The following is a 144,179-nucleotide window of genomic DNA, read 5'->3' as shown; positions in this document are numbered from 1 at the left end:
TTTTGAATGATAAATGGGTACACAAACCCATGGAACCAATGAGTACTTGACTCACATGGGTAAATTATGTAGGCATCCACAAATTGAAACAAATAGCGTAAGTGGCACCTGAATCTAACTTAATGGGGTATTAGAACCTAATCGGGACAACATGATGGCTTGATGTGACAAAGATGACCATTATGATGAGTTGCTGCATAACCCATATGGCATTCAATTAAAGTAACTTTTGAACTCCTAACTTATACTATCTGGTAGTTTATTTATGACTGGATTAATAAAAATTTAGCATTACAAACACGAAGCATTTTTACTAAATGTTACTTCGCTTGTAGGAAACTTGCACTATAATTGGTTTCTCAAGTCCTAACTTATTTTATTTTTTTGGCTAGGTCTAGATTCAGGCATTAGTTTTCAGTACTTAAAATTGTTATTCAAAATATATTTATCAACAGGATATTGAGAGATACAGAGTGGGCAATCCTAGAACGTTTCATTATCTTAACCAGTCTAATTGCTTTGAGCTTGATGCAATAGATGATGCTAAGGAGTACCTGGAAACTAAAAAGGCTATGGATATTATTGGGGTCAGCGGTGATGAACAGGTTATGATTGCTCATCATAGGTGAGACATCAAATGCTAACCTTTACTCTAGCTGTTTAACACCATGCTCTTTGTTATTATGCCTTCAATCAGGATGCCATTTTCCGGGTTGTAGCTGCCATACTTCATCTAGGAAATATTGAGTTTGCAGAGGGAAGGGAAACTGATTCATCACAACCAAAAGATGAGAGATCTTGGTTTCACTTGAAAACTGCATCTGAACTTTTAATATAAGAATGTCATATTTATTGATCCTTGCACTTTACACAATTATAGGATCATTGAATTTTCTGAAAATATCTCAGGTGTGATATAAAAGGACTGGAGGATTCTTTGTGCAAGCGTGTTATTGTAACACGTGGTGAGAGCATAATCAAAACCTTGGATCGAGCAGCTGCAGCACTTAGTAGAGATGCCCTATCAAAAATCATATATTCACGGCTCTTTGATTGGCAAGTTTTTTTTTACCATAATTGAATTTGCATATTTTTCTTTGAACACTTTAATGTGTGAAAATGGTGTGCTGCAATATTGCAAAATTTTGGATTCCCTATATCCTGCCCGTATGCATTTACCTGTTTAAAAATTACTATTCCTTGCATATTTCAATTAGACATTCATTACAATTTTTAATGAATCATGCAGGCTTGTAGACAAAATTAATAACTCAATTGGGCAAGATTCTGAATCAAAGAAGATAATTGGAGTTTTAGACATATATGGCTTTGAAAGCTTCAAGACAAACAGGTGCTTAAGTGGTATGCTTTTGTGTTTTAATAAAATATGGACACATCTTTCTTCACTATTTGGGTCAAATTTCGTTATTCTACATTTTACATAGTTGAACAATTGAATTTATTGGGATGTTTGTACTATCTGCAAATTAGAAGTATAACCTAAAGAAAATCTCCACTCCATTCTTCATTGGAGTTGTGACTTGGAACCTGTTTTGAATTTGTATTAACAATATTTGAGATTGTAACTTTGTAAGACAATATTTGATATTGAAACTTTGTAAGAGCCTAGGAAATAATGTAAAACTTTTTTTTCTTGATTTTATCTATTACTGCCGAATAACAGCTGCAATATTTCAGTGTGCCCCAGTCTGTGTTTCACAGCTAGAGAGAGAAAAAAGAGCATGTAATAGAAATATGTATATTCTTGAGTCTCTTGAACAATGTGATGAAATCTGTTTTATTGTTTTTAGATAACCTGGTCTCATCGAGATAGGTGAAATATGCTAACTAGCTAAGTGTACTTGAAATAGTAAAAGACTAAAAGTAAAGATATGCTAGCGTATTAAAACCCACAAATCAGTTTATTTTATTGAACCAGTTTGCAAAACTGATATGACACACACTTATCTGTGTCCTTTCGTGATTGTATGCATTTGGATTGTGGGACTGCTGAATAATAGTTGCAGGATTTCAGTGTCTGGTTTCAAAAGTTCATATAACTCTTCTTTTAAAACTTGATTAATCCATGGAATCAGTTTTTAATGTGTGTTAGGTGTGTTCATTCCTTATATACAATTTGGGAACTAATATCATCCTTCTTGCAGTTTTGAGCAGTTCTGCATCAAGCTGACAAATGAAAAACTGCAGCAACATTTTAACCAGGTATGGCTAAATACATATGCCATAAATGAGCTTGACAAAGTGAGAATGAGCATGACTTGGAGTTGGTGGTCTTGAACTTTTTTTTTGTTGTAGCATGTTTTTAAGATGGAGCAAGAAGAATAAACAAAAGAAGAAATCAACTGGAGTTATATTGAGTTTGTTGATAATCAGGATATCCTTGAGCTGATTGAAAAGGTTTTTTTATGCATTCATAAAGTAGTCAATTTTAAAAGATGTATAGTTCTTTGCATATATTCAATACCTCTTTTCTACTTGGGCTTTCTATTGTTGATGGTCTTATAGAATCTCCTGAATAAGGTGGAGAAATCATTTCTATACAGTAATTCTATACTTACGCACATATTTAATTGTGTTATTGTTGTGAATTGTGATATTTCCCTCATAAAGTGTAATTGGATGCCCTTCAAGTTTGTTCATTACTAGTTAGTTTTCATAATTTTTCCCAGACAGATTGAAGTAGTAATAACAGCCTAGGCAGAAAATTATCATTATTGACTAGGGACTAAAATTTTATCAGAAAGTGGATCCTAATTTTTCTAATCCCTTTGATGAATTAGCAAAATAAATTCTTCTTTCCTATCAAGCGAAACTTGTCATTGACATAACTTAGTACCATTGGCTTCTCAATATTTGCTTCCTTTATTTGTAGACTCTGGTCAAAAAGATATCATCTTCAGAATCGAGTATACATAAGTTGACTTGATAGTAATTTAGGCAACAATTTAGTAATTTTCTGATCAACATGATGATCCACAGATATAGATTAGCAAACTGATATAGATACCAATTAATGGTAGGCAATATTTTTGAACTACTTGGTTATCTGTATGGATCTTATCCATTATTAATCCATATGTGACTACGTAAGGCCTTGTTATTAGCGTATATCTTTTATTTATGTAAAATGTAAAGTGTTAGCTATCTCAATTGGTAAAATTCTTAGCAGTATTGCACAAGAGCTCAGGATCAAATTCTGCATTCACGTCATGTAAACTTTCTTTCATTTCCATCTACCCTTAAATTGTCTAAACTCCACTCTAATTAACATAATTTATATAATGAAAAAAAGATATCATCCTGGCATCCTGTCTTTACATGTCAATGCCATTTTATACCATTTTCTCTCTAATTTTATCATCTTTTGACACACTTAATTGCTTTTTCTTGTACAACTTTTTATGTTTTCTCTCTTATTATTCCTACACATCTATTTTAACATTGTCTTCTTTACTACACTATCTTTTATATATATGCTGTTTATTGATTTTCCAACATAACTTTTTGAGTATATGTCGTCTCTTAGCTTTTTGATATACATTGTAATTGTTTGAAACACAAAGTTAATATAATAGATTCACAAATGATACTAATTCAAAGTTTTTTTATCCTAGTAATACTTAGTCCTGCTCAATATCTTCAAAAGTAAAATAGAGGCTTGACGCATATCCAAAAGAAATTTAACATAGTGATATTAGCAGCACATTTTAGAGGTTTCAGCAGTAGTATTTCTTGGAAAAGATGATTTTCCCCTTCATGTTCAGCTATCAAAGTGTCATCCTTACTTGATTTTCTTCATATAGAAATTCACTATGTCATTTAAGTATTTAACTACATTTTTTTTTTTCTCAATGGACTTTCAGAAACCAGGGGGAATCATTGCTCTTCTTCATGAAGCTTGGTATGTGTGATCAAACATATTACAATTTGGTAGTTCAAATACTAAACCATTTGCATATGTGAAATAAGTTTCTTTTTGACTTGCACTTAAGTTAATTGATCCTGCTATGTAGCATGTTACCCAGATCAACACATGAAACATTTGCTCAAAAGCTATATCAATCATTTAAAAATAACAAATGCTTCAACAAGCCAAAGTTGTCTCGCTCTGATTTTACAATATGTCATTATGCTGGTGATGTAAGTTCACATTACCTGTTTATCTTATATTGTCAAAGATCTGATTGTTAATTTGTGAAAAAAAGAGGTCCTAAAAGACTTTTATTCATACAGGTTACTTATCAAACAGAGTTGTTCTTGGAGAAGAACAAAGATTATGTTGTCGTTGAGCATCAGGCTCTCTTGGCTGCCTCTAAATGTTTTTTTTATTTCGAGCCTTTTTCTGCCTAGCTCCGAGGATGCATCAAAACCTTCAAAATTTTCATCAATAGGCTCAAAGTTTAAGGTGCAAAAGCATTCTAACAATTAAGTTAATTAACTTTGCTTCTTATCTTTTGAAGTTTTGGTGTGATTTTTGGCAACTTTGCAGCAACAACTACAAGCTCTGTTAGAAACTCTAAATGCTACAGAACCGCACTATATTCGCTGTATTAAACCAAATAATCTTCTGAAGCCATCAATTTTTGAGAATCATAATGTTCTCCAGCAGCTCCGTTGTGGGGTAGGATCTCACAGTAAATTTATTGTTTGGGATTTGTATTTTTTTCTTTTTTGCTCCATAGCAGACAACCAATTTAGATCATTGTTACTTCTCAATTTAGGGAGTTCTAGAGGCAATTAGAATTAGTTGTGCTGGATTCCCAACTAGAAGAACATTTTGTGAGTTTGTTGATCGTTTTGGCATTCTTGCACCTGAGGTTTTGGATGAAAGGTGAGATCTTTGAGCCATTATTAGTCAATCATCTTGTATAAATTTTGTAATGCCTATCATCTTTCTCATTGCAGTTGTGACGATGTAACTGCATCAAGGATATTATTAGAGAAAGTGAATCTCAAAGATTATCAGGTAGTCCTTATTAAATTGAAATTACCCTGTTGTGTTCTTCCTTTGCCTTCATTAACCTACGACTAGAATTTTCATGCCAAAAATATATTAAAAAAAGTCAAGTCGTTTACATCAGTTAGTTGGTGATGTTTTCATATTTTTGAATTTTGATCATTGGCCTTTTGTCACTTTTCCACTTTTTCAAAGCAAGCTCGCAGAGCCATCTTAGCTTCCTTGCCGTCCAATGTGGAAAAGAATAATTATTTTACGTAAATTCTATATAACAACATGAGTAAATTCTAAGAGTAATTGATGTACCACAAGCTGTCCTCAATGATTAATTGGAAACAATGCATCTCATTTTCATTCAGATAAACTAAATTGCACACTAAATTTTTTATGTATGCTTTCCTCCCGTCCCAATTGAAGGAAGAAATACTAATAAAATAAAAGAAGAGAACAAGTAATACTCCTTTTTATTAAATTCATTGGAATTGTATTGACTCCTTGTTTTTACGAATGCTGATTTTAAGAATGAGTGATTGCCTTTTATCAACACTTACTGCCTAACTAAGAGTGAACAACTAATTTGAATAGCTGTCCTTAGGTGATCTTGTAGTTGTAGTTCTTATGGGGAGGGACAATGAGGTTGCTCCCTGGACTTCCCTTTTACCTTATTTCACATAAAGGGTTGTAAAAGGATCCCAAATAGTTGGGAGTAAACATGGATTGACGATGAAATAGAGAACATGGGAGTTCTCTAGGTACCAAGCTAATAAAGGTTTAATGACTTCATTTCGTTGATAATTTCTAGTAATTTTTATACTATATATGTAACTCTTTTGCTATCAATTTCAAAATGAATATGGCATGAGTTCAGTAATTTCATCCCATCCACTAACATGCTCAACCACAGGTAAGGAATGCCATATAAGCAACAAAGACATGAACACCCTGCTAAAAACTCTCTTCTTTCTTGATGCCTTTTTGTCCTTAAAAGGATATGTCCTGAATTTGTTGCAAACATATTCAGGAAAATGCGATTTGTCTACACAAACGTAGCTGTTAGTTGTTGCCATAGGCTAGTCATTGTAAGAATAACCGTTGAGGATCAAACCAGATAAAGGAGCCTGGTTAAAAATAAAAAATATAAACATATATGTTTTAAAAATAAAAAACAGAATTATGATGTCTCACATAGTAAATAAATAAATAAATAAAATTTATTATATATTTTTAAAATTAAAATAAATAAATGTATGTCTATATATATATATATTAAACTACTAATAGGGTAAATTTATTAGGGTTTAACAATTATTATTTATGGTTAGGAGTAAGTTTTAATTATTTTCTTTAAAAGTTTTCTGCAACCGCCCATGCGCTTCCCCGCCGCCAACCGCCAGAGGCGCTGAGGCCTCGCTGCAGCCTCGCCACGACCCGCTGAAGGTGCAGCAGCCGTAGTGCCGGTGCCGGTGCTTGACAGTGGGCGGAACTGTCCCGTTTTCGCCCGGCACGAAATGAAAATTTAAACCATATTCAGATGCAGTGAAATACCATTTTATTTCATGTTTTTGGAGTTTGGCAATATGCTAATTAAAGAAGTAAGATTTGCTTATGATGTGCAATATCTTTTGTATTACTGAACTGTGTAGATTTTGAGAATGTTTCTGCCTCAGATTTTTGGTATAAGGACTGTTTAGCTTGCATCCATTTATTTTTTGCAGTATTGATCTTGCGAATTTAAGTACCTATTTACCTTTCTTCAGTGGGCTATGTACCTCATGCTTCAGCTTCTGGAGATGTTGATAAAAGAATTAAGAAAGAACACTTGTTCATATGCGTAAAAACATGCATGTAGAGATATGTTGATTTATTTCTGACCCATTATTTCTGAAATTTGACTTGAAAGAATTTTGGTGCCTCTTCTTTGTTAGGCTGACATTGAGGAAACCAAGACACAGGAAAATGAAAAACTGCAAGTGGCCTTGCAGGAAATGCAACAAAAATTTGATGAATTGAAAGCTTTGCTGGCGAAAGAACGTGAGGTTGCTAATGTGGCTGTTAAAGAGGTTTCTTTCATTAAAGAGGTCCCCGTTAGTGACACTGCTCTTCTTGATAAGCTTAGAGATGAGAATGAGAAGCTTAAGGTGAGATAACCTTGGTAATGTTCTCCCTCTGATAGTTTTCATTGTGAAAATATCTTTAGTTGGGTTTAGATGCATTTGGATATGGAAGCAGGTTTTGGTTGTGGAAAATTTGCTAGTTTAATATTGTTAACTCAGAAGTGATTGTTTCTTAAAAAATGTAGGCCTTGGTGAGTTCTCTTAGAACAAAGATTGCTGAAACTGAGAAGAAGTATGAAGAGTCAATCATAACTAGTGAACAAAGGCTAAAGAAGGCAATGGAGGCTGAATCAGAGATAGTTGACCTCAAAAATGCTATGGATAGGTCCTTCTCAAAGTTACCCAATTTATATGTAGATTCCTTATGAACATTTTATGGCAAAAGTGCTTAGAAGTTAGTAATATAAATTATTCATCTTTTTTGTCAGAACATATTTAACTTATTTATTCGGTGACAGGCTTCAGGAGAAGCTATCTTCATTGGAGTCTGAGGCTCAGATTCTTAGGCAGCGAGCTGTGTTTTCTTCTCCCATAAAGAGTATGCAAGAACATTTGCCAACTCCGATTTCTCCTACTAAACAGGTTATTTGAGCATGGTTGACATCGATATCATTCAACACTTTTAGAATATTTAATATATTTCATTTCTTTTTATTTTCTAATCAGTATTTAGAGACTGATCAGCTTGATTTTGAAGAGATGAAGGTTGCAAATGTATGCTAATTCCTGTATATGCTACTAAAAGCTGATTCATGCTACACAAATTTATTCATAATTTACTTATGAATTGCCAATAGCTGCGGGTGTCTCAGAGTGCTGGTCAAGCATTGAGGGACACAGCAAACTCTGATGCTAAGCTGAGGAGGTCTTCCATGGAGAGAAATCAGGTTTGTGCATATTTTTACTTCACATTAGGTTATATGTTATTTTCGTCCCGATAAATAGATGCTTTTATGCTGCAGGAGAATTTGGATGCCCTCATCAAATGTGTTTCTAAGAATATCGGCTTTAGTCAAGAAAAGCCAGTAGCTGCATCTACCATCTACAAATGTCTTCTGCATTGGAAATCATTTGAAGTGGAGAAAACTAGTGTTTTTGATCGTCTTATAGAGATGTTTGGTTCTGTAATTGAGGTAATTTTTCAGGGTCAGATTTCATAAGCTAAAATTACTGTACTTCTACATCTTATTGGTTTGTTTACCTTTTTTTCTTCAATTTCCACACATTTTACAAAAGTTGCTGTGGACTTTTCTTCACACTGATATCATCTTTTGTTGCTAGTCCCTTGAGATTTGGATTCTTTTTAATGATTCAGGAAGAGGAGAATAATAACCATCTTGCTTACTGGCTATCAAATGGTTCTCATTTGCTGTACCTGTTGCAACATAATCTGAAGGTAACTAGTGCTGTTGGGGGTACTCCAAACCGGAAACCTACTGCTCCTACTTCATTCTTTGGCAGGATGACTCGAGTATGAGTTCATTTGATTATGTTGAGTTTTTTCACATAATGACATTTGGCAGTTATTTGATACTATTTATGGACACTAATCTGCAGTTGTATTGCTTAATGTTAGAGCTTCCGCTCCTCATCACATGCTCTAGATGAATTATCTGCCGTGCAACAAGTGGAGGCAAAATACCCTGCTTTACTGTTCAAGCTGCAGCTAACAGCTTATGTGGAAAAGATATATGGAATTATCCGTGATAATGTGAAAAAGGATTTATTACGCTCGCTATCGTTGTGTATCCAGGTTCATTTTTCTTGTTTATTTTGTTACACACTCCACATTCATTTTATCTGTCCATGACGAGGTTTAGAAGAAAGTCTTTAGTAATGGAATTGATATTAAATGTTTTCTTTTTAGTCTATGTAAGGTGTGTAAGCGACAAAGGCAGATCAAAGACAACACTACTTACATAATTAAATGTGTAGTAACAAAACTAAGTATTATTAGCTTTGCTTAGAGTTCAATAATGATATAAGATTCAAGCTACCACCATATAGATGAGATCATGTCTTGTTGTACACGAATTAGTTTTTATTGTAGCAAAAATTCTAGTAGCAAAATTGTTACATTAGTAAATTTAAAGTTTTGAACTTTTAGATTCTTCCACCGTTTATGACTTGAGTTTTTCTGAGATGATATTTCCATTGATCCTGATTCCTCAGGCCCCTAGAGCAGCAAGTGTTAGTCTGCGTTCATCATCAGGGCTTCAGGTTCAATCCAACAATTGGCAAGCAATTATTGAAAGATTCGATAATCTACTTAATACATTGCAAGAAAATTATGTATGTTATCTTCTTAGAATATAGTGAAATTTCTTTGTTTTGCTACATTTGAAAATGTGTTCTAACAATTTAGCTTTGATTTAAAGGTACCTCTTATTCTAATAGAGAAGATGTTCACACAAATTTTTTCATACCTAAATGTACAAATTTTGAATAGGTAGTTGATCTTTAAGTTAGTTTATTTTATCAAAATTATTTAAACAGTAGGTAATTACATGACTACTATTTTGAATTTTCCTATTTGTAGTTTGCTTCTTCGTCGTGAGTGTTGCTCATTTAGCAATGGTGAACACATGAAAGCTGGTCTTGTTGAACTTGAGCTGTGGTGTAAAAAAACAAAGCCTGAGGTACAGGATCCTAGAGCTACTTATTCAAGTTGGTATTTGTTACTTGAACTGATTTTGTGCTTCGTTCAGTATATAGGTTCTTCGTGGGATGAACTTAAACACGTTAGACAAGCTGTTGATTTCTTGGTATGTAGTTTATGTTTCGGTGTTGAGCAAGGCATATATATCCTGACATAACGCATCCAAATATGCCAAGGTTTTTGCTGTCCTAATGGCAAAGAAATAACTAAGATCTGTATGGTAGAGATTCAATTCATCATGTGCATACAGCATTAAAAAGTTCAAATAATTATCATTTTATTGAAGTCTTTGTTACTACTGATGTGGTTTCTAGTGTTCTACCATTTTCAGAATAGAAATCTTGTCTTTTCTTTTCTTTTCTTTCTAATGAACGTCTATCAAAATGCAAGCTAACATAGATTAGCTTTGCTGTAACAGAGAACCAGCACCTGAACCGTAATTAGAGTTTCCTTTCATGATATAGTCAAATGATGTATCTTCTTTGATGTCCAGGTACTATTTCAAAAGTCTAGAGTTTCCTTTGATGATATAGTCAATGATCTCTGCCCGGTAAGATACTTCATTTTCTCACTCTCATTTCTAGTTCGTTGCTGCAACAAGTCTGTTTCTGCTTGGTGCTTAATGCATCAATGATGGAGCAAGGACAGTGGACTCGCTCAGTAGTGTGCTCATGCTGATTTTTTTTTTCTCTTTCCTTCCTTCCTGCAGGTTCTCAGTGTCTACCAGCTTTACCGAATTGGCACTCATTACTGGGATGACAAGTACAACACAAAAAGTGTATCGGCGGATGTAAGTTCCAGAATTAGTTCTCTTTTGCATAATATATCTAATCTACTTTCATGAAATTTGCAAAGAATCATCCACTCTCATGTTCATGCATTAGCTTTGCTTATGGTATCATATTATGTTTGCTGTTCCGATTTATGGTTTATCATGTTTGTCTGCACACAAACTGCATGACTAGTCATGTTTATTAGACAGAAAAAGAAAAGTTAAGGTCAACTGAAGTCTGTTTTCTTCATTTTGTTAATGTATTCTGAAGCTGTGAGCTAGGTGAACCAAACTAGAACAGCAATAAGACTCAAGCTCAAGTTGTTGGTATAACTTCTAGTGATTGTATAGAGAACTGTGTAATGACCTATTTTTTCGACGTGTTGAGCAATAAGTTATGCTTATGCGTCTACAATTTCCATTTCGTCAAGGGAGATATAGTCTAACATCAAGCTGAATATTGTGGGCAAGCTTAAGGCACCTACTGAACACGAAAACTCATCAAACTCAAGCTTATTCAAGCAATAAGTTACTCTAACACGATTTGAACATGCATCTGGGAGAATTCAGTAAATGACTTGTTTCCTTTTTTCCATCAAATAGGTGCTTTCCAGACTGCGGAGACTAATGAGCGAAGTCACAAGTGAAGTAAAAAGCAGTTCTTTCTTGCTTGATGACAACTCCAGGTAGAAAAAGTTCCCCATCAACCCATATTCCTCAAGAAAGCTTTCATATGATCACACTTGCTACTTGGTACAGCATTCCCTTCTCGGTCGATGAGATATCAAATTCTTTGCGATTAGAGGAGTTCTTGGAAGTCAGACCAGCAGCAGATCTCCTCGACGACCCTGCCTTCCATTTCTTACTGCAATGAGGCTATAGAAGCTGGAGTCCTTGCAACATCAATTCTATACTGATATTTCTTCTTCCAATTTTGTCCAACCTTCTTTGTGGATGTTTATTTCAATTATGGAAATCAAATCTATAAGATTTTGTCATGGTCAATGCAAATTACATCATTTTTTTGTTTTTTTTATTAAATATATGGTTTGTGAGAGGGAATGAGCTCTCTCCTCTCTTGTTTGGCTGTCTTGAAACATTTTGTTCTATGGTAGCATAATTAATGAGAATAAGAATGTTTATCATTATTATTATTATTATTTCAAAATTTTGTTTGAGGAATTCTTAGTTTCTTGAGTGTCTTCATAATTTACAAAAAAAGAGCATTTTTGTTTAATTGTAAAAAAAATAAAATACAAAGTTATTAATATTTATAAATAATATTTATGAATAAATTTATTTATTAGTTTATATATAATTTAATTATTAGAAATAATATATTTGATAGAATTTTTACATATATTTGTAAATCAAATATTTATAATAGGTTAAAAATAAAAAATAATATAGATTTATAGATAAATACAAATTTAATATAAATTATAAGAATAGCATATTTGAAATTAATTAAAAGTTTAAATAATATTTATGCATAAATTATTTGATTGACTCCAGAATGTTCTCTTGTTCCCAATATTCCCAGAATATTCTCTCCTCGGGATTCCCTCCAAATCTCACTCTAAACAAGTAAGCAATTAACTAATCATCGCTTGGGGGTGCTACGATATAACGTCGTGATCAAGCTCTCGTCTGCACTGCAGCTCCCGCGATGGTCTCTGCTGGCCTGGTCCTCTTCGTCGTCCTGCTCATCGCCTCGGCCGCCTTCTCGGCCGAGCATCCTTCGAGGAAGAGGCGCATTCCCACGACGCTCGACGGCCCCTTTCCTCCGGCCACTCGGCGGCTCGACCCCTCCTTCCGCCGCGGCAGCGACGATATCCCCACAGACGACCCCCGCCTCGCGCCGAGGGTCCATCCGCCCTTTCCGGAGCAAATTGCCCTCGCCGCCTCCTCCCACCCTTCCTCCGTCTGGGTTTCCTGGATCACTGGTGTGGATCCCCTTTTTGAAACCCTCGTCTCCTATTTGGGCGTTCGCCGTCGGTTAGGCCCGGCTGACTCTTTCCTACGTGTTTTGGAGCGCAGGGGAGGCGAATATCGGGGTGAATGTGACGCCGGCGGACCCCTCGGCAGTGTCGAGCGAGGTGTGGTATGGGGAGGAGAGCGGGAAATGTGAGTTCTTCCAGAGGGGCACGGCCACCGTCTACAGCCAACTGTATCCTTTCAAGGGCCTCTTGAATTACACTTCGGGCATTATCCATCATGTGAGGCTTCAAGGTGAGATCACTCGTAGATACCAAACTAAAGAGTTAGACAGATAATGATTTTTAGGAAATAATTTGATTCTTCTCTAGACATGGAACAATTTCGTGTGTGTGAATATGCTTCTTGTTCATAGAGTTATAAGCATAGAAATAATTATTTGGATATTGTGGCCTATTTCTCATAAATTTAGGCTTCTTATCCATATAGTAGTCTCTCATGTGAGTAGAGATGGTTTCTAAGTTTATTGACAAGTAATGATTGATTATTTAAAAAAAATAACATGGATGATAAACTAATTAATGACGAAATTGTGATGAAAAATTCAAGCTAAGATGCAACAATTTTTTTTTTTTATAGATGATGATCAGACTATAGTTATATGATGGTACTTTTGTTGTTTTCTAGTACTGAATGATAGACATCTAAAATTGTGAGCAAAACTTATTAAAGATAAGTAGTTTAAATTACCAACTCAATAAACAAAAGACAAATTAGGTTGCTCTCTCTCTCTCTCTCTCTCTCTCTCGTAATTTAGGTTTCTCTGGTAAGAAGCAGTATGGTGATTCTCAACCTTGTATTAAATCCCACTTAAGAGTGGGCCCCTCACTTGATTCACTTTCCTTTTTTTTTTCCAAAAATTCAGCAACATCATTTTTAGGGGGCGTTTGGTTTAGGGGAATAAGAGTAGAGAATGGGAATAACAATCATTAATTGTCATTGTTAATGTTTGGATTATATGAATAGAAATACAACTATGGGAATGAATCCTTATAATTGGGTAATGACTCATTCCCATGCCCCCCCTTCAATAAGTCATTACTCTATTTTCAACAATCAAAATATTTTATTCCAAAAATGCCCTGATCTAAAACTAAAATTTCCCCCCTTAATATCAAATATCAAAATATATTTATTTATTTTTTCTTTCATATTACTTTCTCTCTCCTTATTCTCTCTCATAATATTTTCTCTTTCCTTATTTTATCACATACTTTCTCTCTCCTCAATCTCTTCTATCACACTCTCTTCCCTCTTTTTTTTCTCATCACACTTTCTTTCTCATCATACTTTCTCTCCCCTCAATCTCTCCCATCATACTCTTTTTTTTTTTCATCGCACTTTCTCTCTCATTATATTTTCTCTCTCATCACACTTTCTCTCCCCTCAATCTCTCCCATCACATTCTTTTTTTCTCATCGGACTTTCTCACTCATCATGTTTTTTCTCGCATCACACTTTCTCTCTCCTCAATCTCTCCTATCACACTCTCTCCCTTTTTTTTCTTAACATACTTTCTCTCTCATCATGATTTCTTTCTCATCATACTTTCTCTCTTATCAATCTCTCCCATTACACTCGCTTCCTCTTTTTTTTCTCATCATACTTTTTCTCTCCTCAATCTTTCTCATCACACACTCTCTCCTTATTTTTCTCATTACACTTTCTCTTTTTTTTATCTTCTCTCATCATACTTTCTCTCTCATCTTCTCTCATCATGCTCTCTCCCATTTCATTCTCTTTCCTCATTTTCTCTCATCACACTTTTCCTCTCTTCATTCTTTCCCATCACACTTTCTCTCTCATCATTCTCTCTCATCATATTTTTCTCTCACATCTAATTTTTTCTCTTATTTTCCTTTAAGGGTAGAAAAGGAAATTTTTATTTATTCCGATAGAAAATATCCAACTAACCAAACATTGCTTTTAAGAGTGATATCCATGCTCATACCCATTCCCATTCAACAATATTATGATTCCCATTCCGATTCCTATTCCTAAGAAAGAACCAAACACCCCCTTAGATTTCCTAATTACCTAAAAGTCTAACCTAACTAAAAAATATTCCTTCCAAATTATGAACTCTGTTGGGACCTTTGACTTTCTGAATTCGAGTCATGTGAATTCAACTGGTTTATGGTTATACTTTAGAACTTTTTAGATTCTGAATCTGATCTGCACTATAGTGATGTGACGTATTTCCTTTCAAATAGGAATTAATAGAAAGGGTAGTTAGGTTGACGACTGAGAAGTTCTTACGAGTTTTAATTTTGAGAAATTAATTTTAAAAATTTCAAATGTTGCCTAGGTTTTTTTTTTTACTTGCTTGTCAATATTAGCTCACAAACTCTATTTAGATCTTCAAAACCAACTTGTACCTCAAAAATGCCAAATTGCTCATTATAGTTGAGGGTACTCTAGAAGCATAAGTTATATTACTTTGGCAATTGACCATGACTATTAAACAGAAGTCGCAAATGTAAATTTTTCATGCTTTAGCGATTTATCAGATAGTGCTTCCACTCAGAGGCTATAGGTTCCTCAAAGTGAAGCAAGTTATGTAGTCGTTACTTTGTTTTTAGTAAATATCATATTACCCCTTAACACCTGTTGATTCTTTTTAATGAAAGATTATCTGGAATCTGCTCTAAGGAAATGTTCAAAAGTGAGATAAGGGACATTGCATGCTTGTGTTAAGATTATCTCTAGGGTTATAATCTTTGATTTTTTTTCCCTTTTCATATTTTATCTAGGCCTCAAACCATCAACAAGGTACTATTATAAATGTGGTGATAGCTCCTTGAAAGCCTTGAGTGAGGAGCACACCTTTGTAACATTACCCTCATGTGGCCCAGACCATTATCCAAATCGAATCGCAGTGATCGGTGATCTAGGGCTGACAAGCAACTCAACAACCACAATAGATCATTTAAATGAGAATGATCCTTCAATGATTTTAATGGTCGGAGACATGAGTTATGCAAACCAATATTTGACCACGGGGGGTAAAGGAGTTCCTTGCTTCTCGTGTGCATTCCCTGATGCACCCATTAGAGAAACATACCAACCACGATGGGATACATGGGGGAGGTACCTATTTACTTGATGTTTCAGTAGTTTGGTTGCAATATGCCCTGAGAGTGCAATAGCATTCTATAAGATAATTGCTGAAGAAACATCTAACAAATTGGAATTCACATTTGTGTAGATTCATGGAACCTATTACATCAAAGATTCCTATGATGGTGATTGAAGGCAATCATGAAATCGAACCACAAGTTGGGAATATGACTTTCAAATCTTACTTAGCGCGGTTTTCAGTTCCATCTGAGGAGAGTGGCTCCAATAGTAACTTCTATTATTCATTTAATGCTGGTGGAGTTCATTTTATCATGCTGGGTGCTTATGTTGACTATAATCGGACAGGTCTGCTGATAGTACCCATGATTACCAGCTTACAAAGTTGTATAAAAAGGCTTGTTTGAGTCATGGACAATTGTCCATTTTTTTAGCTTCAGTCCATAATTACAAAATGTGCTTAGCAGGTGCACAATATGCTTGGCTTAAAAGAGATCTGTGTCAGCTCAATCGCCAAATCACTCCTTGGATAATTGCTTCTTGGCATCCTCCTTGGTATAATAGTTACAACTCGCACTATCAGGAATTTGAATGCATGAGGCAAGAAATGGAGGGACTTCTATATGAGTCCGGTGTAGATATAGTGTTCTCTGGACATGTAAGTAAATACAATATTTCAAATTTATTTGCATTCTTACTCACAGGATACCATGGGAGAGTTTTTACTCGATTTAGCTACTAAAAGCTATTGCATTTTGCACAATTAGAATGTTGAAATTTAGAAGCTATATAGTTTACTTCTACAAAATTGAAGGTATTTACATGCAGGAATCCTTGGTATTTCTTCTTCATCTCTGCAGGTCCATGCTTACGAAAGGATGAATCGAGTATTTAACTATACGTTGGATCCATGTGGACCGGTTTACATAACTGTAGGCGATGGGGGAAATATTGAGAAAGTCGACGTTGACTTTGCAGACGATCCTGGGAAGTGTCCTTCGGAGAGTGACAATACGCCAGAGTTTGGTGGTGTCTGCCATTTGAATTTTACTTCAGGCCCTGCAAAGGGTAAATTCTGCTGGAAAACACAGCCCGAATGGAGTGCATTTAGAGAAAGTAGTTTCGGTCACGGTATTTTGGAGGTCTGAATTGGCCTTTTTCACTATTTATCATCGTAGTAATCATCACAATAATGCTTTAAATTTAGCAATTCTTTCTCAGTTGATCAAGGCCTCAAACAGCAGCAGTTACAAAGTTCAACAAAGTAGTTTGATGTTTACAAGACTGGTTTTCCTTGGACAGGTTATAAATTCAACTTACGCCTTGTGGACTTGGCATCGAAATCAGGATACCTACAAGGGAAGTGCAAAAGGAGATCAAATATACATAGTGCGACAGCCGGAGCTCTGTTTGATGAAAAGTGGAAAAGGACGCCGTCGAAGAAATGGAAATGGTAACATCGACTTATTGCGAAGTTAATCCTTACTATTCGATACTAATCATAAAATCCCTTAGCTATATCCTTGCTTGATCTTGATATCTGCAATGTGTCGGTAGGCAATAAATCACTTGCAAATTGGTGCCGAATCTCCATCAATTAGTTGACGGTAATCTTTATTACATGATTCCTATGTTAATACTATATTTTCGTGCATTGTATGGAGTTGCATCCTAATTTGAGGATGCACATTGTATATTATATATGTATGGTTGTTCAAGAAACACCCAACATATACCCAAATTTTCCCACAAATTGCAACAGTCAATCATTCTCTATCAATAGTTGCCTTGTATTGAGCAAGCTTTACTGGTCATCAGTCGACTGCCCTCGCCAAGGTTACTCCACAAACACCCTCCCCGATTGGGTTTTTTTACTGCCTGTTGCCAATTCCTCATTGAATCTAACTTAATCTGATATTGTTCAGGTTACACTAAATCACTAATAGTTCTAACTATTCTTATATTGTCCCTATTAATTTTCTATATTACCTCTCTATGCTCTGTTTACTCCGAGGGATGAATTGAAGAAGAAAAGAAATTCAAGGTGGAAAAAATCCCCAGAGAAAAAGAAAGGGAAAGAAGAGGGAAAAGAAAAAAAAAAAGAAATTAGAAATGAATTAGATTAGAGGCAATCTAAAAAATTAATGAGGTAAAATAAGAAGAATATTCAGAAATGAGTTATATTTATATATAATCTATTCATCACATTTTTTTTTCTTCTAAAATTTGTTTATCATCCAAATCTTTTGATAGAAAAAGTTCAATTGCAGAAGGAAAAGTAGGGCACTTTGATTTCCAATTCAACTTCAAATTGAGCCTACCTATTTGTACAATCCTGGCCCTCGAATTGCCTTTCCCTCCATTTGAGATTCATGTCTGCTAACTCGGCCTTTCTCATCGTCTTCTCCCTCCCTCAGGTTCCATTGCTTGTTACACTACATGCCTTCTTTCTACCGAGATAATTTATCATCCTATTGCGTAGCACGCAAAGATATAGACTAAGTCAAATCGATACGAGTTCTACTCCATTACATTGTTGAAATTCATATACTATATTTGAAGCAGATAACCTCTGTGCTTCGTTGGCAATTCGATTTCTTTACATTCGTGTACTTGGTTGAAAGAGTATTTAACAATGAAAAATCATCCATGAGTAAAAAAGTATACTAATCCTGATATCAAAACTTCTGTTAATCAATAATTAAACTCCAAATTGGGCACTTAAATTCTAATAAAAATTAAATAAAAATGTTATATAAAAAATATTAATATTTTTCAATCTCCTTGATAATTCTTTCCAATTCTGATGGTTTGCATGGCAGAGCCAAAGCCCCTTTGTTGCTGGAACCCAAACTCCTCAGCTGCCAACTCAAGCAACCTAATGAACACAGGATTTGACAATTGACAAACATCTCAGTGAGCCGACAAACCTTGTGGCCTTCTCATCTTGCAGTGCCACCACCGCGAACTTCCCCTCTGGCACTGCCACCGCCGGTGAAGAATTTGAAGAGGACAGTGACGAGGATGAAGTAGGAAGTGCCATTTTTGGGCCAAGACAAGGCTTTGGTTGCTATCTTCAGGAGGCCTAATTTCCCCATGTCAAAGCTTTGAGCTTGAATTGTTAGTTGATGCAACATATTTATAGAGGATTCAAAATGTCACTGGTAGTTGGGCCTCTCTGACTTGGATGAAAGAGCTGACTCATCTTATCGGGTTCAATCACAATCTATAAATCCTCAAATTCGATCTACAACAACAAAGTGATGTTCTCGATAGCCGATATATTATAAATTAAACATGTCAAAACCGTCTGAATTTGTATATCTAAGCTTATATATCTCCTCCTTTCACTTGCAATTCACAATATAGAACTAAATTGGGGCTTACACATCGATCTTCTTTAGGTGAAAAGTGACACATCTTGATGTGTATTTATTTTTCAAATCAGACGGTATCCTCTACTAATAATATAGAAAAAATTGATATTAAACCATTTAAAGTCAACATAACATGCTAAAAATTGATATAGAAAGAAAATTATAAATACAAGTAGTGGAAAATAAATTAAGCAACTCAAAAGAAAATTCAAATAAGTGGGACTCACAGTTAAGACTTTGGAGTGTTATAACATATCTTCTATCGGCTAATCTCTAAAAAAAAAAAAAAAAAAAAAAAAAAGTAAGGGGTAGTGAGTACAATAATTCAGTAGTTATAAGAAGATAGTGCATATATATAAGGAGATTAAAGGAAACAGTCTCAGAAGAAATACTTACTATAAAAGTAAAAATACCAATATAATCATCTGGTAAGCAAAAACATAACTCATAACATAACACAAACTACCTACTCAACCAAGTATAACCAATAAAACGTAAGTATAGTATATCCAAATCCTGCACAATAAATACATGACCGACATATATAGCAAGCATATAATAAGCACTGACTGCCGGAGAAACACTCTACTACGGATGGTCCTGCGGGCAGTCAGGGTAAGTAAATAGTCATTGTCCGTAGGAAAACGCCCTATCACAGATGGTCCCATGGGTAGGCAGGATGAGGTAGCTATCTAGCTCCTCAGCTATTGACTGCGAGAGAACACTTTACCACAGATGGTCCCGTGAGCAGTCAGGATATGTAAACATGATTGCTGACGACTTTCTCAACCATGAATGAGATATAATGGTTGGCAGGATATACCAACAGTTGTTGACGACTCTCTACAAATAGAAGATAATGGTTGATAGGATATACCAACGGTCGCTGACGACTCTCTCAACCATGAATGAGAGACAATGGTCGACAGGATATAAAAATATAGTGCTAAACAGAAAGTGAATAATCACATCCAATATAACACTCTATAACCGGCCACCTCAGTCTAACTTTACTAATGTATAGGCATGATCCAACGAAATAAATAAAGGGTCTAGTAGGATACTTATCTATTTAGTTATGGTCTCTTGAGGATCAGTGGCCGACTAGAAGGGGGGTTAATAGCTTGGTCACCCTAAATCGATTGCTTCTCTACAAATCATTAGTTGCGCAAGTATAATTAAAACTAAAATAATAAAAACAAGGCAGAAGAGAAACAAACCCTAACGAGATTATGTAACGTGGTTCGGAGATAACTTGCTCCTACTCTACGACTTATCCTTAAGGTGGATGATCTCTCAATCCGTCGGTAGATTAGTCCCCGACAGTCTCCAGCTAATGCTTTCTCTTTCTTGGTGGAGCAAATCTCTCACAAATCTCTCTTCCTCTTTACAAGATATAAACTTAGATTAAGAGGAAGAGAATTGACTTGGAGCTTAAGGGAATGACTTAGGAATATTCTAATAAGAATCAGTAACCTCCTTTATCCCTCCTTTCTTGCACACCAATCGATTGACAAACTCATTAGTTGACTAGTGCTACCGTTGGATATAGCCAACGACTACTTCACAGAGTCAGGGATTCTGCCAAAGGTCACCAATGGCCACTTCCCAGTCGAATGGTATAGATACTAGTTGACTGATAGCTGCTGGTTGAGTGAACAAAATACTTCTATTTACTCCCAGTCGATTACTCAGTCGACTGAACTAGTCGACTGACAAATCCATCAGTCGATTGGTCCTAGTTACACACTCAACTCTCGTCCTCTCTAGAATCTCCCTTTGAAGATCTTTTCCTCGGCCTTCGTCCCTTAGTTGCACTTGAGCCTGTGACTTCTCTCCATGCATCTTTCGCGTTGCCTTGAAGCCCACTTTCCTCGGCTCCACTCCATTGCTCCTTGTCCGATAATCCCTCGGATGCCTTCCACATCATCGTTCATCGTCTCAAAGACCCAAGCCTTAGGATGAGCTTCCCAAGCTTGGCCGCACCACGTTCTTCATGTGTGTTTCACCAAGTCCCGCATGACTCAAACACACATACCAAACACATATAAAACATAACTTAAACTCTTTGACACACATATCAAAACCATGATCATACCCGATCAAACCTAAGTCGATTGCACTTACAATCTCTCCCTTTTTGATGTGTGACAATATGATTAAGTTAGGAGAAGATAATACTTGAAAATTAAAAGTAAAATTTAAATATGAAGCATAAACAAGCTCCCCCTTAATATATGCTCTATCACATTAATTTTTAAGTTCTTACTCAAGTATGGAGAATTAAACAGTTTCTAACTTAAACCTTAACATTTCTCTCCCTTTGACACTAGAAAAAGATTGCACTTATCTACCAAGTATAGCATGGTATCAATTTTAACTTAAAAAAAAACCCAAAATCAGATTTTGAAACAAAGTTAGAATGCTGAAAATTCAGCCAACAAACGACTATCCTCTATTGTAGTTAACTAACACATTTTCAGTCCGGTTTCTAATTTCTGAAACCAACTTCAGAAATACATAAAAAATTCTAGAAATTTAAAAAAAAATTATGACATTTTGAAAATATAATTCTTTTAAGTTCCTCTAACATAGAAAAATATATTTGCATGAAAATTCATTTTTAAATTCATGTTTTGATAAAATCTCAAAATCCTTAAAAACATTCAATGTTTTATCAATTTTGAACACTTTTTTTGAATTCTTATATTTTTCAAAAACTAAGTCACTGTTTATAAAATATAGAGTTATTTTCAAAATATTTAAAATGTCCAACCATGATTTATGAGCAAAATATCCATTAGTTAAATATTTACTTTTCCTATAGTTGGTCAATGATCATTAAATTTGATACAATTCATAACTCATCAATATGCCATTAGCATAAGTGAATTAAAAGTATCATCCTAGCATCTGATATCCTTGTCTAGAGTTATAAAACAAGTCATGCTATAGTTCATTGTGAGATGAAGTGAAGGTTCTACTTAGCCCTTTTGTCATGAATTTCTATCCAAGGTTGGGTTTCCCTTTAGGTCTTAAGCTAACCAATTATAAAGAATTTGAATCAAGTCTTCTATGGTTGACTAATCCCTAAATCCTCTAACTCTTGAGGATTGATTTTGACACCCAATAGAAATTCTTTCTAATTGGGTTAACCAAATATTCCTTGAGAATTCATTTTTTATCTATGATTGTTGTCTTTGATTATCCCTAGCAATTAGACAATGGTGGGACTTTTCATTGTTGGATTCCTTATACCATAAATCCTTTTTGTTGAAACTTGTCTTTTGGCTCCCAATGATCATGTTTAGGGTTTTGGAGCCAATTTCAATTTTTTCAAGGGCTTTAGTGAGGTATTCTACCTTTTCCCTTAAATCCTTATTTTCTTTTTCTAAACATGATACATTTAAACTAGAAGAAGAAGCATGCATATCATTATCCTTAAGAGTTATGGATTCTAATTTTTCTTCAAGCATGCTAATATCATGTTTCAAGGCTTTATTTTTCCTCTTAGCCTTAAACAAATCCCTATTTGTACTCGTAATAATCTTAACTAAGGTTTGAGTGGGTAGATTGTATACCTCACTTATCGAGAAGTTCGAATCTGATGATTACCTTCCCCCTTCACTTGAGCTTCTCTCTTTTTCACTTGAGCTCCATTCCTCTTCTTTTTCAGATGACGTGGAGGCAATGTCATTAATTCACATTAGAGAAAAATGGGATACATGGTGTTCTTCTTCCTCTAATGATGATGGATCATCTCATGTTGCTTTTAGATTTTGGTCTTTCTCCCCTTTTTGTTTTGTCGTCTTATTTCCTTCCTTTTTCTTTAAAAGAGGATATTGATCCCTCATGTGTCTTTCTTCTTGGCAATTATAGCAAATGACCCTTCTAGTTCTACTCTTGCTTCTTGAACTTTTTCTAGTATGATATTTGTTAGTTGAAAATTTTTTAAATGTTCTTCTCATTTTTTTTACCATATATGCCTCTTGATCGCTATCTATTGAGGCTTGATTCTTCAGAGTCGGAGGATGGTGAGGATAATGACTTCTTCTTCTTCCTCTTTTCCTTGTTTGCCACTCCTCTTGATCTATGAGCTTCTCCATCTAACCCTTCAATTTGAGTCTCCTGAAGTTTCATTATTGAGAAGAATTCATCTAGAAAGCTCTTCTCTAGATCCTTTGAAATGTAGAATGAGTCTACAATTGAACTCCATGCTGTGGTTCTTGGGAAAACATTGATAGCTTTCATCATTATGTCACGTTTGGAGAGTTTCTCACCTACACTTATTAGTCAACTTAATATTTCTTTAATTTTAGCATGAAGTGAAGATATCTTTTCTCCTTTTTCAAGTCTGATGATGTTGAGTTGAGTTCAAAGAAGGTTTCTTCTTGCTAATTTCGCTTTCGATGTCCCTTCATGAAGCTTTACTAGCTTTTCCCACAATTTCTTGGCGCTTGTGTAGTTTCCAATCCTAGTCACTTTTTGTTGGAGAAGCACATTTAGTAGATGATGCATGACCTTTGAGTTTGCTAAATGCTCTTCCTTTTGCTTCTTGCTCCATCTTGCTTTGTTAATTTTCATGTTGTTTTCATCCCTAGGTATCTCGAAACCATTTTTCATTATTAGCATAATATCAAAATCAGTGTCGAAAAATACCTCCATTATTTTTTTCCACCAAGAGAAGTCTCCTTTGAATTTGGGTGATTGGATGTGTGAGCTGGCCATTTTGTTGACGATGCTCTTCTTGGCGATTAGTCTATAGAAGACGACCTCTCTCTGATACCACTTGTTGAGAATCAGTGGTCGGATAGAAGGGAGGTTAAATAGTTTAGTCATCCCAAATTGATTGCTTCTCTACAAATCGTTAGTTGCACAAGTGGAAATAAAAACTAAACTAATAAAAACAAGTTAGAAGAGAAACAAACTCTAACAAGATTATGTAACGCGGTTCGAAGATAGCTTGCTCCTACTCCATAGCTTGTCCTTGAAGTGGACGATCCCTTAATCTGTCAGTGAATTAATCCCCCGCAATCTCCGATTAATGCTTTCTCCTCGGTGGAGCAAACCTCTCACAAATTTCTCTTCTTCTTTACAAGATGGAAACTTAGATTAGGAGAAAGAGGAATGACTTAGGAGTATTCTAGAAAGAATTAGTAACCTCGTTCATCCATCAAAGCTCCTTTAAATAGAGTGAAAAGAGTTGATCACAATCAACTCATTTCTTGTGCACCAGTTGACTGGTAAACTCATCAGTCAACTGGTGCTACCGTTGGATATAGCCAACGACTACTTGGTAGAGTCTGAGATTCTGCCAATAGTCACTAACGACCACTTACCAGTCGACTGGTAGTTGCTGGCTGAGTGAACAAAATGCTTTTGTTCACTTCCAATTGACTGCTCAGTCGACTAGACCAGTTGACTGTCAAAATCAGTCGACTGGTCCTGGTTGCACATTCAACTCTCACCCTCTCTGGAATTGCCCTTTGAAGTCCTCTTTCTTGGTCTTCGTCCCTCAGATGCACTCAAGCTTGCGACTCCTCTCCATGTATCTTTCGCGTTGCCTTGAAGTTCACTTCCCTCGGTTCTACTCCATTTCTCCTTGTCCAACAGTCCCTCGAATACCTTCCACATCATCCTTCACTATCTCAAGGACCTGAGCCTTAGGATGAGCTTCCTAAGCTTGGCCGCAATAACCCCTTTATATGTGTTTCATTAAATCCTGCATAACTCAAACACACATATTAAACATATATTAAACCTAACTTAAACTCTTTAACACACACATTAAAATCATGATCGTACATGATCAAACCTAGGTCGATTACACTCACAATCTCTCCTTTTTTGATGTGTGACAATATGTTTAAGTTAGGAAAAAATAATACTTGAAAATTAAAAGTAAAATGTAAACATGAAGCATAAACTCAAGCTTCCCCTTAACATATGCTCTATCACATTAATTTTCAAGTTCTTACTCAAGCATGGAGAATTAAAAAGTTTCTAACTTAAACCTTAACATTTCTCCCTCTTTGACACCAACAAAAAGATTGCACTTATCTACCAAGTACAGGGTGGTATCAATTTTGACTCAAAATACCCAAAAATAGATTCTGAAACAAAGTCCGAATGTTGAAAATTTAGCCGCCATTCGACTGCCCTCTATTGCAGTCGACTGACATATTTTTTGTTCGGTTTCAGATTTATGAAGCCAACTTCAGAAATACATAATTTTTTTTTAAAATTTAAAAAAAATTATGAAAATTTGAAAACATAATTCTTTTAAGTTCCTCTAACAAAGAAAAATATATTTTCATGAAAGTTCATTTTCAAATTCAAGTTTTGATAAAAACTCAAAATCCTTAAAAACATTCAATGTTTTATCAATTTTGAACACTTGTTTAGAATTCTTATATTTTTCAAAAACTAAATCACTGTTTATAAAATATAGAATTATTTTTAAAATATTTAAAATGCCCAACTATAATCTATGGGTAAGATGCCCATTAATTAAATATTTATTTTTCTTATAATTGGTCAATTATCACTAAAATTTAATACAGTTCATAACTCATCAAAATGCCATAAGCATAAGTGAATTAAATATATCATCCTAGCATCTCACATCCTTATCTAGAGTTATAAAATCAATCATGCTATAGTTCATTGTGAGATGAAGTGAAGGTAAGTTCTAGTTAGCCCTTTTGTCATGAATTTCTATCCAAGGCTAAGTGTTCCCTTTAGGTCTCAAGCCAAACCTTTATAAAGAATTTAAATTAAGTCTTCCATGGTTGATTAATCCCTAAATTCTCTAACCCTTGAGGATTGATTTTGCCACTCAATAAAAATTCTTTGTAATTGGGTTAACCAAATACTCCTTAGGAATCAATTTTCTATCTATGATTTTTGTCTTTAATTGCCCCTAACAATTAGACAATAGTAGGGCTTTTCATTGTTGGATTCCTTATACCCTAAACCCTTTTTATTGAAACTTGCCCTTTGGCTTACAATGATCATGTTTAGGGTTTTGGAGCTAATTTCAAACTTTTCAAGGGCTTTAGTGAGGTATTCTATCTTTTCTCTTAAATTCTTATTTTCTTTTTTTTTAAACACGATACATTTAAACTAGAAGAAGAAGCATGCATATAATTATCCTTAAGAGTCATGAATTCTAATTTTTTTTAAGCATGCTAATGCCATGTTTCAAGGCTTTATTTTTCCTCTTGCAGGATATGTTATTGTTTTGTGGACTAACATATCTTGCAGGGATAAAATAACAAGGTTTGTCTCGGATGAACAGTACCCGAGGCGCCTTCTATAGAGCTTGAAGGCGCATCGGGTGCAAGGCAGAAGCTGCGTAGGAAGACAGGTTGGAGGCGCCCTCATGGAGGCTTGAGGCGCATCGGACGACATTGAAGGCGCCCTCCAGGGGATTGGAGGCGCCCTTAAGTGATAGGCGAAGACTGCTTCGGAGCTTATCTGCGCTGCAGATCCAGCAGTGATGGAGGCGCCCTCAAGGGGCTTGGAGACGCCCTCAACAGCTTTTATAAGGAAGTCTCGACCAGCATTCTGTACAATCAACTCCAAAGCGATCTTTCAGCTGTGCACTGCTCTAAAGACGGTCTAGAAAGTCTATAGAAAGAACCCGACGACCCGAAGCTGCAAATTTCATTTGTTTGTTGTCGGTATAGCTTTCTCAATATTATTTTGTTATAACTTTTTGTAATCTTTTGCGCTATTATAGTTGTTGCTCAAAGTAAACGCTCAACTAGTGTGAGCCTCGGAATAGGAGTTGTCCAAGGTTCTGAACCAAGTAAAAATACTTGGGTCCTTATGAGTTTGTTTTAATTTCCACTGTAATTACTCATTAAGTTTTTCGAATACGAAAAATGAAAGCCACCCCCCCCCACACACACATCTAATCAATCCAACAAGATCCTCCAAAATATCAAAGTTAAAAGGAGAAATGACCAAATTTCTTGATCGACCCTTTGTTGGTGTTTGTTACTGAGTGGTGTTGCCACAATGAGGTCTGGGGTTTGAATCTCGGCAAAGCCGAGATAAATACCTTCCTTATGTGTTAGCCACTATTCCAAAGGCTAGTAGCCGCATGTGATTTACCTTCTTCGTGTTGGTCCTGGGATGGGTTGGCGGGGGCGCTGGGGGCAAACGTATTCGCCTTTTGCAACAATTGTTACTGAGTGGAGTCGTGCGAGGGAATGTTTCCAGTGAATGATTCAACTGATCGAGTGCCCCCATGATGCTCGATCGGATGTAGAGCCACTCCCAGTGTTTGTCTCGACGTTTGTTGGGAAAGGTGCGGCTATTCCACTTGCATGGGAGGTATAATTCCAGGCGGAGGGAGGTTTACTCGCTTCTACAACATTGTTGGTTGTGGTTGCTGCAGCTGGTTTACTTGTTGTTACAGCAAAGAGTCTCTCACGACATCTACTACAATTTTGACCAACTTTGCTTTTGTCAGGATAACATGTCCAGTGTTTTCAATAAGTATCTCAGTTCAAGTACATATTCCTACAAATAACTCTAATTTGATTTTGCTCTGAGATCCTCAAGGTTAATTTGTTGGTGCGCTAGTAAGAAGTTGACTACTACTGTAGCAATTGTCCTTAGAGATTCATCGATGATGGAGTTAGGAAGAAGAAGAAGTAGCGTAAGAAATCTCCTTCTCTATTCTTAGGGCCACCTTTTTATACTTTTTCCTTGGAGGACCCTTTGCCTTCATTTAATGATGTGACATTTATTGTAGAATATTCCATTTTGCCTTCTTCCATGCTTTTAATGAAGCTTATTGGCCGAATTAATGAACCTATCTTAAATGAGGGGAACTGTCATTTCACTCCTCTTGACTGTCCCTCTTCGCTAAGCACTTATGGGCCAATGATAAGGGTTTAATGCAGGCGACGCCGGACATTTAATGTACAAACTAGTAGTGCCAGAGGGATATTTTCCTTGAGCCACATAGGGTATTAGGTCTTGACTGGTACTCCATATGCCTAAGCTATGGAATTGAGTTCTTGTGATAATTGGAATTCAATTCCATAATTTAAAATGAATTTTTGAGATGGATTTGATATGAAATTCAATTCTAATTCCATTCAAAACGTGAATAGTAAATCAGACCTCAAATGATCATATTTGGATAGGGATTTATCATGAACAACTAAAATTACTTAATTGTCCTTTTAATTTAAAATCTTTTTTTTTTCCATCTGCCGACTCTCTTGTTTTCTCCTGCCTTTCTCCCGTGCACCGTTTCTCCTTGTGTCGAAAACTTCTCACCGTTTCTCCCATGCGCCACCTTCTTCATACTGCTGTCTTAACTGTGTGATCCCTTCTTCCTATTCTCTAATACTTAACTTGATTATTAAATGATTAGTTATGAGGATAAAATGATAAATGTATAAGAATGGAATTCAATTCAAATAAATTCCAAATTAAGGAATTCAATTCAATTCTATTATTCACTAATCCATTCCAAACATAGAAATTGAATTCAATTCCTGTCAAAATTCAATTTCTAATGGAATTCAATTCAATTCCTTCGCTTAAGTTGTTTCCAAACAGGATGTATATGCCCGAGCGGTGACTCGGCTACCTAAGGCGTTGGGACAGAGTAAGAGACCAGTTGGGCACACACGTCCAATTGACTTATTGTAGATAGTTCAAGAACTCATTCGAGAAGGTTTATAAACCTCAGTGGCTAGGGCACTTGCGGGTGACTTGCCCATGCTCGACCGATTTGATCACCGCCTGATCGGGGGACCTTCCTTCGCATTGACCTTGACTATGGTTGCTACCTTACCCATTATATTGGCTTCTTGATGTTACGTGACACCCTTTAAGAGAGAATCTTTACATTTGGAAACGGATCCTAGCAATGTAGAATGACTTTGATATCACAATGGAAGGTAGAGTTTGGGCATGATAATTAGTAATCCATTTTGGATATGGCCAGTGGCTTATTTTGGGCTAGAATAATTCCATTAAAAAACATAGATATAAATTTTATAAAATTTTCTTGAACAATATGGAACAATAGCACCAATATGAGTTCATATACATTTATAAATGAACCTTAGACAATTTATTACACACAAAATAAATATCTCTTATTTGAAACCTCCAGCTCCCCCATAAGCAAAAGCATATTTAACTTTATCATCTACATAACGATTATCCGCTATACTATAATAATCACTTATATCAGCCCTAGGCTCAAGAAAATTAGAATTCAAAACAAACAAGTTATTTGACTGATCCACAAACTGAACTTGAATGAATATAAGCAGCTCTATTAGGTCCTTCATGGCCTGAATGACCACTGCCCATCGGAGGACTTGGCACATTCAAGGGAGAGTAAACATGTCCACCCATTTGAACAACTTTTGCATAATCATTCATCTTTGGAAGCAATTCCTTAGGAAAATATCCAAGAGGTAGCTCATCATTATATGTAACCCACCAATTCCCTGTATTAGAATCCTATAAATGATAAAATTTATTAATAAGGATTAAACTTCAATAAAATTAAAAAAACACATTTAGGAAAAAAAAATTACCCTAGTGATTAGAATAGGTAGATATTTCTGTTCGCCCTCGTAAATAGAAAATTGAGGAATAAAACTTCCAGGCCCATAAATATTAGTTGTGCTAACAAACCCAGGGCATAACAAATTTTGACATCCTGTTTTCTTATGCCCATCAATCTGAAAACTTGTAATTAAACATTTTAGTAGGAGAAAAACCCATATTTATAGTGGAAAAAACAAGAAAAACGTTAGAGAAAGAGGAAGATAGTCTGAGAAGACGATATCGACGTCAGCGCTTGTTAGCCAAGGAGCAGCTTGGGTAGATCACACGGCTAACTCCGTCGTTCTATATATATGAAGCTAAAAGAATAAAAAAAAAAAAGATTTATACTTACGGTCCAATAAGTAAAAAATCGAGGATAACTGGTCTCGTACATGGCGGGTGAAATCTGTGAAATTAGATATTAATTAGTGATGATATAAAACAATATTAGTAAATGACTTGTATTAACTTACATGCCAACCAGCCTTGATCACATTGAGTTTATTGTCTGGAACATTTGGATCACCAAAAAGATATATAGTGCTAGATGATCCTTGACCAATTTTTAGATCTGGAAGCTTATAAGTCGCCATTTTTGCATACGCTCCATAATATTGGCCATGTATAGATTCAATTATTGCATACTATGAATATATATGCAAATATTATTTATTTTTGAACTTTATAAATAATAAATTAAAATTACAATAATAATAAAGTGATAAAAAATAATAACTCACATGATTTCCTTCCTGAGTTGAATTGGAGGCTACGTTTCGTGCTCTAAATTGATTTCTCAAGAACCGAGACTCAATTAAATCTTGTTTACGAGCACGTTGGACGAGAATAGTACCAGAAGGACAAGTATCATTGAATCCATAAAAAAAATCTGATTTAGATTTTGCAAGCTTCATTCTTTTTGGTAGACTACTTGGTTTTAACTACAAAGATCATTTGGCCAATTAAAGGACCGAATGAATTATACCATGCAATAAAAAGCATTATATAAATTTGACTTATGTTCTTAATGCTTAATACCTGAAGAGTGTGATTTTTCAACATAGGGTGGTCAAATGCTGGTTGTTTATACATATCAACACAGTCAAATAGATCTCCAGCTATTGTCTAACAAAAAATAATAATTTCAATAAAAAATTTATTTATAATTTCTCAAAAGAATATAAATAATGACCTGAATGGTTTTGAAGGAATGTTTAGCTTCCTTGTTCCATGATCTTGAATGTGCCCCATCAATTGAAATAAACACCAGAAATAAAATATGAAGTAACATGATGTGAAATGATACGAAAGTTTAGTTTTGTAATATATAGTAAATCTGTGCTGATTCTCACTTATAAATACATGAAAAAAAGTCTATTGTTCCTAAAAATATAGGAATCATTAATTAAAAAAATGAACGAAAGGGAATTTATTTGCATTTTTTAAATAAAATAATTAAATAAAATAATAAATAAAAAAGAAATTATTTGTATATTTAAGTGTGCAATTTATATTTTTTGTTTACTTTTAAATATAAATAAATGGAAGGAAATTTATTATTTTAACTACATTAATTTTACTATTAATTTTTAGTAAATTTTAAGAATATATTAATAGAGAGATAAATGCTTACATTTTGTATAAATATAAATTTATTATTTTAACATTAATAGAGGCTTATATTTGGTATAAATTTTGAAATTTCTTATTTTAACTTTAATATAGATAAGCTTTAATTAATTTAACATTAATTTTATATAAATTATAGAATTACATTAATGACAAATTAAACATTTAAAAGAATGGAAATAATTTCCCTTTTATTTATTTATTTTATTTAATAATTATTATAACTTACTAATTATAAATTTTAAGATTACATTAATAATAAATTACAAATTTAAAAATGCAAATAAGTTCCCTTTCATTCATTGTTTTTTAATTAATGATTCCTAAATTTAATGGACTATAGACTTTTTTTGTGTGTGTATTTATAAGTGAGAATGTGCAAAGATTTACTAGCTACATATTGCAATACTAAACCTTCATATCATGTTACTTCGTATTTTATTTCTGGTGTTTATTTCAATTGATAGGGCACATGCAAGATCATGGAACAAGAGAGCTAAGTATTCGCTCAAAACTATTCAGGTTGTTATTAATATTTTTTGAGGAATTATAAATAATATTTTTATTGAAATTATTTATTTATTTATTAGACAATAGCTGGAGATCTATTTGATTGTGTTGATATGTATAAGCAACCGGCATTTGACCACCCTCTATTGAAAAATCACACTCTTCAGGTATTGAGAAGTCAAATTTATATGATGTTTTTTATTGTATGGTATAATTCATTCGGTCCTTTAATTAGTCTAATAATCTTTGCAGTTAAAACCAAGTAGTCTTCCAACGAAAATGAAGCTTGCAAAATCTAAATCAGCTTCTGTTTATGGATTCAATGATACTTGTCCTTCTGGCACTGTTCTCGTCCAACGTACTCGTAAACAAGATTTAATTGAGTCTCAGCTATTGAGAAACCAATTTAGAGCACATGACTTAGCCTACAAGCCAACTGGGGCAGGACATCACGTTAGTTATTATTTTTTTATCACTTTTATTATTATTATTACAATTTTAGTTCATTATTTATAGAGTTCAAAGAAAAATAATATTTGCATTATACATAGTATGCCCTAATTGAAGCTGACATTGGTCAAATTTATGGAGCGTACGCAAAAATGGCAACTTACAGGCTTTCAAATATACCAACTGGTCAATCATCATCTGCCACTATATATCTTCATGGTGATGTAAATGTTCCGAACAATGAACGCAATGTGATCCAGATTGGTTGGCATGTAAGCTAATACAAATCATTTACTAATATTGTTTTATATCGTCACTAATTAATATCTAATTCATAGGTTTCAACCCTCCTGTACGATACAAATTATCCTCGTTTTTTTACTTATTGGACTGTAAGTATAAATCTTTTAATTTTTATTCTTTTAGTTTCATATGTTATATATATATATATATATTCTTAGATAAAATATTTTATTACATGTTTTCAGAGTGACGGATATGAGAAAACGGGATGTGTGAATTTGTTATGTCCTGGTTTTGTTAGCACCACTAATATTTATGGACCTGGAAGTTTTATTCCTCAATTTTCCACTTATGGCGGCGAACAAAAATATCTAGCGATACTAATCGCCAGGGTAATTTTTTTATTTTTTCTAAATGATACTTTTTATTGAAGTTTAATCCTTATTAATAAATTTTATGTATTTTCATTTATAGGATTCTAATACAGGGAATTGGTGGGTTACATATAATGATGAACTACCTCTTGGGTATTTCCCTAAGGAATTGCTTCCAACGATGGATGATTGTGCAGAAATGGTTCAAATGGGTGGACATGTTTACTCTCCCTTGAATGTGCCAAGCCCTCCGATGGGCAGTGGTCATCCAAGTAATGAAGGACGTAATAAAGCTGCTTATTTCATTCAAGTTCAGTTTGTGGATTGGTTTAATAGAACTTATGATTTAGATCCTACGCGTATTGTGGCTTGGGCTGATATCGGTGATTATTATAGCATAACGGATAATCATTATGTAGATGATAAAGATAAATTTGTTTTTGCTTATGGAGGAGCTGGAGGTTTTAAATAAGAGATATCAATCTTGTGTAATAAATTGTCTAAGGTTCATTAATAAATTTATATGAACTCATATTGGTGCTATTGTGGCAAAAAGTTCATGATAATTGATGTTTTCCTCCTCCATTATCATCCTCATGTTTATAGGTAAGCAAAATATCAGTTAAATTTAAATAATTGAATGAATCAATTTATTTTAAAAATTTAGTTTGGTTATTTCAAAAATTTATTTTTTTTAAAAATTAATCTTGATTTATTTAGTTCAATTTTGATTATAAAATTTAGATTTTGACTAAACCAATTAAACTGAACTTTCAATATTCATTATAATCAATGATTGTTGGTCCACAAATCAATTATGATAAATTCAAAAATCAACTTGTGTAGTCGATTATCCATATATCAGTCAATTATTAATAAAAAAAAGTTTGATTAATGTAAATACCTTGGGTTGTTTTGACGTTGATCAATCGAGTTAAGTTGGACCATACGAATTTGATGCATTGTAAGTGTGCAGGGACTTAGGAACATAAGAAATCGAGCAAAAGATCTAGCAAGCGAGAAAGATGGTACGAGAAGAGAATCAACGAGCTCGATAATGATAATAATAGAAAATAATAATATCAAATTAATTTCAATCAATTAAGATTTATTATATTTAATCAAATAATAAAAAAAAATATTTCTAAATCTATTATATTTATTATCATATTATTACAATTATATATATATATATATATATATATATCATATTTAATCTTTCCATTATTATTTGGACAACCTCTATAAATAATAACTTTAGTAATAATATATAAGCCCCCAGGGCGTAGCGCAGACGGTGGGCGCATGGTATTTCTGGCGTAATGGCCAGGGGTCGATTCTCAGGAACTGACGACCTGGGGTTTACCCCGCCGTGCGCCTATGGCCTGTATACCTGCATGAACCTCCCTCCATATCCATGGGGCCGGCACTAGGGGGGTCGTTAAGGTAACGGATCTACTTTTTTTTAGTAATAATATATAAAAGAAATATTCTCTATTCTATTTTTCCCCTTTATCTATTATTCTTAACATTGTATCCCAGCTTTGATCCTAAATTTCTTCCATTTCTTCTAATCTTTTTGTAATTAATTTTTGTTTTTCTTATTCTCTCTCCCTTTTATTCTCTCTTTCTTATTTCCCTGCCAATGAAGGAAAAAAAAAACAAACAAATTTCTCTTTTCCCTCTTCCTCTGCCCTAGACGCCGTCGTTCCTGATCCTCTCCTGTCGTCGCGCTCTCTCTTCCTCTTTCTCGTAACCTAGCATCGTCGCCGCCACTCAAACCGCTGTCGACCACCTCTAACTCTGGCCATCCAGCAAAAGAAGCTGTCGCCGCAAATCCTCTTGTTGCCGCCGTCACCCAAACACAAGAAGCTGCCTCTCGCCAGATTATTAGAGGAGGGGATCTGGCACGTCTTCTAACTAAATTGAAGAGAGAAACCATTTTTGTCGTCAAAATTTAAAAGGATATCTACTATTTTAATAAATTTTTAAAAAATAAAAATTCTCGTTAATAGCGTTATCTTTCAAATTTTTTTATTTAAGGTTTCTAAAATCAGTATTTTCATTATTTCTCATTTAATTACTTGATTATTGGTAATTCATTATTTTGTTATGAATAGTATAAAAAATTAATTTTTATTAAAAAATAGCTAATTTAAATGATAATATAAAAAATTAATTTTATTATTAAAAATATCTAATTTATATTTATAAAATAAATATTAATATTATGAAAATTTTCTAATTTAAAAAGTAAGGATATTTTTGTAACTTTATCTATTTAACCTTCATTCCCCTTCCTTTCCTCCCAAACAAAGTAATACATGTTACATTAATGAACCTTCTCTCCCTCCGAAACAAGGAGAAGTTAAATACTTTACTTACCCTCACTTCCCCTTCCTTCCCCTCCCTTCCCCTTCCATTAATGAACCTTCCCTCACTCCATCCAAACAGAGGGTAAAGAGATATCGTCACAAAATACCTATTTCCTAATTCATACGGGTCCTCTTTTCTTTTTTTTGGTTAAATTTGCCCATGATAATTATTTATTATAGAAATTATAATTTTTTTCTTTTATTTTATGTTGATGACTTACTTTGTCATATTAATGATATTTCATCCCCATTCCAAAAAGATGATTCATCCAATGTTATTTGATTTAGTAGAGATCAATTAGTCTTGACTAATCGCATCAATTAATGAGTCTATATTTTCCATACTTGTAGGACTCAACATCTCAAGTTTGGGAAGCTCTTGATCATTCTTTTACATCTCACTCTCCAGCACGAGTTCTCCAGCTATGTTTACAATTATAGTCTGTGCAACGAGGAAATGTCTCTATCAATGAATATATGCAATCAATCAAGACCATTGCTAACAATCTAGAGGCAATTGGACATCCGATCTCTAATAAAAAACTATTAATGCATGTTCTTGCAGGTTTAGGTCCTCAATATGGTAGCTTTGTTCCTAGTGTTATGACTCGCATGGATCAAGTGTCACTCAAAACTCTTCATGATATACTATACTCTCATGAAAGGTTTGTACAAATATAATCTCAAAGGATGTTAGATTATCCATTTTTATTGACACACATGATTAGCAAAGCTCCACGACCTGATAAACATAATCAACCTTCTCCCTAACATGGTCATCAAAATCAGATTGAAGGTTTCAGAAGTTGAGGTCGAGGTCGAGGACGCTATCAGATTTCCTTCAATTATGATCATTATGTTTAAAATTGTTATAAAAGATATTATTCAAATTTTTTATGACTTGTATCATCCAATCGACCCCCTCCCTTGGCAATCTAGTACTCAATTATCTTATTTTAGAGCATTCTCACTCTCCATCCCTCCTAATGCAACGTCATTTGTTCCTGAAACCCCCAGGATGACATCTGATTCTAGAGCGACTCATGATGTTACATCGGAGTAAGATATTCTTATAGAAGCTTCGCCTTATCATGGACCTGATATGGTACAAATAGGCAATGACTCAGGTTTATAAATTGCTCATATTGGAAACACATCCTTTCATTCATGTGGTCATACTTTTCTTATGTGTAACACTCTTTATGTTCCTTCTATTACTCAAAATTTACTTTCTATATATTAATTTGCTCCTGATAATAATGTGTTTTTTTAATTTCATCCTCATTATTGTCTTGTGAAGTATCCCACAATAGGAACTATTCTACTCCAATGAGACACTAAAGACGGTCTTCATCATCTTCAACCCACCTCTCTCAAAACGTTATTGGAGAACGCATAAAAAAATTTATTGGTGCAGGGTACCCTAGAATCAAACTTGAGTTTTGATGTTGTCAAAGGTTCAAGTTAAATTTTGTTATGATCTGACAAGTTAACTAAGTGTGCAAGCTATTTACTCAACTAGGAAAGTCCTAGTCGTGGCTAGGCAGGAAAGCTTTAGCAGATCATGGAAGGCAAGTAGGAACTCCAAGTGAATCGAAGGATCCGACACTTGGCAGGAAAGCTCGATAGGTCTGGAGGATTGAAGATTGAGAGGAAGTCATGGTGAGTTGATCTGATGCTAAGCCGAAAGTCCAAACGGGTCTAGAGGACCAATGTTTGGCAGGTAGGTTGAGGTAAGCAACTGAAAATGAGAGACGGTGAGGTCATGTTCCAGAAGAGAATAACCTTAGGTCACTGATCCAACTGAAGAAACTGAGAAGATTTCCAAGTTAAGATCAAAACCATTTTACTGTCAATTATTACTCAGGCATATTACTACTCATGCATCATATATTATCACTGTGCTAACTTTGTTTTATAGGAGTATTTGTTTTAACTCTATTTTGTAGGAACTGAAGTTATCGGTCGACCGAACACTATGATCAATCGACCAAACCAAGTTGATATAGACCAGGGATTAGTTCAAAGTAAAGTCTAGTAAAGTGACTGATCGATCGACCGGACTAGCAGATATGTCGACCGGACCAGCAGATCAGTCGACCAAACAAAGGTGACATGACAAAGATCAGATCGTGCCAAAGTAAACACGGAAGTCAGGCCGATCAATCGACCAAACTAAGGAATCGGTTGACCTAACAATAAAAGCATTAATGGTGAATCTCGACGAATAGGAAAACTGCACAGATTGGTCAACCGATCAAGGGAATTAATCGACCGAACAATAAATGTTCATAAATGGCTGAAGATCAAATCTCAATAAAAAAGGAAACAAAGGGGTTCAGTCGACAGATAGGAGGCTCAGTCAACCGAATGAATCAGTTGACTGAACGGTTTATCGGTCGACCAAACGAGGCTTATATAAGGGGAGCTCGAGGTCCGAGCCAAGAAATTGAATTCCAATTCATTCCGTGTCAAGTTCCTGTTCGTGCTACTGTTCTCATCTTCACATGCAAGCTACTGCTTCGACAAGTGCCAACGATCTTCATCGTTATTCTTTTTCGGCAAACTTTAATTAAGCTTGCATTATTTTAATTTCAAGAAGATAGTAGTGTGTTACTATCTTCTAGTTGTATTATAAGAATTGCTTCTTTTCGAAGATTTCAGAAATAAGAGTTATAGTAAATTGTCCAACGATGTGATCAAGGATCACGGGTCTTGGAGTAGTAGTAGACATAGGCTCCGAACCAAGTAACTGAACGAGCCTTATTATTCTCCACTACATTCTTATTGTTTTTATGGTACAAAAAAATTTTTAATAAGCGATATTTATCCCCCCTATCACTTCTTTTCGATCCATCAATGGGTATCAGAATGGGTCGCTCTGAAATTACTTAACAGTTTTTCGAGTAAATTTCAAAAACTTTTTTTTTTATTTAAAGAGATTTTTCTTTTTGTTATACGCTTATTCTTTTTATCTTGCATTGTTAATTCCAACATGAGAGTATTGGAAATTCTTTTTATTAATTCTATGATTGTAAGAATGTCGAACTCCTACCAAAAAGGTTATAGCATGGTCCATCTCCCGCTATTCAAAGGGAAAAACTTCAGCTACTGGAAAAATAGAATGGAGTTATATCTCAAGTCCGACATCGAGCTTTGGTTCATCATACTGAAAGGATATGCACCTCCAATAGAAGATGAAAAGCTGTTAGAACCAGAAGATTGGACTCCAATGATCAAGAAGGTACAACTGAATTACAAGGTGATTAACTCCATTCAGTGCAAGCTAACTATGGAGGAACTAAAGCAAGTCGGGCCCTAAGAGAACATAAAGGAACTTTGGGATCACCTAGTAAAACTATATGAGGGAACCAATGAATCTATCATGCCCTAAAGGAGTCCCTACCCGATAAACGAATAACATTTCCCTTGTAACAGTGACAATTGAAACCTGAATACATAGTCACATAGATGTACAATAATAATATCTACAACCCACACGGCTGGAAAGTAAAACACAACCATGCGTTATATATGCAGCCCACACAGCTAGAAATAATCGCAACCATGCAGTTATATAAGTAGCCCACACGACTGTACTAAAAATATAGTGAAAGACAAAAAGAAAACCCATAAACCAAATCATAACAAGGCAAATACATGATACCACATACTAAAACTCTAAAACAAAGTCGAATTATACAATATCAAATCCACAAATTCGTAATGCAAGTAAAGTAGGAAACAAAATCAGAAATCATTCTCAGATATAATGTGAGACCTGTTGGTTGCTACTTGGAATACCGTCCTAGTTTCCATGTACAAGCATAGAACTATACTAGCTACCCATATGCTCTACTGAAGTTAAATTTGGATTGCAAACAATGCTTAACATTATTAATCCAAAATGTCCTTCAGAAGTTAAACTTGGATTGGAAACGATACTTAACATTTTTACTCCAAGTTTAACCGATGTGATCTTCCTAAGTTAAATCATATTACAGAAGTTAATCAAATATCTATTTCAAATATCGACTTCTAGGTTAACATGGCGAGGCACTAGGCCTTCTTGGGTATGGGATAATCCACCACTTTCTAGACAAAGCCTCACAAAGAAATCAGATATTTAACTTCTTACAGTAAACTAGGTTTAACTATAGAGACCTCAATAGAAGCACATTATCGAAACATGAAATCGAAAATTTGATGTTCATGAATAATTAAGGCTATAAATGAATCAAATGTTCATGAATAAATTTGATGTTCAACTTGGTAAAAATTTATTTATGTTTGTTCAATATAAGATCAATTGAATAAACAAGCTTGAAGAACCCGTTAAACTAAACAAATAAATTTGAACACATATGTGTTCAACTCATTAATATTAATGAATAACATTCATGAATAATATTCGTGAACAATGTTCACGAAGCATATTCATTAATAAAATTCTTATCAATATGTTAATTAAATAATAAAATAAAATAAATAAATAAGATTAAATTATAAAACTCAATCAATCAAATAATTAAAAGTTCAAGCGATCAAATAAACTTAGAGTTCAATACCATCTAAATGAACCAAATTCGAACCAAGTTCAAATCAAATTTAAATTGAGAGTTCGATAATATTTAAACAAATTAAATTTAAATCAAACTTTAAATAAACTCAAACTCAACTTTAAAAATAAATCAAATAAAACTTAAATAATTATTTTAAAATTTTAATTCATTTTAACTTCAGCTCTACCTAATTCATTACAAACACCACAATACTCCGCTCAATTTTTTTAGCTCGTAGTTTAATTCCCAACTATGGTTTCGTGAAGTCAGAACGCCCCGTTAAGCATTTTTTCTGCCTCGCCACCAACAGCTTTCTCTCTGATTGCCGCCCCACCTCCTCGTCCTCCTCTTCCTCTGACTGGCGGTGCACCCTCCAAGTCCCACCATAGCTGCTGCCTCGCCCACCTTCTCGATCGGTGAATCCTCCACCGACAACTCTGTCTACCTCGTCTACGAGAACCCTAGCTTCGACCTGCTCGCCTCCTGGATCGATCTCGCGCATCCGGATCGCGGTCAACATTGCCCAAGGCGTTCGCTACTACTCTTCCTCCACCGCCGGCGTCCACAACAGGATCATTAGCTCCGCCATCATAATCACCGAAGCGCGACCTCCGCGCCAAGATCTGCCATTTCGGCGCCGCAGATCTCGCCGGAGAGGCCCTCATTCCAGTCGACAAAATCGGGAACACCTCCCAAATTCCCTCGCAAGGACTGCGGGTGTGGCAGAGGCACGTCACGGGCAGGGTGGGATAATGGCGCCGGCCGTCTCCCGTCGATCGGGCGTATTCTCCTTTGGGATATGATCCCGGAGCTCCTCTTCGGAAAGCAGCCGCTCAATTATCAGTACCGCGGGGATCGGAAAGATTTCGAGGTGGCGTTCAGTTCCTCATCGAAACGGAACGGGAGGCGATGAGGCCGGACGGGGAGAAGGAGCGTGAGGGGCGGGTAAGACGGTTAGAAGATCTGTGGTTGAGGGACTTATTCCCGGCGGATGCAGCGGAGAAGCTGGCGCTGGTGGCGACGAAGATGTACCTAGAATCGAAGGCGTGGCCGGAACCTTTCGGTGTCGGTGGCTGAGCGGTGAGAGTAAGCGAGCGCTGACGCGACTGAAGCCGACGGGACTCGGACCGGTTGTATCGGTAAGTCAAAAATAGCAACAAAAAAAGTAGAAGGGTAAAATAGCAAAAAATAGCATATTCGTTTCGAATCAAAAAAAGTAGAAACCCTAGTATACTCACTTGCCTACATAACATTGCAGAAGTTTCTAGAATATTCATAAGATATTCCAATTATCAGGACAATAAGTTCAAATATGTTTTTTTTAAAAAGAAAATTCAAATTCAAATAGATGTGGTTCGAACCGCATCAAACCGGCATGGTCATTCGGTTCGAACCGGAGCTGTCGCCGTCGTCCACTGTCGCCTCGTTCTCGCCGGTCATTTCCTCCAGCGACCTTCCCTTCGACTCCGGCACCAGGAAGGTGCACGCTAGCCCCAGAAGATTGCACACGGCAAGCAAGAAGAGGGCATTCCTCACCCCGATCCCGGCAGGGTAGCCTCGGTCCGCCTTCGCTGGGTCCGGGTTCTGCGCCAGGTACAGGAACCCGAAGGCCCCCACGATCGCCCCCATTTTCCCTGTCGCTGCCGATATCCCGTGGCATGTCGACCTCAGCCGCGCCGGGAAGATCTCCGCCGGCACGATGAACGTCGTGCTGTTCGGCCCGAAGTTGGCGAAGAAGAAGGTGAAGGCGTACATGACCACGAAGCCGATGTGGTTCCCAGGCGTTGTCCAGTAGTGGTACGGCACTGCCAGCCCCAGCATGAACGCCGTCATCATTCCGAACCCTAGGACTTGGATCGTGAACCGGCCGATGATGTCGATCAGTGCCACCGTGAACCAGTACCCGGGCACCGTGCCGCAGAGCGCGATTAGGGTTTGCGCTCGCGCAATGCGGAAGACCTCCTCCAGCGCGCTCATGGTTGCCGCCTTGGGGATCCACCCGATGGCGCTAAAGATGTCCTTTTGGAAAAGGTTCTGGCTGTAGAAGGCGATGTCGAGTAGGAACCATGTGCTGGTGGTGCCGAGGAGGTGGAGGCCATGCCGGCGGAGGAACTCCCTCGAGAACAGCCCGAAGCTGTTCGACGGAATGCGTGACTGATCCACCTTATCCTGTTCGGCCTCGATTTCCGTCTGCAGTACCTTGGACATGTCTGCGGCGGCTCGTGCCGCGTTTCCGGCGACGAGTGCGGTGTACCGGGCGGTTTCTGGCATCTTCGTCCGTGAGTAGTAGGTGAGCGCCGCCGGGAGCGCGCCGAACATTAGGATCATCCGCCAGGCGTAATCGGCCTCCGGCGCGGTGGAGGCGATGGGATCAACGGCGTAGGCGGGGGCGGGGAACCGGTCCTTGAAAACAGAGGAGACGACGATGGCGACCATTCCGCCGCCGAGGATGCCGAAGCCCTGCATCGCGAATACGGCGGCGATGAACGCCCCGCGGGTCTTCTTGTTTGCGTACTCCGACATGATGGTGGCCGAGAGCGGGTAGTCCCCGCCGATGCCGAAGCCGAGCCAGAAGCGGAAAAAGCAGAGCGTGGCGATGACGTCCTTGGCGGTGTGGCCAAAGGAGAGGCCGGAGCCGACGGAACAGAGCACCATGAGCATTAGCGTCATGCCGTAGACCCGCTTCCGACCCATCTTATCCCCGAGCCAACCGAAGAAAAGTTGCCCGGAAAGAGTGCCGATGAACGCGACGCCATTAACGGCCGCGGAGATTTTGGGTGGGAGGGTGCCCGGAGTCGGCGACCCGTCGACGTGGAAATAGATGCGGCCGAGCAGCTTGGTGACCAGCGAAATGCAGAAGAGATCATAGGCGTCGGTGAAGAAGCCCATGCCGGCGATCACGATAGCTGTGAAGTGGTACCATTGCGTCTTTGCGACGTCGAGCGCGTTGAGGACTTGGAGTTGTTCCGCCATGACTCGGTATGCCCTTCTCCCCCTCTGTTATTAACTCTTCCTGCCATTATCAAGTCAATTTAACATCATGAAATCATAATGTTCGTTAATCTCTTCTATTAATTAGCATGAAGAAATCTTCCTTCAAGATTTACTTTCTTTTTATTTCCCTGCGCAAATCTAATTGATCAGAAAATAAAACAACCAAAAATGGGAAACGGTAAAAACTAAACTTATCTAATTACTCCAAGATCAAGAAACTACAAGAACGGGAAAAAAAACAGATTAAAAAAGAACTCGTTACCTTCTGCAATCCACGTAGAGAATTTAAGGGAGGAGGAGAAGAGGCAATGAGAAGGAGGGGAATGTGGAGATTATTTATAGAGTTCGTTACAGATTATTTATAGAATTCATTACGATCTCCATGCAAATAGATACCTCTAAAAATAGAGGAGGAATTCAAGGGAAGGCATCTTTGAGAATATGCTGGGAGTTTAATGTGTACCTTTGAATTATTTTGAAAGTTTCTATTTTCTTTTCATTTATTAAAATGAAAAGTATAAATATCTCTAAATTATCAGTAGTTATTTGATAGTGTTTAAGTGAATTGTTCTATCTAATAAAATTTTTAGAAGAAATTTGATATTATTGTTCTTTCAAATGTATAACATCCATTAGGTTTGAATTGTCAAGCTGGATTGGATATATGGTTAAACCGTTTTATATTTTTAGCTTTTATTCTTGAGAAAATAAATTTTAAAAACTAAAGAAAAAAATCAATGGCAAATGCTTATTATTTTTCTTTTTAATTTATAATTATCTTTTTTAGAAAATATTAAATTAAAACCATTTTTTTTATTTCTAAAAACAAACATATAGGCAAGAAGAGAATGTTGGGAGACTTCAAACAATGGGAAAAGAGTGATGCTTTGTGTCTGGTTTTACTTACTGATTCAAGTTGGTGATCTTGTTCATCTTGAACACCAATAGAATATAATCAATTTTGTCCAAGGCATCATTTAGTCTAAACCATTGCAATGACTTGTTAAATATCATCTGTTTAACAAATTCAATTGTATAAAAGTATTTTCTAGTGATCTTGTTATTGATTTCAGTTTTAGAATCTTAGAAGTTTTAAAATATGTTTATTACACCAGGTGAATAATTGATAAAGATTCTTATTTTTTTCATGTGCTTCTAAAATTCAAAATATTGTTTTCTTAAGGACATATGTTATTCTTTCTTTAGAACTTTCTTTTTTTAAAGAAAATTCTTTGATTTCCACCGTATGTTAGATTTGATTAGATTATTATATTTAGTTAATTTACACTTTAGCACACCAAAAATTTGTTTTTTAATATCATCTCTAGCTATGATTTTTTCGCACAAGTTAGATTTGTAAAAATATTGTTTTCGTTGTGTTGCCACAGGCAATATCCAGCAGTGGTGCTCAACATTGCACTCGAAATGGCAAAGCGGCTCCTCTACCATCTCGGTATGCTCCTCTTGTTATTTCTCTCCTAAATATTTCAATTTTTTTGGATCCTTAAGATCAAGAATTGTGCTTGTTGTTTCAAAATCTTTCCATCCCTTACAATGTTTTGGATACTTAAGAATTGTGCTTGTTTGTTCCTTACCTTTCAAATTTATTTAATTTCAAGGAGAAGTGGTCTGACTTATAATCAATCGCCAGGTGAAGGTGAAGGTGAAGGAATAGCTAAAATTTGTGCTTTTCCTCTTTGAAGCTCCTATCTTTTGGGATCACAGCGTATGAAATGCTTATATTTTGTTGGTTGTGTATCATTGGTATCATATTGGGTGAAGTGGGAATCAGGGCTTGCATTCATTATCGAAATATAAATTCAACTAGGGATGGCAATGGGGCGGGTTAAAACCCGGCCCCGTAATAAATCTGCCCCAGCGGGGCGGGTTTAGACCTGCCTAAACGGATCTAAGACGGGTCCGGGGCGGTCCTGGGTTTAACCGGACCTGTCCCGGACCCATATATATATATAAATAAATATATAGTTTATTAATATAATTATAATTTTTCTTATATTTAATAATTAATATTTTAATTAAAATTTTATTTTATAATATTTTAATATTGAACTAAATATATTTTAAATATGGCAGGTCTAGTGGGGCTAACCCGGATCCGTGCTGCCGGGTTCACAGGGCAGGGCGGGGCGGGGCGGGGCGGGTCCAAAGGGAGGCGGGGCGGGTTCCGGATTTGGCCAAACCCGCCCCAACCCGGACCCGTTGCCATCCATATATTCAACTCAAAATGATAGATAATTTTTGGTTAGTCTCGTATTAGGTTGTGACGAGACCAATGATTTTTCAATTTGTATTCTCAGTGGGGATAAATTTGTTCTAAGCCATTTATGAATTGAGTCAGAAGACTTACGATACATTCATTGGCAATGAGTTTTTTTTTTCCTTCTTGGGTGATTGCATTTTGTAAAAGCTAGTGATAGTAAAGTCAATTTGATGCTGTAGATCATCCTTGATTACGATTTCATTTGACCATATGAAGTTTGATGTTGTTAGCCTCATCTGTTTCTGTAACTTACTATCTGAATCCCCTTAATTCTCAATAGATTGTAGTATCCTGTGGGATCAAAAACTTAGCTTTCAAATTTTCAAATATGTTTTCTTTAATATGCACGCGATCTATTTGTTGATGTGACTCCACTCTTCTCGGTTAGAAGATTGAACATGGTGCATTCGCTAAGGCTACAATTTAGACAAGTTTCTCCACTGTCATCTTCAACCCTGTTATTCATAGAATTATCCTGTTCTAACTTTGCTCTAGATGTCCTTTTATTTGATAATGCACCAACTGAAAATCAAGCTTGGCCATTTGAAATTATCAGCAACAATTGCGATCTGGTTTTCATACATATTAAAGCTTCATATACATTTTGCAAGAATGGATGTTATCAGCAACAATTGCGATCTGGTTTTCATGCTTGGCCATTTGAAATTAAGGATCTACCTTCTACGACATTGGATTTCTTATTAAATGGAAACATGTGTTTGTTATCATGTTTAAACTCAATCGATCTCTTCCTACTTTTTTTTTTGTTTAACTTTGGTATGATGTTTTACATGCTCATATTAATTTTCTCTTCGTGAAGATTTGCAGGATGAGTCCTCTAGGGAAGGAAGACTGGTAGGGAATGTTTGATTTGGTGACAAATCTAAGCGAATTGCTGTCTTTTCGGTTCAAGATGTGACAAGGGAATGATCAAGCTTAGGGACAGTCTTTCCGGTATGGCTTCCGGTGATACTTACTTGTCTCAGCTATGAATAGTTCATTTGGTTTCTCATGTATGTACATCACAAAAAACCTAGCCTTTCAAGAGAAAACATTCTCTTTATCTTATTATTTGCCATCTTCGACACAGATCAACTTAGATCAACTTCTCTCGACTTGCTCTTTCTGAAATCCTATTCGATGACAATTTGCAGACGTCGATTCTGTCTCTCTTGATAGTTAAACTTTTAGGCGGATTATTCATGTAAACATATTATCTAAATAATGATGAATATTGTTTTTTTTTTTTGTTGTTGCAGAAGCAAAACAACATAAAGATCCAGGTACTCCAACTAAACCCATCACTGAAATTCTAAGTAGAACCCAGATCAGAATTACCTAAAGCATAGCAATATCCGGCAAATTTATCTCCGATCACAGATGTGATAGCCATTATTATGCCTTGAAGGGAGGTGCTGAAGAGCCTGTCAATCTCTGATGATGGAACAAGAATCTCAGATCTGATAGAGAAATGAAAACTTAGTAACCACATACTGAAATATTTGCGAATGAGGTTCACTAACTTTATTGACCATTTCAGTTGATTGAAATCCTCCAACCAAGAAATCATCTTTGGTTCGACATTCTCTGTTTCTCAGCTTTAAGAAGCATCTTCACTCGTGGAAAAGTTTCACAAGCTGTTCAATTCCAGAGGAGACGCTGCTCCTACTCGTTCAGAGAAGTTGTTCTTTCTCGCTCGGAGAAGTTGTTCTAAGCCTTCATTTGCTTCCTTTAGTGGTGACTGTTGATCAAAGGACAAGCTTTGTATTCCTTGTCTTGTTGCAACTTGATTCTCTTTCAATCAAACCAACAATGACAAACATCCCCATCAACCATCACTCTTTACTTTTGAAGGTTGCCAATTATTATTAATTAACATCTAAATTAAATTGCATATGCATCATAAATTGTTGGTCAAGACTTTGAAGATCTGTCTCCAAATAGGACAGTGAGTGCACATCCCACCCAACTACAAACCTCCAAAATCTCACTAAAAAATAGAACCTTCTGCATAGGGAAAACCCTGAAAGCAGTCTTGTGTTGTATGACCATCAGGCAAGAGTGGCAAGGTGACCACCTTTGTTCCCCCACCCTCACCCAACAATAAGAATTCCATGGAGAGATGGATGATGCATGTGATCGAGTTGCATCATCAATCGTACTGAAGGAAAATAAAAATCCGAGATCTTTAGGGATAGGTTCGACCGTCGTGTAGTGTGTATTCGACTCTCGAATGTTCATTCAACTCCTGTGAAGAACTCATGTTTTGAGTAGATGACAATCGCCAAAGCACCATAACTTCATCGTACCAACAATTGGTACTCTATAATTCACAGATAGGGATGACAATAGATCGAATATCAATAAAGGTTACCCCAATAACATCGCCTCTCTAGCACCCGCGAATCACAACCTGAAACCTATTAATCTGCTAGGGTTTGGGAGCATAACACTATATAAATAGCACAAATATTGGTAACAAGAAGTATGTCTACCCAAACCCTAAATCCTTTCATCTTCTACATTTTGTATCTTTTTCTTGAAGCACCCATGATGACTTAGGCAGGGAAGGCGACTCGTCAGGCCAACTCTCGGCAAGCCCTCCGACACATGTTATTCTTGCAAAGTCGACTACATCATACAAGAAGAAGGCATCGGTAGATTTTTACTGCATCAATAAATATTATCCTTAAAAACATACAAACAGGTGAAATTTTCTAACAACTTATCGATCAAGGCTGCAGTCCAATTTTCCGCAGCTTAAGTTGATCAAAATCAATCGGATATAGAAAAAAATCCCATCCAATACCCCCTCAACAACAAGAGAGAGACTCAAAACCCCAGTTCCTGAGCAGTAGTAGAATCTGACAAGGATTGCAAATTAACCTAATCAATGTGCATGTTCTTGCAACTTTAATAAGTCACTTCAAGGTCAAACCTAAGAGATGAAAAGTTTGATGATCAGAACACTTTATGTATCCATCAGATCACATTTTTTAAGCAGATTCTGTGCCCATCACTTCATGCACCAAGATTGACTATTATTTTTCAGCATGTGGCTTTCCAGATGCAGCTAAAACCCTAGCTAGAGTTTTGTCCCTTGGAGGTGAAATCAAGGCTTGTTGGAGGAGAAAGACAAAGAGAGGTTAAACCCTAGAACTAGTGTCAATCTTGACCACTATTTTGAGGACTTTTTCTTGTACAAATTGAAGTGTGGAACACTCCATCTTTTTTGCTACCCAGACAAATTTGACCAGTACCTTGTAATTAGGGTTAGGTTCATGAGTCAAGTTGCCTCTGTTTGGTGATAAATATGTGATCGATCATTGTTAGTTTACACTAAGCTTAATTTGGTTCGGTTCAATTTTCGGTTTGAACTCGATGATAGAAGTAATTAATCGACTAATTACATGTTTATAATTATTGTAAGTATGGATATAGTTAAGTTAAAGTCATAAGCTAGGTATGAATTCCCAAAACTAGGGTACGGACTTAACGATCGAGGATTTGGACGATCGGCTAAGCAAATTGGATAAAACTAATGGGCCAAAAATAGGAATTGGCTAAACGTGTTGGTAGAGTGGATAAATCGAGTCAAACATAGAACGAATCATTTCTAACTAAGTATACAAATGGAAATAATTATCGATTTATGTTTCTATTCGACTCCCATCTAGTGCATCCTACCAAATTAACCTAGGATTCAATCCTACTTGAAACCAAGTAAAATGTATGAATCAACTCAAATCGTCATGATTAAAAAGCGATGAAACCCAAGATGAATGATAACCTCTTGTGCTAAAACTATAATGATGTAGTCTTGCATATAGTTTAGGGTTTAATAAAGACTTTGATGGACCTTCATTGGATATATTCTATTCTTCTCTTCCTCCTTTTCCTCCTCTTTTTCATGTTGTGAGCCGAAAGAACTTAGAATTTAGTACTTTGATGTCGAAAAAGACTTTTGTCCTTGCTAGAAATAGTCAAGACTAACACAACTTAACGATGAAAATATACTCTTATACGGCCCCATGTCTTTACTAATTCAGTCAAAAGATTATAGACAAAGGTGACCATAAATCTTTCTCCCCAATTGTAACCATTTTGAATAAACTAAAGTTTTTTGTTTCTTCTAAATTTATTCTAAGTGCTTTCTTTATGTTTGCCCTACTTGTTTAACTTTTCTATTGTCTTAAAATTAACAAATAGTTTTGAGGGTCATTTCTTCATGGTTAAGTGTCAAACAACTTCGATGGAAGGAATGCGGAAATGTTGAGCAAAAAAACAAACTACTAAATAACTCAAAGAATTGTAGATAATGTTTTTATATGAAAAATGGCTAATGCAGGCCATTAAGGAGACCAACTTCAATATATTAATCGCCAAAAAATGATCTCCACCTCCACCTCTACCTCCACCTTCTAATGTTTATAATGAGATGGTGATTCATCACAAACCCTAGGCGAGAAAACAATTGATATTCATCAATTAAGTTTGAGTAGTATAGCTCAAGATGGTAGGGTTTGGCTCTCCTTGTGGTGCATGCAAGTTCTTGAGGAGAAAGTGTGTGAGAGGATGTGTGTTTGCTCCCTACTTCTGCCATGACCAAGGTGCTGCTCATTTTGAGGCTATCCACAAAGTGTTCGGGGCGAGCAACTTCTCGAAGCTCCTCCTCCACCTCCCGGCTTCCCAACGGTCCGAAGCCGCCCTCACCATCTCCTACGAGGCTCAAGCCAGGCTGCAAGATCCTATTTACGGTTGCGTGGCACACATCTTCGCGTTGCAACAACAAGTGAGTGCCAATTTAGTACAAACAAGTAATGCAGTTCGATCTATACTACATCCTTATCATTTTAAGGATGAATTTGGTTTTGTTTGATTAAAGTTGATATTGGTTTCCTACCTTGTTTTTTGTATAGGTTGTAACTTTGGAGGCGCAAATAGAATCGTTAAAGGCTCAAACAGCGCAAAGTTACTCTTCGACATCGAGACTTGAAGAAGATGAGCTGAATAACAAGCTCCCACAACATCACACAGGCGAATTAGACTATTTATTCGCCCGCGAAATGAGCATAACTCAATCTTCGGTTTCAGATACCAATATGAACCCTGAAGTCATGTTGCACCTTGAGGATGTGCTTCTCAATTCGAATTCCTTCCAATCTTCTCAGCATTCATATACGAGCTACGACAATCAGTTCTCGATTACCACCGATGCTAATTCATCGTGCACGGTGACTTCACTCGACCTACAAGCCAATGCAATGAGATCGACATATCAGGATATGGATGATCTTCATTCTGTTGCATTTGGCTACCTTAATTGTGCATGAGAGGCCACATGAGTGAGTTCAAACAAGAGACATTTGTTAGTCCTTCATGACGACCGATTAGGCTTGTCGATGGTGTACGATATATAAACAAAAATGAAACGAAAAGGCTGAATTTTGTGAAGCTTATTGCCATTTGACATACATTAATTACTTTGGTATCAATATCGATTTGAAGTCTATGTGTTTCATTTTACGAACCAAACGGAGAGACATATCAAACTTATCGTAGATATAGAAACAAATACGAACATAACACAAGCAAGTTGCTTGAAATTAACACCAATGATTGTTTAACAGATACTAATTAATTTGATAAATAATACACTTCAAACATTGTTCAAACTCCTTTATTGTGGTGCCAAAAAGCCTTTTCTTTGTCCTCATGGGTTGGAGTAAAAAAAAAAAACTCCTCTTAGCCCTCATGGGTTAGTGTAGTTGATTCATACAAGGGTATTATTGTCAACATGCCTGATGTTCACTCTCAGTGGGTGCAGAATGTTCTACCCGTTACCTCAACCCCTCCTTGCATACGTTGTACTGTTGTTGGACGAAGCCCCCCGTGATTTCTCTCCCTTTCAGATAATGAGGGACCACCCTGGAAATGCCGCCAAGGTGACAATTTCACCATTTGCTACCTATAAAAAACTCCTCACATCTCCTAGTCAATTTGACGGTTGACTATACCTTTACATAACAACTTAGGGGACGGATTGTGAGAGACATCTTAGATGATTATAATCATCTTTTACTACCATCAATTGAATACTCAAAATGTGCCCCTAAACATAATTGGTACCCAAGTGATAGACTTACATCAATCAATTAAATGCTCAAAATGTTGGTAAAAAAGCATGTTTTGCTAACTTTTGAGTCTAAATTCAAAGAACTAAAGCTATGATGGATCAGTCAAAGAAGGGACTAAGGAAAGAGTAAAGCCACTCTTGATCATCATTAAGGTAATTGAAAAAAAAAAAGGTTGGTGTTGCTTAAAGAAGTGGGAGTTAATTAGTACATGTTGCACAATCAGATAGGTATTTGGCACATTGTTTGTATCATGTTTTCGAAGTTTAAAATTACTAATCTCGACTTGGATTTATCTAAGTCTCGTATAATCTAAGTAATCGAGGGAATAAAGGGATTTATATTTCCTGTGTTTATTAAAAGAGTTGGTTTCCATTAGGCTTGGCCCAATTTTCAACTCGATTGTAGGTCGAGCTATATTTTTTTTTAAAAAAAAATAAATAAATAAATTTCATCCGATTTTTATAATTCTTTTTATATTTATTCTTATTTTTTATTTAATTTTCATTATTTTATTAAAATACCCGTCCATGATAGTGTGTGTTGGACCCCATTTAGCATATTATCTAAATGGGCCGATGGGGCCTGGACCATACCCAGCCCAACAAACAATCGTTTCAATCGGCCGAATTTTACACATGAGAATCCATGGCCGGACATGCAACTGTTTATATATATAGATAAACTGCCGGCATGAAAAGAAAAGGACAAAAACAATTTTTATTAAATAAATAAATAAAGTATTAATTAATATATAGAAATTTAATACGACATGCAACGGTTTCAACGTCCAAAGTCCAGAACTTTGTCTTTTCCCTCCGTTTTAATATATAGAATTGAAAGCTCATCGAAGAACCTTCTAATTTTACATAAAACGTGCTATGGTGATTATAAAATTTGATGTTTTTTTTCTAATGTAATCTAAAGTGTAGTCCTTCGTATTTCATCTAATATTATCGGTTCTAAATAGATTTATCGAATTAAGTATCATATAGATAATTTTATTGAACGTTACAAAAATCATCTTATTACTAAAAGTTTTAATCAACAGTTAGGTATTGACTTCAATGATACTTTTAGTTCAGTCATCAAAATTACAACTATCAGATTGCTACTATCTATAGTTGTAAGCTTCAATTGGCAAATACGTCAATTAGATGTTTCCAATGTTTTCTTTCATGGACACTTTAAAGAAACTGTTTATATGGAGCAACCTCCTAGATTCATCCACCTACAACTTTCAATATATGTGTATCAACTTCAGAAGTCTATATATGATCTTCGACAAGCACCTCGTGTATGGTTTCATCGTCTATCTACCTGACTTCATACTCAGGGATTTTCTAGCTCAAAATAGACTCTTTCTTATCCTACAAATGTAATGAGGAATTTTCAATATTTGTTCTGATTTATGTAGATGATATATTACTAGTTGGTAGTGATCAAAATGACATTACTACTTTACTATATCTTCTCCGTCAAGAGTTTTCTATTCGGGATCTTGGCAATGCTCGTTTTTTCCTTAACATAAAGTTTCTCTCACATTCTGAAGGTTGTCTTCTCTCTCAAAACAAATACATTACTGGGCTCCTACAATGAGTTAAAATGAATGGTGCACGTCCTATCTCCACACCAATCATTGAGAGTGGTTTCACTGTACCTTCATCCTCCTCTTCGATATCTGACCCCCAGATCTATCGTAGTATTGTTGGTGCCCTACAATATGTCACAATTACACGACCCGATATTACTTTCACTGTGAATCGTGTCTGTCAATTTATGTATGCTCCTACTGAACATCATAATTGAGAATGTGTTAAGAGAATTCTTCGATATCTCAAAGGAACTATTCTACATGGTCTTCTTTTATATCGTCAGTCTCTACGAGAGTTGATTGCCTACAATGATGTAGATTGGGCTGGATCTCCCGAAGATAGACATTCTACTAGTGGTTATGCTATATTTCTTGGGCGGAATATTGTTTCCTGGCTTTCAAAGAAACAATCTATAGTCTCTCGCTCGAGTACTAAAATTGGATATAAAACTATCGCTAACGCAACATCAGAAATTATTTGGCTACAATCTCTTCTTCCAAAATTACACTTTTTCTCAACTGCTACGCCTAAAATATGGTGTGATAATATTATAGTAACTTATCTTGCGGTAAATCCTATTTTTCATGCTCGTACTAAGCATGTAGAGATTGATTTTCATTTTGTTCGCGAGCGTGTGGCACTCAACAACTTTTGATTTCTTATATCTCTACGAAAAATCAAATTGTTGATATATTTACTAAGTCATTATCTAGACAATGTTTCATCAAGTTAGCACTCCAACGACAATAATAGAAATAATCTCTAATTGATTTCAATTAATTATGATTTATTATATTTGGTAATTGACATGAATCAAATAGAAAAAAATAATATTTCTAAATCTATTATATTACTATATTTATAATTATTATTATGATTGTATAATTTTTTTAATATTTCTATTATTGTTTTTGGACAATTTATATAAATAAATTTATTGGCTTTATGTTATTCCTCCTCTACCTATTAATTTCAACGCTGTGTTCTTGTTTCTTACGAGCATATGGCCGAACACCTTGCGGGCGAGGAGGTGATGGCGGCGGAGGACTGTCAGAGGAGCGGCTTCTGCGCCGATTCCGGCGTCTTTCGTTCTCTTCATCGCCTCTCCCCTCGCCATCTCCCGTCCTCTGATTTCCCCCTCGACGCTGCCTCCTTCGTGCTCTCGCTACTCCCGCCTGCCGACCGACTCGCTTTCCTCGACTTGGCTTCCGGCCAGGGCCTCTCCTTCTCCGATCTACGTCGCTCTGTTCTCTCCCTTGCTGCTGCACTCAGCCTTGGCCTCGGCATCCGCCCCGGCGATGTCGTGCTCCTCCTCGCTCCGAATTCTGTCCTTTACCCTGTTATTGCCCTCGCCGTGCTCGCAGCCGGCGCCGTACTCTGCCCCGCCAGTCCACTTTGTACCACCGCCGACGTTGTCCGCCAGGTCCGTGACTCCGGCGCCTCCATCGCCATCGCTGCACCCGAGGAGGCCCACAAGACCGCTGCCGCCGGGCTCCCCACCCTCCTCACCCGCCGACCGTCCCCGCCCGACGCCACCCATGAGGCGCTTCCGTCGGCCGAGGAGATGATGGAGTGGGGCGACCCCATGGCGGCGACGCCGTCGGGACGGCGGCAATCCGATCCCGCTGCGGTGCTGTACTCATCGGGGACGACGGGGTCGCCCAAGGGAGCTGTGCTTACCCACGGGAACCTCATCGCGGCGGTGTCGTTGCTCCGGTGGGCGTCAGAGGCGAGCGGCTCCGACGGCGACGTCTACCTCGCCTTCATCCCCATGAGCCACGTGTACGGCCTGGTCTTCTTCGCGCTGGGCCTGCCCACGACGGGCGCGAGAGTGGTAGTGATGCCGCGGTTCGAGCTAGCGGCGGCTATGGAAGCGGTGGCGCGTCACGGGGTGACCAACATACCGGCGGTGCCGCCGGTGGTGACAGCGATGGCAAAGTCCCCCCAAAATTGGGACTTGTCGGGGCTGAGACGCATCGGCACCGGGGCGGCGGCGATGCCTCCGGCGTCCGCGAGGGGGTTCCGGCGCCGGTACCCGTGGGTGGAGCTGAGGGAGGGGTACGGCCTGACGGAGACGTGCGGGGCGGCGACGTTCGCGGCAGCTGCATCGACTCGACCTGAAGGCAGGGGCGTGGGGCAGCTGCTGCCGGGATTCGAGGCTAGGGTGGTGGCGCCGGCGACAGGGAAGGCGGAGGGGCCGGGAGGGGTGGGGGAGCTATGGCTGAGGGGGGCCACGGTGATGTGGGGCTACCTGGGCAATGACGTGGCGACGGCGGAGGCGGTGGCGGACGGCGGGTGGCTCAGGACCGGCGACTTGGTCTACTTCGACGAGGACGGCTACTTGTTCATAGTCGACCGCATCAAGGAGCTCATCAAGCCCAACGGCTACCAGGTGAGCTCACCTCCATCTCAAACTAACAAATTCAAAATCTTATCGACAATTCTTCCCGCCACATTGGATGCGATACGAATTCAAACTCCCTAGCTCACTTGGATGTTTCATTGAATTGTGAATTGGATTGCAGGTTACCCCAACAGAGTTGGAGGCTCTGCTTGCAACACACCCTCACATACTCGATGCCGCGGTCGTGCCGTGAGTCTTCGTCTCCTACCTCCTTCGTACTCATACCAATTACTAGCACATCGCTCTCTAAATCGCATAACTAATACACCTATCAAACATGAATCCTAATGCAAGAATTTGAAAAGAATTGTTATAAGCCCGCGAACACATACAACCGCCTTGTTGTTCGTCGTAACGAGAAAGATGTGGTGGTGATATTGCAGGTTGGAGGACGAGGAGGCAGGGCAGGTGCCCATGGCTTTTGTGGTGAGAGCGAGTGATAGTCGACTGACAAGTGAGGAGGTGATGCAGTTTGTTGCTTCTCAGGTAATAAACACTAAATTTCAAATTCTAAAATCCTAATTTCATTGTTAGGTAATTGACCTACTGAAACTGAATCAGGTGGCACCCTATAAGAAGATCAGGAGAGTTGCCTTCATAGGCACCGTTCCGAGATCACCCGCCGGCAAAATTTTGAGGAAGGACCTCATAACTCTAGCTCGGCAAGCCGTGTCGCCAAAGTTGTAGAGTCATTCGCCTTCCATGTATACCTTATGCTAGACTCTTTAATTTGGTGCTTACTTATAAGATCCTATGAAATAAGATAAGTGAAAAGGTTGTTCTTGTAATCTTCTTACATTGCAATTTTTTCGATATGGTATAGAACTCAAAAAGGCTGTTCTTGTGATCTTCTTAGTCTTAAGCGACTCGCGAATCAACTTGACCGATGAACCAATCGTGAAAATGGGCTTTTCTTGAGTGTAGGTCACACCACTCTCTTCGACATCTATGGTGCTCCTTGGATCCTCCATTTCGTTCCTTTATACTTAATTAGGCTTATAGAGCATCAATGCCTTTGAAATTAGATGCTTTAGGATCTATGTATACGAATGGTAGTTGCGATGGATCGATAGTGATTGTTGATCTCTTTCCCTATATGTGTTCTAACCTAGAGAGATGGTAATTTTTTCCTAAATTTTGAAAAGTATTGAATAAAAAAATCTAAAGAAAAAAAAGTGGTTATGAAGTCATTTTCGCCATAAAAATGAGCTAATTTATACTTATCAACTCGTTTATTCATATTCAGTCCTCTCGAATATATAATTTGGATGCATTCGAACTCACATACGAAAGATTTTAGATCAAAATGAGTCATTAAATTAGTCTTTTAAATCATTAATTGCTAAATTCAAATTTAAAAAAAATGGAAAATTTGCAGCTCAGCTGTGTTTCTCTCAGAAGCAGTTGGAGAGAGTGACGGCAAGAGATGCTTCATATTTATTGATAAGATATGTAGACGTCCCCTAGCACCGTCACCTCCACTACTTTCTCACTAAAATTAATTGATTGAATTATTTATTTTTAAATTGTTGGTTTGTAATTAATTTTTTTATTCTTGTTGGGTAAACGTTCTAAAATATGTAACTCTTCTAAATGACCTCCTTTGTCAACCACAAAAAAAAAAAAATCAAAAATATTCCACCATATATTTTGTACCAAAAATATCTCTTATTTCAATATTATTGTACCAGCCACTCTTTAATTAAAATTAATTATTTTATTTTATTCAAAAAAAAAATTATATAAAAATATTTTTTATCAATTTCATAAAAAAAACTTGAACTTAAATAAAATCATTTTAAATTAATTAAAATCATTTTAAAATACTTACAACAACTACTACTACTAAATAACTACTATAAGAGTATTACATTAGTATTATAGCGGTTATAAAATAACTAATATATATATATATATATATATATATATATTCATGTAAAAAAGATCAAACGATTGAATCTAAATTTTGATTATTGTAAAAGGTTCAAAATTAAGGTTTTCTATTGTCTAACAAGGTTAATTGAGTTTACAGGAAAGTTTTAAGTGATCTTAGGCAAAAAAAAAGTCCTAATTAATACTAGGCAGGTGGAAAATTTTAGCAGTGGTTAGGCAAGTGAAAAATCCTAGTTGCGGTTAGACAATGAAATTTCCTAATCCAAGGGACTGGCCGAAATCTTGGTGTGTCAAGAACTTTGAAAGAAATTCTAGAGTCAAGGACTCTAGGTGAAAATCCTGGGAGTCACGAGCGTCAGGTGGAAGACTGGACAGGTTGTGGATCAGACGTTCAACATAAAGTCTTAAAATCTCGGACGCTGAGTAAAAGTCCAAACAGTCTGGTAGACCGGTCTAGCAAAAGGTAATTTCTCCTGAGAGGAATAGGTGAGAACACGTTCCCTGTTAAGATAACAGTAGGTGTCGGTTCGACCTAGGAATTTTAGAAAATCCGAAAGTCAGAACTAGACAATCTGGAGACTGCCAATAAGTTCTATTATTCATATTTTATTGTGCTAACTTTATTTTGTATGGTATGTTTGGTATTTTGGATTAACGTATCTTGCAGGGAGTGAAAAGCATTTTTTAAGCTCGGATGAACATTGTTCAAAGCGCTTATGGGATGATTGGAGGTGTCACGGGTGGCTTGGCGGAAGGTCCGCAGGGAGAGGAGTGAAGGCGCCTTGGATATATACCGAATGGAAGGCGCCATCTATGAGCTTAAGGCGCCTTCGAACAGATGGAGTTCCCAGAAAGTGGAGCTTATCAGTACCGAGGATTTGACGATAGAAATCCGAGCAGGAGGCGCCTCAAGGGGGTTGAAGGCGCCTTCAGCAGTCCATAAAAGGTTGGTTCGAGCATATGCAAGAATACAACCGATCTTCATAATCTTTCTCTCGCGTGCTGCTCCAAAGACGATCCGACGAAGCCATAGCATGATTCCGACAATCAGAAGCCCGAAATTTCTTATTCTTAGTTGTTGGTATAATTTTAATTATTGTATTTGTAATTCTCCAATTTATTAAATTAGTTAATTGATTAAAGTAAACACTCAACTAGTGTGGGCCTTGGAGTAGAAGTTTGTTAGTGCAATATTCCCTAGGTCAAAGTTGACCTAGTTGACTAAGCTTGACATGGCTCAAGCTTGAGTCTTGATGTTTGAGTTTTGATATTTGACAATACATGGAAACTGATAATACATGGAGATTGCAGGTGCAATCGTTCATTTGGGGAGATTGTGGGTACAATTCTCCTCTGGTCAAGGCTGCTCAATTAGATGTGAAGAAGAGTCAAGTAGGTCAAGACTGACTGGATACTTGACTAAGAAGTTCTGGTGAGTGAAGCTAGGCAGTTGGGAAAATCCTGGTAAGTGAAGTCAGGTGAAAGACCTAGTAAGTGAAGCTAGGCAGTATGAAAATCCTAGTGAGTGAAATTAGGTGAAAGTCCTGGTGAGTGAAGCCAGGCAGATGGGAAACCCTAATGAGTGAAGTTAGGTGAAAGTCCTTGTGAGTGAAGTCAGGCAGATAGAAAGTCCTAGTGAGTGAAGCTATGCAGAAGGGAAGTCCTAGTGAGTGAAGCCAGACACGTGGAAATCCAGGTGGGTCAAGGTTGACCGGACACCTGGTGTTGAGAAGTCCAAGTAGGTTAAAGAGTTGACCAGATACTTGGCACGAGGAGGAAAAGTCCAAGTGGGTTAAAGGGATTGACCGGACACTTGGTGAGGAAGTCCTAGCAGGTTGAGGGTGACCGGATGCTAGGCATGATGTCCCAATAGGTCATGATTGACCAGATGTTGGGTTTTAGGGGCTTGGGACTTGATTAGAGCAATTCAAGCTGATTCAATCGATCAACCGATCGATTGGGTGCGTCCCGCGATAAATTCTCCTCCCAATCGATCAGTGAATCGATTAGGAAGCTGTATTTGTCGCACAGAAGCTCTCCCAATCGATCACTCGATCGATTGGGAGCCTCCAATCGATCGAGCGATCGATTGGAGCATTGGAAATCGTGCGAGAACCCTAAATCGATCTATCGATCGATTTCCAGAGAGCACAAAGGCGCTCTGGATCAATCGACAGATCGATCCAAAGCCTCCCCAATCAACTAGGAGCAATCCAATCGATTGGAATCTGACCGTTGGCACAGATTATATCCATTGGCTAGTGTTCTTCTTCGCACAGCTCTTTCATCTCTTCGCCCGATTCATCTCATATCTTCACAGCAACTCTTCGAGCTCTCACCGCCAGTTCTTGAAGGTTCTTGGAGGCAAGTGCTTGTGCACATCCAAGTCAAGAGGTGATCTATGACAAGAAAAAGAAGTTAGGGTTAGGATTTCAAGTGTAAATCTTGTAAGATTTCAATTGTATTTGTTTCCTTTTCTTTCTTCTTGTACTGAGAGTGTTGTAGGGCTTCTCCGACTTTGATAGTTACCATAAAGGAGTGTTTTCATAGTGGAGAGTGTGTGTCGTGTGTATATCCTTTGATTAGTCACCTCTTCTTGAAGTGGATACCAAGTAAATCCTTGTGTTAGCGTTGTAATTGTGTTTCTTGTATTTTCCGCTGCATATCATCACCAAGAAGCAAGCAACGACAAGCACGATGAGCTATTCAAAACTTGATTTTCTCTCCATAATACCTCAGCCTTAGATTTTTCACTAACACTTTGATTTTTCTTTTTCTTAGGCAAATACTTAAAATCCTTAGACTTATTACCTAAATTATTTTCTACCCTTCTAACCTTAGGTTGAGTGGTTTTAGCATGATAGGATACATAATTCTCCTTAATTCTATCATGCTTCCTATTTTTATGGTAAATAGCATTAAAATGATATATGCTAGAATTAACATGTTTTTTTATCATAATTCAAGGGGATAGACTTAATAAATGATACATTGGATTTTACCTTGGAGCTCCCCATTTACTTGTGCTTCCCCCCTTGACTTTAATCGCCTTCTTCCCCTTTGGGCATTGGCTCCGATAATATCTTTTTTGATAACACAAGAAGCACACAATGTGTTCATTGCTCTTCTTTGTTGTGGGGGTGGTCTCCTTGGGCTTCTCCTTACCCTTTGGTGCCACTGACCCTTCTTCTTGGCCAATTTATGGTACTTACTCTTGTAGTGCTCATGTTCCCTACACTCAAAACATATAATATGATTTTTATTTTTAATTGAAATAATTATACCTTTGCATGTAGGGATGACACTTGATCCTCCATTTGATGTCTCTTGATTTTTTGGAGGATGCATCATCTTCTTCTCCACTTCACCCAGATGTAGAAGCTTCTCCTTCTTCTTGATCCGGTGTCAATGAAGGTCTCTCCCCCTCGATCCTAGAGGTGGAGGCTTCATCATCTTCATCTTGTACATGGAACAAGGAATATGCTCCTTCCTTGCTCTTTTGGTTGCATTCCCTTGAAGATGAGGCTTCTTGGACTTCTTCTTTGGAAGTTGAACATCTCTCAACTTCGGAGTCCTCTTGCTCTTGTTCTTGATCCACTAAGTCACCCTCTTTGGATCCTTTTTTATTTTGTACAGTGGAGGGGATCTCATGAATCTTCGCCAATTTGCTCCAAAGCTCTTTGCCGTCTTTATACTCTCCAATTTGAGCCAAAATATTACTTGACAATAAATTGACCAATAGCTTGGTCACTTTGTCATTTGCCTCGCTCCTTTGAATTTGCTCTTGGCTCCATTTGCTCCTCTTGAGAGTCTTGCCTTTTGAATTTCTTAGAGCTTCGAAGTCTTCCATTAGAGCAAACCATTGCTCTATCTCCATCATAAGAACATTTTCAATTCTTGATTTCCATTTGCTCCTTTGAATTTGCTCCTTTGAATTTGCTCTTGGCTCTATTTGCTCCTCTTGAGAGTCTTGCCTTTTGAATTTCTTGGAGCTTCGAAGCCTTCCATTAGAACAAACCATTGTTCTATCTCCATCATAAGAAAAAATTTTATTCTTGATTTCCAAGAATCGAAGCTCATCATTGTGAATGGTGAAGGCACACTTGTGTCGAATCCGAGTTCATCTCGGAATTCCATCTTGAAGTTGAGTCTTTTGATGAAGTCTTCGACTTTTGAATTTGTTTCAACTTCTTTGCCCTCTAGCTTTATTGCCCCTTCCGGTGATGATTCCGGTGAAGAGCGACCTTGCTCTGATACCACTTGTTAAGGTCGAAATGTGCTAGAGGGGGGTGAATAGCTCATCGCTCTCTCGTTATAGCTTGCTTTTTGATGATGATATGCAGCGGAATGTACAAGAGACAAAAATACAACGCTAACACAAGGATTTACTTGGTGTCCACCTCAAGAAGAGGTGACTAATCCAAGGATCCACACACATGAGCATTCTCCACTATGAAAACACTCCTTCTCGGTTGCAGCCGGAGGCGAAGAAGCCTCGTACAAACTCACACAACAACAAGAAGAAAAAGAAGAAGCAAATACAAGTAAATCTTACAAGATTTTACACACTGAACCCTAGCTAGCTTCTCCTTCTTGTTTGGAATGCCTCTTGACCTTGGAAGTGCAAGAACACCTTGCTCCAAGAAGCTTCAAGAATTGGCGGTGAGCTCTAGAGAAATTGCTGTAAGGATCGGAAAAGAATCGGGCGAAAGTCTAATGAAGAAAACGCTCGCAACGGCTTTATCCAGTGCCAACGGTCGGATCCCAATCGATTGATTGCTCCCAATTGATTGGGGAGACTTTGGATCGGTCGGTCGATCGATCCAGAACGCCTCTGTGCTCTTGGAAATCATTTGAATCGATTGTCCAATCGATTCAACATGTCTTGCGATTTTCCAGTACTCCAATCGATCGCCCGATCGATTGGGAGGGCTTCTGTGCGACAAACCTAGCTTCCCAATCGATCAGTGGATCGATTGGGAGGAGAGTTTGTCGCGGGACACACCCAATCGATCAACCGATCGATTGGGCATGATTCAATCGATCGATTGATTTCAACTTAAGTTGCCCTAATCAAGTCCCAAGCCCCAAAAACCCAACATCTGGTCAACCATGACTTGTTGGGACATCATGCCTAGCATCCGGTCACCCTCGTCCTGCTAGGACTTCCTCACCAAGTGTCCAGTCAATCTCTTTGACCCACTTGGACTTTTCTCCTCGTGCCAACTATCCGGTCAACCCTTTGACCTACTTGGACTTCTCAATACCAGGTGTCCAGTCAACCTTGACCCACATGAATTTCCATGTGTCTGGCTTCACTCACCAGGACTTCCTTTCTGCCTAGCTTTACTCACCAGGACTTCCCATCTGCCTGACTTCACTCACAAGACTTTCACCTAGCTTCACTCACTAGGGTTTCCCATCTGCCTAGCTTCACTCACTAGGACTTCTCAGTCAAGTATCCAGCCAGTATTGACCTACTTGACTCTTCTTCACATCTAACTGGTCAACCTTGACAAGAGGAGAATTGTATCAACAATCTCCCCAAATGAACGATTGCACCTACAATCTCCATGTATTATCAGTCTCCATGTATTATCAAATATCGAAACCCAAACATCATGACTCAAGCTTGAGCCTTCTCAAGCTTAGTTAATCAGGTCAACCTTGACCTAGGGAATATTGTATCAACACTTATCATCTCTCTGAAACCAACAGAGCGGAGGAGTCCCGGCTGCACGGCTATCCTGGCCCGCTCGGCCAAACAGCGGGACCTGACCATCAACGGAGAGGAGGAGTGTCGGCCGAGCGGTTACCCCGCTCGGCCAAGCAGCGGGATCATTGTCGTATCTCTCGATATTCTTCTGGGAGATAATGTCACTGACACGTGACATAGTTGACAAGCAGATTGTATGGCAGAAGCTTCTACTGTCTTGTCAAGGATATGTATTCCCTGTTAAGGTATGATGTGAAAGGTGCTTTCCTGACATGTCCCTTCATAGGACATATTGGAGAACGTGCTCATGCCTCGAGGAGCATGCACGTTGCCCACCAGGATTCTATATAAAGGGGGTCCATCACCGGTGGAGGTACGTATTATTATTGTTGGCGCTTGCGTTACTGTTTCTCCGCTTCCTTATACACTTTCGGTGACTGATTTGAGCGTCGAAGGACCATCGTCGGGAACCCCTTCTCTGGCTCGACACTGACGTTACTTATTTTACAGAGTGGAGCGCATTTTACAGTCAGTCGGCATAGCAACCACATCCCCAGCTTTCCACTCTCTCATTTTCGGACAGAATCAGTTACGTAATGAAATGACAAGATTTAGAAAGCTCTTGTGTCGAAGCTAGAAGACATTTGGATGATATTACTGAGAGCTCGAGTTGAGTATACGTTCGGGCAACTTTGAATATAAGTTCGTGTTCATCCCAAGTTTGAAGTTATCTGACCTAGTTAATGTTTCTTTTTTTTTCTAGTATGAGTTCGAGTTGGTATAAGAGCAAACGTAATTAACCAGATATATATGTTAGTTTCAAAGTTAGATAGAGTTATAGGCTTATAGCTATATTATTTTGAAGCTTTTGAGAGTAAATAACTTGAAGTTTAGGGTTATTAATCTGTCATTTCATTTACAAAATGAATAAATATTTGGTAAATTAGAGAAAAATTTTCAATCGTAACTTTAACTTTGCATGTAGTCCCCAATCATAAAAACTTTGTTTCCATTTCTTGCAAGCAAAGTTTTATATGTTTCAACTCCTTCATGTAAATATTGTCCCTCAGATTTTTTTTTTTATTTGCAAAAGATTTAAAAATGAGTATAATTCTTCTTAAAGTAAGCACTTAAAGTATATTTTCTATTAAATTGAGTATGATTTTTTCCCTACTTTAATATAATTCCTCCTAAATTCAACACCATTTAAAGAAAATCTAGTATATTTTACATCCAATTGAGTACCATTTAAAGAAAATCTAGTATACTTTCTATCCAATTGAGGTGGAAAAAGAATCATACTCAATTTCATAGAAAATATACTAAAATGAGTACAATTCCTCTTAAAGTCAGCACTTTATACAAGAATCATAGTATATTTTCTATCAAAATTATCTCTCATATTTTTTAGGTACAAATAGTTTTAAAACGAGTATAATTCCTATTAAATTTATTATTTTAAACTAGAATCAAGTATATTTTCTATTAAATTGAGCATGTCTTTTTTCCTGCTTAATATAATTCTTCCTAAATTCAGCATCATTTAAAGAAAACTTAATATATTTTCCATCCAATTGAGTACCATTTAAAGAAAATTTAGTATATTTTCTATCTAATTAAGGTGTAAAAAGAATCGTGCTCAATTTGATAGAAAATATACTATATTCTAGTTTAATGTATTAAATTTAAGAGGAATTATAACTTATTTTTAAACTTTTTATATTTAAAAATATAAAGGGTAATTAGATAAATATATTTGACTAGAGAGTGGAAACAAAGATTTTTACCACTGAGACTACATGTAAAATTTTGTTTACCAATGAGAATTTCATGCAAATTTACCATTTCAAAGTAAGAAATAGCATAATTTATCATCACAAAATTCTCTTTCTATTATATAAATATATATATATATATATATATATATATATATATATATATATATATATATATATATATATATATATATATATATATATATATATATATATATATATATATATATTTCTCTCTTTCCCTATCCGTCCTCCTAAGCAAACAGATCCTGATTACTCAAACATCACAAGGCATGTTTACGAATAAACCCCTCATTTTCCACTTAATCCGTTGGAGCAACTCAAGTCAGAACACACTTGCTTTCCACTCCCTATAAATATATATAATTTCACAACTTCCCTTATTATTCCTGCCCTGTTGTGGTTGCGTCGAAGCCGAAGGAAACCATGGAGCAGAGTAACGGCAACATCATGGCGAAGAAACACGGCGAATTCTCACCGGTGGTCATCAAGAGCAAGCAGACGAAGCGCCTCCGGGCGGCGGTTTCCGCATCCTCCTCGTCGGCGGAATCCTTCAGCAGCAGCGCCGACCCGGAGGAGGAGGTCATGGCTCGCTGCCTCATCCTCCTCGCGCAGGGGCGCGTCTCTCCGCCGCCTTCAGATTCCTCCGATTTGAAGTCCTCTTCCACTCCGGCTGCAGCCAGCGGAGGCGGCCGCAGGTTCTCCAGCAGGGAGTGCGCGTACGACTGCAAGACGTGCGGCAAGAGCTTCCGCTCCTTCCAGGCCCTCGGCGGCCACCGCACCAGACACAAGAAGCCCAAGGACTTGCCGCCTCCTGCGACGGCGGAGGACGGCGCCGGCCGAACCGTCTTTACTGGCTCACCGAAGTCGCCGAGGGAGCATGAGTGCGCCATCTGCAGGACGTCTTTCTCCTCCGGCCAAGCTCTCGGAGGTCACATGCGTAGGCACCGCCGGATAACCACCGCCGCGGACGAGCCCGCGCCGCCGGAAGCGAAGAAGGAGTTGACCAAGAACGCCTTCGTTTTGGATCTCAATCTCCCCGCGCCGTCGGAGGACGACGGCGCCGAGGAGCGGCAGCCGGTCTCTCCGCCGCCGTCAAGCCTCGCCTTCTCCTTCGAGAACCATCAACCGCTCATCTTCTCGTCACGTCGTCCCTGGCGATGGTTGATCACCATTCTTAACCAAAACAAATCCATGCCGTGAAAAAATAGTACGACTTGTCCCCCCCCCAATTTTTTTATGCATGTAGAAAATACAAAAAATTATGGACCTTGTAAATTTCTAAATTTATCAAATTGTTATTGCGGTAAATTGTCCAAAAAGTCATAACCACAACTCAAACTTTGCCCTTAGTCCCTTGGTTAGGAAAAAGTTATTTTAGCTCCCTGATCAAACATTTTTGTTTGCTTAAGTTCTCGATGGACAGAAAAATAAATGGAATTATGATATCACAGTAGGATATATAAGTTATCATTTAGGTATTCGTTATTCAATTCTCAGTTATAATATATTTATAAGATTTTTTCTTTAAATAAGGGGTGTAATCAAAGTATGTTGGACTTCTGGGTTGACCGCCTCGTATACTTCCTCTGATTTATTCTGATAGTTGGTGGGAAATTTTCATAGGACCTGGTCGGTCACCCCCAAGGATAGTTGATGACGCTAACTGGGATTATCTTTTTTTTTATCTCCGGGGCTATGATGCTACGGTAGGACATCCAAGTTATCACCCAAGCACCTGCGGTTCGATTCCCAGCTATGACGTATTTGTAGAAATTTTTTTTCCAAATGGGAGGCGCAACCAAAAGGATGTTGGGCTTCTGGGCTGACTATCGCATGTGCTTCCTGATTCACCCTGGTGGGCGATAGAAAACTTCCGTGGGCCGAGCTGGTCACCCCAGGGATAGTCAATGAGACTAACTATGAGTTTTCAAAATTGTCTCCGGGGCTATGGTGTCGCGGTAGGACATTCTGTTTGATCGATACGCACGTAAGAAGGGGGTGAATTACGTGGTTTTCAAAAACTTGTTTTATTATTTAAATAAAAACACACGAGTACGTGCAATGGAAAAATATAGAGAAATCAAACGACAAGTAAGAAAACCAAAATAGACACGAACAATTTACTTTGTTCTGAGACTCGGCGACTCCTACTCCAAGACCCAGATCACGCGGACCTATCGGTGGACAATACACTAAAATACCTTTTTCGGTACCTCCGAAAAAGAGAATCGAGTATACAAAAAGAGGGAACAAGTGCAACATCCTGCACTTGTAGTAAAATGTACAAATTACAAATCGTTACTCAACTCCTTGGAAGATTGTCAGCTTAAGTTCAGTGTCGGTCAGCTCCTTGGTAGCAGTCGGGCGCAGAAGCATCGTAGCAGTGTCACGGCAGGAAGCCGGAGCAATCAGGACATTAAATGGACGCACAGAAGCTTATATGGATGTTTTTTCTTGAAGCTTGGTTGAATAGCCCTTATAAAAGTTGTGGAAGGCCCCTTCCATAAGCTTGAAGGCACCTCCAACCTGAGAAATATGATCCCGACTTCGCTATGCCTTATATACGATGAGATCCAAAAGTTATCCTGCAGAAGGCGCCTTCAAGCCATTAAAGGTATCTTCTATAAACAGTGTGAAGGCGCCTTCGGGTATTGTTTATCTAAAGGTTTTTTGCTTCTTTTGCCATGCAAGTTGTGTTAATACAAAACTATAACATCAAACCTGTAAAACAAAGTTTGTACAGTGAAAAATAAAAAGTAGTAATTAGCTCCTGTCCTCCTAAGACCAGGAACTAGTCAAGGTCTCAAATTAGGGATCTAAAATGGACCTAACATGGATCGACGCTTACTGTCCCTCAATCTGGATGCCCCCTCACTTAGTCACTCTCCTTCAGTGACTTACCTCTACTTATCAATTTGCAGTCGGTTAATTGGCCTCTTGACCCACCAGGTCTTTATGTTAGTTGTCCGGTCCGCAAACCCAACTGGATTTCTATCAGTTGTCTGGTCCCACAGATCCAACCGATTTTCTTGCCAGATATCCAGTCGGTCGGTTGACCTATCTAGACTTTGCACCAGCTATCTAGTCCCGCAGACCTAACTAGATTTTAGCCTAATGTCTGGTCAATTCCTGCATACTCGGTAAAGCAATTAGATCACAAAACACCTAACTTAACTCCCTTGTCATTCATCAAAATCTAAGTTAGACCGTTAGTGCAATCTACACCAACACATTCAGGTTATCACTCAAGCACCCACGGTTCGATCCCTATCTATGATATATTTGTAGGAATTTTTCTTCCAAATGAGGGGCACAACTAAAGGATGATAGACTTTTGGGCTAGCTGCCACGTGTGCTTTTCAATTTACCTTGATAGTGTTGGTGCAACCTTAGGTCAAGGTTGACCTGGTTGACCAGACTCGAGTTGACTTGACTCGAGTTATGTTTTGATGTTTGACGAGTTATGACGATGTTTGACGTGAACAGAAAAGTTGTATCTTGATGTTTGACAAGAATACAAGCTTGGGAGATTGTGGGTGCAACTCGTGGTCAAGGTTGACCTGGTTGACCCGAGGTGAGGTGACCTGACTCGGAAAAGTCCAAGCAGGGAGCTTGGCATGGGAAAAGTCCAAGTATGGAGACTTGGCACGGAGAAGTCCAAGTATGGAAACTTGACATGGGAAGACGGAGAGGGCCTAAGCCCTCATGGTTTTGCTCTTGAACTCCCCCCAAAAGGCCTCATGCCAATGGAGATATCTTTTTCTCTTATAAACCCATGATCTTTCCCATGTGTTTCCAATATGGGATTATGTTTGCAACCTTGCAACCCCAACAATCCACCCCTCAAACAAAGGACTATAGGCTTCCCACGTCCGATCCTCGACCCACCAGGTCTTCCTGCCCCTCGGTCCACCCGACCTACTAGGACTTCCTTGCCTAGTCGCAACTAGGACTTCCTGCCTGGTGTCTGGTCCTCTTGATCCGAACATAAGAGCCTCTCGAGGTCAATATTGTACCCACATGGCTCAATCAGACCATAGCTCTTGTGCACAGTCGGCGGTTAAACCTTCTGGCAGTCCGGGCTCTGATATCAATTGTAGGATCAAAAAGAATTTAGATATCTCCACAATTGCATGATATTGTCAACTTTGGGCCTAAGCCCTCATGGTTTTGCTCTTGGGCTCCCCCCAAAAGGCCTCATGCCAATGGAGATATCTTTTTCTCTTATAAACCCATGATCTTTCCCATGTGTTTCCAATATGGGACTATGTTTGCAACCTTGCAACCCCAACAGATAGTCGGTGGGAAACTTTCGTAAGATCGGGCGAGTCACCCCCAGGGATAGTCAATGAGACTAACTGGGATTATCATTTTTTTTAAGTTCTCCATGAACACTAATTTACCTTATTGTCCTCAATTTTAATTAAAACTCACTAATACATATTTTTTCCCTCCTAATTCCCAACGTTGACTACTACCATAAACCATTGACAACCATGGCCATTAAATTCAGTCAACCTTGAAGGCCAAAATCCTTTAATTTTGTTAGGCAAAAAAAGTCTAAAATGAGATATAATTTCTCTTAAATTCAACTATATTTAACTAAAATCGAATATATTTTCTATCCAATTGAGCACATTTAACTAAAATCGAGTGTATTTTCTATCCAATTGAGCACAGCTAAATTGGATAGAAAAAATACTTGATTATAATTAAATGATGTTAAATTTAAGAAAAATTATATCTCATTTTGGACTTTCTTCTGTTCTCTTATGACAAACCAATCAATTGTTAATTGATAAAATATATTCAATTCTAATTTAATGATACTGAATTTAGAAAGAATTATACATCATTTTAGATCTTTTGTACATTCTGTTTCCTCACGATAAATTGATCGATTGTCGATCAATTCTCAATCGATAGATTCTAGTTAAATGCTGATGAATTTAGAAAAAATTATATCTTATTTTAGATTTTTGCCCCTAAAAAATAAGGATAATTAGATAAATTGATGAGCATTAGAGGGTTGAAAGAGAGTTGAAGCAAATAAGTGTTTACATATAGGGAGTGGGAATAAACTTTCTCTGACGGGGACCGAAGAGAAATAAATATTTATAAGCAGATAGTTTAGGACAATTTATCCATACATGATTGATTCTTCGAGTTCTTCCCATCTCTTATTCTCGTTGTAGTTAAGTGTTACTAAAATTATACAATTAGCTTGAGATGAGCAATCGTACTAAAATATTATCCGATCGAGAAGTGAGGGACTGGGAGTGAAAGTGTCAGCTTGAATTAGGGTTTTGTTTCTTAATTTGCTTCTCTACCATCAAAGAAAAAGATGTGTATGAAATTTTTAGAGGTTGGTTTGTTTGCAAGGAACAAACTCCTTTTTAAAAATCTTAAAAAGTAAATATCGAAAGAAAAAGACAAGTAGACGATTCCTCTTCGAAGCAAACAAAGTGCATGTCATCGAGATATAAAGAAGAAGACAGAAGTCAAAGAAGGGAAGGAGTTCACTTCACTCTAAGTATGTCCATGCTACGAGTCAAATATTTATAAAAAAAAATATTAATTAAGTTGGGTAACATTAAGTTTGGATGATCAATCTGATCCTACGAAAATTTTTCATCGATCATCAAGATAAATCGAAAAACGCTCACAATTGACAATCCAAAAACTCAACATCTTCTAGGACTTACTCTTGGCCTAACACATCATCTTCGTTAAAATTAATTGTAGGGGATGAGGTTCGTTCGTTTAGTTGCTTTTACTTTAACTTGCCCTTGTCGATAGGTCAAGGCGGATCTTGATTAGGATTGTTACATTGTGTACGCAAAGTTGTTGTTCGTTTAGTTTTGATAATCCTACTTCTTTCTTATGTTCATTTTTTTAATATAATTTATATAACTCATATATTAAATTATTTTATATATTAAAAATATTTATAATTATTTTAGATTTACAAATTAGAGTTAGTCAAATTTATAGGCTTAAAATCAAAGGGCACTTGCTTTCATTTATTATCAAAACAACATTTCATTCCGTCTTAATCTAATTTTATTTCTAAAAATATTTTTATTTTCATTTTAAATAATAGAAATTAAAATTATTTAACACCTTGAATTTTTATTAATATTATTTTATTGACAATTTTAAAATTCTAAATTTTAATGATGGATCTTGCTCTGTTCCGTGTCCGCTTCCTGGCCGTAAAGAACCCTGGTGGCTGTTCCGTGCGCAGCCGAACGAAGAATCGATCGCGTTAGATACGAGGGTAGGGTTTCCAATCGGGCGGGGAATCAACTCCGACGCCGACCAAGTACGATGGCCGGAGCTCTGATGGCGCCGCTGCGTGTCCGGAGATCTCCTGACTCCTTCCGCGTCCATCTTCACATGATATGGTCCTTCTCCTGGACCGATCCCGACCCCGCCTCATCTGAGTCCGCGGCGATGTCCTCTTCCCCCGCTTCTTCGTCGTCTTCGAAGGCTCAGCAGAAGAATCTATCTCACCGTTTGGCAACAGTGGCTGACGCGATAAAGGAGCGGAAGCTCCCTCCCGAGCTCCGCGGGCTGGGCAACGCCATCAGGTCTTGCACGGGGCGCCTCTATTTCGAACTTCCACATGTCCTTTTGTTCCTCGATCTGGATTTTATTTGATTTTTTTTATATTTTAGTATATTTTGTTAGATTAGATAGTTTCTGATACCGCTCACCATTATCATCGATCACCACAGAATAATCATAGAGTTTCTCCCAGTTTCCTGGGAGAGATGAAATTGATCCAAAATTCGATGTGATTAAGTGCTTTTTGTAAAGGTTCCATTTTTTTTTTTGGACGGATTAGCTTAACAGACACTTATGGGTGCAATTCTTTTGATCATATAGACAACCTCACCTTTTCCCTTGTGACCAACACATAGTTGATGTTTTGTTCTGTTTGATTGCTCGATTTCATACCTGTTGGGGTCTTTCGATTTCAGGTCGGAAACTGACATAGTCAATGTTGTCGAACAAAGGATATGGCATTCAATGGAACAAGGGGATTTTGAGAATTTACCAGGGAAAGGCAGACCTCTTAACCTTGATTCAAATCCACATGTAGATCCTGCAGAAGACACCTTGTACAGAATCCTCTCAAGAAATGGTTTTGTGCCTGAGTGGGTGGAACTGAACAAGGAAATCCACTCCAGCATTGCCGAGTGGAGGACAAGCTTGAAGAAGGCTTGGGCCAGAAAATCTGATCATGAGCAATTGAAGTGGCAGGAGGATTCTGAGATCCTCAAGGCTCAGATGGGCGACATCAACCGCAAGGTGAATAATTTTAGCTTGCTGTATTTGTTCTTCAAGGACTCACATATTTGCTTTTCTTAAGACTCGTTTCAACAGCAGCTTTATTTCCTTCTTTATTTTATCATATTTTTCAGATTCTACGATACAATCTTATTGTGCCCTTTGGCCGTCAAATGTTTGGGCTCAAATGGGAGAAAGAAATATCTACGTTGGAGTAATCGATCTTTGCATCATTTCCATTTTGACATCCTCTTTTGTAGGTCTTAAGAATATCATATAATACACTGTATCATTAGTGCAATGACATTTTGTTGGTATCATTATTTTTGATAAATTTTATGTAAAGATCAAACCTATTTGAAAGCATCAAGCTGATTGCAAGTGTATAAGTAACTTTGTATATGATACTTCTTTTTTATGCAATTTGTAGCTCAAAACTCACTATAAAACAAACAATTCATGTGCTTTACTTGATGAAGTGCAGCAAGTTGAAACTAAAGAACTTCGAAGATGTATTCTCATTTACCACCTTTTATTGTTCACTGGGAATGCAATGTCGGTCTACTACTGGAAGCTGCATAGAAAAGGTGTGCTCAATCTTTTTTTGGCATAGTTTCAGAATGTTTCAACCTTGTTAATGGTATAAGAAGATTTTTTTTCCCCCGAAAATGAAATCAACTTGCTAAGGTTAGTTCCAAGTTCTCTCAACTGATCTTGCATCTTTGTTATCTTCATTGAGCATCTAATGACTTGTACTTTCTCGATTTGTGACTTTTTCTAGATTTTTTTGCTATGAGTTGGAATTAAGATAGAAAAATGACACAAATTCAAAACTTTTATAAAGCTAACATGATGTTCAAACACCATACCAAATTGAATGTGATAGGGGTGAATGTATGCCAAAGATAATTGTATCTTCTAGTGCCTGATAGCATCAATCTAGCTTCTTCTCCAGGGTTTGGTGATCTCTTTTGCTGCTGAATAGGATAATACTTTAGTATGTCTCCAAACTAATTGGAAAACTTTCTGATTTAGGCAAAACATTCTTTACTTGAGAATACCCTTCATCTAGATTCACTCCTAGATCAAGAAATTTTGATTGGGCAAGGTCTCATCTTTGATTGAGACCCAACAATAATATCATAATATGAAAAAAAAAAAAAAATCTTAGATGCTCTCTAGAAGCAAACAATCTCTCAAAATCTCAATTTCATTTACCATATTAAGGATAGTTAGGTGCATAAAGTTCTTGTTAATGTGGGATCTCAAAGAAAAATCGGATCATGTTGAATTTATTATATATAATTTTATCTTACTTTGTAAGAGGTTACTTCCATGATTCATCAATTTTATCGTTGTGTCAAGCTCCCCTTCACTTAACATATAACAATCTATATTTGGATGAATATCCGCTATAATGGCCCCCAAATAACTATTCATGCCCTAGATTGACTAGACAAATATTTTAGGTTTGTTTCTCGATCTTTAGGAACTCAAACAGGATGTCATTTTTGATCGACCAACTAATACTCCTAAAAGTAAAGATTATCAAAATAAGCTCTCTAGTTATCACTCCCGACTTTAAGACTTAGATGCTAAATTCTATCGTTATAATCAATTATAAAATTATGGCACGGTATGCAGATGTATCTTTTAAGAATATCTCTCAAGTTTGATAATAAGTTTGAAACTCTTACGGCTCCGCTTACGGTTATGTTCTTGATCGATAATGTTCATCGTCCAAATTTGATCATATTAAACTTCCACTCTTATTATGATAGTCAGTAACCTTATTCAACCCATTAAAACAGATATCTAATTTAAATTGCGTTAGCAAATATCAAAACAATCATACTTAAAATATAATTAAATAGTTATTCATAAAAGAAATCAGAATATGTATATAAAAGGGTGGATCTATTTTAAGCAGTTTGAGCTTATTTTCGAAATTTGAACTCATGACCAGACGACAAGCACTTGGCGTCGATCATTCCACCTTCTTCTCAGGCTCCGGCCGAAGCTTGCCGTCGTTGCCGCCGAGCCTCATGTACTTGTCTTTCCTGGTGAGCCCAGTGCATGTGAACCCGAGTGTCCCGGCGATGGCTGCCTGCACGTAGTTCGCCACCTCCTCCGGGGTCCGCCTCCCGCTGCCGCACGTCTCCTCCGCCCGCAGCGGCGGCAGGAACGTGACCTCGTACGCCGGCCGCGGGTTCATGAAAAAGAAGAATGGGTCCATGCACTTCCACCCACGCACGGTGCTCGCGTAGAACACCCCCTGCCTCGCCTCCACCGCCACCGGCACGATTCGGTCAGTCAGCTCCGCGAACAGCTTGCTGAATCTCAGTAATGCCGGCTCCCGGCACGTCGTCCCCTCCGGACACACCACCACGTCACCCTCCTCCAGCAGCGCCGCGATGCGGGCGGCGTCGGCGGCGCGATCACGTGAGAGGGCGACGGCGCGGATCGGGGACAAGGAAACAGAGACAGGGCTCACGCTGTAGGTGACGCACGCCACCGGGCGGCCCAGCGCGATGCTGATGATGATGGGGTCCAGCGCGGTGCGGTGGTTACAGACGAAGAGGTGCCCAGGGGTGCGCCCCGGAGGTGGGGAGCCGCGGATGGAAAGGCGGATGCCGGTGAGGCGGTAAGTGTGGCGGACGAAGGGGGCGGGGACAGGGAGGTTGAGGAAGACGCGGAGAAGGGCGAGAGCGAAGCCGAACGGGAGCCATAGGAGGGTGAGGAGGGCGACGAAGGGATCCGGCCGCTGAACCAGCCGGCCGTCGTGGAAGATGATCGGCGAATCGAGCTCCGCCGCTGGCACGCGAGCCGCCTTACGATCGTAAGGAACCATGTACGCTTCCTGCAACCCCAAAAATCGAACTACTGATTCGTTAATCTTGAAAGAAAAAAAAACACTTTTTAATGATCTAGCTGAGAAAATTATGGCGATAGAAGCAAAAAAAATTGAAATTTTGAATTAGTTTTTGAAAATTAAGAAAATAGAGGAAACGTAACGAGCAGGGACCTTGCAGAGATCCATGAAGTCGTGGTCGGATTCCCGGTCTCCGAGCCCCAACTCCGGCAGAGGCTCCGCCTTGAACTCCCTCTCCACAGCTTCCCTCTTCCGGCGCCCCACCATGACGCCGTCGGCGGTCACCCTCCCCGTGGCCCGCCCCGTCCTCTCGTCCACCTCCAGCTCCGTCCCCAGGACCTTGTCCGCCCCCAAGCACTCCCGGGCGAACTCCTCCACCATCACCCGCGGGTTCGCCGTCACCACCACCCGCCTTCGCCCGCAGGCTCGGAACGCGCGCCAGCTGTCCCTGCGCACGTCCGCGGCGTAGAACCGCGGCAGCACCGCGCGCGCCGCCAGCTCCACGTCGCGCGCGCGGACGCCGGCCACCGCCACGTAGATGAGCATCTTGATGCCGGCGGCCTCGGAGAAGAGCTTGTAGACGAGGAGGATGGCCGGGGAGAGGAGGAGCAAGGCGGCGCCGCGGAGGAAGCCGCCGGCCTCGACGGCGAGGAGGAAGAAGTAAGGGAAGGAGCTTCGGGAGACGAGGAGCGTGCCGTCGAGGTCGGCGGCGGCGGCGTGTGCCTCGCGGCCGGTGTCGCAACAATGCGCCACCGAGGGGAAGTTCTGGTGCTCTGCAGGCATATCGGAGGCCTTATCGTGAGCCAAGTTTCCTTATGTTGGGAGAGAAAAATGGGAAATGTGTGACGAAATGAAAAAATTGAGGGTTATAATTAAATGAAGCTTGTGAGAGGTTGGATTTAGGTAAGAATAAATCTAATTATATAATTAAGAAGTAATATTTTTTTAATTATTTCTAGATTAAATTTTCAAAAGTAGATTTAGTAGATGTTGATTAGGTTGGATTTCTTAGAGTAGATGTAACTATCTTATGAGTTTTTTTTTAAAAAAAATTATTGGGATTTTGTTCACATCCAATTTGCCACTAGGAAATAGAATAAATATTTTAAAATTGAATATCTAAAACTTCGAGAAGGTAAGTGTAATTTAGTCAAATTTTATTTAAAAATATTCTAAATAAAAAAGCAACTCGTAATTTAAAGAAAAAATGTTCGTTCATTAAAAAAACATTAAAGATAACATAAATTGAAACTCTTAATTTAAAGAAAAAAGTGTTGATTCATAATAGAAACTCATAAAATAACACACGGGAGAATTTTTTTTCCATTTCAAACTTATTTGATTTATAATTTTTTAAAGCTAATTAAATATAAATAAATTCATATAGTGCTCAGTTTCGTAATTTTAATTTTTTTATATAAATTATTAAGCATTTACTTTTACTTTCAGTTAGTATTTTAAATATATTTTTTATAACAATAAAAAATTACATTACATGAATAAGATTTTTTTAGAAAAAATAAAATGCATCATTTGAATGGATACCCCTTTTGAATGTCCATTTAAAATAAATTACCCAAAATTTGCTTGGATTGAATTTTAAAATTTAGGTTATAACAATTAGTACATACTGCTACAATATATAGCATTTGGTTGATAATTACGATAATGTGTAGCAGCTGGTTGATAGTTGTTATAGCGTGTAATAAATGGTTGTTAATTGTTACAATAGTATTATTATCTTACCTTGATTTTTCTTAATTGAGAGTGATAATTTAATTTAAATAATATTTCAATGAATAAAATAAATTAAGAGAACTCCATGATAGTTACTGTATTTCAAACGAATATTATTTGACCACGATCAATTATATATATAGAAGATAACAAATGACTATCATAACGTATAGTAGTTGGTTGTTAATTGATAAATTGATTAAAATAATATTTAATTGAGCAAAACCAACTAAGAGAATTTCATGATATCCATTACATTTCAAATGAATATTATCAAATTACGATCGACTGTATAAAAGATAGTAAGTAGTTACTATAACATGTAACAGTTGGTTGCTAGCTTATAAAATAATGTCATTATTTTATGTTGATTTTACTTATTGAATAGTGATAACATATTAAAACAACATTTCAATCAACAAACAAAGAGGATTTTAATAATGTGTAACAGCTAGTTGCTAACTTTTATAATAGCGATTAACCTATGTTGATTTTACTTATTGAAGAGTGACAATATGGTCAAAATAATATTTCAATGAATAAAATAAATTAAAAGAACTCTCTTACACCTATTACATTTCAAATGAATATTATTTAATTATAATTGACTATGTAAAAATTAACAGACGGCTACTATAATGACATGTAGCAACTCATAGCTAGCTATTACATATTATAATAATTATTTACTAGTTGCTACAATATAAATATTAAAATTTAGTTGACGATTATTTTGAGTGGTTTATGTTAAATATGGTATTCATTTGACGTTAATTGAAAAGGGCACCAATATGATGATTTGTTAAATGATGGTGTACTTTTAATTTTTATTATTGTTTATAAATAAAATTATCTTTTCCCATCATATTCGGATTCGGATTCCATATCCGAATCCAATCTCTCGAGGAGCGAGGTGCCGTTGCGTTCCATCAACTTCCGACGACGATGCCTCGTCATGTGCAATGGTGTAGTCAAGGTTAGGATTTACCTGACTTAACCCAGTGTAGCATAATAGCCAAATAACTTTTAGGCTTATATATTGAGATCGAATTCAACATCCCAATAAATTTTAGGCTTCCATCCCAATGAAATCTAGTAGTCCAATAATTTTTAGATTTCCATGTCAATGAAATCTAGTAACCTAATAAATTTTAGATTTATATATTCAATTTAAATCTAACTTTCTAGTAATTTTTAAATCTAACTTCTTAATAATTTTTAAATTTATATATTGAGTCCAAATTTAAAAAAGATATTTTTTTTATTTGTGTATCGAGAAAAGCAAATGAAAGTACAGTCATAAAATAATAGAAAAATGATATGTAAAAAGAAAAAAACTCAATGAAAATCTCAAGGATAGACACATAAAAATGATGGGCCTACAAAAAGTAAAATGATGGGCCATGACTTTATGTGTCTATTCTTGAAATTTTCATTGAATTTTTTTTCCTTGTGCATATTATTGTTCATAATAGCTCGGGCAGTTGAAGATCCAAACTATGCCATTGGTCACGTGGCACCAGCTGCGGCGAATGAGCTACTGCCACCGACGCGCTCTGCCTCTCCGCAGTCGATGATCGTCCACGCCCTCGCCTGAGCTGGCGCCGCCGGAATCGCCGCTTTCCGCCATCGCTCCTGCTCTCATCCCGTGTCGAGGGCTTTGATCTTTCTTATTCGGTGTTTTGAGAGAAAGTGTGGCCGAGTTAGGTATGAATGATTTAATTGCGGTATTTCTTTCTGCGAGGGGAGGGTTGTCTTGGCAGTGTTGTGCTCATGATTGGGGTTTCTTTTTGTTCCACAGGCGGGGGAGGTGCCAGATTTGCTTGTCCGGCAGCCTAGAATGGATTTAGCTTGTGGCGTTCGGATGTCGTCGACGGCGCACGATTGTGGCATCGGTTTGGGTTATTGGAAGTTCGCTTACAGAGGTCGGAGTCGCTATTTAGTTCGCGACTCTGTGGTTCATTTTGCGATTGATTCGCCGGGGAGGAAACGTTGCGAGCTTCGTTGCGTTCGAGGGGGAGCGTATGGGAGAGATTTCGCGGACTCGCAAAAGAGGAGAGTTTCTGGAAGCGATCTCTTTAACCATAGGAAACTTTTGAAGCGGCCCATGCTATTGAATAATCACTCCAACGATTCCATCGCATATATTGGTGTTAGCTGAGAGGATACTGATTTGATTGGAGGTGAATTAGTAGATGAACACGAGTCTCCTATGGAGGAATCAGAAGTAGAGCATGTTTATGATTCTAAGTCGATTAGTCCGCTGGTAGAGGAAAAGGACGCCTGTCAGCTGGATGAGCTGAGGGAGTTGCTTCATGTCAGCTCCTCCATGTTAGACATATAGTAAATCTTAATCTTTAGCACCAGCTGTGGCCTAGGAAGCACATGAGCTAGGAAGTTATCTATTCAACTAGGTTCACATGTGATTGTATAGTAAATCAACAATTTCACATATAGTTGCTATCATCTCTTTGTTAATATGTTGCATTATGTAGAAGAACTTGCAATAGTTATGTTTCCATTCTTGGCCTTGAAAGTATGATGGAATTGTTTGGTTTGTATGATGCGGTTTTACAAACACATCATTTCATTGAATAACTGAAACTTGAACATTATGCTATTATTCTTATGAAAGCATTTAGTTAATTAGTGTTTTTTCTTAAACTGATGGAATTTTCTTCTTGATTACTTTTTTCTCCTGTAGGATGTGATATGACTTGTAATACTAGTGCATACTTTGTAATACTAGTTCATTCTACTTTCTTATGAGCAAATAATTTGTCAGAGTTTAGTGACTTTCTTCTCATTACTGTACCAGGGCTTTCTTTATAAGTAGTCGAGCAGAAAGGACCTCACAACTGCTTCAGCAGCCAGATATAATCACCATCGAGGAAGTTGCCTCATCTTCCAAGTCTATGATGCAGGCAATAAGGAAGATCCCTAAAACATTAAAGAAGCTTATTCAACTCTTATCTCAGCAAGAGGCATGCCATTTTTAACTACAGATATAATCTATTTAAATTTGATTTAATTTTTTGGAGTTCATTGAAATGCACTAACCATTCACAAATAAATATTTTGTGTAAATATTTAATCTTAACTTGTGTTTTCAGATAAACGAAGAAGAAGCCTCCCTCTTTGACATGCTGTGGTTATTGCTAGCTAGTGTTATCTTTGTACTAGCATTCCAGAAAATACCTGGAGGTAAGCCCAGCACTGTCTTGTTGGTGCAATGCTTGAAGTTTGTGCTGAGTCTGTGAGGACCTTCTACATGATTTTCTGACAAATCTATTAATGGTGGTTGTCTCAGATAAAACAATGTCTTTTGCTTAGTGCCTTGTATCAAATTGGTCTTTCATAACTAAGTTGATTGAAACACTTTCTTTGTATTCCTTCATGCTCATAATGTTCATGGGACAAAGGCCATTGCTGAATTTGGAGTTGTTTTCTTGCTGTTCAATATTGGACTCGAGGTAGTGTCTCAATTCTATTTTTCATCAATTGCTAACATGCTAATGGCTGATCTCGTGTCATACTTGTTTGAGGATATGCCTTATTTTTTATTTTTGTTGCAGCTTTCTGTTGAAAGACTAAGCTCAATGAAGAAATACGTCTTTGGGTTAGGTTCCTCTCAGGTGTGTTATTTGAGCTGTTGAAATGTAATGGATTGTTGCAAAGAAGTCTGTTACCACATGCGATTTTTCTTGGCATTTTGAAGGTTCTTGTCACTGCTGCAGTTGTTGGATTGGTAGTTTATTTTTTTCGCTGGGCAACCAGGTCCAGCAGCAATTGTTATTGGCAATGGTCTCACTCTTTCATCTACAGCAGTTGTGTTGCCTCCCCTCATTATTTTACTTTTCTGTTTATGCATTTTATGATTTTAATGCCATTATTTTGCCTCAGTTCAGTATCTTCTGTATTGATACTTTTTTATTGTATTTTTTTGTATGATTCAACTAAAATTTTAAGTTACATATTTCTAGGTGCTGCAAGAAAGAGGGGAGAGCACATCGCGCCATGGGCGTGCTACTTTCTCTATGTGCTCTTCCAGGTATACCTCTCCTCTCTAAGCTAAACTTCTGCATTCGGCTTGAAGAATATGACTACCCTGGTCATAATACCACTGAGGTGACATATCATGCTCTTGGGTTATGTTATACTGAATACATTTGTCCTGCTGTTGAAGTGCTAAATTCACATAGTAGATTCTCAATTCTTAAGGAAATTTGTTTATGCTGTTTGTAATTGTCTACATGTTGTGCTCCTGTTTATATTCTTTTTTTGAATCTGTAAATCCATGGTTTATTCACTTACATGTGGCAAAAAAGGCGATTCTCTCACCCCGCTCCATCCCTATGCCAACACGGAGGAGATAAATCATGGGTGTCTACTAACCATTAATGCAAGTGACCAAGGCATGGGGGAAGGTATGTTTGGATGCGCTGAGTTTTGACCCAAGACCTCATGTGGCAACACCCCATGCCGTAACCACCACACCGCCTTGAGAGGACATGGTTTATTCACTTGCAGGACCTAGCAGTGGTGGTTCTTTTGATTCTGATACCTCTCATTTCGCCAAACTCATCAAAAGGAGGGGTAGTCTTCTATGACATATTTTCACATATCTCACTAGTTGTTGCTGATTATGTATTCTTAAATCTTAGTTGCTGAATTTACCTTTCAGGTGCACAGCCAACATTTTAAGCTATAGGATAAATAGGGAGTTTTGCGAGCATATTTGAATCTTTAACCATTTCTGTTAAGAATATACATTTATAAAACAGTCCCTTTCTAACAACTCAAACTTTCATATTGTCTGCTGATAAAACTTCAACATCTTTTGTCATCTTGTTACAATTTTCTTTTTGAACTCTTGATTTCTTGCTTTACTAAGGCAAACATTTTTTTCTGATATTGAAACTACTTTTGATGTTCAATTTTAAATGCTCAGAATACAACTACTTTTTGCACTTTGAGATGTTAATTTCTTTATGCCATATTATCAGTGATCAGGTGGCTGTTGGTCGGGCACTTGACCTTCCTGTGTATTTTGGCGATGCAGGAAGCAAAGAGGTTATGAGCTTCTCCATGTATATTTGAACTTACCTACATAATAATCGTTGACATCTTTAATATGAAACTTATAGGTTCTTCATAAAGTAGGGGCAGACAGAGCACATGTGCTGCTGCGGTAGCTTTAGATAGTCCTGGTGCAAATTATAGGACAGTTTGGGCATTGAGCAAATACTTTCCAAATGTTAAAACATTTGTTCGAGCTCATGATGTTGATCATGGTATTAACTTAGAGAAGGCAGGTGCAAGTGCGGTATTAGTGATCTAATACTTAATACACCATTCCTTTTGAAGCCGTGGTAAGATAGCAAAATATGTTCAGCATTATTATTATGATTATTATCTATTATATTTAATTATTTCGTGGAAGAAGATCCTTCTGCCTTACCATGTGTTATGTTATGAATTTTAAGGTTGTACCAGAGACTTTGGAACCAAGTCTCCAGTTAGCAGCTGCTGTTCTTGCACAGGTGAATCAATGCATTATGATCGAATTCTAACCTTGAATTTAGGTTCAATAAAAAACTTGCTGTCTTCCGTATTAACAGTGAACTTAAGGTTCCAATTTATGATTCCAACGAGAATGAGGTTAGTGAAGGAGCACAGATCACACTACAGCAACAATTTTGACAAGTGTATAGATGAATATAGTTACTTTTTCGTCGGCAAATTGCCCAATCGTAGAGCATAAGGAAAGGCGAGATGCCAGAAAACCACAAACTTTTGCTTCATTCATAGGGCTTCGACATGAGCATTTGGCTTCCTGTTTGTAAGTCTGTTGTTATGTTCATTCATCGCATAGGGCTTTCTCACTTGTAATTTCTTTGTTTCTTTCAAGGTTGTTAGTATCCAGACTCAGATTCCGTTATTTGAAAGATACTTGGAATTGAATTAACAAGAGCCCCACAGATCAATGTTAGAGAGCTCAGGCTCAGCATTATAAACAATAACGACGATCTTCACATCTGCATGGTTTTGTACTTGGCCAAGAGCCAAGTTAGAGAGCTCTTCATCAAAGACGTACATAACATGGGACCCTGTTCCCTCCTCCAATTCCATTCACTTTTATAGTAAAAAAATAATTATATTCATCTCAGATAATTTTACAATTCGTTCTTAAGTTGTATAAGAAAAAAATAAATTATAGGATCAACTTATAATTAACCATTAAATTGACACCTCCAATCCCATTTGCAAAAATACGATAGATGAGAAATAATGGTAAATGATCTTATTTATGGTACACGAGTACTTGTTTGGGTTGGTGATCATCGACTTGCATTAACTTATGGTGGGTTTGACAGAGATGAAATATATCATAAATAAATACGGTTGACTTGTTTAGCCAAACCATGACTCATTAAGTTGTCATCCAATTTGATATGACTAGCTTGGTTAGCATGTTGAACCCTATAAGTTTGGGCTTGTTTAACCCAACTAGATCTTTAAAAATATCATCTTTTATATGTTATTTTTTATTAGTTTTAATAAATTATTATTAAACCTATTCTTTTTATAAATTCAATGAGTTAAATATTGAATAAATAAAAAAAAACTAACAAGTAAACAGTTAAAGATAGAATAATTTTATATTGAAAATTTTAAAGTAATTGAGTTAAAAAAAATAGTTTTAATAGAAAACAGAAATAATTTTATATAAAAAATTGTAGGATAAATGTGTCTATATATTTATATTGAATTATATTATAAAAATATTATAAATAATATTATTTAAAATATTTTTGATTTTTTAACAATGTGCAGGAGCGACTTTGAGAATTATATATATATATATAGAGAGAGTTTTGATCTCCTGCGCAACGCGCACAGTGCGCAACTGTGCGTGTCGCGCAGGAGATCAATTAATAGTTTTTTTTTAATTTTTTAATATTTTAAATTAAAAAAATTAATATTTCCTTATATAAAATTTTAATACATTAATATATCCCCTCATCATGTTACAATACTCAATAAATACTTATATTAATTTTATTTTATTTTTTTTTAAACTAAACACTATAACTTAATTGGGAAGCCTGAATCCTAGAGGTAAAATCTAAAAAAAATAGCTTTGATACTATAACCCAAAGCCGAAACCCTAGAGGTAAAATCTAAAAAAAAAAAATAGCTTTGATACTATAACACAAAGCCTAAACCCTAAATAGCTTTGATGATACTATAACCCAAAGTCTGAACCCTAGAGATAAAATCTAAAAAAAAAATATAACTTTGATACATAACCCAAAGCCTGAACCCTAAAAATAAAATCTTAAAAAAAATTAATTATTTTTTAATTCAAAATTAAAAAAATAACAAAACACAGACATTTTAATTAAAAAAACAATATTTTTTTATATAGGTAGCTAATACGTTACGATATCCCCTTAACATATTACAATACTCCGTAAATACTTAAATTTATTTCATTTTTAATTTTTTTTAACTAAATACTATAATTCAAATGGCAACCCCTAGAGGTAAAATCTTAAAAAAAAAATTAACTAAAAAATTATATTCCATTTAGGATGCCTGAACTCTACTAATAAAATCGTAAAAAATATATTTTATTTATTTATATATATATATATATATATATATATATATATATATATATGAGCTATATATATATATATACATATATATATATATATATATATATATATATATATATATGAGCTATATTATATAATTTAATGTACGAAGGACATCCACACACATTGAAACTCTTAAAGAGCTTATTCGTTGTCATATCTACACTCAAAGGCATAGTTATATAAGGTTCAGGGGGTATGATCGTATCTCCTGAAATTCATTGAAAATATTAATACGGTGAAAAAAAATAAAAAATATATATAGTCATGAATTTTAAAACTTTCTCATCTTTTTAGTAAAAAATTCCAATTAAAACCCTTTCAACCTAATCCATTTTCCTCTTTTCCCAAGTCAACTTTTTTCTTTATCCGTTTTTCTTCTTCCTCCTCTAATCCTAAACTTTTATTTTCCTCTTGTCATTTTTTTTCTTCGTATAATTTTTTTCATATTCTTTTTTCTAACTCTAATTTTATCCACAAAATCTTTCACGACATGTTGCTACCGTTATAACCCAAGTCGCTATCGCCGGACACCGATTGCTATCATCATCACTATCATTTGTTGTATGGTCGTTGTGTTCACTTGGCTAATGTCGTCACTTCACCGATGCTCCATAAAAAAACATCTTCTAATTGAAGTGAAATTTACTTAATTGATTCCTTTTGCTTAGCCAACACCGTTGTTTGCCGTCAGCATCACCGTCATCGTTCGCCGACTCTGTTACTTTACCCCTCCGGAGTGAAAATCCTAGCTACTCCACTACCTACACTATGTTAAAAATAAAAAAATCCTATATACCTCTCCACTAAAAAAAACATCTCAATAACTCTCTCATACCTTTGCACGGACCCCACTTTTTTTTCACAAAAAATTATTTTTACTATTTTATTATTCTTAACAAACTAAACTTAAGATGAACATCAATTAATTGACATCATATTGTATCCTAAAATTTTAATATACTAAATTTCTAATATACTATAAATCTCATAGTATTAATAAAAAAAAAAATACCAATTACGATGAACATCAATTTTTTAATCCTTCTTCCTCTATTTTGGGATTTTTAGATATTAATCAATAAATAAAAAAATTGACTAATTTATTTCATTGACAAAATTAAAATAGCTAATATTATATTTCTAATAGTATAGACAATCCTCTTGATCAAATTAATAAAATATTCTTACGGAAGGATAAAGTCAAAAAAAAAAAAAGAAAAAAAAAAGACACGTGTCAACCGGATATATTTATAGCAAAACTTGACACAGCATGTGGATGAATCCATAGCCAAATTATTTTTAATTTTAAATTATAAAATTTTAAAAATTAAATATTTTAAAATATATTTATTTAATATGATATAATTTTAAGATGATTGAGCAGATTGTGAGATCTATAAATAATGAGTGTTAATGTTAAAAGGTATATGAATGAAAAAAGGATATTGTTATAATAAATATGTGACAATGGATTTTATATTTTTTTTAAATGGGATGATGGATATTATAATATTATAACATTGTGGATGCTGACTCAGCGCCAATCTTTCTGTCTTATCCAGAATAAGAGAATCTCATATTCCTATATATGGCCCACTGACTATTCCTTTCTAGGATCTCTCTCAAATTCATAGCTAGGCTTACTAAATCTGTACATCCACGGTTCGTGAGCATTCCCATCCAATTTATTTCCATAAATTATTATATCAACAAAATTAATTATCCTTCTAATCCATCCATAAACTCTATAAATAATAAAATAATCACCCGATTCCAAATCCTCAACTCCATAAATCCATTCCCTGTCCTTTTCCTTTGAAGGAAACAGAGATGTTGGCCGTCTTCCGCAAGACCTTCGCCCGCCGTACGACGGAGCTCGTCTCTCCGGATCCCGGCCTCCAGCAGCGCTGCGCCAAGAGCCGCGAAAAGATCCTCCGCCACTTCCAAGCCGCCCACCCCGCCGTCTCCTTCTGCACCACCTTCGCCGGCGGCGCCTCCCTCGCCTCCATCGGTCCCCACGCTCCCCGCCCCTCTTTCCTCCACCGAAGGTTCCCGAAACGAGAGATTTTGGCATCGTACGTAAATCATCTGAAATAAACGGAAATTAAAGTTCTATTTTGGTGTATCTCTGCAGATTGTTCTGTAGCTACGACAATGTTTACTGCGTGTTCGTGGGGAGCATACACAACCTGACCTCGCTGGTGCGCCAGTACGGCCTCTCCAGTAAGCCCGCTGACGAGGCGCTTCTCGTGATCGAGCTCTACCGCACGCTGCGCGACCGCGGATCCTACCAGGCCGACAAGGCCCTCAAGGACATCGCCGGAAGCTTCGCCTTCGTCGTCTACGACAACACCACCGGCGCCGTCTTCGCCGCCCTGGTAAACAAACTGATGTTAGCTAGAAATTAAACGGGCGTACGTGTGTTTTCTTAATTTGGGCGTTACTTCTGGTGGCAGAGCTCCGACTGCGGGGTGCCTTTGTACTGGGGCGTGGCGGGGGACGGGTTGCTGGTGATCGGCGACGAGGTGGAGATTGTGAAGGGCGGCTGCGGCGAGTCTAACGCTCCGTTCCCCGCCGGTGACAATTTCACGAGCTCCCTATTTATACTCGAAATGGAAAAGGAAACCGAACGATGAAACTGATCCGGCGAGTGAATTGTGGCTTTTTCAGGCTGCATGTTCCACAGCGTGGGAGGCCTGAGGAGATTCGAGCATCCGATGGACAAGATGAGGCCGATGAACAGCGGGTCGACAGCGAGGGCACCATCTGCGGCGCCACCTTCAAGGTTGATGTCTCCAACAAGGTCAAAGCCATGCCGCGGGTCGGGAGCGCCGCCAACTGGGCCTCCACGTGGAGACCGGATGGTTCCTACAGGTACATTAATGGGGATCCCACTAATATGGTTAAAGGGATCATGCTCTGGAACAAAAAAACACGGTCTAGATAATCTCCTCTGCTCCACGTGGAACACTTAAATCTGCCCGCCGTGTTGCTTGATATTATTGTGTTGCTTATGATTTCCTTTTGCTTTTGCACTTTTAATTTAATGCTTTTCCTTAAAATTGAAATGTAAAGCTTGACTTTTATCAATAAGATAGACCTTTGGTTAACGCGTGGGCTTCAATTGGACGGACGGTCAATTATAATTGAGTCTGTTCGATACTTTAGAGGCTTCATAATAACACACGGGAGAATTTTTTTTTCCATTTCAAACTTATTTGATTTATAATTTTTTAAAGCTAATTAAATATAAATAAATTCATATAGTGCTCAGTTTCATAATTTAAAATTTTTTTATATAAACATTATTAAGCATTTACTTTTACTTTCAGTTAGTATTTTAAATATATTTTTTATAACAATAAAAAATTACATTACATAAATAAGATATTTTTTTAGAAAAAATAAAATGCATCATTTGAATGGATATCCCTTTTTCAAGTAACATCAAATGGATGTCCATTTAAAATAAATTACCCAAAATATCTTTGAATTTTAAAATTTAGGTTATAACAATTAGTAAATACTGCTACAATATATAGCATTTGGTTGATAATTATGATAATATGTAGCAGCTGATTGATAGTTGCTATAGCGTGTAATAAATGATTGTTAACTACTATAATAGTATTATTATCTTATGTTGATTTTTCTTAATTGAGAGTGATAATTTAATTAAAATAATATTTCAATGAACAAAATAAATTAAGAGGACTCCATGATAGTTATCGTATTTCAAACAAATATTATTTGATCACGATCGATTATATATAGAAGATAACAAGTAACTGCTATAACGTATAATAATTGATTGTTAACTGATAAGCTGGTTAAAATAATATTTAATTAAATAAAACCAACTAAGAGAACTTCATGATATCTACTACATTTCAAATAAATATTATCATATTACGATCAACTGTATAAAAGATAGTAAATAGTTATTATAATATGTAACAGTTGGTTGCTAACTTATATAATAATGTCATTATCTTATGTTGATTTTACTTATTGAATAATGATAACCTATTAAAAAAACATTTCAATCAACAAACAAAGTAAGAGGATTTCTCATCGGTAGGTTTTGCTTCATTAACCTGATTGGCGGACAAATCTCATCGGTAGGTTTTCTCGAAAGTAAATTGATCAATTAGTCTCTTCTAATTTAATTTACTTATATAGTGCAATGTGTAACTTTTTTCAATTCCACATTTCAGCATTTATTACAGACTAACTAATAGCTTGATTTGATTCCATAGTACAATGAATGTGTAACTTCTCCCATTAATTCCATATTTAAGCATTATAAACAGATAACAACCATCTTTGTACTTTGCCAAGAGCCAAGCTCTTCATCAAAGACGTACATAACCGCATTAGATGGGACCTTGTTCCCTCCTCTAATTCCATTCACTTTTATAGTAAAAAAAATAATTATATTCTATCTCAGATAATTTTTATAATTCGTTTTAAGTTACATGAAAGAAAATAAATTATATAATTAACTTATAATTGATCGTCAAATTTACAACTCCCGTCCCATTTGTAAAAATATGATAGATGAGAAATAATGACAAATGATCATACTTATGATATAGGAGTACTTGTTTGAGTTGGTGATCATCGACTTGCATTAACTTATGATGGATTTGACAGAGATGAAATATATCATGAATAAATACGGTTGACTTGTTTAGCCAAACAATGACTTATTAAATTGTCATCCAATTTGATATGACTAGCTTGGCTAGCATGTTGAACCCTATAAGTTTGGGCTTGTTTAACCCAACTAGCTCTTTAAAAATATCATCTTTTATATGTTATTTTTTATTATTTTTAATAAATTATTATTAAACCTATTCTTTTTATACATTCAATGAGTTAAATATTGAATAAATAAAAAAAAATAAAACTAACAAGTAAACAGTTAAAGATAGAATAATTTTATATTGGAAATTTTAAAGTAATTGAGTTTAAAAAAGTAGTTTTAATAGAAAAGAGAAATAATTTTATATAAAAAATTGTAGGATAAATGTGTCTATATATTTATATTGAATTATATTATAAAAATATTATAAATAATATTATTTAAAATATTTTTGATTTTTTAACAATGTGCAAGAGCGACTTTGAGAATTATATATATATATATAGAGAGAGAGTGTGTGTTTTGATCTCCTGCACGACGTGTACAGTGTGCGACTGTGCGTGTCGCGCAGGAGATCAATTAATAGTTTTTTTAAATTTTTTAATTTTTTAATATTTTAATATTTTAAATTAAAAAAATTAATTAAAAAATTTAACATTTCCTTGTATAAATTTTTAATACATTAATATATCACCTCACCATATTACAATACTCAATAAATACTTAAATTAATTTTATTTTAAACCAAACACTATAACTTAATTGGGAAGCCTGAACCTAGAGGTAAAATCTAAAAAAAAATGGCTTTGATACTATAACTCAAAGTCTGAACCCTAGAGGTAAAAACTAAAAAAAAAATAGTTTTAATACTATAACCCAAAGCCTGAACTCTAGAGGTAAAATCTAAAAAAAAAATAGCTTTGATACTATAACACAAAGCTTGAACCCTAAATAGCTTTGATATTATAACCCAAAGCCTAAACCCTAGAGGTAAAATATAAAAATATATATATATAACTTTGATACTATAACCCAAAACCTGAACTCTAAAAATAAAATCTTAAAAAAAATTAATTATTTTTTTAATTCAAAATTAAAAAAAATAACAAAAACAGACATTTTAATTAAAAAAACAATATATTTTTTTTTTATATAAATAGCTAATAGTTACGATATCCCCTTAACCTATTACAATACTCCGTAAATACTTAAATTTATTTCATTTTTACTTTTTTTTTAACTAAATACTATAATCCAATTGGAAAATCTAAATCCTAAATGTAAAATCTTAAAAAAAAAATTAACTAAAAAATTATATTCCAATTAGGATGCCTGAACCCTACCAATAAAATCATAAAAAATATATTTTATTTATTTTTTTAATCAAAATTAATATATTTTATTTATTTTTTTAATCAAAATAAAAAAATCATGATATACTTGTGCGCGTCGCGCAGTATATCAAAATCATATATATATATATATATATATATATATATATATATATATATATATATATATATATATATATAGCGCTGATATCCTGCGCGACGGCACAGTGCGCGACTGTGAGAGTCGCGCAGGATTTCAGCGCTTTTTTTTTCTTTTAATTTTTTTTTATTTTTTTTTATTTTTTGAATTAAAAAAATAATTAAAATATTTTTTAAAAATTTAATTTTTAGGGTTCAGGCTTTGGGTTATAGTATCGAAACTATTTTTTTTTATTTTACCTCTAAGGTTCAGGCTTTGGGTTATAGTATCGAAACTATTTTTTTTTTATTTTACCTCTTAGGTTCAGGCTTTGGGTTATAGTATCAAAGCTATTTAGGGTTCAGGCTTTGGGTAATAGTATCAAAGCAATTTTTTTTTAGATTTTACCTCTAGGGTTCAGACTTTGGGTTATAGTATGAAAGCAATTTTGTTTTTTAGATTTTACCTCTGGGGTTCAGATTTCCCAATTAGATTATAGTGTTTGGTTTTAAAAAAAAAATAAAATAAAATTAATTTAAGTATTTATTGAGTATTGTAATATGTTAAGGGGATATATTAATGTATTAGAAATTTATATAAGGAAATGTTAATTTTTTTAATTGATTTTTGTTAGTTTAAAATATTAAAAAATAAAAAAAAATTAAAAATAAAGCTTGATCTCCTGCGCAACGCGCACAGTCGCGTACTGTACGCGTCGCGCAGGAGATCAAGATTATATATATATATATATATGAGTAATGATGCATGCAGCGACTTCTCTCAGCGAATTCGCAGCGCGACTTAGGTGGCAGCTGATGTGGCCAAGTCCAACTCAGAGTAAAAATCGCAGACTTGGCTCTACTCCTCCTCCTCCTCCGTTTTTTCGCAACCTCTCCTCCGTGCCCTAACGAGTCCTCCTCCTCCTCCGTTTTTCTCCTCCATCAGCGATCGTGCCCTAACTCTACTCTTCCTCCTTCTCCTCCGTTTTTTCTCCTCCTCCTCCTCCGTTTTTTCTCCTCCTCCTCAGTTTTTTCTTCTCCATTAGCGATCATGCCCTAACTCTACTCTTCCTCCCGTGCCCTAACTCTACTCCTCAACATCCTCCTCCTCCTGTGCTTTAACGCGACCCCTCCTCCCGTGCCCTAACTCTACTCCTCAACATCCTCCTCCTCCTGTGCTTTAACTCGACCCCTCCTCCCGTGCCCTAACTCTACTCCACAACATCCTCCTCCTCCTGTGCTTTAACGGGACCCCTCCTCCCGTGCCCTAACTCTACTCCTCAACATCCTCCTCCTCCTGTGCTTTAACGCGACCCCTCCTCCCGTGCCCTAACTCAGTTTTGTGGTGGTGTGTGAAATCAGGCGTTCGAGAAGAATTGTGCTGGAGACCTGGTGCTGGATTAAAGTAGCTCATGAATTTATCTATTATCTTCGTTTATTGGGTGTATACTTAAGCATCTTGATAGTTTCCTTTATGTATACTACTGATAGGTTATATATCGAACATAACCAGTAGCTAATCTTGTGATTTGTTTTCTTTCACAGGGTGCCAACTATTAGAGGCAAGGAGCTTGACCTTCATTGTCTTTTTGTTGAGGTAACATCCGGAGGAGGAGACAACATTAGGTAAAGCGATATTGAAATTTTTGCTCAAGAATTTAAAACTTTATACTGCGTTCTGGTTAACTTATTATTGTTTGCTTGACACTGACAAGCACCATATCATTTCTGTGATGTTCTCTGGAAACTCATAAGAATAGTTGGTAAATTGCCTGAAGGATATATAGAATTGAAATCCTTGTTTAATATATTATGATTAAATTAGACATTAAAAGGGTATATTGAGAGTGAATGATCACTTTCTAGTGTTTGACTAGAATGTATCCACAAGTGCAGGTAAGTAGAGCTGTCAAACGGGTCAACCCGTAGCGGGGCGGGTCAACCCGTGGCGGGTCAACCATTTGGCGGGACGGGGCGGGCCGACCCGTCAACATGGCGGGTTGAGAAATTTCCAACCCAACTCAATCCAAGGCGGGTTGCGGGTTTGGCGGGCCAACCCGCGGGCCCATTAATTTATTTTTTAAAAAATAAAAAATACTTCATATCTTCAACGCTTTACTTCGGAAAAATTTCATCAATTAAATGTATCCACAAATATATATTTTAAATATAAATGGACACAAACAAATATTTATGTTGGATGAAAAGTATTATTTTTATCTCAAAATTATAATAAAGAAAGATAATAAAATAACATAAACCTTAGTTTACATGTATTTCTCAACCCGTGGGCCAACCCAACCCGTTGCGGGCCGACCCGCGCGGGTCGCGGGCCTAGGCGAGTCGGCCCACGGCGGGCTTGGGTTAATAAAGTTCCAACTCAACCCACTTAAATTGTTTGGCGGGGCGGGCCAACCCGACGGGCCCAACCCAAATTGACGGCTCTACAGGTAAGGCTTGTCCTGCAAATAGAAATGTTGTTTCCATGATTAAATATTTTTTAACATGTAAGTACTCTAGAATTTCATGTCAAGGACCATGAGCTCAGTTTTGATTTAAACTGTATTATCCTTAATAAGGATGTTATCCCAACTTGCCATTCAACCAATGGGAATAATATAGAATGAGAGGTTGAAAAACTTTGCAGTTTGTTGCTTGTGAACAATTGCAGTAATAAAATACCTCCAACTAGATATTTAAGTTGGGTCTTAGTTTTCGATATGATAGTTCTGTTGGCTTCATGAGCCTTTTTTTGCTCTTAGTTTTCGACATGATAGTTCTGTTGGCTTCATGAGCCTATTTAAAATTGATGTTAATGAAAATATTTCTTCTCTTTATTGAGAGTTTTTTTTTGTTAAATTTATTTATTTTTAATCTAAGGGAAGGAAATTTGATTATTAGGTTGTTATTCCATGGCATCCTCAAGTTATAGCAGCATCGACAATACAAGATTTGAACCTGTACCATGTAGGGACTGCGGACGAAGAACATTTGTGTGCATTTCTAGATCAACCAAGAATCCTGGAAGATACTATTACAAATGTGGCCAACATAGATGGCAAAAGTGGGTGACGGCTGATACTAGTTCATCAGGCAAAATTGAGTTAGAGCACAATGCTTCTCATGGACATAATTCAGGAATAATAAATGTACCGAAATTTATTTGTATATTAGTGATGGTGAACTTGATTCTCTTAGCCGTAATCCTGATTGAGTTGTTAGTTCATCTAGCAAGTTAGTATTAAGTAGTGTTGGTGTTGTAATGTAACTAGCTTAATATTGGCAATTCTAGACATGTTTGTTAGTTTATATCGTTAACTACTTTTGAATCTTGAATCATGTTGGTGTTGTAATTGTGTTAGGATAATTAGTGTTGAGTACTGTTGGATGATGAGAAGCATTTTGTTATAGAGTATATATATTATTTTGTTAATTAATTCATCTTGTTAATTAGTATGTTTAACGGCAGATTTAATTGTTGTTGCGTTAACGTTGCGACAGCAGATGTTGGTGTGTTACTCATGTAGCTATAGAAATGATCAGTTGAAACTGCTTATGGTCCAAAACCGGGCCCTGAATACCCGTGGACAAGATCCCACAAGTTTGTCCTTGAAAATCCCCTGGAACCTTTCTCTTCATTATTTTTTTTCTTTTTGCAAAAGCTACAGAAAGGTCCAAAATGATTGTGTTGTGAATGCAAAACCATCAAGAAGTCTGGATTGTTGCTATCAAAGGAATGTGTGGATTCAAAATTATACGCTGAAACCAAGCTACTTATGAACTCATCCCTTAGCGAGTGAGACAAGTAGACTACGAGAGGGTGGTACAAGAGTATTACGTGGTTAAGAGTTGATGAAGTCTGAGATACGCAAGTAGGTTGTGCCTGAACTGCACAAATAATGGCAGAGTAGAAGATGAGTTCCGAGTTGATGGCATCCCTAAAGTAATCGTCAGTGATATCACAAGCCAAATCCATCTCTTTAGTTCCACCATGTAGTTATTGACAATTTTTTAATGATAATATAACTGGTATCTTGAGAATAAGCAAATCTTTCTATTTTAACAAGGGATCCAAAACAAATTCATTAGTTGATATCAAAAAGTCAAGAGAGTTTCTTTAATCTTTCTACCATTTGAATTTCGAACAATGAATGCACAATGTTTCTAGAAACAATGATTTAAGCCATTAAGTCAAATAGTTTAAGAACCATCATGCAGAATAGAAAGGTCTTATCATCAAAGATTAACTAACATTGATCATAAGCGCAAGAAGCTAACCAGTACTTTTTCCCATTTAAACCATGAACGTAATGAACTAAGGCAACAGTAGAATTTCAACGAAATAATCATGCAAAAGCATTGCCTTAACAGAAGTTGCTTGATGAGAATCCTACAATTGCCAATAAATATTAATTTTATCGTTATCCACTTCCATCTGATACTCCAGGATCACTATCTTGCACGCCGTTTGAGGTTGCATCTGTATCCATTGAGCTTGAGGCCTCAGGATGACTAAATATCCAATCTGTAGCTTTCTCTATGTTCCCTCCCTATGGGAATGGGCAAAGTTAGAGCTTGTAAAACAACTATATAAGGAAGCATAACAGTAAATTTGGAAATTGTAAATCACAGTCAATTAAGAACAGAATCAGAAAAGAGTATCAACTCTAAAAAGATTTCAAGTTTAAAATCTTACAGATGCCTTTAATGTCTTTCTAGCAACCTCTTCATGGAAGCCAAATGAAATTAAAGTTTCAACACTTGTCTCATCAAGAGATTGAAGTTCCATTACATGAGAGTTATGTGAAATAGTCTTATCTATATCTGCATTGAAATGTTGAAAATCATACCAATTGAATTATCTTTCCAAATATCTTGTAGATCCTCTATAGATCAAAAGATGAACTTCAATACATATGCTTAGACAAGATGATTGCTTAAAAAAAAAGTTCAAAGAATAGACATAAACCTGGATCATCCATGTGAGAAAGTAACCATGTCATTGCTTCCTCAACTCCAGCATTAGCAGTGTTTATGGCAACCTTTTGACAATGGAGGTAATTGAAGCCCATAGCAGCAAGTTTGGAAACTATGTCCTCGCTAGCAACTAGTTGGGTGGATTCAACTTCCCCAGTGGGACCTGCAAAACAGAATGCATCAAACAAGAAAGTACAGGAAAAAACTATAAGAAACACTGCACATTTAGCAGCCACTTTGTTTACTGAATTTGTAGCAAACAGACTATGATTATAAACCTGTTTCTGGAAGTAATTCTTCTCCCGGCTGCTACTATTCCAAAATATTCTACTATTCCAAAACATCTACATAAATATGCTACTATTCCAAAACATCTACATAACATGCTAATATTCGAAAACATCTACATAACTCTCTTCTAGAACAACTCGATGAAAGAATATTTTCTCCATGAATTGACATGACACAAATTTTGTAAACATCCACAAGCATCATAAGATCAAATAAATTGGAGAAGACATTATCCAACACAATGCTGGTGATAGGGGGATCTTCTGCTCCAAAAAGAAGTCTGTTATACCAGAAACAAAACTAAGGATAAGTGAATGACATATGACAATAATAACTATGCAGCAAAAAATGATACCTTGTAATAGCACCTAATATTGATCGCCTCCAAAGTCCAATACAAAAAATGTGTTTATTATAAGTGACCACAGTTTTGAGAACATCTTTCTGATATATAAGTCAAAGAAGCCAATAGTCAGTTATTTTAAGAATTGTTTTTATAATTAGGATCCAAAACACTTGAAACATAAATACATTTTTGTACAGATAAGCTAAAGGATAGTATGCTCATTCACCTACTAGTCCTTGCCTGCACTTTTCCATGAGTCTTCCACCATCGACTTCCCAATCTTTATTGCTGCAAGATAGATTAGAAAAAATATTTAAACTGTTAGCTTTCACATGAATCTACTTGAACAAAACAATAATACTGGACAATTATTTTAGATATATATTATATGTATCACTTACCTTCTTTTCGGGCCTTTGCAACTGATTTCTTCACAATTTGTTCAATCTTAGATTGTTTCCTCTTTGTGGGTGGGCGACCTCGAGATCTTACTTTTAATTGAGAGTATATTGCTTTTGAACCAGATGTAGATACTCCTTTCAGTTGTTCAACCCTTGAATGCTCAAGACCATTAACAATTAGTTTTTCCTTCGTGTCTTTCAAGATTTCCACCAACATAGAACAATTGTCATCATTTTTTGCACCAAGTTGTTGAATCTCTTGTATCAATGGAGTGAGAATATTATATCGATGTCTTTCTCTATCACAAACAAAATCATCATAGATGTTACTGATACTTTGATACCCACGCTTAATATCTTTGCGCCATCGGTCCATAATATAATTTATAGGAACCTCAGTCACCTTCATTCTTATCAACACTTTGATCACATGCCTACATAAAATTCCCCGAAACTCAAATAGACAGCACATACATTTCACTTTGCAATCTAACTCTGTATAATGTACCCTAAAGGAAACTTCCCTTATGGGTTCTCCATTTTTTCCCAAAATAGTTTCTACTACTTCAAATATTAAAGTTGTCCCTTCTTCCTTCAATAATGAGGCATCGCAAAACATCAATCCTCTTATTTCATCTTGGAACAACTTAAATAAGTTGTTAGTGTATGCATTTTGAAATTGTCTTTCAATAGGATGACCAAGAATAAGTGGCATGGTAGAATTAAAAGAAACAAAATCCAAATGTTTTTCATTCTCAATCTTCTTCTTCAAAGCATTATCATATTGCTCAACAAATTGCTTCAAAGATGTTTTAGAATGGATGTAGTCATCAAAAAATGCATTCATACTTTCACTTCTTTGAGATGTGGACATACCTGCCCAAAATTTATCTTTAACGTATACAGGTATCCATCTATGTCGTTCTTCATGCAAAGATTTCAACCAATCATTGTTTTCCAAATTAAACCCCTCAATCATTTTCAACCAATTATCATCACACTCAGCAACTGTAAGTGAGTTATAAACAATGTTCTTCAATTGTTTCTTTATCATTTTGTATTGAGCATGACCACCAAATTTTGCTGGAATTTTTTTCATGATATGCCAAAGACACAGACGATGATGCGAATTCGGAAATACCTCTTCAATTGCAATTGTCATGGCACGACATTGGTCTGTGATTATAGCCTTTGGAGCATGTCCGAGCATACATGTCAACCAAGATTTGAACAACCATATGAAAGTTGCTGAGTCTTCGCTTGATAATAATCCACATCCCAGCAAAATAGATTGACCATGATGATTCACCCCAACAAATGGAGCAAATGGCATGTCATAACTATTAGTCAAATAGGTTGTATCAAAAGTCACAACATCAGAAAAGTACTCATACGTAGCTCTACATCTTGCATCTGCCCAAAAAATATTTCTTATTCGAAATTCCCCATCTAAATCAAGCACATAAAAAAAGTTTGAGTTCCTACTTTGCATGCGACAAAAATAATTACTCAAAACTTCAGCATCTTCATCCCCTAACCTCAACCTTCTAGCTTCTGAAATACAATTCCTACACTTTCTCTCATCAAATGTCAAATTCTCATAGCCTCAAGCCTCAACTACAAATGATTGAAAACTTTTGCTTAAAGTTATTCCAGCTTGATCATTTAGCTCTAATTTTCTTTTTATAGCTGAATCCAATACTTTATTACATCTAAAATATCGTGACTTTCCAGGGCTCAAGATATGATTATGTTCAAGACATTGACTAGTTATTACAAAGTTTCCATCATTTCGAATAGCAACATTAATCTTAGCTTTGCAATTCGTCTTAGTAGAAGGTCGAGGGTATAAGATATTTTTTGCTTGAGATACTTTTCCACCATTTTTGGCACATCCAATAGAGAAATATTTTTGCTTTCCATCATCTCCATTTCTACCACCTAATTTGCAAATACCGAAACCAACATTCTGAGCATAAGAATTATAAAAAGTACGAACTTCTTCTTCACATGAAAATGTCATTCCAATCTCAGGAATCTTGACTTCATTTACACTAGATGGAGATGGGTCTTGGTCCGTAGGGTCATTGCTATCCTTTATCTCAATTAAATCAATTTTTTCTGCTTCCATGACACTTTCTTCACCTACATTTATTTTTTAAAAAAATTATAGGACCAAAATTAAATAGAAAACAGAGACATAATAAAAAAACATGAAACAAAGTCCCTCTAAGACAAAACAAAGTTAAAAAAAGTATACAGACCTAAATGACCATATCATTCTTCACCCGATTCATATAATTTGCAAATAATAGACTAATTGCATGCATACAACTAATTTACAAACAACAATAAGTCAAGGGCTTTCACACAAACATTCTACATTAGATAAACTAAGCAATGAAAAAGTTATAAGGCGAAGAAAGAAATACTTGTCGGAAAGTAATAATAGCAACATGCCTTGATTGATTAGAATCAGAAACATAATTCAACAAAAAATAAATCCACATATGAGCATGAACATTGAGGTTGTTTCATTTCCTATCTACATGAGGATCGCTAAAGTGCAGAGATGAAAAGAAAAAAGTGGGTTACCGAAATTGCGACCGTCAAATGTAGTGCCAAGTCTGTCCGTACTCGATATCGACCTCCTCCCTGGTGTACTCTCTGCACAATCCTTCTCGAACGCCTGATTTCACACACCACCACAAAACTGAGTTAGGGCACGGGAGGAGGGGTCGCGTTAAAGCACAGGAGGAGGAGGATGTTGAGGAGTAGAGTTAGGGCACGGGAGGAAGAGTAGAGTTAGGGCATGATCGCTAATGGAGAAGAAAAAACTGAGGAGGAGGAGAAAAAACGGAGGAGGAGGAGGAGAAAAAACTAAGGAGGAGGAGAAAAAACGGAGGAGAAGGAGGAAGAGTAAAGTTAGGGCATGATCGCTGATGGAGGAGAAAAAACGGAGGAGGAGGAGGAGGAGGACTCGTTAAGGCACGGAGGAGGAGGAGTAGAGCCAAGTCTGCGATTTTAACTCTGAGTTGGACTTTTATATATATATATATATATATATATATATATATATGAGCTATATTATATAATTTAATGTACCATGGACATCCATACACATTGAAACTCTTAAAGAGCTTATTCGTTATCATATTTACACTCAAAGGCGTAGTTATATAAGGTTCAGGGGGTATGATTGTACCTCATGAAATTCAAGGAAAATATTAATACGGTGAAAAAAAATAAAAAATATATATAGTCATGAATTTTAAAATTTTCTCATCTTTTTAGTAAAAAATTCCAATTAAAACCCTTTCAACCTAATCCATTTTCCTCTTTTCCCAAGTCAATTTTTTTCTTTATCCGTTTTTCTTCTTCCTCCTCTAATCCTGAACTTTTATTTTCCTCTTGTCATTTTTTTCTTCGTATAATTTCTTTCATATTCTTTTTTCTAACTCTAATTTTACCCACAAAATCTTTCACGACATGTTACTACCGTTATAACCCAAGTCGCTATCGCCAGACACCGATTGCTATCATCGTCACTATCATTTGTTGTATGGTCGTTGTGTTTACTTGGCTAATGTCGTCACTTTACCGATGCTCCATAAAAAAAAATACTTTTTAATTGAAGTGAAATTTACTTAATTGATTCCTTTCGCTTAGCAGACACCGTTGTTTGCTGTCAGCATCACCGTCATCGTTCGCCGACTCTGTTACTTTACCCCTCCTGAGTGAAAATCCTAGCTACTCCACTAGCTACACTATGTCAAAAATAAAAAATCCAATATACCTCTCCACTATAAAAAAATTAAAAAAAAAAACTCTCAAAAACTCTGTCATACCTTTGCACGGACCCCACATTTTTCACAAAAAATTATTATTTACTATTTTATTATTCTTAAAAAACTAAACGTAAGATGAACATCAATTAATTGACATCATATTGTATCCTAAAATTTTAATATACTAAATTTCTAATATACTATAAATCTCATACAGTTTGTATAAAAAATTTCAATATACCAAAAAAAAATACCAATTACGATGAACATCAATTTTTTAATCCTTCTTCCTCTATTTTGGAATTTTTAGATATTAATTAATATATAAAAAAATTAACTAATTTATTTCACTTGACAAAATTAAAATAGTTAATATTATATTTCTAATAGTAAGACAATCTCTGGATCAAATTAATAAAATATCCTTACGGAAGGATAAAGTAAAAAAAAAAAAAGACACATGTCAACCAGACGTATTCACAGCGAAACATGACACAGCATGTGGATGAATCCATAGTGAAATTATTTTTAATTTTAAATTATAAAATTAAAAATATTTTAAATATTTTAAATATTATAAAATTTGAAAGAATGATGTTGTTATAATAAATATATGACAATGGATTTTATAATTTGTGATGAGATGATGAATATTATAATATTATAGCATTGTGAATGCTGACTCAGCGCCAATCTTTCTGTCTAATCCAGAACATATTTTCATATATGGCCCCACCGACGATTCCTTTCCGAGTAATCAGATCTCTCTCAAATCCATAGCTAAACTTACTAAATCTAATTAATCTATAACACATGGCAGTGCATCCGTCCATGATTCGTGAGCATTCTCATCCAATTTATTTCCATAAATTATTATATCATCAAAATTAATTATCCTTCTAATCCATGCATAAACTCTATAAATAATAAATTAATCACCCGATTCCCAATCCGCAATTCCATAAATCCATTCCCGGTCCTTTTCCTTTGAAGGAAACAGAGATGTTAGCCGTCTTCCGCAAGACCTTCGCCCGCCGTCCGACGGAGCTCGTCTCTCCGGATCCCTGCCTCCAGCAGCGCTGCGCCAAGAGCCGCGAAAAGATCCTCCGCCACTTCCAAGCCGCCCACCCTGCCGTCTCCTTCTGCACCACCTTCGCCGGCGGCGCCTCCCTCGCCTCCATCGGTCCCCACGCTCCCCGCCCCTCTTTCCTCCACCGAAGGTTCCCGAAACGAGAGATTTTGAAATCGTACGTAAATCATCTGAAATAAAGGGAAATTAAAGTTCTATTTTGGTGTATCTCTGCAGATTGTTCTGTAGCTACGACAATGTTTACTGCGTGTTCGTGGGGAGCATTCACAACCTGACCTCGCTGATGCGCCAGTACGGCCTCTCCTGTAAGCCTGCTGACGAGGCGCTTCTCGTGATCGAGCTCTACCGCACGCTGCGCGACCGCGGGTCCTACCTGGCCGACAAGGCCCTCAAGGACATCGCCGGAAGCTTCGCCTTCGTCGTCTACGACAACACCACCGGCGCCGTCTTCGCCGCCCTGGTAAGCAAACTGATTTTAGCTAGAAATTAAACGGGCGTACGTGTGTTTTCTTAATTTGGGCGTTACTTCTGGTGGCAGAGCTCCGACTGCGGGGTGCCTTTGTATTGGGGCGTGGCGGCGGACGGATTGCTGGTGATCGGCGACGAGGTGGAGATTGTGAAGGGCGGCTGCGGCGAGTCTAATGCTCCGTTCCCCGCCGGTGACAATTTCACGAGCTCCCTATTTATACTCGAAATGGAAAAGGAAACCGAACGATGAAACTGATCCGGAGAGTGAATTGTGGTTTTTTCAGGCTGCATGTTCCACAGCGTGGGAGGCCTGAGGAGATTCGAGCATCCGATGGACAAGATGAGGCCGATGAACAGCGGGTCGACAGCGAGGGCACCATCTGCGGCGCCAGCTTCAACGTTGATGTCTCCAACAAGGTCAAAGCCATGCCACGGGTCGGGAGCGCCGCCAACTGGGCCTCCACGTGGAGACCGGATGGTTCCTACAGGTACATTAATGGGGATCCCACTAATATGGTTAAAGGGTTCATGCTCTGGAACAAAAAAACGGTCTAGATAATCTCCTCTGCTCCACGTGGATCACTTAAATCTGCCCGCCGTGTTGCTTGATATTATTGTTACTTATGATTGCCTTTTTACTTATGATTGCCTTTTTCTTTTTGCACTTTTAATTTATCCTTAAAATTGAAATGTAAAGCTTGACTTTTATCAATAAGATTGACCTTTGGTTAACGCGTGGGCTTCAATTGGACGGACTATAACTGGGCCTGTTCGATACTTTAGAGGCCCATTAGAAAGTAGGAAACAAGAAGAGGGGCGGATCGCTCCGGGTAGAACCCTAAAAATTCAATCGCACTTGATTGCTTCTTGGGTGCTCGATTGCTCGATTTGTCATGTTGTGTTGTAGCTGGATGATTGGGTCTTGTGCCGCATCTACAAGAAGAGCAACATCGGCGGCATCGGTGATAGGCCCTCTTCTGAGGACGGTGGTGCGGGCACCGCGTCGGGCGGGCAGATGCAAGAGCTCCGACCGACACCAACCAACTACGACGCCCTGATGGCGAACAACGAGACCTTCTTCGAGTGGCTTCTCGCCGCCGAGGTTGGCCTGCCCGCCAACCCGATTGCCCACCTCGCCGTCACACCGTGAACCAAGCTCAACCTCACCTTCCCCTTGCGGCACCCCTATTTCTCCCCGCACTGGAACACCACCTCCCCCGTCCCCGCTGCCACCAGTGACGGCAGCAACGACGACAACAACAACAACGCCAGCAGCAGCTGCAGCAATGACGATTCCGAGCGCAAAAATCGGATGTTTCTCGACTAGATTCACCACGGCACGGCGTACCAAAACCAGATCATTCATGGCACTTCCATCTTCCACCAGCATCCCTACTAGCTCCCCAAAGTAAACTGGAGCTCCTAATCATCAACCACAATCATCCTCGACCAATTCCAGGCATCTCAAAATAGTGCACATAATCAAAGTCCAATGATTCCGGTCGATGAACAGAGTGATCACCAGTGCCAAAGAATTGAACAGAGCAACAAAAAAAAAGTTGCATTTTTCAATAACCCTACTGGTACTGTAATTTCAGAAAATCACAATATATATGATGTGGATATGGTTTTTAGGGGTAGAAAAGTAATTAAAAGGATAAGGAGGGCATTTTCGTCATGACACTATTTAGAGATTAAGAGAGGGGAAAGGAAAAGGAAAGGGAAAGGGGGAGGCTCTCCTTCGTGGCCTTAGTCCGCCGCCACCACGAGTAGGGAGAACTTTCTTCTTCCTCATGACGCCGGACGGACTTGACGCCGCCCTCCTCATGCAGCACACCTTCCGACGCTATCTCTGCCCCCTTCCTCTTCTCTCTATCTCGAATTCACCCAGTTGCAGGACAACGTCGCCGTTGCAGGGACCTCATGCGCGCCACTTCCCCTACTACTGGCATCACCTTAGGTCTTCTCGGCGCGAACGCCGACGACCTGCCTGTCCTGCCACATCGCTTGTCGCAAACCAACCGCAGCTCCCCCCTCCCCACTGCCCTCCTCTTCCTCTCTCCCCGCTGCCGCGCGTAGCTGTCGGAGCCGTTGCTGGCACTACAGTCCATCGTTGCAGCCACTTTTCCCCCTTTTTTGCACACCTCATCTATTCCTTCTCAGTCGCTGCAGCCGTTATCGCCGATTAGGCACGCCACCGACCATCCCTGCATTTTCTAGCGATGTCACCCGCTCCACAACCCACGACGAGCAGTTCTTAGTCGTCGGCGGTGCTACCGGCACCTCAGATCCGTCAGTTCGATTCTCCGATGCTCGACCCGCAGTGTCGTATGCCTCCGATGTTGATCGGGCCCCCGAGCCCTCGATGTTATCATATTCTAACCGGACTTGTGTGATGTTTTATGTCCCGACCTTCGTATCATTTTGTATCCCGCCCTGTGTATCGGTGTCTTATCCCGACCTGCGCGCTAAGGTCATAACTCAGCCTGCGTGCCGAGGTCGCATCTGGATTCATGTCGTTGTTGGTTGGTCCTAGGAAGATCGTACTGATTTCACTGTACAAAAATTTTGTACAAGTGTCGAACCTTTCCTAAACAACCTATTGTGTTCTTTAGAAATTAAATTATGAATCGCAAACGGAATTTAACATTATTGATTCCAAATTTAACTTATCTGTTCTTAATGGTTTAGATTTGGATCACAAACGATACTTAACATTATTGATCCAAATCCACCTATGTTATAAATTCAATTAAATATTAATTTCCAAAATTGGTTTTAGGACTGCATGGCGAGGCACTAGTCCTTCTTGGGTATGAGATCATCCACCACCGTCTAGACAAAACTTTTTAAGAAAATCTAATATTTAATTTCCTTATATAACTCTAGGTTTAACCAAAAAGAACAATCGAATCATAAATTCGAAAAAAAAAAACACAAACTCGAATCTCAAATTCGAAACTCTAGAATCATATGCCTCTTGTGTTTGGAATTCATACAAAGAAAAACTAGCATGATGTGGAAAATAATTACTAGTTATACTTTTCTTTGTATGCAACGACCTCTTGATCTTCTGCCGTATTCCTCGCCTCCTCTTGGACGTCGTGTGGGCGACGAACCTCCAAGATGAACACCACCCAAAAGCTCCTCCTCCTCTAAATTTCGGCCATAACCACCACCAAGGAACAAAAGAGAGAAAAGGGAAAAGAAAGGGGAGAGGGTCGACCACAAGAGAGAGCACAACCAAGAGAATAAGAATTGATCCCTCATGAAGCCTCTTCTCCCCTTCTTTTATAATACTTGCCCAAGGCAAATAAGGAAAGATTTTTACAAAAAATTAAAATCTTCCTCTTATTTTCCTTTCCTCCTTTTTAATTCTTTTTTCTCCTCTTAATTGATTGAATGATCGGCCCCTTGCTTCGGCACCAAGCAAGGGTAACCGGCCCTTAAAAAAAGAAAAATATATCTTGTAAAAATTTTATAAGCAAAGAAGAAAAACTCTTATAAAATTTTACAAGCTCCCTTTTAATTTCCTAATGTGGAAATTTTAAAACAAGTTTTAAGATTTAAAACTTCTCATTTAAAATTTCCTTTTTTAACATGGTTACAAAAAAGAAAAGTTTTAAATTTAAAATTCTCTTTTTTAAAAAATAAACCATGTGAATGGTTAAAAAGGAAAGTTTTAAAACTTTTAAAACTTTCTTTTAAACCATGTGGCCTAATTCAAATAAGAAAAATTTTATAATTTTAAAATCTCTCTTTTAAAACTTGTAGATATCTACAAAGAAAATATTTTAAAAATTCAAAAAATCCCTCATACTTTAAATTATGGTGTCGGCCCCCTTCAAATTACTTGTGGTCGACCACCTTTGAGAAGGTAGTGGTCGGCCCTTGGCTTAGTCACCAAGCCTTGGGTCGGCCCCTCTCTTGGACACCAAGATGGACTTTTTATGGGTGGATATGAGACATTAATGAGTCTATGACAGGGACCTAGAGGATAAATTAGTTTTGGCCTCCCGATGAGCTCGAGTATCCCGTGTTCACCCCGAACACACAACTTTAAGTTCATCAATAATAACTCATTTCACTAGAGAGTTATTATTGCACTATCGCACCAATCCCAAATTATATTATGGGCTCCTTCTTATTATGAGTGTGTTAATCTCCCTGTGTTTAAGATATCGGATGCCCACTAATTAATTGAGTTACTGACAACTCATTTTAATTAATATCTCAGTCCAAGAGTAGTACCACTCAATCTTATCGTCATGTCGGACTAAGTCCACCTGCATGATTTAACATAACAATCCTTATGAGCTCCTCTTGGGGACATTATCAACCTAGATTACTAGGACATAGTTTCCTTCTATAATCAACAACACACACTATAAGTAATATCATTTCCTAACTTATCGGACCTTTTGATTTATCAAGCTAAATCTCACCCTTTGATAAGTTAAAGAAATAAATACTAAATATATGCGCTTGTTATTCTATTAGGATAAAGAGCACACACTTCCATAATAATTAAGGTCTTGTTCTTTTATTAAGTCAATATAAAAAAACTTACCTTAAATGGTCCTGCTCAATACACTCAGAGTGTACTAGTGTAATTTATTAGTCAAGATAAACTAATACCTAATTATACTACTACTATTCCAATGGTTTGTTCCTTTCCATCTTAGTCGTGGGCTACTGTTTATAATTTATATAGAACTTATAACATAATATTCTGTGTGTGACACTACACACCATATTATCTACAATATAAATTAATTGAACAACTACACTTAGCATATAAATATAGATATTTTTAACCAATGTGATTCTTTATTTCAAAATAAATGTTTACAAAAGCTAGGCTTTTAGTATACACTCTAACAGTCACCGCTTTCGGCTCCGTTATGCGTCCAGCTCCGCTTTATCAGATCTAGCTCTTCATCAGGCTTATTCATCTACGTTGCTGGGTCATGACAACTTGACCAACGTCCCATCCGAGGGTGCCCCCTGGGCTAGGGTACGTTCTCCGTACTCATTCTCCCTTTATTTGATTATTATAGTATTAGTCTATTACTTATATATTCGTTGGATCTGCCTCGAGCTTCGGGGTACCAGGGACCGGGGCAACCCGGTCGCTGGCTACAGGTAGCGTTGACCAGAGGACTTCTGACGACTTGGTCAAGATAGAAGTCATCTCAGCACACTCCCCTCCAGGACAACGCGACTCGATCAACATTCCATCCACCTCACCCAGCGGTTCATCTGACTCAGTTTCCGAACAGGATCAATTTGGCGTCGTCTGTGGGAATCTTCTCCACCTGTTCTGGAACGTGAAGATGGACGACATTGGGAGGTTCTATGCCATTATCACAGTCTTGGAGGATCCTGACGAACGTATTATCTTCTACCCTCACTCCACGAGTATTCGGGAGTCGAGGAATTGAGTTGGAGCTTCAGCTGGCCGACAGGTTAGTTTTCCATTATATTTTTTTCCCTGACTCCATGGGTATTCGGGAGTCAAGGGACCGAGACCAACCCTCAATCGATTGGTACGACTTCTCGATCAGGTACGTGTAGGTGCAGGAAGTATCCGACGATTGAACCTATGTTTTGATTATATCAGAGGGTTCAAGTTAAATCATTTTGTTATTTAAATGTGCTTGAATGAGCTTTGGTGTTTGGGCAAAGGGTTTAAGTTAGGTTCACCCTTGTTGTTTGATATGTGTACTTGAGTTGTGCAGGACTGCAGGATACGCATGTGACTCAGGTTGACGACTTCGGGTCCGGTGAAGGATGGAGCATCCGAGGGACTGTGGACAAGGCAGCAAGGACAAGGGCCAAGGGAAGCGACTTCGAGGCATACGCGAAGGATGACATTGGGGACGAGCCGCGGGCTTGAATGCATCCGAGGAACGAGAGCTAAAGGAAGTAGGCTTGAAGGCAAGAGGCCAAGGCTGCAAAGAAGCGTCAAGTGAGTCATAAGGGTGAGAGTACGAGTGCACGAGAGATTGTACTCGGAGTAAAATCCTAATTTTAGGATTTTACTGGAGCGTTACTGTAGCAGTACTGTAGCGCTACTGTAGCAGTCGACTGCATGTTTTAGCAGTTAATTGGTGCAGTCGATTGGGAGCGAACAGAATGCTTCTGTTCGTTCGGTCAGTGTGGATCAGTCGACTGCTAGTTTTAGCAGTCGACTGGTATCGAGACGTTGGGATGTAACGGTCGAATTTTCATAGAGGGCAGTCGACTGCATGTTTTCGCAGTCGACTGGTAGGTGGGGTTTTCAACCCGCGGCCTATATAACCAAAGCTTAGGAGCTTGGTTATAGTTGACGAAATTATGGTGGTAAACCCTAATTAGTAGTCTAATTGTTCTCAAGTGTTTATGAGTGTGGTGAGGTTTCTCCACCCACAAAGAGCTACTTGAGATAGTCGGAGTTTGTGGGGGCTAATCCACCGACGGATCGGGATCGTCCACCTCAAGGACACACCGTGGAGTAGGAGTCCTAATCTCCGAACCACGTTAAATGAACATGTTAGCGGTTTGCATTTCCTTTCTTAGTTTTAGCCTTTAGCTTGTTTGTTTTGTTTGTATTCTACTGCGCAAGCTAACATCGTAGGAGAAGCGATCGATTTGGGAGCGCCGTCTATCCAACCCCCCTTCAAGCCGGCCACCGATCCCCAACAAGTGGTATCAGAGCCAAGGTTGCACTTCTCCAGACTAATCGCCGAAAAGAGCAAATACAAGAACATGACCGACTTGATTGAACCGCCGAAGTTTGAAGGCGGAGGCTTATGGGACATCACCTATTGGATGATGAAAATGGAGGTATTCTTCAACACGGATTGAGATACCATGATGGTGGTCAAAGAGTCGTTTGAAGTCCCGAAAGACAAGAAAGGGAAGAAACTCCGACCGTGTCATTGGACGGAGGAGCAAATCTCATGATCAAAGGCAAATGATAAGGTAATATCTATTTTGATTGATATTTTGCCTAATAACATGATGAGCCGTGTAGGAAAATATGAGAACGCCCACGATTTGTGTAGCAAGGTGAAGATGGTTCTACGGGAAGAACCTAAACCTACACAGGAAGAAGAAGAACCCAAAGAGATGGGTTTAATTGCTCAAGTTGAGGAGGAGCAAACGGAAGTTGAGCCATGCTCAACATCCAAGGATGAAGAAAGACCATCCACAAGTGTGGATGAGGAAGATGAGGTAGCATCTACATCCTCAAAGGTTGAAGATGAATTCAAGACAAGTGAAGAGGATGAAGAAGAAATCTTGGAAGAAGTCAACCTAGTGAGCACCTCCATCGAAGTCAAGTCAAAGGGCCATATCATTTGCTTCGATTGCAATGAAAAAGGGCACTACAAGAGTAGATGTCCTATGGATAAGAAAGAGGTATCTCCTAAACTCAATTCAATTCATTTAGAATCTAATTTGAGTTATAGGAAAAAGAAGGAGAAGAAGCACATTAGATGCTTCACGTGTGGAGACATGGGGCACTACCACACCAAATGCCCAAATAAGAAAGAAATCAAGAAGTTGGCACATTTGAAGAAGGAGGAGAAGAAGTGGAGGAAGAATGGAGGCTCATGTCAAGGGGGAGCTCCAAAGGTAAAGGGTAAGGTAAACGCTAATTTAAATTTAAAGTCAAATTTAAATTCCTCCATGTATGCTAGGAAAAATAATGATAATCATAGTATGTCCATGCAAAATTTTGGATTTAAGTATCATGATCGGTATAGGGTAAATGTTAGGGATAACCCTAGGAGACCTACTCATGATAAAATTAGTAATGGTAGACCTAAGGAGACCCAAAGCATTAATCCCAAGAAGGGGAGACACATGCCTAGAAAGGGTAGTTCTAGGAATATCCAAGGTGGACATGTTGATTCTAGGTTTAGGTACCTAGAAAGGGAAAATCAAGATTTGAAGGCAAAGCTTGATCATATGGAGAAAACCCTAGAAAGATTCAATGTTGGATCTAATGGTTTAGGCATGGTGTTGGGTAGTCAAACACCCAACAATGATAAATCGGGTTTGGGATACCGATCTAGTGTCTACAATGCTAAAGGAAAGTCGTATGCTAGGGTTGCATATGACTATAGCAAGGAGAAGCCAATAAATGGCAAGAGAAAGTCATTTAATGGTAATGTTAAATTAACCAAGTACAAGGTATCCAAGGTTAAGAAGGTTAGGTTTATAGGCCAAGTGTCACCGGAGGTGCACCGATGTGGCCTAGCAATTATGGATGAGTCACTTAGGGAGGTGGCTAAGGTTAAGAGCTCTAGGGGGAGCTCAAAGAGTCAAGTTGGGACCCATGACCAATGGATCTCAGGGGGAGATTTACTTGAGAGTCTAGACAAGCCATGGAATGTGCCAAGTGGTTTGGAGATGGACTTGAGTCTCAAACCTAGGGTTTTGACACAATTGGTTTATGTTTCATGCAAGAAATATGACAATTGGGGTCATATATCATGAAAATTGGTTTTGGATGTATAGATGCCATATAAACCAATGTCAGGGATGCATTGTGGGTTACTATGGGAAAATACATCAAGAGGAAGCCAAAACTAGGACTTTAGGTCAAGGTTCAATTAAACTTTTTAGCTAGTTTTATATTTTGTGTCAATCTTGGGATTTGTGATAAATATATTTTTGTATATATTTTTCCCAAGTAGACATTGATATAATAGATCTCTCCACAAAATTTGAGAATTTTTGGAGGTGTGTGGAATTTCTGGAACATTTCTGAAGTTGGCCAGAAAAGGTTGATTTCTTCATGAATAGTGTATCAGTCGACTGGTACAGTTACCAGTCGACTGGTACAGTTACCAGTCGACTGGTAACAGTGTTTTTGAGCACAGAATGTCTCTGTAAGATTATTTTCATTGGGGCAGTCGACTGGTACTTCTTGCAGTCGACTGATACCAGTCTGAAAGTGTTTTCAGCACTGGATTTTGACCGGGTCAGTTAGATGTATGAGATCCATGGGGGATACATACATGAGTTTAGGGTCAGTTGGATGATAAGTTTTCAATAATTGGGATATTGTTGGAAAGCTTTTTGGATGTTAGGCAAAGGGAGAGAAGTAAGGTTTAATTAGGAAAACCTTAGTGTCTTTGCGTAGGGAGAGCCTTGGGATAGGTTCTTAAATAGCCCTGTGATAAAATTTCTAGCTCACTGGGGAGCCTAGGTGTAGGGGGAGCCTTGGCATAGGTTCCAATGCATGATGCATTGTTTCGGCGTTGTAAGTCCAAGTGTGTAGCCTTGACAACATAAGTCCATTCGGCAGTGTAAGTCCAAGTGTGTAGCCTTGGCAACGTAAGTCCATTCGGCGGTGTAAGTCCAAGTGTGTAGTCTTGGCAACGTAAGTCCATTTGTTTTAGCATGTTTATTTGCTATTATGTTTTCCCTAACTTAAACGTATTGCCAAACATCAAAAAGGGGGAGATTGTTGGAGCAATCCCAATGGTCCGTGGGACTATGTGTTTTGGTGTTTGGGCAAAGGGTTTAAGTTAGGTTCACCCTTGTTATTTGATATGTGTACTTGAGTTGTGCAGGACTGCAGGATACGCATGTGACTCAGGTTGACGGCTTCGGGTCCGATGAAGGATGGAACAACCGAGGGACCGTGGACAAGGCAGCGAGGACAAGGGCCGAGGGAAGTGACTTCAAGGCATACGCGAAGGATTACATTGGGGGCGAGCCGCGGGCTTGAATGCATCCGAGGGACGAGAGCTAAAAGAAGTAGGCTTGAAAGCAAGATGTCAAGGCTACAAAGAAGCGTCAAGTGAGCCATAAGGGTGAGGGTACGAGTGCACGAGAGATTGTACTCGGAGTAAAATCCTAGTTTTAGGGTTTTACTGTAGTGTTACTGTAGTAGTACTGTGGCGCTACTGTAGCATTCGACTGCATGTTTTAGCAGTCGACCGGGCAGTCGACTGGGAGCGAACAGAATGCTTCTGTTCATTCGGTCAATGTGGATCAGTCGACTGCTCGTTTTAGCAGTCGACTGGTATCGAGCCGTTGAGATGTAACGGTCAAATTTCCACAGAGGGTAGTCGACTGCATGTTTTGGCAGTGGACTGGTAGGCGGGATTTTCAACCCGCGACCTATATAAGCAAAGCTTGGGAGTTTGGTTATAGTTGACGAAATTAGTGGTGGTAAACCCTAATTAGTAGTCTAGTTGTTCTCAAGTGTTTGTGAGTGTTGTGGTGAGGTTTCTCCACCCACAAGGAGCTACTTGAGATAGCCTGAGTTTGTCGGGGGCTAATCCACCGACGGATCGGTATCGTCTACCTTAAGGACACGCCGTGGAGTAGGAGCCCTAATCTCCGAACCACGTTAAACGAACGTGTTAGCGGTTTGCATTTCCTTTCTTAGTTTTAGCCTTTAGCTTGTTTGTTTTGTTTGTATTCCGCTGCGCAAGCTAACATCGTAGGAGAAGCGATCGATTTGGGGGTGTCGTCTATCCAACCCCCCTTCAAGCCGGCCACCGATCCCCAACAGGAAAGTCCTAAGTGTTCTTAGGCAAAGTCCTAGCTGCGGTTAGGCAGGTGAAAAACCCTAGGGGTGGTAACCCTAGGTTCTAAGGGGTGGTAACTCTAGGTGGTGGAAAATTCTAAGGGGCGGTAACCTTAGGTCTTAGGGGGTGATAACCCTAGGTGGAGGAAAATCCTAAGGGGGGTAACCTTAAGTTTTAGGGGGAGGTAACTCTAGGTGGCGAAAACCCCTAGGGGGTGGTAACCCTAGGTCATAGGGGGTAGTAATCTTAGGCAGAAAGTCCAGTAGGTCTGGAGGACCGGACTGACATTAGGTATGCTCTCTTGAGTGGAGTAGGTGAGGACACATTCCCCGGAAGAGGGAACAGTAGACATCGGTTCGGCCTAAGGTTTCCGGTCGAAAATCCGAAGTCAGAACCGGACAGTCCGGAGACTGTCAAAACATTTCTGTTACTATGTTAATTATGTGATAACCTTGTTTTGCAGGATATATTGTTGTCTTGTGGACTAACCTATCATGCAGGGACAAAAGAGTACTTTTGGCTTCGAATGAACAGTACCCGAGGTACCCTCATGGAGCTCGGAGGCGCCTTAGGTGTAAAGGAGAAGAAGCGCGCGTGACAAGGCTAGAGGCGCCCTCATGGAGGCTTGAGGTGCCTCGAAAAACCTTGGAGGTTCCTTCAAGGCTTATGGAGGCGCATTCAACAGGATATGCGAAGACTTCTTCTCAGCTTATCCGCGTGGCTGACTCGACTGCGCTGGAGGCGCCCTCATGGGGCTTTGAAGCGCCTCCAACAGCCATTATAAGGGGTATTAGACCAGCAGCTCAAAACAACAACTCTCAATTGATCCTTCTGCAACGTGTTGCTCACGAGACACTCTGACTAAGCTACGACAAGTCCCCTACGACCCGGAGCTTTAATTCTTGTAATTCTATTGTCGGTATAGCTTTCTTATTTCTATTTTGTAATACATATTTGTACTTTGAGATTTGATATTGAATTGCCTAAAGTAAACACTTAACGAGCGTAGGTCTTAGAGTAGGAGTCGCCTAAGGCTCCGAACCAAGTAAAAAACACTTGGGTCCTTTTTGTGTGATTGTTTTCTAATTCCGCCACTTTACTCTCAAACGTTTTTCAAATACAAAAAGTGAAAGCCATGAGCACTATTCATCCCCCTCTAGCGCATCTCGATCCATCAGTACGCTACGGGCTCTGCTATCTTTTTACGGTTATAGGATTTGCTATACCTCCCTAATAAAAGTAAGATCCTAGTTTCTTGATCAAAGACTAGGGCATTTGATCTTTGATCGGACACTAGGGGCCCAACTCATCGATCATACATTAGGGGCCTAGCTCCATGATCAGACACTAGGGACACAGCTTCCCAATCAGTGACACAGTACAGCTTCCCGATAAGGATCTAAGAGCCTCGCTTTTTGATTACAGGCTAGGAGCCTTACTCTCCAATCAGGGACTAGAGGCCTAGCTCCCCAGTCAAGTGTGTTACAGGCTCTGCACCCTTCATCATGGGGCTATGCATCCTCTTAGTGCTACGGGTTCTGCATCCTCTTAGTGCTACGGGCTCTGCATCCTTTTACTACTGTAGGCTTTGCACCCTTCACCATGTGACTCTGCATTCTCTTACTGCTATAGGTGTTTCACTCTATCACTGATAGATGCTCTACATTCTCCACCTGTTTTGCATTCTCTTACCTCTACAGGCTCTGCTCCTTTCACCCACGGTGCTCTGCTTCCTTCTAATGCTACAGACTCTGCTCCTTTATATGGCTATGAGTTTCACTTCCTTTGACGGGCATGGCTCAGATTATTCTATCCTTGACTCCGCAGACATTTGGGAGTCACGAGGTTGACACTATTTCTCTTCGTGGCTTCACGGGCATTTTGGAGTTGAGGGACCGAGACAGATCCTCAGTCGGTTGGCGCCACTCCGCGGTCAGGTATGATAAAGGCTCTCCTCCCTCATATTACTACGGGCTCCACTTTTGTGGACTTCAAGGCTTCAGCTCCCCTATTCGGGGGCGAGCTATCATCACTGGTCTCGGACCAGAGTATCACCACCGGCCTCGGATCAGAGTATCGCTAACGATCTCTCGGTCGGGCTTCTAGACCAATTCTCGGTTGGGCTTCCAGACCAATTCCTGGTCAGGTCTCTAGATTAAGTCCTAGTCAAACTTCTAGATCAATTCCTGGTCAGGCCTCCAGATTGCTTCTTGTCCAGGCCTTCAGATTTCTTCCTGATCAGGTCTCCAGATCAAGTACTAGTTAGGCCTCTAGATCACCTCTCAGTCGGGATTCCAGACTATTGCCCCAATGCAATTTATAAGTGAGCATGCTCTCACGCTTCCAAACTCTCGCCTCAGTGCGAGTCATAAGTGAGCATGCTCTCACGTCTCCAGACTCTCATCCTAGCATGAGTTATAAGCGAGCATACTCTCATGACCAACGACCTCCTGGTCGGGCTCCAGACTCTCGCCTCAGTGCAAGTTATAAGTGAATATGTTCTCATGACTCCAGATTCTCGTCCCAATGTGAGTTATAAGTGAGCATGCTCTCACACCTCCAGACTCTCGCCTCAATGCGAGTTATAAGTGAGCATGCTCTCATGCCTCCAGACTCTCGCCCAGCGTGAGTTATAAGTGAGCATGCTCTCGCGACTAACGACCTCCCGGTCGAGCTCCAGACTCTCGTCTCAGTGCAAGTTATAAGTGAGTATGCTCTCACGCCTCCAGACTCTCGCCCCAATACGAGTTATAAGTGAGTATACTCTCACGCCTTTAAACTCTCGCTTCAGCATGAGTTATTAGTGAACATACTGTTACGCCTCCATACTCTCGACCTAATATGTAACTTTTTTCAATTCCATATTTCAACATTTATTACAGACTAACTAATAACTTGATTTGATTTCATAGTACAATGAATGTGTAACTTCTTCCCATTAATTCCATATTTCAGCATTATAAACAGATTACACTGATCTTCACATCTGCATGGTTTTGTACTTTGCCAAGAGCCAAGTTAGAGAGCTCTTTCATCAAAGACGAACATAACCGTATTAGATGGGACCCTGTTCCCTCCTTCTATTCCATTCACTTTTATAGTAAAAAACTAATTATATTCATCTCAGATATTTTGGTATATATAGTATACTAAAATTTTTGATATTTTTCTTTTACCACTACATCATTTCATACTAAATTAGGATCTATCTCTCAATTAAGTTTCAAATTTTCATAATTAATTATGTTTCAATAGAAAAAAGGAACATCTATTTTTATAAATTTGTTAAGAATTTATTTTTTAAGAAAAAAAATTGACTAATTTACTACACTTGACAAAATTAAATTAGTTAATATTATATTTCGAATAATAAGGCAATCCGCAATCCACTTGATCAAATTAATAAAATATTCTTACAAAAATAAAAAGGCCAAAAAAAAAAAGACACGTGCCAACTGGACGCATCCACAGCGAAACTTACAGCGCCAATCTATCGGTCTTATCCAGAACAAGAGAATCTCATATTCTCATATATGGCCCCACCAACAAATTCCTTTCCGAGTAATCGGATCGCTCTCGAATCTGTAACTAGGCTTACTAAATCTGATTAATCTATAACACGTGCTAGTACATCCACAGTTCGTGAGCATTCTCATTCAGTTTATTTCCATAAATTATTATATTAACAAAATTAATTATCCTTTTAATCCATCCATAAACTCTATAAATAAAAAAATAATCACCCGACTCACAATCCTCAACTCCATAATCCATTGTCGGTCCTTTTCCTTTGAAGGAAGCATAGATGTTATCCCCACCTCAAGAAGTCATTATGGGTCCCCCGGATATCCCCCAGCATCAACATTACAATCAATTCCTGGACCATCACAGCCAATTTATGAACAAAGACCAACACATACAAAGTTCAAAAGAGATACAACAAATGAAATGTGGACTTTACAATCAACACAATAACAGACTAATGCTATATTTGTTATACCAGAAAATTTGAGAATGTTTCATGACGTATTTTTCAGATGGGAATTCATTACAGAAATTATGTATTTGTTAAATGATGGTGTTCATTTAATTTTTATTATTTGTTTATAAATAAAATTATATTTTCCCATCAACTTGATGGATTCGGATTCGGATTTGGATTTGGATTCGGATTTCAAGTCCATATCCAAATCCGATCTCTCGAGGAGCGAGGTGTCGTTGCATTCCATCAACTTCCGACAACGACGCCTCATCACGTGGCACCCGCTGCGGCGAATGAGCTCCTGCCACCGATGCACTCTGCCTCTCCGCAGTCGATGATCGTCGCCGCTCGCAGTCTCCGCCCTCGCCTGAGCTGGCGCCGCCGGAATCGCCGCTTTCCGCCATCGCTCCTGCTCTCATCCCGTGTCGAGGGCTTTGATCTTTCTTATTCGGTGTTTTGCGAGAAAGTGTGGCCGAGTTAGGAATGGATGATTTAATTGCGGTATTTCTTTCTGCGAGGGGAGGGTTGTCTTGGCAGTGTTGTGCTCATGATTGGGGTTTCTTTTTGTTCCACAGGAGGGGGAGGTGCCAGATTTGCTTGTCCGGCAGCCTAGAATGGATTTAGCTTGTGGCGTTCGGATGTCGTCGACGGCGCGCGATTGTGGCATCGGTTTGGGTTATTGGAAGTTCGCATACAGAGGTCGGAGTCGCTATTTAGTTCGTGACTCTGTGGTTCATTTTGCGAGCTTAGTTGCGTTCAAGGGGGAGCGTATGGGAGAGATTTCGCGGACTCGCAAAAGAGGAGAGTTTCGGGAAGCGATCTCTTTAACCATAGGAAACTTTTGAAGCGGCCCATGCTATTGAATAATCACTCCAACGATTCCATCGCATATATTGGTGTTAGCTGAGAGGATACTGATTTGATTGGAGGTGAATTAGTAGATGAACAAGAGTCTCCTATGGAGGAATCAGAAGTAGACCATGTTTATGATTCTAAGTCGATTAGTCCACTGGTAGAGGAAAAGGACGCCTGTCAGCTGGATGAGCTGAGGGAGTTGCTTCATGTCAGCTCCGCCATGTTAGACATATAGTAAATCTTAGTCTTTAGCACCAGCTGTGGCCTAGGAAGCACATGAGCTAGGAAGTTATCTATTCAACTAGGTTCACATGTGATTGTATAGTAAATCAACAATTTCACATATAGTTGCTATCATCTCTTTGTTAATATGTTGCATTATGTAAAAGAACTTGTCGTTGGACACAAACAATCTATTGCCAGAGATATACAGGATATTAGCTGAATTTAAATACTCGAATTAAATTCAACTTACAGCTGAGATGACCTGAGTTGATAATCTCAGACTGCCAGCAGGGGTTGGTTTCTGCCAAGTGATGAAGGCAGTCTACACAATATTGAAAGATCGGGCTGATCGATCGAGCAGCACGAGCAGGCAAAGCAGATCAGAAAGGCCAACTGGGCAGAAAGGCTCACCGAGAGGGCAGACGGGCCTGATGAGAGGTAGGCCGGGCGATCTGGTGTCGAGCGGACAGACAGATCTGGCCAAGGGCGGATGTACCGAGGGGGGGGGGGCGGGGGTGTCGGCGGTCGCCCCCCCTTGCCGGCGGAACCAAAAAAAAATTAGGGATAGTTCTCCTTCCTCTTTTACTTAAGACAACCTTGTTGTGGATAGTTCTGATTTCCATTACTACAAGCTGACTATCTTCCTTCTTCACTCGCAGCAGCCAGCAGTCGGAGAAAAAACACGGTTGGCGGAGTCGCGGAGAAAACGAAGAGTCGAAGTCTCGAAGAGACGAAGACCCATTCATGTTTTTAATTATGAACCACGTGTCTGTTGGAGTGTATACTGAAAGCCTAAGCTTTGTAAACATTCATTATGAATAAAGAATCACATTTGGTCTAATTATCTACATTTGTTTGTAGTTGTTCATTTAATTTATATTGTAGATAACATAGTATGTGGTGTCACATACAGAAGATGATGTTATCAGTACCTTATAAATTATAAACAGTAACTCACGACCAGAATGGAAAGGAACAAATCATTAGAAGGTCGTAGTGTAATTAGGTATTAGTTTATCTTGACTATATAATTACACTAGTACACTCAGAGTGTATTGAGTAGGACCATTTGAGGTCGTTTCTTTTATACTGACTTTATAAAGGAACAAAGACCTCGGTTATTATAGAAGTGTGTGCTCTTAATCCTAATATAATAACAAGCACATATATTTGATATTTATTTCTTTAATTTATCAATGGGTGAGATTTAGTTCGATGAATCAATAAGCCCGATAAATTGGGAAATGATATCACTTATAGTGTGTGTTGTTGATTATAGAAGGAAACTGTGTCCTAGAGATACTAGGTTGATAATGTCCCCAAGAGGAGCTCATAAGGATTGTCATGTTAAACCCTGCAGGTGGACTTAGTCCGACATGACGATAAGGTTGAGTGGTACTACTCTTGGACTTAGACATTAATTAAATGAGTTGTCAGTAACTCACTTAATTAGTGGACATTCGATATCTTAAACACAGGGAGACTAACACACTCATAATAAGAAGGAGCCCAAAAATGTAATTTGGGATTGGTGCGGTAGTTCAATGATAGTTCTCTAGTGGAATGAATTATCATTGATAAAATTAAGTTGTGTGTTCGGGCGAACACGGATGCTTAATTTTATCGGGAGACAAAACCAATTCCTCCTCTCGGTCCCTATCGTAGCCTCTTATTTATAGAGTTCTATACCCACCTATACCCACCTTCTATACCCACCCAGTTAGGGTAGGCCAAGCTAGCTTGGGAACAAGCTAGGGCCGGCCTAGGGGTGGCTGGCCCTAGCTTGAACCCAAGCTAGTAGGGCCGGCCAAATTAAATTAAAAAGAAATTTAATTTTAATTTTTATTATTATGTGGAAGATATAATTTAAAGAGAATTAAAAATAAAATATCTCTCTTGTAAAAGATCTACAAAAGATTAAAGAAAGAGATTAGATCTCTTTCCTTATTTGTAGATTGGAAAGATGTTTTATTTTCTCTTTAAAAATTATTCACATGTTGATAAAATTAAAATTATAGAAATTTCCTTTTATCAACCATGAAGAGATTTTTAAAGAGAAATTTTATTTTTTAAAATTTCCGGAAACAAATAAGGAAAGTTTTAATTGTTGATTGAAACTTGTCCAATTTGCTTCCTCTTGATGTGGCCGGCCATTAGAGTTTATTTGGGAAATTTTATTTTATTTTTCTCAAATAAATCATGTCAAGGAAATTAAGGAAATTTTATTGTAAATAAATTTCCTAATTTTCCTAGGCCAAGGAATATAAAAGAAGGGGTAGGGGTGCCTTCATGAGACACAACCTCTATTGTTTTGTCTCCCCTTTTTTCCTTGGTGTGGCTGGCCATTACCTCTCCCTCTCTTCCTCTTGTGGTGGCCGAATACTTCATCTCCTTGGAGTTCTTGTGGTGGCGGATACTACTTGGAGAAGAAGAAGAAGAAGGAGAGAAAGCTAGCATCTCTTGGAGCTTGGTTAGTATTTTGATTTTCTTCTTTGGTAAAGTTCTTCCTTTGTGGCCGAACCTTGCTTGGAGGAGAAGAAGGTGGTTGGTGGTTTCTCATCTTGGTAGATCGTTGCCCACACAACGTCCGAGGTTAGAAGAGGAATACGGTAGAAGATCAAGAGGTTTTTCTACAAGGTATAACTAGTAATTTCTATTTCCGCATCATGCTAGTTATTTATGGAAATAATACCAAATACAAGAGGCTTATGTTCTAGAATTTCGAATATGTTTTTTCGAAGTTGTGTTCTTTTGTTTTTTCTTTTCCTTGTGATTTGATTGTTCTCTTTGGTTAACCTAAAGTTATTTTAGGAAATTAAATATTAGCTTTCTATTAAAGGTTTTGTCTAGTCGATGGTGGTTGCTCCCATATCCAAGAAGGCCATGTGCCTCGCCACGTCAATACTGGGAACCTTTTATGGAAATTAATATTTAATGGAATTAATAACTTAAGGAGACTTGGGTCGAACGTGTTAAGTTCTGCAGGAGATCCAAGTCAAAACCTAAAAGAACAAATAGATTAAGTTTTGGATCAAACGTGTTAAGTTCCGCAGGCGATCCAAAATTTAATTTAAAAGAACACATGGTAGCTAGGAAAAGGTTCAGACCTTTGTACAAAATTTTGTACAGTGGAACCTCTAGGTTTTCCGAGTAGCAACCAACAATTGGTATCAGAGCTAGGGTTTTGCCTCTGTGTATTTGGTATTTAGTTTAATTATGCACATGTCATACATAATTTAGGCAGGATAATAGTAGGATGTGCTAACTTTGTGGATGCAGGATCCAACTATTATGGCTTTTAGTTATTATGTGTGATTGGACCCTTGGACATGTCAAGGGCAATTTTTCAGTGTGTGCATGATTGTATTAAAATACAGCAGGAGCTGTATTTAGTTTTATTAGGATTTTATTTTGATCTAGATACATGTACATTCCTTTTATGGAATATAGGATCAAAATGTAAAATTCTATTTATGTCATGGATCGAATCTTGCAAAGCATGGAACCTTGTAAGGACCAGAGGCGCAGTGGAACTAGGAGCAAGATGGATGTGACAGCTAGACCCGGAGGCGGTGGCCAAATCTTGGGATGACAACACACGGAGGACAATTAGAGATAAAAGCCATAATAGTTGAAAATTAAATTTTCTATTTATTGCTTTTATATTGTCTTGTGTGTGCATGTTAGTTTACAAGTTTAGTAGGCTAGCATAGTTAAAATTCCTCATTTATAAACAACTAAGTGGGAGAGGGATTTTAAAATCCCATGGTCTCCATTCTGGTTTGTAAGTGATGCAAACAAGCTTGGCGTTGGCTCGAGTGCCTTCCTCCATAACGGATGAGCTTGTTTGCGGATCACTAGAACAGAACTTCTATTTTGGATGACTATAGGAAGTTAATCAAGAGCGTGTGATCTTCCCCAACGAAGGCATAATCTTATTAATGGACTTAGTGTCAAGTAATGGTGTACACTTAGACACATCTAATAGTATCCTCCCAAACGGAGTCACTGTTATGTGACCAAATAATACCAACTATTAATTTTATTTGTCAAAAGTTAGGTTGACAAGATAATAAAATTAATGGGTTAAAACCCTCCTTTTACAAATGTTGAAATTGTATACGTCCACACTAACGTGGCATACAAAATTCACGGTGTTATGAGGTGTTGGTTAATTTAAAATAGTATTGTTTGAGGAATCAATATTATTCTAAATTTAGAGTTCACCAAAAGTTATTTGTGATTCTTAGGATGTCTTTCAACCCATCGTCCATCATACTTCAACAAAATAGACTTACTGGACCTAACTACATAGATTGGAAAAAACACCGACATTGTTCTTCTACGAAAGCTATAAATTTATCTTGGTAGCATTGCCTCGATGCACCCATCGGTGAATCTACCCAAGAGGAGATTGAATATCATAGGAAATGGGTAAAAGCAGATGAGATGGCGCGTGTTACATTTTGGCTTCAATGTCAAATGTATTGCAACATCGACATCAAGATTTACCAACGACTATGATATCATGAACAATCTCAAAGAACTCTTTGGTCATCGGGATAGGGCTTCAGGCAAGAAGCCATGAGAAAGATAATGACCCACCATGCAAGAGGGTACTCTGTAAGGGATCATATCCTAAAGATGATGGCTTATCCGAACAATACTGATTCTTGGAGGAGAAATTGATGGGAAACCCAGATCGATATGATCCTCCAAACCCTACCTAGAAGTTTTGGGCAATTCCTTTGAACTATAATATGAATAAAAGGATTTATTCATTAGGGGAACTACTGACTTCAAGCAGCCGAAGGGTTATTTCGTCACAATGCTCAAATTCACTATGTTGAAAATGGTTCTACTTCTAAACCAAAGGAAAGAAGAAGAAGAAACAAATGGTTCAAGAAAGAAAGTGAATAAATCTCAGTGGAATGAAGAAGCCGAAGGGCAAGTGCTTCATCTGCAAGCAGGCAGGACATTGGAAGGCGGACTGTCCTCGTAAGAACCAAAACAAAGGTATATCTCATACTCTAGTTGTTGAAACATGTTTAGCGGTGTTATCTACCAAAGACCTGGTGTGTAGATACGGGAGCCACTGATCATGTCTGCAATTCCTTGCAGGGGTTCCAGGAAACCGACGACTATCCGAAGGGAGATTACCGTCTACATGGGCAATGCTACTAAGGTGGCGTTGTTGCAGTGGGAGACGTCTACTTGTCTTTTAGTAGAAATAGAAATTTGGTTTTAAGAAATTATCTTTATGTACCCAGTTTTAGAAAGAATTTAATTTCAGTTTCTAAACTGTTTTTAGATGGATATTCAGTTTCTTTCAGTAACGATGTAGTTATTAAAAGAAATAAAGTGATTATCTGTTCTAGTGCATTAGTTGGCAATTTGTATATTTTAAATCCAATTTATTCAACAAAGCAAAACATGGAAATTTATAACTCATCTTCTAATTCTAATAAGAGAAAAGAACCTTCAGAAATGAACCAAGCATATCTTTGGCATCTAAGACTTGGTCATATTAATTTAAGTAGGATTCAGAGGCTTATAGCCGATGGACTTTTGAGTTCATTAGAGTTGGAAAATTTTCCAACTTGTGAATCTTGCTTAGAAGGTAAAATGACCAAGAGGCCATTCAAGGCCAAGGGGTATAGAGCCAAAGAAGTGTTAGAGTTGGTTCACTCTGATTTGTGTGTCTGTCCGGGCAAGAGGAGGTTTTGAATATTTTGTCTCTTTCATAGAGCGATTATTCAAGATATGGATACATTTACCTAATGCGCAAGTCCGAATGCTTTGACAAGTTCAAAGAATACAAGGCGATGTGGAGAAACGATTAGGTAAAGTATCAAGACACTACGATCCGATCGTGGTGGCGAATACCTCTTAGAGAGTTTAGGAATTACTTATCGAGGCTAGGATTCAATCCCAATTGTCTGCACTGAACCCCAATAGAATGGTGTAGCAGAGCGAAGGAATAGGACTCTTATGGAGATGGTTAGATCGATGATGAGTTATTGGAATTACCAAATTCGCTTTGGGGATATGCTCTGGAAACAGCAGTATACGTTCGAACTTAGTACCTTCTAAATCAGTTTCTTCTACTCCCATAGAATTGTGGAATGGGCGAAAACCAGTCTAAGACATATTCGGATTTGGGGTAGTCCAACACATGTGTTGAAACTAGATCTTGATAAGTTAGAATCTCGTATGAAGTTCGCGTGTTTGTAGGATATCCCAAAGGAACGAAAGGTGGTTTATTTTATAGTCCTAAGACCAGAAGGTCATTGTTAGCACCAATGCCCAGTTTTTAAGAAGACTATATAATGGATCACAAGCCCAGTAGTAAAGTCATTTTAGAAGAACTTAGAGAGGACATGTCTACTTCAGTACCAACAAGACAAGATGAAGTACCACAAGAGACGCAACACGTGTCACACATGATACACAACCACGGAAGTGCCTCGTCAGAGTGGGAGGGTTGTGAACCTGAGAGATTCATGTTTTGGGAGAGTCTTCGACTTGATCCGTAAACATGAACCGATCGATCCCATATGAAAGCACTCCAAGATACTGATCTGGCGGCGATGAATTTCAAATAGAGTCTATGTACTCTAATAAGGTGTGGGAGCTTGTAGAACCACCGATGGTGTAAAAGCTGTTGGATGCAAGTGGATCTACAAAAGGAAAAGAGGGGACGGAAGGTAGAAACCTTCAAAGCTAGGCTTGTTGCAAAAGTACACTCAAAAGAGGAATCGATTATGAGGAGACCTTTTCACCGTAGCCATGCTTAAGTCTATCCGGATACTCTTATCCATTGCTACTCATATGGATTATGAGATTTGGCAAATGGATGTCAAGATGCTTTCCTTAATGGAAGTCTTGAAGAGAACATCCATATGAAGCAACGTAAGGGTTCATTGAAAAAGGCAAAGAGCATCTAGTGTGCAAGCTCAATCGGTCCATTTATGGATGAAGCAAGCTTCAAGGTCTTGGAACATCCGATTTAATGAAGTAATCTGATCATATGGATTTATTCAAAGTCGGATGAATCTTGTATACAAGAAGTGTAACGGAAACGTGGTGGTATTTCTTGTACTATCGTAGATGATATTTTGTTAATGGCAACAATGTCAAGGTATTATCGGCGTAAGGGTATGGTTGTCCAAACAATTTGATATGAAGGACTTAGGAGAATGTGCACATTCTTGGGATCAAAGTTATAAGGGATCGTAAGAAAAGAATGTTGTGTCTATCCCAAGCTTCATATATAGATACAATCCTTGCTCGTTTTAGCATGCAGGATTCCAACAAAGGTTTCTTACCTTTTAGACATGGAGTAGCTTTATCTAAAGAGATGTCTCCAAAGACATCAAAAGAGATAGAGGACATGAAAGCGGTTCCTTATGCTTGGTAGGAAGCCTAATGTATGCAATGCTATGCGAGACACGATATCTTTTGTCGTGGGCATGGTCGGTGAGATATCGAGTAACCTGGACAAGGACATTGGACTACGGTAAAGCATATATTAAAGTACCGAGAAGGACTAGAGATTATATGCTAGTTTACAAGCCAGACGATCTGCTCCCTGTGGGTTACAATTGATTTCCAATCAGATAGGGATAACATGAAGTCTACATCAGGCTATGTGTTTACTTTAGGAGGTGGAGCCATTTCATGGAGGAGTGTTAAGTAGAAATGTGTTTCGGACTCAACCATGGAAGCTGAGTATGTAGCAAAGAAGCAGTATGGCTCAGGAACTTTCTAATGGACTTAGATGTGATTCTGGTTTGCCCAAAATCATCACAATTTATTGTGATAATAGCGGTAATTGCAAACTCGAAGGAACCACGAGCTCATAAGGCAAGTAAACATATAGAGCGCAAGTACCACCTGATACGAGATATCGTGAAGCGAGGAGAAGTTGTCATCGCCAAGATTGCATCAGCGGATAACCTGGCAGATCCTTTCACTAAGGCCCTTCCGGCGAAAGCTTTCGATCGGCATGTGGAGGGAATGGGAATCAGATGTATGGTAGAAGATATGGCAGCTTAGTCATTAGTATAAGTGGGAGATTGTTGGAGTGTATATTGAAAGCCTAAGCTTTGTAAACATTCATTATGAATAAAGAATCACATTTGGTCTAATTATCTACATTTGTTTGTAGTTGTTCATTTAATTTATATTGTAGATAACATAGTATGTGGTGTCACATACAGAAGATGATGTTATCAGTACCTTATAAATTATAAACAGTAGCTCACGACCAGAATGGAAAGGAACAAACCATTAGAAGGTCGTAGTGTAATTAGGTATTAGTTTATCTTAACTATATAATTACACTAGTACACTTAGAGTGTATTGAGTAGGACCATTTGAGGTCTTTCTTTTATACTGACTTTATAAAGGAACAAAGACCTCGGTTATTATGGAAGTGTGTGCTCTTAATCCTAATATAATAACAAGCACATATATTTGATATTTATTTCTTTAATTTATCAATGGGTGAGATTTAGTTCGATGAATCAATAAGCCCGATAAATTGGGAAATGATATCACTTATAGTGTGTGTTGTTGATTATAGAAGGAAACTGTGTCCTAGAGATACTAGGTTGATAATGTCCCCAAGAGGAGCTCATAAGGATTGTCATGTTAAACCCTGTAGGTGGACTTAGTCCGACATGACGATAAGGTTGAGTGGTACTACTCTTGGACTTAGACATTAATTAAATGAGTTGTCAGTAACTCACTTAATTAGTGGATGGGACATTAAACAGACTAACACACTCATAATAAGAAGGAGCCCAAAATGTAATTTGGGATTGGTGCGGTAGTTCAATGATAGTTCTCTAGTGGAATGAATTATCATTGATAAAATTAAGTTGTGTGTTCGGGGCGAACACGGGATGCTTAATTTTATCGGGAGACCAAAACCAATTCCTCCTCTCGGTCCCTATCGTAGCCTCTTATTTATAGAGTTCTATACCCACCTATACCCACCTTCTATACCCACCCAATAGGGGCCGGCCAAGCTAGCTTGGGAACAAGTTAGGGCCGGGGTGGTCGGCCCTAGCTTGAACCCAAGCTAGTAGGGCCGGCCAAATTAAATTAAAAAGAAATTTAATTTTAATTTTTATTATTATGTGGAAGATATAATTTAAAGAGAATTAAAAATAAAATATCTCTCTTGTAAAAGATCTACAAAAGATTAAAGAAAGAGATTAGATCTCTTTCCTTATTTGTAGATTGGAAAGATGTTTTATTTTCTCTTTAAAAATTATTCACATGTTGATAAAATTAAAATTATAGAAATTTCCTTTTATCAACCATGAAAAGATTTTTAAAGAGAAATTTTATTTTTTAAAATTTCCGGAAACAAATAAGGAAAGTTTTAATTGTTGATTGAAACTTGTCCAATTTGCTTCCTCTTGATGTGGCCGGCCATTAGAGTTTATTTGGGAAATTTTATTTTATTTTTCTCAAATAAATCATGTCAAGGAAATTAAGGAAATTTTATTGTAAATAAATTTCCTAATTTGCCTAGGCCAAGAAATATAAAAGAAGGGGTAGGGGTGCCTTCATGAGAAAACCTCTATTGTTTTCTCTCCCTTTTTCCTTGGTGTTGTGGCCGGCCATTACCCTCTCCCTCTCTTCCTCTTGTGGTGGCCGAATACTTCATCTTTCTTGGAGTTCTTGTGGTGGCCGGATACTACTTGGAGAAGAAGAAGAAGAAGGAGAGAAAGCTAGCATCTCTTGGAGCTTGGTTAGTATTTTGATTTTCTTCTTTGGTAAAGTTCTTCCTTTGTGGCCGAACCTTGCTTGGAGGAGAAGAAGGTGGTTGGTGGTTTCTTATCTCGGTAGATCGTTGCCCACACAACGTCCGAGGTTAGAAGAGGAATACGGTAGAAGATCAAGAGGTTTTTCTACAAGGTATAACTAGTAATTTCTATTTCCGCATCATGCTAGTTATTTATGGAAATAATACCAAATACAAGAGGCTTACGTTCTAGAATTTCGAATATGTTTTTTCAAAGTTGTGTTCTTTTGTTTTTTCTTTTCCTTGTGATTTGATTGTTCTCTTTGGTTAACCTAAAGTTATTTTAGGAAATTAAATATTAGCTTTCTATTAAAGGTTTTGTCTAGTCGGTGGTGGTTGCTCCCATATCCAAGAAGGCCATGTGCCTCGCCACGTCAGTACTGGGAACCTTTTATGGAAATTAATATTTAATGGAATTAATAACTTAAGAAGACTTGGGTCGAACGTGTTAAGTTCCGCAGGAGATCCAAGTCAAAACCTAAAAGAACAAATAGATTAAGTTTTGGATCAAACGTGTTAAGTTCCGCAGGCGATCCAAAATTTAATTTAAAAGAACACATGGTAGCTAGGAAAAGGTTCAGACCTTTGTACAAAATTTTTGTACAGTGGAACCTATAGGTTTTCCGAGTAGCAACCAACAGTGTCCACGTTGACACAATGACACGTTTCCATATAAAGATTCACTTTTTATATTTTTCCAATTGCTTTTTTTCAATTTAATTGTGAACCACGTGTCCAATTGCTTTTTTAATTGTGAACCAATTTCCTTGCTCTCCTCCGTTTTTTGGTTTCCGCCGCTCACAAACTTGCCCTTTGTTTTATCTCTTTGCCGAGCACCTCCTAAAGCGGCAAAGCCTTGTGCCCAAAGGTTTTTTTTTCTCTCTGCCGAGTGCTGATCAAAGCGGCAAAGCGCCAAAGCCCAAAGGTGAAGCCTTCAGCCTTCAGGAGTTCAGGTAAGTGGATTATTGATTTTTTTTTTAATTTTTTTTAATAATTGTTTGATTGTTTCTTAATTATAATGTATGATACAATTAACAATTTAAAAATTTGATAGTTTAAATGTTTAGTTGCTTTTTATATTCGATTGTTGGTAATTGAAAATTTAGATTTTGAATATTTAATGGTTGGATAATTTGTAATTTAGTTTTTGTATAAACTCCGAATATGTAATTAGTTTCTTTATTAGCGGTTAGTTCATTGTAATTTGTGAATATTGATAATTTATGCTAAATTAATTTTATTTTTTTAAAAGAATTGTTGATGAATGATGTTAAATAATTTATTTGTGTAATGGTTAAATTGTTCACATTGCTTTATGTTGATAATTTTTTCCTATACATTATAATTTGTAGAAAATGTTGAAATATTTTGCAAAGAGGCCTAGGAGTTCAATTGAATCGTCTAGTGTTCCGGATGAAGAGTCTACTCCTGCACCACAACCACCACCACCTCCTCCTCCTCCTCCGCAAATTTTATTTGAAAATATTTAAAATCTGAGTAGTGAAGTAGAAATTATTGTTGATCCTGGTTTACGAAAATTGATTGAAGAGTATGATGTTGGTGCTAGATATCGTATTCGAAAAGAATATGTTGCTATGGGCCCTTGTCAACCTCGAGGCCATAATTTTCCAAGAAAAAAAATGGGTAAAGACAATAGATGTTTCAGAGAGGTTTGGTTTAAAGACCGTGATTGGTTGGAGTATAGTGTTTCAAAGGATGCAACCTTTTGTTTCTGGTATTATCTTTTTAGACCTAGTAATATAGGGTTTGGAGGTGATGATGTGTTTATGAGATTTGGTTTCATAAATTGGAAAAAAGCAATTGAAAAATTCAATGAGCATGTAGGCGGAGTTGGTAGTGTGCACAATGAGGCAAGAATACTGTTGGAACCCCAAAGTTGTTTTGGTGTGATCAACAAGTTAAGTTAGGTCCTGTGTGTATTTAACCTTGTGTCTAAGTGTGCAGGAGCTTAGGAACAAAGGTACTCGAGCGGAAGACGCAGCTAGCGAGAAGGACGGCACGCTGTGCGTCTAAGGGACGAGGTGCTGCGGAAGAGTACACCGGCGGACGAGAAGGAAGTGCGCGCGGTGGTTCCGAGGTACGAAAGCCGGAGCGGAAGATTGCTCGGGGAGCAAGAGACGCAGCTAGCGCGAAGGTCGGCACGGGGTGCGACCGAGGGACGAAGTCTGCGGATGAGTACGAGTGGACGCGAGCGACACCACGAGCGAGGCTGGAGGGAAAGCGCTCGAGAAGACCGGAAGATGGGTTCGGGTGAGCCCTATTCCGGATGTCCGAGATCACCCAAGCAAGCGGAGCCGGAGAGAAGACCGGACCGAGGCGAGCTGAACCGGAGAAGAGGACCCGGACCAAAAGTCAACAGGGTTGACTTTTGGCTCTGGGCGCCGGACCCCTCCGGGGCGCCGGGACTCTGGGCGCCCGGAGCGTCCGGGGCGCCCGGAGTGACTTTTTCGGGATCGAGCTTTGACTCGATCCAACTTGGGGATAAATTTTATCCCCAGTGGTGCCGGAACCCTCCGGGCGCCCGACCAAGGCTATAAATATAGCCTTGGTCCGAAGCTTTCAACAATCACGATCATTCTATTTCCAAACACTTGTATGCTTTAGTTGTAGTTAAGCTTCTGCTTTTATGCCTAAACTTGTAAGAGGCTTCTCCGCCTGAAGGAGTTTTTGAGCTTAATCTTCCTTGGATTAACAACCACATCGGTTGTAACCAAGTAAACATCTGGTGCCTCGTCTTTTCTTTTATGCTTCTATTTATCTGCTTAATTCATTTTACAAGTGTTAGCTTAATCGTTCGAGGAAGGGTTGTCTGTTTTTAATTGACAGGTTATTTATCAACCCTTCTAGCCGGCCCGACGGTCCTACAAGTGGTATCAGAGCCGAGACGCCTAAGAAGGACTAACCGCCGTCTGAAGCAACAATGGCCGGAGCTAGCGACTACCCACCAGCATTCGAGGGGGAGCTTTCTTCATGGAAGCAACAAATGAAGGTATTTCTTAACTCTAATATTGGTATTTCTCTAATAATGAAAACAGGTTATGAAGCACCGAAAAATACGAACGGAGAGAAAATCGGCATACGCCTCTAGAACGAGAAGCAAAGTGAAGAGTCCATGGCAAATGCTCGGGCAGAGTTTCACATTCTAAGCGCAATACCAACTAAAGATTTCGACAGAGTCGGAGAGTACAAAAGCGTGAAAGAACTTTGGGAAAAGTTCTTAATGCTCTATGAAGAAACGGTTGAAGTCGTCTCCTCAATAGACATCGAGTCGTCATCAGAAGAATCCGAGACGGAAGAAATTACCAAGACAGCCCCAACAGCCGTAGTACATCCCGAGATCGATAAAGGGGGAGAATCTTTGGAAGAAATTAAGTCAACAGAGGGAGAACCAACGGCCGACGAGGTAAGTAAGGTATGGCCTCTACCCTCTGAACAACTGATTCAATTAATCAAATTACCTAAAGATTTTTGCGAACCAAAATTTGAATTATCGAAAGAACTTTTCGGATTAGAAAATCTTCGGTCGAATAATTGTTGCAAATTATAAAATGTTTTTACGAAAGAATTATGCAACTTAGAAATATTATCGAAAACTTTTCCCGGATCTAAAAATTTCGAATTACAAATTACTTTACTGAAAAAGTTTTGTGAATTAGAAATTGATTCATCAAACAAAATTTTCAGATTAAGAAATCTATTATTAATAGATTCCTGCAAACTCTTATTGTTAAAAAATTCTTGCAAATTACAAAATATTCCTTCAAATGAATTTTGCACATTGCCGAAAGAATTATTTATATTGTCGAAAAATTTTATCAAGTTAAAATCTATGCCATCTAAATATTTCTGTGAAATTGAAATTCAAATAGAAATTAACATGATACAAATTTCTGCATGTATAATCTTTGTGGCATTAAATCTAAAAAAGATTGATTTAAGAAATTATGATAAGTTAAAATGGAAATTTAAAACTTTCTGATAAATAGAATTAAGAACTAAATAAATAAATAAATGCATAGAAATTTTTTTAAAAAATGTTTAAATTTTCTTGCATAAAAGTCTTTTGGGCTTAGAAAGTTTTTTTTTAACTTAGAAACTTTTCAAAAAGCTATTGTTGACTTAAAAATATTTTAACAGATAACTTTTCAAAATTTTCTATGTCTTAGAACCCTTAGAATTTTAAACCCCATTTTTATTGTGATCAAAAGGGGAGAAGAAGAAGTATAAGTCTAGGGGGAGGTAGAGAAAAAATTGGAAATTAAAATTTTCTGTTGGAATTTAATTTTTTCTTTCTTATTGCACTTAATTGCAATATAAGTTAGTTTATGTTTTATGTCTATTTTTTTCCCTAGCTTAACTTGGGTTGATCACACCAAAAAGGGGGAGATTGTTGGAACCCCAAGGTTGTTTTGGTGTGATCAACAAGTTAAGTTAGGTCCTGTGTGTATTTAACCTTGTGTCTAAGTGTGCAGGAGCTTAGGAACACAGGTACTCGAGCGAAAGACGCAGTTAGCGAGAAGGACGGCACGCTGTGCGTCCGAGGGACGAGGTGCTGCGGAAGAGTACACCGGCCGACGAGAAGGAAGTGCGCGCGGTGGTTCCGAGGTACGAAAGCCGGAGCGGAAGATTGCTCGGGGAGCAAGAGACGCAGCTAGCGCGAAGGTCGGCACGGGGTGCGACCGAGGGACGAAGTCTGCGGATGAGTACGCTGGTGGACGAGAAGGGACACACGGCAATTCCGAGGGACGAGAAGCCGGAGGGAAGCACGCTCGAGAAGACCGGAAGATGGGTTCGGGTGAGCCCTATTCCGGATGTCAGAGATCACCCAAGCAAGCGGAGCCGGAGCAGAAAGACCCGGACCAGAGGCGAGCTGAACTGGAGAAGAGAGCACGGACCAAAAGTCAACAGGGTTGACTTTTGGCTCCGGGGCGCCCGGAACTGTCCGGGGCGCCCGGAGCTGTCCGGGGCGCCCAGAAGTGATTTTTTCCCATGATCGAGCTTTGACTCGATCCAACCGTTGGGGGATAAATTTTATCCCCCCCCAGGGCGCCCGGAACCCTTCCAGGCGCCCCGACCAAGGCTATAAATATAGCCTTGGTCCAGAAGTTTTTCAACAATCACGATCATTTTATTTCCAAACACTTGTATGCTTTAGTTGTAGTTAAGCTTCTGTTTTCTATGCCTAAACGTTGTAAGAGGCTTCTCCGCCTGAAGGAGTTTTTAAGCTTAATCTTCCTTGGATTAACAACCACATCGGTTGTAACCAAGTAAACATCTGGTGCCTCGTCTTTTCTTTTATGCTTCTATTTATCTGCTTAATTCATTTTACAAGTGTTAGCTTAATCGTTCGAGGAAGGGTTGTCTGTTTTTAATTGACAGGTTATTTATCAACCCTTCTAGCTGGCCCAACGGTCCTACAAATACAGTTTGAGGGTTTTAAGAATCAAAAATAAAGTGTGGAGTATTTATTTTCATCGGGGAAACATGAGCTTGAAGTTGCTTAACGCAAACGCTTGACTTCCATTTTAAAAGTAATTCAATTTTTGTTGTTACAAGGATTGCCTTTTCGGGGACATGATGAGTCTTCGACATCATCCAATAGAGGAAATTTTTTAGAATTGCTCAAATGGTATAGCTCAGAGTGTCCAGAAGTTGCGGTAGTTGTTGGAATGAATGCGCCTGGAAATAATCAAATGATTGCCCCAAAAATTCAAAAGCAATTGGTGAATGCTTGTGCAGTTGAGACCACAAATGCTATTCTAGTTGATCTTGGAGATAGGTGGTTCACTTTACTACTTGATGAGGCTCGTGACTGTTCAGTGAAAGAGCAAATAGCAGTTGTTATTAGATATGTGAACAAACATGGAGAGGTGATTGAACGATTTATGGCTGTAGTTCATGTTGCAACAACTACAGCTGCTTGTTTGAAGGAGGTAATTGACTCTTTATTTGCTAAGTATGGTTTGTCAGTGGCGAGATTGAGGGGTCAAGGATATGATGGTGCTTCAAATATATCTGGAGAATTTAATGGCTTAAAGTCACTGATAATGAAAGAAAATCCGTATGCATTGTATGCTCATTGTTTTGCTCATCAACTCCAGCTAGTGGTTGTAGCTGTTGCTCAAGCAAATCAATATGTTTGTGCTTTCATGTGGATTGTTGGTTCGATTGTGAACACATTTGCATCATCTTACAAAAGGGCCGACAAACTTCGACAACTTGAACATGACAGAAAAGTTAAACTTCTTGAAAGAGGAGAGATTAGTTCTGGTAGAGGACTAAACCAAGAAACTAGTCTAGCTAGACCTGGAGATACATGATGGGGGTCTCATCATTCAACTTTATGTCGTATTGAACAAATGTGACCATCTGTTATAGAGGTTCTTCAAAATTTGATTGATGATGGTGATCGTTCTTCTAAGGGTTTAAGTAGAACTTTGGTTGAAAGAATGGAGAGGTATGAATTTGTGTTTATTCTACTATTGATGAAACGTATATTGGCAATCACAAATCATTTGTCAACCGTTCTACAAGAGAAAGATCAAAATATTGTGAATGCGATGCATTTGATCAATAATGTGAAATGCAAATTGCAAAAGTTGAGAGATTCTGGATGGGATATTTTACTTGAGGATGTGAAGAAGTTTTGTAATACTCATTCCATTGAAATAATTTCTATGACAGATAACATCAACAACCGTAGTCGTTTGAAGAGAGATGGAAAAAATGTTAATTTTTATCACTACTACCTTGTTGAAATCTTTTGTGAGGTAACTTCATAATTCTTTTTTTGTTTACCGTCAACTAAATTCTTTTAAGCAGTAATATATTTATTAATTTTTACTTTTGTTGTTTGATTTTTAAATTGTAGGTTATCGATATTATTCTAGGAGATGGATAGTCGTTTCTCTGAAACAACTACAGATTTGTTGATTTATTTGTCATGCCTTGATCCTAAGAACTCGTTCTCTAGATTTGATGTACAAAAATTAGTGCGTCTGGCTCATTTTTATGAAGATGATTTTTCTTGGAGTGAGCGTATGTTGGTTAAATAAGAGCTTGAAACATATATTGATAACGTCAAATAAGATGAACGGTTTGAAGGTATTTCAGATTTGGAAGCTCTTGAAAAAAAAATGATTGAAACAATGAAGAACCATGTGTTTCCTTTGGTTTATCAGATGATTGAGCTAGCCTTACTTCTTCCAGTTGCTACAGCAATCGTTGAAAGAGTGTTTTCGGCAATGAATATTGTCAAAACAGATTTGCGAAACAGGATTGGAGATGAATGGATAAATGATAGTTTGATAGTCTATATCGAGAAAGATGTTTTTAATACTGTCGACAATGAGCCAATTTTACAGCGTTTTCAGAATATGAAGTCTCGAAAAATGCAATTGTCACGTATTCGTTAGTAGATTGCTTTAATATTTTAATATTATTGTACGAGTTTTTTTTTTCATAATATTGTACCTTTTTCTCCTGCATGCCAAGTTATTTAAAAATATTTTTTAATTACATAGAAGTTATTAACTATTCAAAAAAAATTCGCCGCGCTCAGATCGCGGCTGCCCCTCCATTATTGAATCCGCCACTGGGTCTGGAGAAAGACAGACTGGCCTAGTAGACAGGTCTAGACAGCCCGGTCGGGCGAAGCAGACCGACTGAGCAGACAGGCAGGTAGGGCGAAGCAGATCGGCAGGTCAGGGAAAGCAGATCGGCAGGTCGGGCGAAGCAGACCGACCGAGCAGACAGGCAGTTCGGGCAAAGCAGACCGACCGAGCAGACAGATCGAGCTGTCCAGTCTCTGACTAGCCGACCGGGCGAGCTGACTGGCCGGGCGAAGAAGTCTGTTGCCACATGCGATTTTTCTGCTACCACATGCGATTTTTCTTGTCATTTTGAAGGTTCTTGTCACTGCTGCAGTTGTTGGATTGGTAGTTTATTTTTTTCGCTGGGCAACCAGGTCCACCAGCAATTGTTATTGGCAATGGTCTCACTCTTTCATCTACAGCAGTTGTGTTGCCTCCCCTCGTTATTTTACTTTTCTGTTTATGCATTTTATGATTTTAATGCCATTATTTTGCCTCAGTTCAGTATCTTCTGTATTGATACTTTTTTATTGTATTTTTTTTGTATGATTCAACTAAAATTTTAAGTTACATATTTCTAGGTGCTGCAAGAAAGAGGGGAGAGCACATCGCGCCATGGGCGTGCTACTTTCTCTATGTTGCTCTTCCAGGTACACCTCTCCTCTCCAAGCTAAACTTCTGCATTCGGCTTGAAGAACATGACTACCCTGGTCATAATACCACTAAGGTGACACATCATGTGTTGGAATGTATACTGAAAGCTTAAGTTTTTGTAAACATTTATTTTGAATAAAGAATCACATTTGGTCAAATTGTCTACATTTAGTTGTAGTTGTTCAATTAATTTATATTATAGATAACACAGTATGTGGTGCCACATACAGAAGATGATGTTATCAGTACCTTATAAATTATAAACAGTAGCTCACGACCAAAATGGAAAGGAACAAACCATTGGAAGGTCGTAGTGTAATTAGGTATAAGTTTATCTTGACTATATAATTACACTAGTACACTTAGAGTGTATTGAGTAGGACCATTAGAGGTCGTTTCTTTTATACTGACTTTATAAAGGAACAAAGACCTCAGTTATTATGGAAGTGTGTACTCTTAATCCTAATATAATAACAAGTACATATATTTGATATTTATTTCTTTAATTTATCAATGGGTGAGATTTAGTTCGATAAATCAATAAGCCTGATAAGTTGGGAAATGATATCACTTATAGTGTGTGTTGTTGATTATAGAAGGAAATTGTGTCATAGTAATCTAGGTTGATAATGTCCCCAAGATGAGCTCATAAAGATTGTCATGTTAAACCCTGCAGGTGGACTTAGTCTGACATGACGATAAGGTTGAGTGGTACTATTCTGTTGGGGTTGCAAGGTTACAAACATAGTCCCATATTGAAAACACATGGGAAAGATCATGAGTTTATAAGAGAAAAGATATCTTCATTGGCATGAGGCTTTTTGGGGAGAGCCCAAGAGCAAAACCATGAGGGCTTAGGCCCAAAGTGGACAATATCATGCAATTATGGAGATATCTAAATTCTTTTCGATCCTACAATTGGTATCAGAGCGGGGTCACTTTGAACTGGTGCAACCATCATTCAAGCATTTTTCGTGGCTTTGTCGTTTGTATAAGATTTTTCCCTCTAAAATTATTATCGAAAAATTCATTTTCATCCTTTCACGGTTTATTAGTATTGATAAAATATTGAATTTGACAAAATTTGAAATAATATTTTTTAAATATTTTTAATAATATTTTATTATTTTTTCTCGAAACTGGTGAACTTCTATTTCTATCCTTCCATACCGCATTGCTAATCCAGGATCAAGTCCTGGTACATTTTTTGCTATTTTTTGTGTGCAAGGTTCTTTCAAAATGGCATTCCAAGAAGGATTCTGCACCGTCCGACCGCCGCTCTTTTCTGGCGAGGACTTTGGATACTGGAAGAACCGGATGGAATACCACCTCAAGACGCAAGTCGAGATGTGGATCATCATCCAGACTGGACTCGAACTTCCACGTGACGACACCGGAGAACTTATCTCATGCATCAACTGGGATTCTAGCACAATGGAAAAAGTTGAAGTCGATGCCAAAGCAACCTGCATGCTACAATGTGGCCTAACCAATGAAGAACTGAACCGCATCGGCCCCTTCGCAAGTGCAAAAGAGTTGTGGCAAAAGTTGATGGAACTACACGAGGGCACTTCCGACGCTCAAGTAAGTAAGCATAATTTAATAAATGATTTATTTGAATTAGATGAGCAGAATAATACTACTTCGGCTGAGGAAGGTATTACGATGGTTGCAGGTACAAGTAAGACAGAGGAAAAGATATGGTCCGAGTCTTCAGATGAATCCGGGTCCGACGAAGAAGAACCGACGAGCTTCCTCGCTCTACCAGTACTAGCAACCGTGGTGGAAACTGAGTCCGAGTATGAGTCAGAAACCGAGAGCGAATCCGAGACTGAGTCTGATCGAAGCCACGAATCCGCATTCGTTTCCGAAAGACCAAAACCCACTGTAAGTTCACTACTCGCAGAATTTCAATTAGATAACTTGCATGAATTATTACCTTACTTAGTAAAAAAGTTGGCTAAATCCAACGTCCGGGTTAAATCGCTCCAAAAGGAGGTAACAACCCTTAAGGAAGCGACTGACTCGAGCTCTTTAACTAAGTCAGTTCAAATTGGAAGTTCAACTCAAGTCCAATAACTTGAGGAAGAAAATTCCAATTTGAAAGCTCAAATTAAAGAACTCAAGGACACGTTGGAACGGTTCACCTTGGGCTCCAAGAATCTAGATCTGATTCTTGGAAAACAGTGAGCCGTTTACAACAAAACTGGACTTGGATTTAAAACTAAAATAAAATACAAATCATATTTATCGCTAGTTAATAGAAATAATAGAAAAATTGTCCAAGCATGGGTACCAAAATCCAACTTGGTCAATCAAGTTGGAACTGGTCACTATTGGGTCCCCAAGGATCAAGTTTATTACCTTGATAGACCATATCGAGGCTATGATCCAGGGGGAGCTAATAGAAAAACAATATTAAGAACATAATTCAAATTAATATTCAAATTAAATTTGAAATTAAATTCAAAATTCAATTAAAAATTCAAAATTAAATTCAAAATTCAATTAAAAATTCAAAATTAAATTCAAAATTCAAAATTCAATTAAAAATTTAAAATTAAATTAAATTCGAAATTCAATTCGAAATTAATTCAAAAGTAAAAGTAAATTTCAACTTATGTTAAATAAAAATAGATGGAGGATCCAGACTCGCTGGTACCCCCAACTGAACTACCCGACAGGGTAACTGAACTTAATCTACCCGAAATGGGTAAAACAAGAGTAGATTACCCGACAGGGTAATTAAGGTTAGATCAAAACGGGCGAGGTTTAACTTGACCCACAGTACTGGTGAAGTTTTTGGATTATAGTACGATAGGGAAGCTTGGGCATCGCGTGTCTAGGAATATATGGCTTCAACCTGGTGCATTTGGACAAGTGGAACTAACCGAAGCTACCCTTAAATGGATCCTAACTAGTTAGACCAAGGTTTAGTATTAAGCTCAATGGGTAGGACTATTTGGTAAACCTCGAAGGCATGGTTACTTTAATGAGTACCTTGTGACTCACCATAGCCCAGAAGTTTATCCAAAGAATGCTTACTTGTTGAACCCAAAGTTAAACCTAAATCTAACACAAAGCTAAACCAAACCCTTAAATTGAAGCTCAATTCATCTCACAACAATTATAGGGTTCCCTGATTGACAATTTTAGATCGGGTGAGATGACTAGAAAATTAAATTATTAAAATTGACTTAACTTAAATCAAGTTAATTATAATTAAATTATTTTAACTTGAATTATTTTCAAATCTAAATTATTGTAAAACTCAGTTTCTAAATCATTCTAAATTGTTTAAAATTATTTTTCAAATTTAATTAACTTTAAAATCAAATTTCAAAACTATTTTAAAACTCAATTTCAAAATTATTTTAAAACTTAAATTTAAAAATTATTTTAAAACTCAAATTTCAAAACTATTTTAAAAATCAAATTTCAAAATTATTTTAAAACTTAAATTTCAAAATTATTTTAAAACTCAATTTCAAAATTATTTTAAAACTCAATTTCAAAATTATTTTAAAACTAAATTTCAAAATTATTTTAAAACTCAAATTTCAAAACTATTTTAAAACTCAAATTTCAAAATATTTTAAAAATTAAATTTCAAAATTATTTTAAAACTTAAATTTCAAAATTATTTTAAAACACAATTTCAAAACTATTTTAAAAATCCAATTTCAAAACTATTTTAAAACTCAAATTTCAAAACTATTTTAAAACTCAAATTTCAAAACTATTTTAAAAATCAAATTTCAAAATTATTTTAAAAATCAAATTTCAAAATTATTTTAAAACTCAATTTCAAAATTATTTTAAAACTCAATTTCAAAATTATTTTAAAACTCAAATTTCAAAACTATTTTAAAAATCAAATTTCAAAACTATTTTAAAACTCAAATTTCAAAACTATTTTAAAACTCAAATTTCAAAACTATTTTAAAAATCAAATTTCAAAATTATTTTAAAAATCAAATTTCAAAACTATTTTAAAACTAAAATTTCAAAACTATTTTAAAAATCAAATTTCAAAATTATTTTAAAACTTAAATTTCAAAATTATTTTAAAACTCAATTTCAAAACTATTTTAAAACTCAAATTTCAAAACTATTTTAAAAATCAAATTTCAAAACTATTTTAAAACTCAAATTTCAAAATTATTTTTAAACTTCATTTCAAAATTATTTGAAAAATCTTTCAAAATCATTTTAAAAATCTTTTTAAACTTCATTACAAAATTATTTGAAAAATCTTTCAAAATCATTTTGAAAATTTTTAAACTTTAGAGCTCTGATACCTGATCAACACCAATTAAATAATTTGATTGCTATTTAACTTGACTCATGCTTGGACTTAAGGACCAACTGAATAAATAACCTAAATTAAATTTTTTAGCTACTCCCTCTTCGTCCTAAAAATTAACAAGATCTTACTCATATTTTTCAAAATTAAGCCTTTAAGCTAAGTACCTTTTTAAACTAAATCTACATTTTCAAAATTCAATGTTTGCAAAAGGCTTAGCTAAGTGACTCATATAGCAACTTTCAGACTTAGCCATCTTTATGAATTTTTGCTGAGTTACCTATTAGATTCATTCTATACTTAGCTAAAAGTATTAAAAGCATATTCCTTGCAAAATTTAACTCATGGATTTAAAAAAAAAAAATTTGCCAAGAAAAAAGAGCCTTCAAAATAATTTGCCTCCAAAATTCAATAAAATCTAGCTAAGTTTTTCTAAACTTAGTTACATATTTTTTCTCTTTTCCTCTAATACCAACTAAGTTTACAAAGAGGCTGAAGCCATCCTTCAAGTCATCCATAAATTAGCCTTCTTAACTTAGGAGAAAAATAACTAACAAATTTTTCAGTTACTAGCTAAGTGTTTCACATGCATTTTTTCAAAGACTAAAACTATTTTTTCTAAAAACTTAAAACATGCTTTCCAACTGGCTTATTTTTTGATATATGGCAAAGGGGGAGAGTAGGAAATTCAAAATCAAAAGTAAAAAGTGTTTTATTAAGGGGGAGAGTAGGTAATTCAAAAGTAAAACTTTATTTAAATTCAAAAAGGAAACTCTGTATTAAGGGGGAGCTTCACAAAAGTTTAAGTGTTAGCTTAAGTTAGGCGTTCATTTGAATTTATATACTTAAGCTTGCTCACTTAAAACCTTTTAATATATATTATACATTTGTTTTACTTAACTTTGAATTTGGGTTGCCATAATTAAAAAGGGGGAGATTGTTGGTGCGGGAAGCATCCGACGATCGAACCCAAGTTTTGATAATGGCAAAGGGTTCAAAGTTAAGTCTTGTTGTTATCTAACATGTTGAATGAGTGTTTCAGGAAAGTCCTAACTGCGGTTAGGCAGGTGAAAACCCTAGGGGATGGTAACCCTAGGTCCTAGGGGGTGGTAACCCTAGGTGGAGAAAAGTCCTAGCTGCTGTTAGGCAAAGGGAAAACCCTAGGGGGCGGTAACCCTATGCGGAAAGTCTTGGCAGGTCGATGGCTTCAGGCAAAAGTCTTAGGGGGTGGTAACCCTAGGTGGAAAGTCCTGGTGTCGCGAACCAGGTGAAAGACTGGACTAGCCGGGAAGCGGATGTCCAGCAGAAAGTCCGGAAGCGTCGAGTGCTGAGCAAAAGTCCAGTCGATCTGGAGGATCGCACTGGCAACAGGTAAATCTCCTGAGTGGAGTAGGTGAGGACGCGTTCCCCGTAGAGGGAACAATAGGCGTCGGGTCGACTTCGGGTTTCCGGTCGGAAACCCGAAGTCAGACTCGGACAGTCGGAAGACTGTCACTATCACATCTATTATGTTTAATGTGCTAACACTGTGCTGCAGGATATTGTTTGGGACTAACATGTCTTGCAGGTACAAAATAAGGAGATTAACCTCGGATGAACAGTGTCCGAGGCGCCTCCATGGAGCTTGGAGGCGCCTTGGGTGCAAAAGCTGACCTGGCCGCGAAGCAGGGCTGAAGGCGCCTCGGTTGGCTACGGAGGTGCCTTGGAAGGCGCCTTGGAAGGCGCCTTGAAGACCCATGAAGGCGCCTTCAAGGTGATAAGGCGCAGAATGGTCAGCGCTCATCTGCACGGTGGACTCGGAGCTATGGAGGCACCTTCGGAGGCTTTCAAGGTGCCTTGGATGCCCTTTATAAGGGGACTTCGAGCAGCATTGAGGAACAACAACTTCCAAGCTTCCATTCTACTGTGTTCTGCTCAAGTACTACTTCCGAAGTGCTGTTGCAACATTCCGACGACCCGGAGCTCAGATTTATTTTCTACTACTGTTGTCGGTATAATTTTAATTGCAGTTATATTTGTAATTAGCTTGTAATATTCATACGAGCTTATAGTTGTTGCCCACGGAAAGCGATCAAGGATCGTGGGACTTCGAGTAGGAGTCGACCTAGGCTCCGAACGAAGTAAACTACCGTGTTCTTGTGTTTGTTTCCTTTATTCCGCTGCATTTTTAATTACTCTACGAACGTTTTACGATTCCGATAATCGAACGAAATAGCCGCGAATGCTATTCACCCCCCCTCTAGCGCTTCTCGATCCTATAATTGGTATCAGAGCCTGAACTACCAGAAGGTTTAACCGCCGACTGTGCACAAGAGCTATGGTCTGATTGAGCCATGTGAGTACAATGTTGACCTCGAACAAAGAAAGTGGGGGCTCCTATGTTCGGATCAAGAGGACCAGACACCAGGCAGAAAGTCCTAGTTGCGACTAGGCAAGGAAGTCCTAGTAGGTCGGGTGGACCGAGGGGCAGGAAGACCTGGTGGGTCGAGGATCGGACGTGGGAAGCCTATGGTCCTTTGTTTGAGGGGGGGATTGTTGGGGTTGCAAGGTTACAAACATAGTCCCATATTGGAAACACATGGGAAAGATCATGGGTTTATAAGAGAAAAGATATCTTCATTGGCATGAGGCCTTTTGGGGAGAGCCCAAGAGCAAAACCATGAGGGCTTAGGCCCAAAGTGGACAATATCATGCAATTATGGAGATATCTAACTTCTTTTCGATCCTACATATTCTTGGATTAAGATATTAATTAAATGAGTTGTTAGTAACTCACTAAATTAGTGGGCATTCGACATCTTAAACACAGAGAGACTAACACACTCATAATAAGAAGGAGCCCAAAAATATAATTTGGGATTGGTGCGGTAGTTCAATAATAGTTCTCTAGTGGAATGAATTATTATTGATAAAATTAAGTTGTGTGTTCGAGGCGAACACGGGATGCTTAATTTTATCGGGAGATCAAAACCAATTCCTCCTCTCGGTCCCTATCGTAGCCTCTTATTTATAGAGTACTATACCCACCTATACCCACCTTCTATACCCACCTAAAGGGGGCCGGCCAAGCTAGCTTGGGAATCAAGCTAGGGCCGGCCTAAGCTTGGTTTATGGGTGGCCGACCCTAGCTTGAACCCAAGCTAGAGGGGGCCGGCCATAATGAAATTAAAAAGAATTTTAATTTTAATTTTTATTATGTGGAAGATATAATTTATTAAAGAGAATTAAAATTAAAATATCTCTCTTAAAAGGGTCTACAAAAGATTAAAGAAAGAGATTAGATCTCTTTCCTTATTTGTAGATTGGAAAGATATTTTATTTTCTCTTTGAAAATTATTCACATGTTAAAAATTAAAATTATAGAAATTTCTTTTTATCAACCATGAAGGGATTTTTGAAGAGAAATTTTATTTTTAAAATTTCCAGAAACAAATTAGGAAGTTTTAATTTGTTGATTGAAACTTGTCTAATTTGTCTCTCTATGATGTGGCCTGCCATTATAAGTTTAATTGGGAAATTTTATTTTATTTTTCTCAATTAATTCATGTCAAGGAAAATTAAGAAAATTTTATTGTAATTAAATTTCCTAATTTGCCAAAGACAAGGAATATAAAAGAAGGGGTGAGGGTGCCTTCAAGGTGGACAACCTCTATTATTCTCTCCCTCTTTTCCTTGGTGTTGTGGCCGGCCAACCTCTCTCCCTCTCTTCCTCTTTGTGGTGGCCAAATCCTTCCTCTTGCTTGGAGCTCTTGTGGTGGCCGGATACTACTTGGAGAAGAAGAAGAAGAAGGAGAGAAAGCTTGTATCCCTTGGAGCTTGGTTGGTGGTTTTTTCTTCATCCTTGGTGAAGCTCTTTTGTTTTGGCCGAACCTAGCTAGGAGGAGAAGAAGGTGCATTGGTGGTTTCTCATCTCGGAAGATCGTTGCCCACACAACGTCCGAGGTTAGAAGAGGAATACGGTAGAAGATCAAGAGGTCTTTCTAGAAGGTATAACTAGTAATTTTTCCTTTCCGCATCATACTAGTTATTTTTGGAAATAATACCAAATACAAGAGGCTTACGATTCTAGTATTTCGAATTTATTTTCGATGTAGTGTTCTTATGTTTATTTCTTTTCCTTGTGATTTGATTGTTCCTTTCGGTTAACCTAAAGTTATTTTAGGAAATTAAATATTAACTTTCCATAAAAGGTTTTGTCTGTTGGATCGAGACCACGCTAGGGGGGGGTGAATAGCGTTCGTGGCTATTTCTTTCGATTCGTAAAACAAATGAGTAAAAGCGCAGCGGAATGTAGAAATAACAAACACAGAGAGACAAGGAGATTTACTTCGTTCGGAGCCTAAGGCGACTCCTACTCGAAGGCCCGCGATCCTTGATCGCTTTCCGTGGGCAACAACTATAAGCACGATAAAAATATTATAAACTAATTACAATTCAAAGCAGTAAACAGATTATACCGATAACAAAAACTAAATCTGAAGCTCCGGGTTGTCGGGGTGTCGTTGCAGCACTTTCTGGATCGAGTCGTTAGCAGCTTGTCGCAGAGAGATTGCTTAGAAGATTGTTATTCTGAAGCTGCACCTCGACCCTTCTTTTATATGAAGTTCCGGA

General features: G+C 37.7%; 8 protein-coding genes, 2 long non-coding RNA genes and 5 pseudogenes across 14 annotated transcripts; 12 read left to right on the top strand and 3 right to left on the bottom strand.

The window, feature by feature from the left end:
• LOC121986287 overlaps nucleotides 1-11,677 on the top strand; it is a 16,501-nt pseudogene extending 4,824 nt beyond the window's left edge.
• A 459-nt stretch (nucleotides 11,678-12,136) lies between these two features.
• On the top strand, nucleotides 12,137-18,850 carry LOC121986289 (purple acid phosphatase 23-like). Of its 3 annotated transcripts, XM_042540164.1 has the most exons (9): nucleotides 12,137-12,469; nucleotides 12,564-12,755; nucleotides 15,275-15,611; nucleotides 15,730-15,947; nucleotides 16,067-16,257; nucleotides 16,460-16,741; nucleotides 16,902-17,052; nucleotides 17,157-17,206; nucleotides 18,422-18,850. In XM_042540164.1, exons 1-8 carry the CDS (start codon nucleotides 12,193-12,195, stop codon nucleotides 17,198-17,200), a joined length of 1,692 nt encoding a protein of 563 aa, XP_042396098.1. In that variant the 5' UTR covers nucleotides 12,137-12,192; the 3' UTR covers nucleotides 17,201-17,206; nucleotides 18,422-18,850. The 3 variants fall into 3 exon arrangements, with proteins under 3 accessions (XP_042396098.1, XP_042396096.1, XP_042396097.1); XM_042540162.1 differs by lacking the exon at nucleotides 17,157-17,206 and having other exon boundaries at nucleotides 18,422-18,847; XM_042540163.1 differs by lacking the exon at nucleotides 18,422-18,850 and having other exon boundaries at nucleotides 17,157-17,317.
• A 13,460-nt stretch (nucleotides 18,851-32,310) lies between these two features.
• LOC121987118 lies at nucleotides 32,311-33,247 on the top strand. The gene is made up of 4 exons (XM_042541016.1): nucleotides 32,311-32,430; nucleotides 32,497-32,550; nucleotides 32,647-32,793; nucleotides 32,876-33,247. Exons 1-4 carry the CDS (start codon nucleotides 32,311-32,313, stop codon nucleotides 33,245-33,247), a joined length of 693 nt encoding a protein of 230 aa, XP_042396950.1.
• A 6,687-nt stretch (nucleotides 33,248-39,934) lies between these two features.
• Nucleotides 39,935-46,819, top strand: LOC121986286. Of its 2 annotated transcripts, none has more exons than XR_006113373.1 (4): nucleotides 39,935-40,851; nucleotides 44,095-44,159; nucleotides 45,816-45,941; nucleotides 46,247-46,819. It is a non-coding gene; the product is annotated as an uncharacterized LOC121986286 (long non-coding RNA). The 2 variants fall into 2 exon arrangements; XR_006113372.1 differs by having other exon boundaries at nucleotides 45,808-45,941.
• On the bottom strand, nucleotides 40,958-42,691 carry LOC121986284 (inorganic phosphate transporter 1-6-like). Its single transcript, XM_042540160.1, has one exon. It carries the CDS (start codon nucleotides 42,683-42,685, stop codon nucleotides 41,078-41,080), a length of 1,608 nt encoding a protein of 535 aa, XP_042396094.1. The 5' UTR covers nucleotides 42,686-42,691; the 3' UTR covers nucleotides 40,958-41,077.
• Nucleotides 46,820-49,453: 2,634 nt separating the features above from the next.
• On the top strand, nucleotides 49,454-50,422 carry LOC121986285 (LOB domain-containing protein 29-like). Its single transcript, XM_042540161.1, has 2 exons — nucleotides 49,454-49,779; nucleotides 49,907-50,422. Exons 1-2 carry the CDS (start codon nucleotides 49,501-49,503, stop codon nucleotides 50,318-50,320), a joined length of 693 nt encoding a protein of 230 aa, XP_042396095.1. The 5' UTR covers nucleotides 49,454-49,500; the 3' UTR covers nucleotides 50,321-50,422.
• Nucleotides 50,423-53,749: 3,327 nt separating this feature from the next.
• On the top strand, nucleotides 53,750-55,876 carry LOC121987117 (4-coumarate--CoA ligase-like 5). The gene is made up of 4 exons (XM_042541015.1): nucleotides 53,750-55,108; nucleotides 55,242-55,309; nucleotides 55,504-55,606; nucleotides 55,682-55,876. The coding sequence occupies exons 1-4, from the start codon at nucleotides 53,750-53,752 to the stop codon at nucleotides 55,805-55,807; spliced, it is 1,656 nt and encodes a 551-aa protein (XP_042396949.1). The 3' UTR covers nucleotides 55,808-55,876.
• An 8,878-nt stretch (nucleotides 55,877-64,754) lies between these two features.
• Nucleotides 64,755-65,736, top strand: LOC121987926 (zinc finger protein ZAT5-like). Its single transcript, XM_042541628.1, has one exon. It carries the CDS (start codon nucleotides 64,952-64,954, stop codon nucleotides 65,726-65,728), a length of 777 nt encoding a protein of 258 aa, XP_042397562.1. The 5' UTR covers nucleotides 64,755-64,951; the 3' UTR covers nucleotides 65,729-65,736.
• Nucleotides 65,737-70,741: 5,005 nt separating this feature from the next.
• Nucleotides 70,742-72,280, top strand: LOC121986283 (dnaJ homolog subfamily C member 28-like). Its single transcript, XM_042540158.1, has 3 exons — nucleotides 70,742-71,121; nucleotides 71,515-71,845; nucleotides 71,959-72,280. The coding sequence occupies exons 1-3, from the start codon at nucleotides 70,859-70,861 to the stop codon at nucleotides 72,040-72,042; spliced, it is 678 nt and encodes a 225-aa protein (XP_042396092.1). The 5' UTR covers nucleotides 70,742-70,858; the 3' UTR covers nucleotides 72,043-72,280.
• Nucleotides 72,281-73,662: 1,382 nt separating this feature from the next.
• On the bottom strand, nucleotides 73,663-75,553 carry LOC121986282 (glycerol-3-phosphate 2-O-acyltransferase 4-like). The gene is made up of 2 exons (XM_042540157.1): nucleotides 74,850-75,553; nucleotides 73,663-74,684 (listed from the first exon to the last, which is right to left on the bottom strand). The coding sequence occupies exons 1-2, from the start codon at nucleotides 75,477-75,479 to the stop codon at nucleotides 73,812-73,814; spliced, it is 1,503 nt and encodes a 500-aa protein (XP_042396091.1). The 5' UTR covers nucleotides 75,480-75,553; the 3' UTR covers nucleotides 73,663-73,811.
• Nucleotides 75,554-77,925: 2,372 nt separating this feature from the next.
• LOC121986281 lies at nucleotides 77,926-79,411 on the top strand. Of its 2 annotated transcripts, none has more exons than XR_006113371.1 (3): nucleotides 77,926-78,140; nucleotides 78,235-78,616; nucleotides 79,252-79,411. It is a non-coding gene; the product is annotated as an uncharacterized LOC121986281 (long non-coding RNA). The 2 variants fall into 2 exon arrangements; XR_006113370.1 differs by having other exon boundaries at nucleotides 78,235-78,776.
• A 402-nt stretch (nucleotides 79,412-79,813) lies between these two features.
• On the top strand, nucleotides 79,814-82,406 carry LOC121987116 (annotated as a pseudogene).
• A 3,496-nt stretch (nucleotides 82,407-85,902) lies between these two features.
• LOC121986279 lies at nucleotides 85,903-87,210 on the top strand (annotated as a pseudogene).
• Nucleotides 87,211-96,060: 8,850 nt separating this feature from the next.
• Nucleotides 96,061-98,363, bottom strand: LOC121987115 (annotated as a pseudogene).
• Nucleotides 98,364-100,986: 2,623 nt separating this feature from the next.
• On the top strand, nucleotides 100,987-103,207 carry LOC121986280 (annotated as a pseudogene).
• Nucleotides 103,208-144,179: the final 40,972 nt, after the last annotated feature.

The sequence above is a fragment of the Zingiber officinale genome, chromosome 5B, assembly GCF_018446385.1.
Source record: "Zingiber officinale cultivar Zhangliang chromosome 5B, Zo_v1.1, whole genome shotgun sequence".
NCBI classification, from domain to species: domain Eukaryota; kingdom Viridiplantae; phylum Streptophyta; class Magnoliopsida; order Zingiberales; family Zingiberaceae; genus Zingiber; species Zingiber officinale.
Note: the sequence above shows the minus strand (reverse complement) of the source record. Positions and strands in the feature narration are given on the sequence as shown.

Excerpts from the sequence above, each read along its gene's own strand:
- LOC121986289 (XM_042540162.1), top strand. The coding sequence starts at position 12,193 with ATGGTCTCTGCTGGCCTGGTCCTCTTCGTCGTCCTGCTCATCGCCTCG. Across the intron at positions 15,948-16,066 it reads TGTTGACTATAATCGGACAG|GTGCACAATATGCTTGGCTT; the intron begins GTCTGCTGATAG and ends TGTGCTTAGCAG. Across the intron at positions 16,742-16,901 it reads TCGGTCACGGTATTTTGGAG|GTTATAAATTCAACTTACGC; the intron begins GTCTGAATTGGC and ends TTCCTTGGACAG.
- LOC121987118 (XM_042541016.1), top strand. The coding sequence starts at position 32,311 with ATGGCAACTTACAGGCTTTCAAATATACCAACTGGTCAATCATCATCT. Across the intron at positions 32,551-32,646 it reads GTTTTTTTACTTATTGGACT|AGTGACGGATATGAGAAAAC; the intron begins GTAAGTATAAAT and ends ACATGTTTTCAG. Across the intron at positions 32,794-32,875 it reads TAGCGATACTAATCGCCAGG|GATTCTAATACAGGGAATTG; the intron begins GTAATTTTTTTA and ends TTTCATTTATAG.
- LOC121986284 (XM_042540160.1), bottom strand. The coding sequence starts at position 42,685 with ATGGCGGAACAACTCCAAGTCCTCAACGCGCTCGACGTCGCAAAGACG.
- LOC121986285 (XM_042540161.1), top strand. The coding sequence starts at position 49,501 with ATGGTAGGGTTTGGCTCTCCTTGTGGTGCATGCAAGTTCTTGAGGAGA. Across the intron at positions 49,780-49,906 it reads TCTTCGCGTTGCAACAACAA|GTTGTAACTTTGGAGGCGCA; the intron begins GTGAGTGCCAAT and ends TTTTTTGTATAG.
- LOC121987117 (XM_042541015.1), top strand. The coding sequence starts at position 53,750 with ATGGCGGCGGAGGACTGTCAGAGGAGCGGCTTCTGCGCCGATTCCGGC. Across the intron at positions 55,109-55,241 it reads TCAAGCCCAACGGCTACCAG|GTTACCCCAACAGAGTTGGA; the intron begins GTGAGCTCACCT and ends ATTGGATTGCAG. Across the intron at positions 55,607-55,681 it reads TGCAGTTTGTTGCTTCTCAG|GTGGCACCCTATAAGAAGAT; the intron begins GTAATAAACACT and ends AAACTGAATCAG.
- LOC121987926 (XM_042541628.1), top strand. The coding sequence starts at position 64,952 with ATGGAGCAGAGTAACGGCAACATCATGGCGAAGAAACACGGCGAATTC.
- LOC121986283 (XM_042540158.1), top strand. The coding sequence starts at position 70,859 with ATGGCCGGAGCTCTGATGGCGCCGCTGCGTGTCCGGAGATCTCCTGAC. Across the intron at positions 71,122-71,514 it reads GGGCTGGGCAACGCCATCAG|GTCGGAAACTGACATAGTCA; the intron begins GTCTTGCACGGG and ends TTTCGATTTCAG. Across the intron at positions 71,846-71,958 it reads TGGGCGACATCAACCGCAAG|ATTCTACGATACAATCTTAT; the intron begins GTGAATAATTTT and ends CATATTTTTCAG.
- LOC121986282 (XM_042540157.1), bottom strand. The coding sequence starts at position 75,479 with ATGCCTGCAGAGCACCAGAACTTCCCCTCGGTGGCGCATTGTTGCGAC. Across the intron at positions 74,685-74,849 it reads ACTTCATGGATCTCTGCAAG|GAAGCGTACATGGTTCCTTA; the intron begins GTCCCTGCTCGT and ends TTGGGGTTGCAG.